The 135073-nt window shown below is 42.9% G+C and overlaps 1 protein-coding gene across 2 annotated transcripts; it reads left to right on the top strand.

Annotated features, from left to right (window-relative positions):
- Positions 1–5442: 5442 nt before the first annotated feature.
- On the top strand, positions 5443–82591 carry ARHGEF12 (Rho guanine nucleotide exchange factor 12). 2 transcript variants are annotated; one of them, XM_050910909.1, is made up of 41 exons: positions 5443–5586; positions 38711–38734; positions 39472–39560; positions 41181–41237; positions 48636–48734; positions 49196–49245; positions 50082–50139; positions 50879–51057; positions 51650–51727; positions 52248–52367; positions 52990–53124; positions 54708–54779; positions 55576–55668; positions 56284–56394; positions 56889–56987; positions 57581–57623; positions 58029–58134; positions 58968–59105; positions 59610–59642; positions 60375–60489; positions 61610–61715; positions 61943–62155; positions 62613–62742; positions 63049–63084; positions 63723–63877; positions 64550–64696; positions 65504–65589; positions 67052–67177; positions 68119–68233; positions 70843–70943; positions 71197–71274; positions 72824–72899; positions 73310–73477; positions 73991–74078; positions 75048–75137; positions 75290–75366; positions 75747–75974; positions 77830–78315; positions 79956–80269; positions 81052–81124; positions 81736–82591. In XM_050910909.1, exons 1-41 carry the CDS (start codon positions 5555–5557, stop codon positions 81744–81746), a joined length of 4635 nt encoding a protein of 1544 aa, XP_050766866.1. In that variant the 5' UTR covers positions 5443–5554; the 3' UTR covers positions 81747–82591. The 2 variants fall into 2 exon arrangements, with proteins under 2 accessions (XP_050766866.1, XP_050766867.1); XM_050910910.1 differs by lacking the exon at positions 41181–41237.
- The last annotated feature ends 52482 nt before the right edge of the window (positions 82592–135073 follow it).

The raw sequence follows: 135073 nt of genomic DNA on the forward strand, positions 1-135073 counted from the left end.
TGTCTGGATTTGATTCAGGGTATCATTACTATCTTCAGCTCCCTCAAAAGTAGAATCTCAGCAAATAACGAAATCCCACACACATTGTCAGCTGGCTCAGAAGAATCTCATGCCAGAGCAGTTCCACGGGATCAAAGGATGCTGAACTAAGCAGCAGCCGTTAGTGCTTATGTGAGTTTGATTGGATGGAATTGCAGGGCAGTACAAAAACTCAGTAAGGCAGGAAGGTTTAAGTTGTGCTAAGCTTGAGAGCAGAGCCAGGCTTACCCCAGTCCTGACACAAGGTCAAGGTCATACCCATTCCTCAGGAGTCACAAATTCATATGCACATTTGGGAGATGAGCTGTCTTCTCTGTTAGCCTTGGGAATCACTTCCCCTGTGCCTTTCCTCTCCAGCTGTGCAAGGCGTAAAGGTTGGCTGTTGCCTCCAAAAGCAGCTGACTTTTTTTGCCAGAACAGCAGTTGGCATAGCAATTTATGGTAAGTTTAAATAACAGTCCAAAATACTGGTGCATTCTATACTGGGTTTAAATTGATTACTTGTAAGTAGCAAAAGTTAAAAGACTCTTTATCCATTTAATTTTTATGATGGAGGTCAGTGAAACTCAGCTAATAGCCCATCATGTCCGACTTATAGCACACAATTTTACGAAGCTATCCATTCTTTACTTGAGGTCTGCAGGAGATCCGTTGCACTAACAGGTAAGTTGCTCTAATGGCTGATTGTCCTACCTGCAATGCTGTGAAGGGAAATTTTCCTGAAAGAAAAAGGATTACATTCACTGCTTGTTCATACTTAAAATTTTAAGTATACCACCTATCAGAGGCAAGGCACTGTGATACATCTGGCATCAGGGAGTAAAAAAAAGTATCGCCTTGTGCTGATTGCCTACCTTTGTTTACGCTGAGCCCATAGCGGTGCAAACCCTGATCGGACCGCCCCATCTGAGCCCTTAGGCGGTCAGAGTGCAGGAAGCGGAGCACCCCAAAGCTCCACTGTCTGACACCGCTTCGAAATGCTTGTTTCAAAAGGGGACCGAGGGTGTGAGCAGGACCTGGCTGTTAACCTGCCAGTGGGGACGGTTTCGGACGAGAGGTGCCCTACAAGGCTTTGCCAGCAGATGGCAACAGCTCCTCAGTGAGCTTCGGGTGCGAGGCTGGAGAACTGGCTCTGTGCAAAAAGGACCTCAGTGAAACCGTTCTCTATCAGCCTGCCTTTTCAGGAGTCCCGTATAAGGCACCTCCAAGGATCTGTCCTTTTTGTGCCTTTACTTTAAGGCACAGTAAGAAGTTATCCTTCGTAGGAGTCAACCTTCTTCGCTTCCGGGTCCTCCTTACGTGAGCTGCTTTGCTCTGCTCTGGACTGTGAAAAATAGACTGTTGGGGACATTGGTGCTTTGCCCTGGAGACATGGACTGATGAGGTTAATATGCGGTTTCCACTTCTAGCATCTATGTCTGTATGATGGTACTATATGTAAATTCAGGCTAAGTGACAACTTTAGAGCTACTAAAAAAAAGATCTATTTTAATTGGTACTGCACAGTGTAATTGCTTATTGATTTCCCCACCCTGCCCCCCCGCATTTCACATTGTAAAACTGCCCAGGCAGAAGTAACATAAATAGGCATCTATAGTAACGTAAGTATGCAATCAGCTCCCACCAAAAAAATCAGCATTTGCAGAAAAGAGAAGCAGTTATGGTTTCAGAGTCTACTTTTGAATTGTTTTATTAGTGTTTTTTCTTTTTATTTGTTGCATTAAACATTGAAATGTGAATGCAGCCCATTATGAGCAAGCGTTAATCTACTGAACCATGTGGCATAAGGGTTTTATGCTTCCTTTTTGTCATTGGTGTAGTTTTGTGAGATGCTTCTTTTGACAATACTGAGTAAATTTTTGGCAAATGTTAATCACACTCACTCCACTGAATTTTACATCCATTTACTGCAGCAGAGGATGTTTCCTTCTCGTTCCTATATATATATATTTTTAGGGTTTCCTCCAGCTAATTGTTATCATCATTATGTTGTCATGCACAATAAAATATAATTAAAGTAATAAAAAAGCATCGAGGCCTAATATGCAAATGCTGGGCCTGCCATGAAACAGAAGGTCTCCCAGGAGCCATCCTCTTTCAAGGCACAGTACCTGATGTTCCCCAAGTTAAAAACAGGGAGGGATTTATTGCAGAGGAGATGCAATAAAGAGATATATAATAAATATAGATAGATAGAGGTATTCTGTCACTCCATTACCACTGACGAATGTATTGCATACAGCTGCAGAAGGAGAGGCAGTTGTGGCTGCATGTTTTTTTTTTTTCCCAAGCCTCTATCTTCCTCAAAAGGAAACCAAAAGAGGAAGTATAAATGTCATGCGTATATATGTCAAGTATCATGCAGAAAATTATTTCATCCCACGCTTCCCCTCTTTGCACTGAACTTCTTCAAAACAACAAATTCTTCAGACTATCAGTCTCCTGGCTTCCTGATTCATGCTCACTTCGCTCCAAGGAGGAAAAAGCTGTATGTTGTAGAGCAGCAGGGTCCTGACTATAGCTTCAAGCGAGGTATGGTCCTGTATGCTTAATGATGTATCTGATCCCGAGTTTCCAGAAACCTGTTTTCTAGACTCTTTCCAAGTCCAGTGTCCTGGCTTTGAAGAAGTGTATCAAGGTAAGATTAATTAGAGGGAAGAAGGATGGTGTCCTATATGATTGGGATTAGCTAATAAGATTATTTTGGTCTGTTGGCATTTGGTAGGAAAGACTGGTGTTCCACGAGTTCCTCTGTGCTGGGAGGCCGGGTATTAATGCCCACCCTCCCTGGCAGTGGAGCCGTCCTGCTTTCCATTCCACTTCTGTAGTGCTCATGAGCTTTAATTCCTGGCAACATGAGGCGCAGTGGCACGGAAGGTTCCTGAACTTCTAGTATATAGATGTTATTCCTAGGTGTTTGAGAACAAGAGTGCCTGGCTGGAATCTTATTTATCCCCTTGTGTTGGCAATGAGATTCTGGGATTAGGTAATGTACCTAGAACTTGGCTTCTGATCTGTTACAATTTGCTTCATGCTGTTCATGCATTGTTAGAAACAGGCTCTGCTGTTTAAATGCACGTGGAGTTGAGACAGGCACTTCTCCCTAAAGCTGTGTTGTATGTGGCATAAATGGCAGGGAGTTACAGCAATGTGTCAGCAAGGCTGTGTTTCTGTTGAGAGCTGTGGCCGAGGCGAGGGAAATCCACACGTGTTGAAATTTGAATGTCCAAATATTCTGTATTTAGTACGTACGGTAATATACAGTCTGTTGCTCACCTTTTCATATTGGAGGGAGTTTTTTGCATTAAGAGAAGGGGAGCAGGAACAGGCCCTTGGCTGCAGTGTTTCTGGAAAGCTGAGGTATGCGCAGGGAGGGATCAGTTCTCGTTCTAATCTCGGATTTTTGTTGACCTTCACCTGTGAGAAAAATTCCTAATGAAATGTGTTGTGAAAATGCAGGGAACGCAAGATTCGATATGGAGCTATGAAACTTTTGGGAGCAAACAGCGCAGCTGGTGACTATCCAAGGCTCTAGGGCTGCATGGCTCCTGGCACCTTACTATTTTAATTTGCTGTTTATTTTCTTTCTGTTATAAGTTTCTTCGGTGTCATATTTTCCACACCGCATACCGTGCAGATGGAGGCGCGGACACTCCCTGCCCCTAAGAGCTTGCGACAACACAAAACAGAGGAGGGGGCCGGGAGGGGAGGGAGGAGGATGGCTGGAGATGGAGCTCCGGGAGGGATGGGAAATGGAGAGGGAAACCTCTTCGGCAGTGATATGGCAGGCCAAAGGAGGAGTAACTGTCAATAAGTTGCGATGGGAAGAGAAGGAAACACCCCGCCGGCCTGGAAAAGGCTGAGGCTGTCCCGCCAGGGGCCAGTGAGCGCGGGGGAGCCCGGCCTGGCACCCGCGTTCCCTCCCCGCAGCCCGGGCAGGCCGCGGCGGGCACCACGGCCCGGTGGGAGCCCCGAAGGAGGGGTGCCGGGGCGGCCAGCGGACGTGTGCCTGCCGGAGACGAGCCCGGGGGGACCCCCGGGCGGCGGGGGGGGGGGGGGGGGGGGGGGGGGGGGAACGGCGGGGCTCGGCCCGGAAGGAAGGGGCTGGATGAGGAAAAATGCCCCGTGCCGGGGGGGGCAAGGGGCCGGGCCTGGCTGGGGGGGTGAGAAGAAACCCCTTCCCGGCCCCTCCTGCGCCGAAGGGGAAAGGAGAAAAAGCCCCGCCACCCAAGCACCCGCACAGACAACCCGGGGGAAGGGGAGCGCCGCCGCGGGGCCGGGAAGGAGGGAGGGAGGCAGGCAGGCAGGAGGGGCGGCCTGCTGCCGGCGGAGGGGTCGGGCGGAGCGCCGGCGGAAGGATACGGCGGGAGGGGCGGGGGCGGGTGCACGGCAGACCGGAGGTACAAGCCCCCCGAAAGCGCGGGGGAGGGGCGAGCGCGGAGGCGGCCCGGCCCGGCCCGGCGCAGGCTCCGCCGGGACGCCCCGCTCCCGCCTCGCAGCAGCGCAGCTGGGCCGGAACCGGGCCGGGAAGAGCGGAGCGGAGCGGCGGCAGGAGCGGGCCGCGCCGCCAAACGCTCGCCGCGGGACTTTGCCCCGAACCGGGCCGGGACCGAGGCGCGCGCAGGCCGAGACCCGCCGGCTCCGCGGCTAAACGGACCGAGCCCGCCCGGGGCCTGGCCGGCAGGCCGGGCCGCCGCGCCTCGCTCTAGCTCGGGCCGAAGCGGGACAGGCGGAGCGGCGGGGCATGGACCTGCGGGCCTAAAGGCGGCGGCGGCGGCGGCGGGGCGGCCGCCCTTCCCGACCCCCCTGCGGGCGAGCCGGCGGGCGGGGGTCGGGGCGGGCCGGCAGCGGGACATGGGCCCCTGCGCGGCGGCCCTGAGGACACCGGCAGCTGGCGGGGCGCGCCGCCCGCCCCCCGCGGGCGAGAGGCTGTAAACAGCGGCGGGGAGGGGGGACCCCGCGCCCGGCGGCACCCCCTCCTGCCGAGAGCGAGCCGGGGAGGTGGGCGTGCGTCCCCGGCGGCGTGGGGAGCCCCGCGAGCAGCCGGCCCCGCTCCGACGCTCCCCGAGTTTTCCCTGCTGGCCTGCCGCCTGCGCGGGCACCGGGGGTTCCCCTCCGCCCTGAAACTCCGCACCGGTGAGGATTGGCTGCTTCGGAAGATTTTCTTTCTCGGCACGCGTTACTTTTCCCGTCTTCCTCGAGGCTAAGGGAGCATCGAGGGGAACAGCTTGTTTTGTTTTGTTTTTGTTGGAGTTTTTCTTGAACATCCCCCTCACCCGGCTTCCGTGGTCTGGATATTCTGGGTGACTGCAAGAAGAGTTTTGGAGTTGTTTTGGATTTTCCCCCCTCCCCCCCCCCCCCCGCCCTTGAACTGAATTTGTCCTCAGTGCACGCCTCTTCTGGAGCAAGGCTGGATCCTGAACCTCAGTGCATGTGGGGGGCAAAGCCTCGTTAATATTCCTGCAGTAATAGTAAAATGTAAATTGGATAATACGACTTCTTGCCAAAGGCTCCAATGAGTGGCACACAGTCCACAATCACGGACAGGTCAGTATAAAACGAGATTTCTTCTTTTTTTTTTCTTTTCTGAAGTCTAGGCTCTTCCCAGAGCTGGTGTACTTTGTGTTCTGACTTCAGTGACAGTGTGACAGACGGGATCAGAAAAGCAGGATTAAATCTGATTTTCTGGGAATCAGTATGTACCTAGGGTGGCTGACTGTCAAGTCAACTGGGCTAACTTTGAAACTGGAGTATTTCAAGTCCAACTGCTTTCAAGCCTGCCAGGCTGACTTTGTTAGAACCGGGGATTGTAATAAAGCTTCCAGGATGGGTTGGTGGTGGGAGGAACACCAAAAGGAACTGTTTCTGTGAGAAGTTAAAGCAGGAAAAGTGACAAGTGTTTAGGACACAGCTCGAGTCTGAACTCAAAAACTGTGTAGAGGATGCATTTGCTTCTCGTTAGGTCAAGCGTTGTAGCCTTCCAAAGAGAGGTCACTTCAGGTGAGGGCAGGAAGGATAGTTGATGAGCAGGAATGTCTGCTGGTGTCTACACGACGACGTTAGCAGTAATCTGTTCCTTGCTTTAGATACCTGTTCAGGCCTCTGGGCTTCTCTGCAGGTGCTGCCATGTGCATTTCATTAGCAGTCTGGGGTTCTCTTGCTTGTACTGAGATGCTTCAGAGGCAGGGGAAAAAATGTATTTTCTACTGTGAGAAAAAAAATCAAGTAGGAAACCTCTTATGTGCTTTTGAGACAGAAGTATGGAATGCATGTCTTCAGGTTTTTTTTTTTGATGAGAGGGAAAGATACCTTTTTTGATACTTGTAAGCTGAAAAAACTCTTTTATTATGTATTTTATTATACTCTCCTTTATTGTGTGTATTTGGTGGTTAAGGTGTGAATGTGTGTGACAGAGGCCTTGCTGCTTAGGCCTTTTATGGCCAGCACAAGCAGTTCTGGCACAGGAGAGAAACCAGGGGTTGGGACAGAGGGATGATGCTTTTGGGTGCCTGAGATCACCTTTTAGACTCCAGGTGTGGGCAGGAATGAGAGCAAGTGTAGTTCTCACTTACACTTAGGCCTTTTCATGACTCCACAGGTCTTAACAGACAGTACAGTGCCTGAGCAGTGCGAAAGAGCTCTAGTACAGCTCAGAATCACGTATGGTCTGTGTTTATGACTGTGCTGTTCATAGAGTACTAAGTCTTTGAAATTAATTGTGTAGTATGTTTGTACTAGCAGAATAGGTCACAAAAGAAAGCTCTTACTTTTTTCTTTGCAGTGCATGTGCATGAGATATTCTTGAGTTGCAGGACATTTTTCTTCTCGACAAGACAGTGACAGTAAAAAGAAGGTGGCGTTTCAGTGGCTTTCTGAGAATTTTGTCATGTACTTAACAGCGTATGTCTTATGGCAGGTTGCAAGATATCAAAAGGAACGACAGGATTTTCATACCAAGAAGCAGTTGAGTGATGCATGGGAAGGAAAAGTACGAGGACAGGGAGTTTAATTTGCTTGTTAGTAAAACAAAATACTTTCCATTACTGAATTGGAACAGCCAAATTGAAAATGTAGCGGAGACAAAAAATGTCTCGCTTCCTTTTGCTTTCAGTCATGTCAAGTTCCTGGTTAGTGTTCCATTAAGGTTTTGGTTCAAAAGACTTTTAATGTCAGGTAAGGAGCTGTCTCCACAACCCTGGCAGTCGGAGCTTTCTGGTGGCAGCGTTGTGTTTGGTTGGGGGAATGCAGGGAAGCAGGGCCTGGCCATGCCACTACTCTTCACCTCTGGCCTGAAGGAACCCCAGCTCTGGGGGTGCGAAGGGAATTCAGTCATCGTGGCCCGTTTATTCCCTGGCTGAACCTTTCTGCAGAGCACTGGATGTGGTGGTGGTGGTGGTGGTGTGTGTTCTCATTCTGTGGACCTCAGCTTACTAGTGTCTGGAGCAAGGCTGCTCCATTTTATCTACAGCATTGTGCAGGATCTGGAGGGGGGTGGTTTTCGGTCACTGTTGTCCTAGCAGTACGTTGGTGAAAAGCTTGCTTTCCTGTTAGGCCCAAGAAGCTTCTGTATTGCCTCTTTAAATGCAGCTCTTAAGCTTGGAATGTAAAGCAGGTGCAGTATAAATAAACTCGAGGCTTCTAGTGTCATTAGATCTACATGGTATAAATCGTATGACATGTTCAATTCTCTCTGTATTTACCAGTGACCTTCCTTGGTGGGATCGAGTTGGGAACTGCCTTAAAACAGAAAAACCTAGCTTGCATCTGTGCCAAATGGTATTACAAATATAATAGGGTAGCATGGGCCTGCATTTTTCTCCATATTAGCTTTACATATTTGTGTTTTACATATGTATAGCTGCTTAAATCCCTGTTACAGACAGCAAATATTTCCTTTTGTATCCCTTCAGTTTAAGGTGGCAATCATATCATGTGTTTTGATAGCTGTTTGACATTTCCCTTGTCCAGGTTGCACTTGTCCCATCCTTTATGTGTTTTATGTCTTTTACGTTCTTGTTGATGATCCCATGTATGACATTGAAGTATATGTAAATTAGAAGGAATGTATGAATGGCCATTTCTAGTGCTGTTCTGTAGCCAGTATGATAAATGATGTTTTCATTAAGCCCTCTCCTTTTTTTCTTTTTTTTTTTCTCCCCTCATAGTGTTTTCTTCTTTTTGCCAAGAAAGTTAAATGGATTTTAGTGTCTGAGACTATGCTGAAATACAGCCATGCCAGTTCATATCTCATGTGTCTGGGATAATTTTCTCTGTGGACCAAACCTTAACCCAGTTAATTTTGATAATGGTTATGCTTCATCCCTGAGTTGGATTCTGTTATCCAGCTGGCTCATGAAGCAACATCGTTTTCTTGCATCTTTTTCCTCCAGTGTCTTAAGGCTGGAGGGAAGTGAGTGCCTGGGGGAACGGGGGAATACTAGGTATTAAGCAAAAAGACGTAATAGATGTTAAGACTTCTGAGAGTGTAAGGACTGTTCAGCAAAGTTACTGAAGAAGCATCTGAGACATGCTATTCCCGGTCAGTTACTCTGCATTTGGAGAAACGTGTAAAGGGTGGTAACAGAAAAAAGATTATTTTATAACATAGTACTTGAGCTTTAGACATACATAAGCAAAAAGTGGTCCAGGATAGTCATGGTGCCCTGCATGGGTGGTATGAGAGAGTCAGAACTTCGAGCAGAGGCATTTACTTCCCCTTCTTTCTTTCAGGGTGTTCTTTTACTTTGTCAGCTGCTGCTTCTCATAATCCTGTTGCCCAGTGGACCATATCAAACAATTCATCTTCAGCCTTATTGCTCTGCCACTTTATGTTTGTAAACATTTACACCCTCTTAATTTAATCCTCTCTTAGCTATGCTGTGTTTGTTTAGAGGCCTCCTAAGGTGACATTTATCTTGATTAACTTAGAGATGTCTACCTCAAAGACTTATTATCTGAGCTGTTTGTCTAGATTGCCTTTATAGTTGGTGGAAGAAAATAGGCGCATCTAGGGGACCATTTCTTATCATAAAGTACATGTCTAAAATTGGTCAGGTGAATGACAAAATGCCTGCTTGTCTTCATCCAGCTCTGGATTTAGGTGATATTTGCCATACCTTTTAGCCTGAAAATTTCTATTTTTGCTCTTCTTCAAATTCCTGTCCAGTTACTAGTGCTAGGTTGGATTTTTGCTGCTGGATGCTGTTTTGGGCTGTCAGTGTGAGAATTTTGAATGGGGGAGAGTGGACTACAGGGACCATCTAAGGCCAGCTTTGGGACCTCGCTCTGTAGTGGATGGCTGGGTAGGGTATGTTAGAGGAGGTGTCTTCCTGTTACTTCTGTGAGACTGCATATGAGTGTGCCCGCATTCGCTCACTTCAGAGCTCTTCTGGCCCAGACGCACTCGGGCAGGCTGGCTGGCTTTGGGCGTTGCTCTGTTCTGCCGTTTGTGGCAGGCGACACATGGCTGAGCGAGATAAGGGTTTTATTCTTTGCAAGGACATACTGGGGCTGGGATGAAATTTGGCCATTTGCAGGCTCTGGTTGGCCACTAAAGGATGATCAGAACTCTGCTGTATCCTGTTATGACACTAAAGAAACATTTGTATGCGATTAAAAAATTTTTTTTTTTTTGGGGTCTCATAGTTAACTGTATTTTTCTTCCTGTAACCGTTCCAAACATGCTGCAGAGTTGAGCAATTGCACAGCTACAGAACTTGCTTTATGTTTCTGTTTATTAAAGCACGATAAAAGAATGGAGGCTCTTGCTACTTTCGCAGTACCTTGTTGAGGAACTGATGACTCTTCCTATGCAGTTACTTGCAAATGAGTTTTATTTATAACAGTGCTGTAGTTTCTGTTGCTATGATTGGAAAACAGGAGAGGTAGAATTTACACATAATTACCCTTGAGAGGTTTTAATTGCCGATTTGCTCCTGACTTGGTACTAAAATAGACCCTAGTTGTTTCTTATCTGCTTAGATGCACTTTCCCTGTCTTTGGCTGTTTGTAAGTCCCTGTAGTAGCTGGGACTTCTTTAGCTGTATGGTGGGGAAAAGGGTTTTATTTTTTCCAGCAGGGTAAGGGTAAGAACTTTGTAGAAAGTCACGCCTTGGTGTTAGTGAGTAGCTAGTTGTTGTTATCACGCATTTATTTAATTAGTAGAGTTTGTAAGATCTAATATCTATGGAAAATGGGCTGCAGCACAATGTCTGTTTCTGTGGATAAAAAAGTGTAGTAGTCATCAAGGCAAGTCGTCTTGTGCTTTCCATCATTGTGCCTTCACTGTCTTTGCAAATTAGTAGTTGACGTAGTCTGTGCATAAATTTATTTTTTATTTTGCTTTTATTGAAGCTGTGAGAAGAGAGTACTGTCTGTGATGTTTACTATTGGTTAGGAAGCAAATGCTACCAGTTCATCCTGCATAGTTTATTAGGGTTTTTACTGGAGACAGAAGTTGAGGTGAGCTTGATTTTCGAGTTTTGAATAGAGCTGTGGGCGTCATGATTATTTGGGTGGAGGCAGGAATGATATTTCATCTGTTAGCCCAATTGTATAATTCTCCCTGTGCACATAACTCCTATTATGGCATTTATTAGTGTGTCAAATGGATAGATTAGGAATGGTACTGAGATGTAGGCTACTTCAGTTTTAGACTTTTAAAAACCTTGTCCAGATCCATGGGAGTCGGGGTGTGATACGTTTAGCAGCAAAAAAAATACTCACCAGAGCTAATTATGGAAAGCCTAGAGGGTATGAGGGATTGCATGAAAAGTCTGGAGAAATGGCCTGGTGATAACCTGAGCTCTTCAGATACCATTCCTGTCAAAGTGATGCCCATAGGGGCCTAGGTAAACGTGAAACACACAAACCCTGCTGCAAGATGGAGGGACCTCTTTAACTTTTCCAGCCTGATATAGTCTGTTCTACAGAGAGGTCGTAAACACTACCGTGGTAAGTCAGTCTGAGCACTGGTAGTGCATTGGCACAACTAGTGACTGTCATGTATGGGTTGTCCTCCATGTTGCGCACCTCCCCTTTCTTCCTGTGGACAATTGTTTGCACATTGGAGTGCTTTAAGATCGCTCTTCTGTTTTGTTAATGCCTGCTGCTGTCCTATTTAGAGATGCCTGAGAAGAAAGGTGCTTCTTACCCTTGGAGCAGAAGTTGCTGAGGTCACTGGTGAGCTTAGTGGGTGTTCACTCGTGATCTTCTCAGACCAGTCTTTATAAAACTGACTTCTGTATTGATGAGCATGACCCATATAGGAGAAGAGTTTTTTGGTCCTTGAGAGTGGCAGCATTGACCACAGTCTTCCTACTGGAAATCAAAATAGTCTTCTGTTTACTCTCAGAACTATTCTGTATCATATTGTAAAAGTAGTGATTCAGGCATTGAAGATTATTTGGCAGTCCGTCTGAAGGTAGTGTAGAGCATTCATGTATTTGACAGGGGAAAGCGGTCCAGATACCTGTACCAGTTATTTTACGTATTTCATGACTATATCCCAAGATCTTTTGATTATTTCAAGAAGTGGGGTCTCCTAGTGAATTTGCGCCTTAAAGCATTTTGTGTGAATCCTGTTCAGTGAGTAGCTTCATTGCCTGCTTCTGTTTCCCTACTTTCCCAAGAAGTTTTGGAGTATAATCAACAGGATTTTTGACATTAACTGTTTTTTTTTCCCCATTTTTTCCACAGTGTTCTGGGTAGCATCGTTTACCTCTCATGGTTACAACTGTCAACCCCCACCCTGGCCAGCCCAGTGCTATAGCTTGTAGTTATGCAAATTGTCTCAAACAGGAGCAGTGTTTGCCTTGGTCTGGAGACTGAATTCTCTACTTAAACCTCTAGGTGGTCCTTCTGGGTCACCGGGGAAGTTTGTTGGCTGTGCTGCTTGAAAGATAAGCTTAGGCTCTTGCTTTCAAGGCTTTATCTTCCAGGTTTCTCATTGAATACCTCTTCCTCTGAAAGTTAGCAGTAGGAGACTTAGTAATGAATCCCATTTGTATTATCCTTCGGTTTCTAGACTGGGTGATCTGAGATGCTAATAAAAATGCTTCTTGTAGCATTCCTAAGGCTCTGAAAATATTCCTCTGCCTAAGCACTCTCCCTTCTTTCACTCTAGTCCTGATATTTTATCTGCTTTGAGATAACTAGATCTTTCTTGTGTAAGAGATGTCAGTAGCACTAAGAGAAAATAGACTTGAATGCATACTTTCTGGTAGGTGATGCTATGTTCTGTTCTGTGGCCCTGTTCTGGATAATTATTAGGTTTAAAGAATAGAAGTGTTAGTTCATGTCTCAGCTTGATTAAACTAAGGGTCAGGAGCCTGGATGTAGATAATGTCTTAACATCAGAACAGAGGACTCAAAATAAGGACAGGGGAAGCAGTAGCAAAGTAATTAGTAAAATGAAAAGGGATGTAAAATGTGCAGTGTTTGATTAAGAATGTACAAGGGATAAAATACAAGGCAGGATACATGCAAAATAGGAACAACACACTTAGAAAAAGACAGGAAGAAACAAGGTTTACTCATTTTTCTTTTAAAAGAAAACATTTAAAAATAAATATATTAAAACTGACAGGAAAAAGCAGTGTCCTTATGTTTAAAATGTAAGCTTAAGTATAAATAGTAAAAACAAAACAAACAATGTTCAGACTGTGACATTCAAAAATTGTCTACTAAACATCATTTATGCTTTGTTATTACTCTGCGTCATTTCCTTGAGTATTTTCAGTATTGTGTCTGACTTCTAAGAGCAATGGACAGGAACCCTTTCGTGCATAGTCGCACCATTTAGTGAAGTCTGATGGTAAATAAGAAATGTTGCTGTTTACATTTGTTGGCAAACACTCAAATATTATCTACACGGCTATTTTAAGCTTTGTTTTGACAACACTGAAACTTCTGGGCTCTGTGATGTTAGTTGGTAAGGTACTTCATTAAATTGCTCTGGCACTGGAAAAGCAAATGAATGATGTCCTTCCTGAGGCTGAATACCTGAGGTGGAAAAGATCCTTAGGCATAGCATGTGAGCTCCTGTACTTGAAATAATTTGGTTGTAATCTGTCTGGATCATTGTCATATTAGTTACTTGGATACTGTCAAATGTCCTGCTGAAGATAGGCAGTGTCCCTTGGCAGGAGTGGCATGCTAACTGTGCACTGTCCTGGAAGTGGCACTTGGGTCTCAATTCGTTTAAAGGTTCAGAAATATTAAACCTTTTATGATCAGGGAACAGGGCTATGTAAAAGATGAATTGAACTGTGTGAATTCAGCAAAAGGGCCTCTTTTGGTGGTTATAAAGAAGTTGCAGTGTTGATGCTAGAAACCTAGGGGAGAATCCCCCGGTTATGGGAGTTCTTGGTTGCTCTCACTTGGCTGAAGAAATGTGTATGCAAGGGGAAGACTCGAACTGGTTTCCATCTGCTCCTGAGCTCTTGAAATACGTATTGGAAGTCTTCAGAGATATTGGTGGAAATCTTAATTTTATCCAAGTGCTGTTCCTCCTTGAAACTGTGAGTAGCGGCACAACTATTCTTGTTTATGTGAGAAGCTGATCTTGAATTTATTTGCAGACTGTGAATCCTGGTTTGTGGTATCACAGGCAATCATTTTACCGAGAGCTTGGGTGACTTCCCAAGATGAACCAGTAACCTGCGAAGAGTTAGATACTCTTTTACGGAGTCCTGAGTGAGCTATAGTGCTGGAAGGTTGGAAAGCTGAGGTGGGACCTGAATTGACCTGAGCAAGCATTTCCTAGTCTGGAGGAAAAGACCCATCTATTTAATAAAGCACTAGACTGATCTGAGACAGGTACAGGATTCTGAGTCCACCACTCCCATAAACATACAAGCTTCAACCTGCAGGCTTACCTAAAGTATCTGATGGCTGCTTGAAAGTCTTTTTACCCTGTTACGATAGTGGCTGTTAGTGTAGCTTATTGGCAGCACATCAGACAAGGTGTCTCCTCTCAGTACTCCTGTGGCACAAAGGCAGCATTGCATGCTTCGGTTGTGCCCAGATGCAAAAGGATATTCTGATGAGTAGGGACTGAGATCAAAGCTACCAGAAAAGTGTTGGAAAAAGGAGAAAAGAAGAGAATTGAAGGAGGGAAGCTATAATGACTAAGAAGAAAAAGGAAATAGGAAAAAGCTGCAATGTAAGACATGAGAAAGTCAATAGGAAACGAGTGAGAGGGAGAGAAATGGGAGAGGTGGTGGCAACTGCCAGATAGGAGAGAGGTTTCCTGTCTACCAGTGCATTCTGAAGGCACGTCAGCTGTAAAGGACTAAGACCTACTAGTGTAAGGCAAAAAACCCTGACAAGCCAGGGCTACAACTGTGTTGAGTTTTCTGTGGAGGATTGAAGATACGTGTTTGGTGTCTGGGAGTACCTGTCTGTTTCTTGAGGAGGCTGTGCGTATACTGTTTGGGACCAGAAAACTCTTTCAGCTGTTGTAATGCCTTCTAAAATTTTGCTCTGGTTTGAGTGACAGCAAGTCCCGTGTGACAGTATTTGAGCCATGATGCTGATAATTCCTATTCTTTTGTTAAGTGGCTTTCAAAGTTGGTGCTTGCAAGTAGGAAAATAATACGGTTTTCTGATCTGTGTCGATAGGATATTTTTTTCCGCCCTCTGAAAAATTATGATTATGTGATGTCCCAAATTAGGCAATGACTTCAGCCAAAAGTAAGCTGGTGTTCTCAGATAATTTCTGGTTTTAAAAGAGTGATTTTCCCCACTGCTGCAGACTGCTGCATAGCTATCTAACCTGACTTAGGTAGGTAGCATGATAACAACTTTGAAAAAATATTCAGGGCGAACTGTAATAGAGAGAAGGGGATGAATTTATGTGATGTGAACTCCCCAAGTGTAAGCGTGGGAGGGAATGATGGTTTATCAGAAATACTTCTGTGTCAAGGATAAAAGCTCTTAGCTTAGAGATCTCATAATGATGAACTGCAGCTCTCAAGTTGGCAATTTGTTCTTGCTGTCTGTTGAGAGACACAAAATGATAGGTTGTGGTTTGCCCTGCGTAGTCCCTGCGGTTTCCGTAGCGGAAGTGGTTCATGTGGGTGCAGATCTGATCTTAGCAAACCAGCAAGCTCAATCATTTTGGCTGGTGAAGGTGGTATGGGGATACTGCAGAGAGCGCCGTTTACAATTGTTGTGGGATTTTCTTTGTTGTAAGGATGCGGCAAAGTCTGTAGGGCACTGATAAAATGAATACCTTTGTCACAGACTTCTCTACCCTTGAGTTGTAATAGAACCTTCAGCAGTAAAAGAAAATATCTTGTAATAGTTCAGAAATGGGTACATGATCTAAAAGAACTTTGCTCTGTCTGTGGTTTAGTTCCTTCAGTGGCAGGTGCCTTGGTGTACAAGTTTGACAATACTTACTCAATGGTTGGTAAGTATAATGTTGCCAAGCACTGCAGCCCTTTCAGTAGTATTGAAAGCCCCAAGTTTTACACTCAGATATGTCAGGTCTATGAAGTTATGTAAAATGTTTAGTCCACTCACGTTATGGAAATTGTTGTGAGAATAAAACGCCGTAATACTTAGGGGAAAAAGGGGAAGAAAAAAACCAGGCAGGCAAGCACACTTTTCTGTTCTTCCAGCGTGGAAAGATGTAGGAATGTTGGTGATAGCTTTAAACGCGAGAATGTTGTTTACTTTGGATGTTAACCAGTGCAACTTCAGCTGTATGTATTGCATAGCAAACCTTGACCTCCTCTCCCTTTTCCTTTTAGTAGACTTATTATCAGGTTTTGCACTCATCAGTGAGACATTAACTATGTTTTTTGGTGTCTGCACCTGTTCACCTGTGCTTTTGACTCCCCTTCCATAGACAGGGTATCTGACTGTGCTCTGGCCCTAGTAATCCAGACGCTCGGTCCCTGGTTTAGGCCAGAAAAACACTTCTTTCCTGGTAGTGTGAAATGTGCTTGCCTGGTTGTGAGATCCAGTAATGCTGCCTGGTGGGTGCCAGGCAAAGGGGAGGAGTCGCTGGGTGCTGATCATGGCTTGTTTTGACAGTTAGCACCAGCCTGACTGGAGGAGGCTCTTTCTCTCAGCAGGGCTCCTGGGTCACGTGTAAAGCAGAAGCAGATAATTAAGCTTAGCTGGAAGGGGGAGAGGAAATAGCCTTGCAACAGGTTTGAGTTTTGGGCAGCCTGCAAATCTAATGCTCTTGCTGGAATTCAGCCAGATGGAGAGAACCTGCCCCTTTCCTCCTCCCTTTCGTTTTCTTTTTTTTTTTTTTTTAATATTTTTGTTTTTCATCACCATGGCTCTGCGGCTACTGGGAGGCAGCTTCACTGAGCCTGCTTGCTTACTGCAATGACGAGAACGTCACAGTAGCTCGGAGTGTGCTGAAAATCTTGCTCCATCTGTTGCTCTTCATATGTGGAGAAAATGGCTCCTTCAGATCCATAAGATGCTTCTTGAAATATTGATGGGTTTTGTTCAGTTGTTGGATCAGCAAATGGCTTCAGAAACTTGCTGAAGTTTACCAAAATAAGTTGGTTCCTCTGCTTTTACTGGGAAGTGGGAATATATTTTCCCAAAAATAAGTGTTCATTTAGAGTGTATGTAGGGATTTAGGGTTTTTCTTTTTTTTGTTTGTTTGTTTTTTTTAAATGAAATGTCTTTTAGATCAAAACTGCAATTGGCCCCAAAAGAGCATTTCAACAGCTAGGTAAAGAGGAAAAATATAACAAAGAACATGCAAATAATGAGGTGGGGTTTGGTCTTTTTGTTTGTTTGTTTGTTTAAAAAAAAAAAAAAAATTTGTAATTGGTTGTGAGAACAGGCACAAAGGGACCCTGGACACTTCAAACAAGGACTGTTCTGTCCAGGGACCTTGTTTATTTAAATCCCCATGTGAAATCTCTTCATCTTCTTCTCAAAGTTGTATTTGGATCAGTTTGCTGTGGTAGTAAATTTGAAATGCAATGATTAGCTGTATGGCAATGAGAAGCCTACTCAAATATCTGGGACCCAAAAATGGAAAGCTTGTTTCCTGTGGGATTTTAAAAAATACTTTCTCAGTTGTGCTAAAGCTAGTAGCATTCCTGAAGGTGGTCGCATGCCCTGAGAATCCATGAGCGCTGCATCCTCCCTTTGTCTCTGTTACCTCTCCAGCTGTGTGCGCAGTGGATATAGATGTCAGGCTGCATGAATCTGGCACAGGAATAACAGATCTGTAGGGCAGCCCTTTGTCAGTGACAAATACTTTGGCTGTCACCATGGCCTCAGGATCTGTTTCTCAATGGCAGTCAACCCAATTCAGTTGCATGATAACGTGCAGGAAGAAATGCCCAGTGGCAAATGAATTTTGTCTTGTAAGATTGCGAGCCTCCTCTACTCTCCCCCTCCTCTCTCTTTTCCATCACGTGGAGATGTTTGCTTTAGATTAAAGCACTTCTGTTGGCATCATGGTGGTTTCCATGCTGCAGTGGGTCTGATTACATATATTCCATTTAAGAACCCTGGGCAGAAAATACCTTGGGAGAAATTGCCTTACTGTGGGCTGTTCACAAATTTAAAGAAAACTATATTTCCCTTACTGATTTAATGCACTGAGTACTGATGTTTTGCTGGTGACCAGTGCTTAATTTTTATGTTTGCAAGTTTCTTGTCTATGTGGTAACTTGAATCATCTCAGTTACTTAAACTCAGCTGTTGGTTATGCTGATAACACAACATTTTGTTTAATCCTATGAGGATGTTTGACTGGACAACTGCTGATGGGTAGTGAACATGTTCAGTTAATACAGTATAGCGGAAATTGGAGAGGGAGGTCTGTATATTGGCATTTGGAGCATGCTTTGATACAACATTGAGGGAGTTGTGGTTTCTTGCAAGCATGGATGACTCAGATCTAGCTGATAAGAAGAACAAGTATATTAAAGTTTCTGTAGGTAAGCTGCATGCATGCTCTGCTTAAATGGAAATGATAATACTTAATTTTGTATGTTTTTTAATGATCAAATGTTATCTGAAAAGCAGCTGCAATGACTGTGTTAAAATTTGCCTGGTTTTAGCACTATTGCCCCTCCAGAGGCTAAAGCAGGAAATGTCTCGTGAGGCTGCAGCAGTACGCAGCTTGTGAGCAAATATGAAAAAATGCAGATGAATCAGCTACCAGGCCCCACTAAAGCGCTGGCCTGCTTCTTTGAGGAAATGTACCGTCATAATTACACTGGTATAACTAGCTATGTGAATGCTCTTGCTTTGGAATTTCAAAGTAAGAGGCAGATGCACTGTTGTAGTTACAATGGTAAAGCTTTCTGGCAAGATCCAAAACCTTTTTTTTTCTCCCTGCCCATCTCTTGACCCCTTGCATGGCTTCGATGGTGTGCTTTAGGCATGATGATTGCTGTGAAGGGGGAGATGGAGAGCCCTGGAAAAGACTGTTGATTATGCATTGGCTTGAGGGCAAAGGAGAAATTGTCAATAGGACAGACTCAGAAATAAAATTAATTCTAGGGGAGGTAACTCAAACTGGTATTTGGCTCATAGACAATGTCTGGAAACACTGTGAACTCTAAATATCGGTGGTTGTATGTTCCTTGTCACACTGAAGTGATGAGAGAATGAAAGTACGTTCTAGTGCATTAAAGAAATGGATTTCTGCATTTTCAGAGGCTGGAGCTATGAATACAGGTACTGCTACCTTGCATTTTGTTTTTGGTTTTGGTTTTTTTTTTTCCTGCTTTTAGAATTTGGGAGTGTAAGGCTACAGATGCGGAATACAGTAATGATAAAGCCAGTACTGACTTGCTTATGGGGTCAACATTTTGATGTAGTTCATGTCCTTTAATTTTTTTATATGTATTGTACTGTAAAGCTGGGGCAGGATGAAGTCTATGGTGAGTTGAGAAGAACCTGCAAAATCCTTTGGAAAGAGTTAAGTCAAGCTTCCCCCTTCCACCGGTTCTCGATATATAGTGAGCAGTTGATAGAGTTTCTTTAGGCCTGAAAGTATTTATTGCTGAAAATTTCCAGCTCTAGAGTGTACCATAACAAGATATTGAGTGCTAAAACCATGTTAATTGGTCTTGTGGACTTATCTCTTTGAATTATGACACAATTTTAGCAACTATGTTCAGCAGTTTACTATGAATGAAGTAGATTTTGTCTTAGAGAATGGAGTGTCCCTGTTCTCATTTTTGTCTCTTTTCAAGTTGTCAACTATACAATAATTAATTGTCTCTCTCTTCAGTTTAGTATGCTGTTTTAACATTGATTGAGGTTTGAATTTAGTGACTGGCATAAATACCATATTTTGGAGCTGTTTGGGGGGGCTTTTCTTTTTCATAGCAGGCTTACTGGAATTGGTTGAACTTAATTCAATGACAGGATAAGCAAAAATTTGTTTAGATAGGCTATTCTGAAATGTTTAATGCCTTCTAAAATTGTTCGTGGTAAAAGATCAAGGAAGGAAACAGTATGACCTTTTAAATGAAGCTCCATATATCCCATTTTCCTATGCCAGAAGTCAGCTCAGACAATGAGACTGAAAGAATTAGGGTTCTCTTTCATAAAGGATCTTTCACTTTTTGCTTTTACAGATAGGTGGTTTTTTTTGATTGTGTCACAGATTTAGCAGACTTTACAGCTGTCTTTTAATCAGTTTCCATATTTGTACCAGAACTTTCTTACTTTAATTACTGTCTGTAGAAAATTGTCCAGTAGCATGTTGTGTGTCACAGTAGAAAATGGTGGGTCCTTCTGTAATTTTTTTCTTTGGTTAGCAGATTCGTTACTTCAGTAATATCTATTATTAGTAAATGCTTGCAATTATCAATTGTGCTTAAAGTTTTAATGACTTCAGTATTTTCTTTTTCAAAGATGATTTTTTGCATTAAGCACTGCATTTTGCTTAGGGTTAATGCAGCCATGCATTTAAAAACAGACAGATGTGGTTCAGTCTTGTAATGGTTGACTCTGTAAAGTAGGTTGCCAGTCTAATCCTAACTTGTGCTAATATGTGCTTTTTAGTCAGCTGGCTGGAGCCCTGAAGGTGGGTTTTGTTCAGAGCAGAGCGAGAGGATTTGTATGGTGAATCATTCAGTGAGGTGTATAATAAATTGGGTTGTATCTCAAGCAATAGAGAGCTGTTATATTTTCTTATCCTCTACCCCTGCTTCTGTATTTTCCCACCCTGCTCAGTTTATCAGTTTCTCTCATGTCTAAATCATCCTTGCTTTTTCCTTTATGGGTAGTACTCCTCTGGAGCTTGTCCTACATTTGATTTGATCTCCTCTTGTTTCTTCTATGCCAATTTTTAATTTGAATTTTGCCTGGCATTCTACAGATGCTGTCCCTTGAGGTTCACATAGTGACTGCTGAAGCTGTGTCCACTAATGTACTTAGAAAGCTGGAGGTATTTTTCAGGGAGTTCTCATCTGGTATCTAGGATCCTAAAAGCATTTGGTTAACTCTTATATAGCAAAATGCTCTGTAACCTGAAAGCTTGCAGGTCTTTTGGCTTACTTGCATGTGCACTGCTAGCACTCAGTTTAACTTTACTTCCCAAATATGTTGTATATGCCAAGTATCTGTGACTTGATTTCTGTACCTCACAGGGTGCCACACAGACTTCTCTTACTTATCTTTTAAAAAAGGAATTATGGTACTGATTTAAGATAGAATGGCTGAGTACTGGTCAAATAATCTGGATAGTATTTCTACTTCAGTAATTGTTGATCTACTTTTTTACTGCAAAAATAATTTCCTGTTTCTGTACCTCAGTTTCCTATTTTTCAAACTAAGTTCCAGTAATTTAAGGCATGTTTCGAAGGAGCTGAAAGAATGAAGTGTTTGTATATTTGAAGCAGTGGTTTTGTAAAATTATTACTTTATCTGACGTAAGCTCTCCTTAAATTGTCTACTCTGACTTGCAGAAATTCTTAAGAGGAAGCTTCTGTATCTTTAACTTCCACTGCCTGTTATGTAATGCAACATACTTCGGATGCTCAAATGAAATATTAACTCATTTGTTCATCAAGTTGTCTTCTGTTTTCCATAAAGCATGCCCAAAGTAGCCAAACAGAAGCTTTCTTAGTCCTATACTGCTTGTGAGTTGTTGACATTTCAGGCCAATAAAAGTTTATGAAAGAACGCGATCTATGCTGTGAAGGCAGAGAGGGTGAACTTACCAGCTCTGTGTGTGTCATGTCTGCGCAGTTTTGCACATGGCAGAAAGGAATCATCTGTAGGCGATGGAACAAGTGTGTGGATAACAGCTGCAGGTCAGGCAATGTTTGTGTGCTGCTGCTGTCAGAAACTACTGAAGGATCCATATTGGTTCTGTAAAGACAGAAGGTCAAAGACCAAGATGGGTCTAAAGCAAAAATAAAATGTACGTGACTTAAAAATAAGGCAGCATAGGCATAGAGAAAAAAAAAGGTATAGTTTATAGTTTTCCTGGTGACAAGAAAGAAGTGCCATTGTGAATGAAGTATGAGAGTTCTGACCTTTGGGGGGAGGCGGGAAAGACATGTGCCATACTTTCCTCTGCTAAAGTGAAGTTCAATGCCTGTGACATCTTTGGGACTTCTCAGTAGGTATCTACATTCCAAATAGTGGCCCACTATTTTTGTACTTGAAAACACTCAGATGTTTCTCAGATGTGTCTAAAAGATGCAAGTCATCTAGTGGACTCTGTGCTCTTGCAGTATCTTGCTGAAGTATGTCAGATTTCTTGCATATCTTCTTGTCTGTACTTTTACATTTACATACTCTCAGGAAAAAAAAAAAGCATAGTAGCCTTCTGCTAGTTCCTGTTTACTTAAGGTGTGCAGGATGGATTTTGTTGCTTTATATAAAAGATAGGGGAAATTAACATCCTGAGCCCATCACATGAAAGGGAGAGAATGAGGGTCAGTGTGCATAACATATGGCTCTATAAAGTATTTAGATACTCTGATGGGGGAACTGGACAGCCCTTCTGCCTATCATTTATGATTTTAGGGGCTAAGGAGGTGCATTGGCAAGGTTTTTGTATATTGATGTGATGTGTTATAACGTTAGGGATTCATTGATTAAAAATGCATTTATCTATCTATCCCATATCCTGATAGTACCTGAACTAAATCCTTTTTCAAGAATAGATTTCTTCATCCGTGGCTCTTTGAACTTTCCAAAAATTGTGAGCGAGGTTTGGCCTCTTCAGCCAAGCTGCAAACAGGATGCTTAGTGCTCCGTGTGTTGAGGCCTTAGGTTTTGTTGTAGAAACTCAACCAGCAGTGGTAGTGATCAAATGCGGAGCTCTTCTTGCTGCTCCATGGATTTTTTTTCACAGGGGTGTGGACTCCGTTCCTTGGGGACCGCTTCGCTTCCGCTGTATGGAGCTCTGGGAAGCTGTTCTTTTCCCATGCTTGGCTCCTTATTGGGGTAAAGGTCTGTGAATTCTGCATAAATATTTACCGTATCCCAGCCTAACCAGCTGAGAGCTGCTAATACTGTTACTGAACAAGAAGAGCTTTGCTTATGTTGGTTGCAGTGTGTGCTTTGTATATAGGCAAGAAGTAAAGCATTTCTTAATCAATAGAGAGTGTAAGGGAGGGAATAGGGATCAAAATTGCGGTTACTTGACAGAGAATGATGGAACAAAGAGATTTGAAAATTCTGGAAAGTGAAACCTGAAATATACAGGCTTGTAACTGGTAGTGTGATATTTTAGAAGCACTTATTTAACTTAATTGTCTTATGTTTTATTACGCTTTTTCTAAAAGGACAAAGAAATATGGCTAAATGAGGAGGAGTTATGTACTTTTACCATCTTTCCTATGTTCCTAAGAGAGATTTCTTTTTTAATGATGTGGAAAGTGGCATCTCTTTTCCGTGTTTTCTTTCCTTATCCTCCTTTCCTGCTGTTGTCCAGGACTGTAGAAATCCCTGTAGATTTAAAATAGTGATACTACATTTACAGCCCTAGCCATATCTTAGCTGTCTCTAATTTCTTCTAAAAACCTGGTTGCACCAGACTCTTTCTTGCTTTTTTTGGTCAAAGATTGTTGTTTCCCCCCCCCCCCCCCCCCCCAATTGTTTTCTTCTTATGTCCTGTGGCTGAGAGAGTACTGAGGGAAGGAAATGTGGGAAATCAGAGTAGGAAGCAAGATATAAGCTTCCATTCCTGAATCTTTCTTGTTTTTACACTGTTTCCTGGCAGCTGCACTGGCTTGTACTTGAAAGGAATGCATTGTGTTGCTTTTCCCCAAAAGCTGTAGATAAAATATAAATAAAAATTAATACTGCAAAAATATAAGTTTATTATTTGCATAAGCAAAAAACTGCAGCCAACAGTTAAGTCTTACATGACTGGTCTGTGTAGTTCTGCAGTGATCATACTGGATAATAATCCTGTTAAAAATTAGTTATACATATGCCCTTCCCCATCATAAGAAAGAAAGAGAACTTTGTCTCAAGTCGTGATGCGTGCCACCTTTGTGATATTTTGAGTCTGGACATAATAGGCTTCAAAAGGTGGCTGGTGCTTTAGAAAGCAATGTTCTTTCAGAAATTCAGTATTTCGGGAAAGAAGCAAGCTACAAGACTGGCCCTGTCTACTTACACCAATCCCTTCTATATCGTTTTTGCAGTGTAAAAGAAACCTTAGAGCAAGAAATGAACAAATTCAGTGTTGGGCTCGAGTTCATTCTCGTAATAGTTTTCCAAAAGTGCTGTTGCTGTGCCCTGTGCTTAAATCCTTTTTCTACTTGATACTTTTCTGGATAGACTGAAATTTCATTTGGATTCTTCAAAGTGTTTTTGACTTCATTATGATGAAGAGAAGGCTGCAATATCTATTTCTGAAGCTTTTAAGATTGTTTCATGATACAAACGCATTTCTTTTCCCAAGTGTTGATGTCAGTAAGAGAGCTTTTATGTTTAAGGGGAATGAAAACGTCCCTTCTGAGGTAAAGGCATAACACAGCCTTGAAGCATGTTTCTGTTCTATTCCTCCATTTGTTCACTGACCTGAATGGTTTCAAATTAAATATTTTACATGCAAATTTCAAAAAGCAAGCACTCCGAGGAATTTGAGTTTTGCAAGGATATAATAAGTAATACTCTACAATGTTGTACATATTTGTTCTTATGATTGTAAAGCAACTTACAAATCTTAAACTTGTCTTATTTCCCTGCAGTAGAGTAATATGCAGTTTTATTGACGGGCAAACTGAGGCATGCAGCTAGGGAATGTGAATTTCTGTGGTGGGGAGCAGATCTGGTTCTGACCATCCGTTCTAAGCTCTGCTTGTTGGAGTGTGTTGTTTGGATTGCTGCAGTCGGTAAAAGAGTACTCTGCGCAACGAAGGAAATGGGAAGCAACAGTGTTTTAAGCAAAGTGTAGTTTAGTAAGGTAAGGATATTGGCCTGCTCACATTGTTTCATCTATGTTTCACTTGATGATGAGGAGCATTAGGGAGAAGAATTAGGAAATACTTGATTTTAAAATGTAATCCAAGTTTAAAAATATCTCTGTTTTGACACCCTCTTTATGCATTAGCAGTGGCTGTTTGGTGCACGTGATTCTCACTCGGGCATGAATAAACTGGATATGAAGCTCTGCTCTGGGATTTGCAATTACTTTTCCCTTGCTTCCTTAACTCTTTGTGATTTCATGTTTGCTTAAAAAACCGTCCTGTTCGTTTTGTTTTTTTTTTTTTCTTCCCTGTGCTTTGGGTCATATACCAGGACTCAGAAAGGAAGGGGTGCTAGCCAGCGAGTATCTGAGCAGCTGGCTATGCACTGGGTTTTTTTGCTTTCCTCTGGTTACCATTTTCTTTTTGAGAGCTGACATTTTCTTTTCTGATTTGTGAAATTCCTAGAAAATGAGAAGCTGGGCAAATGTTTCAAAATACGAACCAATGAAATACAGCTTACTACTATTTAGAAAATGATAATGCATGCCACTGGAAAAGATAGAAGCATGGAAAATACAAGCTCTGGCTGGGAAATTATTGCATGCTTAGAACCATGGAGCAGATAGATGTAGGGGTAGGAGTTGATTTCTTTGGTTTCCTGTCTGCTGTGTAATTGTAGCCTTGATGCAGTTGTGGCTTGGAGATTATATTTGGTACCAGCATGCATTGGACTGGGCAGCACAGAAGTTGTGGTGAGTGTAGTCTAAAAAATTTGGTCATGAGAACTGAGGAAATGCAAAAGAAAGTAACTGCTATTAATATATTAAGTGGTTTGCTGCAGTTTCATCTTTTTAATAGGCCCCATAATTTGGGAAAAAAGTGGAATTTAACTAGGAATGGTAATTCAAATCAAATCACCAAAAATTATTCTGATTGAATTAGATGGTTTTATGGTGAAGGCTAAAATATAGATCTTGCTTTCTCTCTCATCCTGCTGTACGTGGCGGCATGGATGCTTGTTAATGGAGAGCCAGGCATCGCACTGCCCGAGGCATGGTTAGAGCCCTGGGAAGATTTACATTAATCAAACACAAACAGACAGCGTAGCGTGAAGAAATTTCTCTCCCGCTAGCAGTGCTCACAAACTTAATTAGGTTATTGGGGCAGAAAAAGAAAACAGCCCCTTCACCCTCCAATCCTTCTTCCCCAGGGCTTGACCAGTCATATAAGCTGTAAGAGCAGTAAGCTCATTGCCCCCTGTTTTGACCTCCCAGTTTCTTTCCCTGGATGACAGAAAGAGGCATGCTTTCATTCTCTCCCTCTTTCCTGCCCCTCTTCTCTTCTAAAACAATAGAGAGGCTCTGTTTTTCTGAGACTGTGTGCTTTTCAGGTGCCATGGTGGTCGGGTGTTTTCAAAATGCCTGAAAACAAAATACATTACATGGCACAGTGTGACCCTGTAAAAGCCTGAAAGTGGATTGAAGTAAAAATCTCACTGCCCTATGCCAAGCTTTTGTTCATGTGCCTCATGTGATGCAGTTTCTTTGATCAGTGATCTGATTTAATGACATGCATGCACATATACATATATGTATAGACATATGCACGCATATGTACATATACATAAATACATACAGAACATACCTATCTATGTATTGTATATACATAAATACCTATATAGGTATATATTGTTCTGTCCCTCAGGACAGTTGGAAATGCTAAATTTTAAAATCCTAGCTCTCTTCTGCTTTCTTGTTGCATGCAGTCTCTGTGGGATGTACGTGGATGCTGTTCTCTGTGTGTCCATTAGCAGTGCAGCGCTGGGCCACAGCTGATGGTGGTTGGGAGGAGGTGGGAGAGAAGAGGTGGAGTTTCTTCCGTTCCCTCAAGTGGTCAGTGAAACAATCAGGCAGATGCCTCTCAAGGATATCGGATAAGCATCAAAAACCCAGAAAGCTTCCAAGACGGGTAGCTTGCGCTCCTTGCAGGGGGCTTGGTCTCAGTGTACTCCCCCTGGAAATGGGCCTTTGGGATCTCCCTGTGCAGCTGACTTTGTCTTGTGAAACAGGTAATATCCGAGAGTCTTTGTTCCTATTCTGTGATACATGAATATACTGAAAGATGAGAAAATAGCTTCCTTGAATGCAGAGGAGAGAGAAAGGATTTTTCCTTTAGTATCTATTGGAAAAAGGGCGGGAGGGGAGGTTTTTCTCTTTTAGGTTTTTTTTCCCCCCCCCCTCTCTTTTCTTTTAATAGCTGCTATGTGAACCTTAGTTACCCTTTTGTATTTTCATTGTGAAAATGGCCAATTAAATATGCTTGCTGTGAAAATCTGTGCCTCAGTGTCTCAGCTCAAGAACAAAGGTTTTGACAGCTAGGAAAGATGCCTTAGATGTAGATGCTGGCAGCACTACCTTCTTTCCCAATGCTGAATTATATACCAGCATGTTAGCAGAACCTTCTCACCAGCTTTTGCAGTCTAAGTGAATGTGATTTTTGATAAGCTGATATTTCATGCGTGTTGATGTTAAATTTGCTATTGGTGTTCAAGAAACCATCTTTGAGTGTTTTGGGTGTTGTTTTTTTTTCTCAATACAGTTTTCAGTGATCTTTCCTTTTTTTTTGGATTTTATTGTAAAGTGTTGTAAAAATTAAGCAAGTTGCATCAGTAGAGGATAGTCACAGTGATGGTCTGGACAGTACTGTTGGTGCGGAATTGACACAATGTTAATACAGTGACAGCCATCAGAGCATTGGGAGACTTGTCTCCATTTGCAGTAGTTTCTGCTAATGTATGGGTATGAGGATTTGATCTAGAAGGGCTGTGAGATGCTAATCACTGCTGAGGGGATTTGATTTTTACATATATATATATAAGTATATATGTAAAAAGCTGCCTTTTTTTTTTTTTTTTTTTTTTTTTTTTTTTTGAGTGAATGTGCTATAAAGTGGTTACTTCCCTCTGTGGACAGATGCTCATTTTCCAGGAAGGCAGCACTGTAGGTGGCTCTGACATGAAGAGGTAACTGTCAAATACTGAGCGACAATCTGGAAGTTATTGCAAGCTCTGCTCTCGCCAAAGTCAGTGAGAGTTGGCAGTTCTCAGTATTGTGCCTGTATGAGGAGGAGGTACCAAGAACTGGTGTAAGTGAAGCGGGTGGGGAAACAACTTAAAATTGGTATTGATATTTCTGATAGCGTGGTTATCTCTATACTGCTGCCACATGTCTTGAGGAATTTTGCTGCCATCACCTCTTAGCAGCTGGTAGGTTTCCTGAGTAAATGTTTGGTGTTTTTTTTTTTGCTTGTATTTTTATTTATTTTAAGAGACCCAAGAGGAAAATACTAATACAAACATATTCAGAGGCCTATTAATAGCAATGTATGACTCGCATGCTGTTCTCAGGAACTTGAGCCATTTTACAAGTACCATGGCTTGGCTATTGGTTTTTTTCTCTTCCATTTTATAGTAGAAGAAACAGGGCTTGATGTTGCTGTGAAATCCTAATCCTGTGTTCTGCTTCAGTCCTTTACAGTTGGTCTTTCTGGATTTATCCTGTAATTTAGATGAAGGGGAAGATGAAATGCAAAGGAGCAAAGCATGCCACGAATGCCTGTGTAAATTTTTTCGCTTCTCATGCAATGTATGCTATGTGCATCTTTTGTCTTGCGTTTTATAGGTAAGACCTGCATTTCAGGGGAGAAAGAATAGGTTTGCATATCATAGAAGTCTCTTTATTTTTCTTAGGCCATGTAAATAACTAAGATAGCTTTAACTTTAGTATGTAGTGTTGCTAATCTCTTTATTCTTCAGTTTACATCGCATATTTTCCTTTTTCTAAATTCTGACAAACTGAGATGTATGATTGAGAAACTTCCCATGGATGCTTTTAAAATATGAGTTAATGCTAGGATAGAAACCCTCTTGGGAGGTGTTGAAGCAAGTAAGGTGAAATGTTCAATTAGTTGCATATTTTTAATTTAGTCTCAAATAGTTTAGATTTCTGTTACCCTTGGGGTTTGCATCTACATGAGTAAAACTTCACCAGCAGAATTAGCTAGATTGGAAGCTCTGAAGGACTAAGAGCTAATAATACACTGTACAGGTTAAGCAACAATGTGGTAATGATTTCTTGGTCCTCTCTGTGCTACAGCTTTCGTTTGTAAAATTGTGTATCCAGTTTTTCCCTGGTGTAAATTAGGCCACTGGGAGCACTTTGCCTTTGGGTAGTTTAAGACATATTAGCTGTAAATTAGTTTATTGCAGCTGGCAAATATTTAGAAGCTTTGCAAAGGTCGTAAGGGTGGATGTTGTCTGCGCATCCCATACAGAATGGGTGTAGTTTGACCAAAGGTTCATGACTGGGTGGGAGAAGGAAAGGCAGGGTTGAAAAAGCTTCTTGGTTGAGTGTCTGCTTAGCTTTGAACTGCTAAATTTCTAGTTCTGATGAGCAGGCAAGTCTTGGGTTTGAAGAGTTGGCATTACATTTCTAGACGAGTAAATGTACATTAACCTTTAAAACAAGCTAACAAGAGAATTGAAGGAAAATTTAAATTAAGACAAGGTGCCTTTCTTGGAGCAAAGTATTTAGTCATGCTGACCTTATTTATTATAGGAGTGACTTAATGAAATTTTGCATTGTACAGTAGGTCAGACAAACTGATAATGCCTTTTAAATATATAAATCCGTCGGTGAAGGTGGTGTTGAGCTATGTACTTCTGCTAATGTTTTCAAATTGTAGTAACATCTGTATCAAGCTAAATCTCCAGTGAAATATTAAGTCAGACATGAGTTCATGATGCTGAAGAGCAGAAGAACAACGTAGCCTTGTTGGTTCTTTAAAACATCTTTTGAAAGACATGTTGGAGGAGTACTAAATATGTCTTAACATGGATACTTTCTTACTGGTATCTAGCACCTGAGCTATATTTATTAGTTACAAGCTATAGAGGTGTGGTGTTCCTGTGCCAGGCAACTGTACTCACTTACCAGAAATATGAACTCTGGGCCAGATATTCAAATGTGGCTCTGAACCTTGTACGTGTATTTGCAAAACTTAAAGCTGGATAATTGGAGTTAGCGTTACGGTATCTTGAAAGTTATGTTTCCAGTTGTATTACGTGCACTGTGTTTTTTCTCCTCCCTTTCTAATTGCTGTCTTTTGCTGTTCTTAAGAACTGTTTCCACACTAGTCTCATTGCTGGTTCATAACAACCACAAGCTAGGTATGGCATTAATAAGGAACTAGGCTGTGTGCCTAATGAAATGCAAAAACTGCTTGACACGCTGGGGCAACACGAGTGATCTCCAAGCCCTTATGCATGCATCAAGTGAAAGCAAATCCCATGGCAGTTGATGGCTTTAGGTTTCTACGGTTGGTTTAGGAAAATAAAATTGTCTGGCGTAGCACTCTTGTTCCTTTGTCTCTTGCTTTGATTTTTGTGCATCTAACTAGAAAGCTTTTCCAGACGCCGTGTAGGAGGAGTGGTGGTGGGGAGGCGGGGAGTAGTGCTGCTTCCATTGAACCAGTTCTGTATTGCAATTATTGGCAAGCAAAGCAAACATTTCATTTCCCCGTAATTAGCTCCAGTTTAGGGAGGCAGGTTAATTTTGACTGCCACGCCCTGTCTGCGCAAGAAACGTTGTTGCTTTATTTGCTTCTTTCTTAGAGGAGCAGTCTGTGGGCAAAGGGATTTAAAATGATTTTCAGAAATGAAAATTGGAGAAAAGAATCAGAACACACATGTTCTGCACTTTTTTTTTCCCCCTCAAACAGCTGAAGCTCAGGATGCCAAGATGATACGAAAATGTGGAGAAAAGGGCTATTTTGGAGCTCCTCTAGTATGGCCAAACCGTGCATATTTCAGCTGCTTTTCCTTGCTTCAGGGAAGCTTGAGCTTTCTATGCCTGGGACTATTTGTCTATAGCCTACTAAAAAATAAATAAGCGAGAAAACTGGGTCATAACTTCTGAAATCACAAGGCTTGACCTTTCTCCTGTACCTGGTCAATTTTGTTAAGTGGGTCACGCAATAAAGCTTGCAGCTAATGAACAAATCGTGGACATTTCTTCTCTGCAGTGCACTAGAGTTTTGCTTACATTTTTGTTACGATAACGTTTTCTGAAGATCTTTTTAGAAAAATACTTGGCCTTTTTCAGTATTTCTGATGTTTAATTAATTTTAATTTTTTCCATTTCAAGGATGTCAATTTTTCTTTCCCAGAGGTGGAAACTGCCGGATTTAGTAACTTGTAACCAGTCACGTTGGGAAACTAGTAGGAAATCACCTGTGATTTGGCAACCTCTGTTCTTCATCAGTTTCTGGACAGAGTTTATTCCTGCTCTGAACTACATTCTGTGGGCAAACCACATCCCTATTGCTCGAATCTTGCTTTTAGGCTGAATCTAAAAGCAGCATTAGGGAAACATGAGCAACTTGGTTTGTTTATGTTCTCTTCCACTGCCCCCCTCCCCAGTTTTAGTTTGTTTGTCTGCTTCTACCCCATTGTAGAGATATTAAACAATAGGTGTCCTTGTCTTAAAAGGCTGTAACTTCAGGCCCTGTAGATGGAAAGCTGATGCTTCTGAGCCTTGGAAGTCAGTCAGGAGTGGAAGAACAGTACTGGCTGCTGAAAATGTCTCTGTCCCCTCCCCTTTGTAGAGTTTCTGTGGGGACTGAAAGTTCTTGCAGGGTCCTGGCTTCAGCAGCAGAGCAGCACAAAGGCCACATTGAGAATAGCTGCTGGGGAAGCCCTCCTTCCTTGCCTGCCCTGTAAATGCAGTTCTTTCTCCATGAAAAGCCCTGACATCAGCTCTTGGAAAAATCCAAGTGCTTGTGTCATGGAAAATAGCTGAGGCACTTGCTTGGACTGGGACTGAATGACTGAACTGTGGATGAAACTCCTCTAGAGATGCTTTTCTTCTACCCTTTCCAAACGTTACTGTTCATGGAGAAATATAAAGCCATCCAATCTGAAACTTTTACAGCAAAAGGATGCTAAGGAAAGAACTACAGTTGGCTATAGTATATTCAAAGTACCCTGCTTGTCATTTTTCTTTTTTATTTATTTTTATTTTGTCTGTATAACAGACACTGTTGCAAGCTCCTTTTAGAGCTGGTCACATCTAGCTGCAAAGGAGTATCTCCCAGAGAGAGCAATGTTCATTTGGATGGACTTACTACCTGTATCATCAGGAAATTCCATGTGCCTCCTTGTGTGGAGGCAAAATCTCCATGTTCTTGTAATCCATTTTATGAAGAAGACTTATCTTTGTGTTCTGTTTATCTTTCATCTTTTTAAACTGATTTTTTTTCTCTTTTCTTTCTCCCTTCTCATGCTGCCGCCTTCTCTTCACCCCTCTTGACGAAACCCTCACCCAGAATAAATCTCCGGTTAACTGCAAGAATGAAAGATATATCTATATAGATACATGTTTTTTAAAGCTCAAAGGGGAAACATCCCTGTGATGGAAAGGTGCTCTCACTAGCACCAGTGGAATGCTCTTTCCTTGTAGAAATACCTTCCTCTTGGAGTCCTGACCTTCTCTTCTTAAAGACCATCAGAAACCCGCTAGCTTTCCAGACTTGTGAAAAGGCATAATTTTTTTCCTTGATTTTTAATCAAATTTTTCTTAACCTAGTTTGCGTTAAGTGCCTAACTCAGTACTGTCAGTTGCCATAGCGCTGGTCCCTTGCATTGATCCTTATACTGATCCATCAAGAAGTATGTTGACTGGCTGTATAGGCTACTCTGCATTTTCTAACCTAAAAGGAAAATTGAATGGCATATTCTAGTTATGGGTAGAAATATTGGTGGGCCAGAAAAACAATGTAACATTGACTGAGTTGGAGGTATACACTGATGCTTTATTAGGGCAAATCCAACACTAAAGTTGCCGGAAATGTTTAGAAGGTGGAGAACTGTGTGGAGTCAACACAGAAGATACTAGCTATATGGGCTCTCCAGTCACCTCACTAAACTTCCTATGTTCCTTCTCAGAAGGCGGTGACTAGGCCTGTTCACAAAGCTGTCAGTAATCTAAAGCTAATAATGCCATGAACGATTCTTCCATGAGTCATTACGTCAGCTGTGGTTGCTGCCTTGGACTCCTACAAAAATAACATGGAAACTTTTGTTGCCTAGCTTGGTTTCGCCTCCTTGTGCACTTGCTACAAGTTCATAAGATCTGTCCGTAGGCTCTGACAGCTCCCAGGAATCCATGCCGTTTGGTTCCCTTCTTTAGCCTGGCTGTTTCTCTGCACCTTGTGTTACAATCTGTTGTCATCAGTATGCAGTGGGCTTTTTTTGAGGAAGAAAACTCTGTGGTTTCCTGAGCTTATGTACTTTGATATGAGGAAAAGATGACACTGCATAAAACTGCTCTTTAAGTGGGTTAATGCTAAGGTAAATAGACTTGATGTGTTGAATCAGTGTTGTCCACAGAATAGCTGATGTGGTTACAGCTGTAGTTTGTGGGCAGTACAGTGAAATGGCAAACTTCTGTCTGCGTTTTTTCTTGGTTGCTAATAGTTGCCCACTTGCTGCATCTGTGTTTCTCTCTATCCGCCTGTCATTTGCTATCTCATCAGTTCCTTTTACTCACCCGCTGTCCTATACAGAACATGTATACCCCTTTTTGTTGCGACAGAAGACTGCCTTTAGCTCTATATTAAGGTCACGTTGGTACTGCTTTTGTTCAGGTCATGTCAGCACTCTCCCATAATACCTTTCTCAGGGCTTTTAAGCCCTGCAAAAAACTGCTTTGGTGGATATGTACATCTGCAAACTGGGAAAACAAACAGACTTTCTTTGGGGTTTTTTTTGTTTCTTCCTGTCTCTTTCAAGATGAAATTCTGGGAATTATCTGCAGAATGGCATTTAAGACATCCATGCTTACTGTACTTTCAAGGCACTTACTTAAACCTACTAGATTTAGACAGAAAATGTAGCCTTCTTCTGACTAGTGTCATTGCAGGTCCAATCAGGGTGTTGAAAATGAAGCTTAATAGGTACTGAAGGAGTTGTATGCACTAGATGCTCTAGAAATAGTCATGAAATTGTTCAGTGATTTTTTTTTTTTTTATTTTTTTTTTTTTAACTGTCACCCAAGAACAGACTTCAGTTCTTCCAGTTATAGGACCTGTTTGGGTATGTATGAGCAAGAGGAGAGTACAATCCAGCTCAGCCTTCCAGAAGCATAGCTGCCAGTTACACAACTTGCTTTTTCACCAAAACCCATGGAGGTGGTGCTGGCAAAAGGCTTCTCATTGACGAATTACTTGGTGAAAACCTCCTGAAGTAGGATGATGTCATTTTAAATAGACATAGTTTGAGGTTTTTATTGAGGGGGCAGATCAGTTTTCCTCTTCTCTTTCTAAATGTGTGAAAACGACGAATGAGTGAACCTGTAGTATTTCTCATCTCTCCTGAGTTTGGAGTGGTCGGGTGTTTTTGCTGCTTTTCTTTCAAATTTAGAATTCTGTAAGAGGGTTTGTCTGTAACAAGCAACATCTTATTTAAATGAAACTAATAAAGCAATGAAGAAGCTTCTATTGCAACTGTTCATCTCCTAATTAAAGATTAGTTCTGTCAAGTAAGCAGTTTTTGGCTGTTCTCTTTTGTATAGGTTTCACAATATTTCTTACTCATCTCAGCACAAGTTGTAGTAATGTATACTTGCATCGTGCAAACACACACAAGTTTAATTTCAGGCGTGTGAGTAGTCCCGCTGAAGTAAAAGGAACTAAAGTTAGGCACATGAATAAATATTTCCAAGGTTGGGGCCCTTGTCTGAATCTAAATATTTTTGTCTTTGATCAGTTTTTGAGATAGCAGATACTTGAATTCTGGTAATATTTTAGTATGGGAGGAAAAAAAACCCAACACGGTTATCTGAATGCTGTGCTATTTATGGTCAGATATATTTTCAACCTCCTGGGCTAGAATGGAATGCTTTGTACTGTTGGAAGCTGGGAATCCTTCCTTGCTCTGGTGTGTTTTGACACATTAAGTCTTAAAACTATGTTTTTCTGTCTTGGCTTCAAGGTAGTTATTAGGTGCTGGTCCAGTACTGAATGGCGCATGCATGTGTGAGCTAACTTGGAGAAGTATAATTTTTAATCCACAGTGTTACTAGTTGTAGGTGTATTTTTCTCGCTTGGCTTTATGGTAAATAGATTTTCCTAATGCAGCATGACTAACAAGACATACTTTTAGTAATTTGATGCATTTAAATTACTTAAATTATTTGATTCAGTATTTTAAAAACAAAATGTGACTTGGCTTTTAATTGTTCCTGGTATTTGGGAGGGTGGAACAACTTGTTTGAAAATGTGCTGATGTTCATCAGTTATCAGACAAAATGTCTACAGGGTTTTATCGTGTAGCCTAAACTTGCCAGTTAGATTTGGAATTAAGTCTCCAGCTGTTAACCGCACCCTGCTGTGCCTTCAGCTTGCATGGTGTTTACAATAGTAGGTGAAATACATTTTATATGTTATATATAATGCTGAATACTGTAACACAATGAGGGGATTTTCAGTACTACTTTCAAACTTAATACTATTTCAAAGTGAAGATAAGTTGCACTGAAATACAAATAGTTGCTGGATAAACTTATGGGAGCTCTTCTGTGTTCTTTGATTATACTCTGTTTATCCACTTTTGCTCTGCTTTCTGCTGTAGTATACAAGTGACATAGTGTTTGGGAACGGAAGAACATCTTCAGCAAATCAAGAAATGCTAGATACTGTTCAGGTAGGAAACTAGGAAAAGAGGAGGAACTTCTATACTGAGTGCTCCTCACAGTCTGGCTAGCAAGGACGTTAAATCACAGTTGTAGTCTTAGCTCAGCTGACTCTTCCATCTCTAATTTCTGTGATTTCGTAACTTGTTGGCCTGGAACGATTTCAGGTCTGGGAGGGGAGTTTTGGGGGGGGGGGGGGGGGGGGGGGGGGGAGGGGGGCTGGGGAGCTTCACTTCCAGCCTAGCTGGACAAAGCCCACCTACTCCATTGGTTTTTACGGAATACCTCTGAAGTAAAGCAAGTGTAGGAGGCTGGAGCGCCCTCAGCCTCACCACCTCTAGTGAACGTGCTGCATGTGCCCGAGAGGCTTCCCTGTGATGGTGACCTGCTGCCTGCCTTGCTTCCCCACCACGTCCCTCCCTCCCTCCCCGCTTTGGAGAAGAAAGAAACGCAGGAAGCTGGCAGGCAGCTAAGGGGCTCCAGAGCTTCCGGGAGCTGCTCCCGGCGTGCTCCGCAGCCATGCTCCGCAGCAGCACGCCCGTGGACGCAGAGGGGACGCAGCCCAAGGGGAGCGAGCGCTGCGCTCATGCCATCCTGGGCCTGGGCTCGGGTGTCTCTTCCCATGGGTGTCAGCATCAGTGTGGTGGGCATTCTTCAGAGCTAGCCGGCTCCTTGCGAGTCCTGACCGTTTGTACTGAAGTGCCGTGCCTACAACTGTTAGTGCAGTTACGGCCTCGGACTAGGAAGCTGTGGGATTTTGGCCCTCACTCAGAGGGACTTCTATGCTCACCGTTAACGTCAAAGCACAGAAAAAATTCCTGATGATTTCAGTACTGTTTTGTGTACAAAAATGTTAGGGTTCTCTTTCTAAATAACTAATGTCAGTGGTGTATGTATAATAAGCAGAAAGGTTTTGCACAACTTTCTAGACCTCTAAAATAGAACATTTGTACTTCATTCTTGAACAGATAATAAATAGAACCAAAACGGTACAACAGTGAAGCAACTTTATTTTGTTCATAAACTGTTTCTTTTGCTGCAGGAGCATAAGCCTGGAGTTCTGGGTGCCTGACAAGAAACACTATGGGATAAAAGTTTTCACTTAAATGCTTCATTAAAATATTTGTTCGTAGTGTTAGGATAAAAATTGTGGTATAATTCATCTTAAGCATCTTTACCTGCCGTTGGAGGGGCAATAGATTGTCTTTCCCTGGGTTTCTTTGTCTCCTTTTCTGCTTTTCGATGAAACACTTGATCACTACTGCATCTGTTTACCATACAGTGTTCAGACAGGGTTAGGCTGGCCTGAGATGACTTTTGTTTTCTTTGCTTTGGGATTCAGGTTGTCTGTCTTGCACAAAGTAGTTCTTTACTGGCCAAAATTTACAAATGGGAGGACTGAATGCTGAATCTGGCTTTGCAGGTAGAGAAGAATGAGGAGAGGCTTGATTAGCTACACGTTTCTTATTTGAGTCAGAGTGGATTTCCCAGACTTCTGAGATGAAAATAGTGCTTTTTGGGGGGAGGAGGAGGAAAGAGGACTACCACTTCTTGTGGAGTCTGTGTGTGACCTTTTTTCTTCAATTAATTAATTTCTGTGCTGCTTTACCCATAGGTTCCTAAGGCTTATGCAATCAAAGGCCCTATCTATCCCCTTAATTTTGACGCCGTTGTTGTATTTCAACTAAATTTGATGCTGTTATCTAAAAGATGGCAAGTGTCTTGATGTGTGTAATTATTTTCAGTAATAGTTTTAATTTCACTTGCCTAATGTGTCATCAGATGTTTGTTTCAGAGTTGCCATATTAGTGCATGCTTGCATAGAGGATTGGCATGTGTGAGCTGGCCAGCATTTTGGGTGTATACGCATTTAATGGAATACCTGTTATTCAAAGAGAGGGATTAAGTTGAGTACTTCTGTGTATCCAGTTATGTTTTTCAGGTAATAGGGAGGAAGTTACTGTAGCTCTAAGACTGTGCTATTTCTGACTGGGCCACTCTATGTATAGTTATCGAGGAAAAGAGAATAGGTGACAAGGTGCCCTTCCTTTGGAGAAAGGAGCTTAAAACATGAGGTGTGCATTTTGAGCAGTCTTCTTGGCGGTGCTCAAGGAATCTTTTGTTGTAATGCTCTGAAGTGCTCTCGGACAATGCTTTGATTCTGCGCGTTGGACCAGTTTTGTTGGACAGGGCCATCGCTCAGCTCAGTTGAGTCTGAGTTTGGAGGTGGTGTCCTTGGGACTATCCTGCACTGATGTTGTCTTTTTCTAACACAGGCTTACCATGGGACTATTGATCTTTACCAAATAGGTCTGTTTAAACTAAGCTAAGTTTAAAAAAAAAAATAATAAAAAAAAATTGAGTCGTTTAATGCCCTGTTAACTTTTGTGGTATTAGATTTCTTTTTCCTTGAATCTCTTCCCTGCCTCCCTCTAACCCTCACCCCATTACTTTTTGGAAAACCTGTGTAAATAGGAGAAACTGAATGCAATAAGGATAACTATAAGGTATATGAGGGAAATTATCAGCTATAATAATTGTAGATGTCTTCATTTAGAACAAAAGGTGACTGAAGTTATCTATTCTTTTCTTACACATACACACAGAGCTCTAAATGTTTGTATTGCTTTCCAGCCAAAGGATCTAAAAACATTTAACAAGTAGGAATGGAACTAAACTTCTGAAAAGTTCCGAGAAAAAACTAGTTCTGCTTTGTGAAAGTAGAAGTTGGTGCCTCAAGCTGGATGCCATACACCTTGCTCTGTCATTTTTCTGCAGTAATTCATGGAAAAAAATCCTGGTTTCATAAGTCCTACATCTTTTCCTTACTTAAAAAATGCGTATACACTTCTTCCTCCCTTTAACTGTGCGTTTGTGTTGCCTATTTTTTCTGTATGTCCCAGTAATAATATTTGGAATAGTTACTATAATTTCAACTTAACTTTACTCTGTTGTGCTTGTCTCAAAGATGGCAGGTTCATACAGTTTCATGAAAATAGTTAGATATCTTGTTAAGAGGAGATGTCAGCATGAGCTCCTGTATTAGTAGATACCACAGAACCCACATAGGACGGACATAACTGGAATGTCTCAGTTATAGGAGATTTTTCAGTTAGAGTTTGGACCTTCATTAGGTACCAGGTACTCAGTCCATCAGCAGGCCAAAAAAGTCAAGCTACATTAATTTTTAGTGCATGGGACTAGTTGTTATGAGAGGAAGATGATCCGTGAGCTACTATAGTCTACTAAGAAAGAAAGAGTTACTAGATGCTGGATTTGAGAGCACAGATTCTGTTTCTGTTCTTAGTTCTGTTTGAAACCTTAAAGCATATTGATAATAATTCTTTACCTAGTTGAATCAACTGTAAATGGACTAATAATTGGCTGAAGTAGAAGAACAAAAAAGACTTGTTCTCTTGTGAAGGCATTACAGAAGTGTAAAGTAACTGTATTTAAGCATTAGTGTTGATATCAAACATAATATTGAGAAACAAAAAAAGTTCACTAAACTTATGTTCTTTCTTTCTTTCTTTTCAGGTTTCCTCTCAAAAAACCTACAAGGTGAGTTACTGAAGTCTGACTGTTTATCTGTATTGCAAATTATGATACAGCATTTTTGAAGGAAGAATGCTTTTAAAAGGAAAAAAAAATATGTACAAACACAGATAGCAGTACCCATTACAAATGTGAGGAAATTAATATCCAGATTGGGACAGGGTGCCAAAAATATAGTTGGTGGTATACTTAAAAGTGCATGGCAAAGTGTTACCATTTGCATTTCTGTTATGTACACTGGCGGGTTATCTTACCTGAGATTTGAGATGGTCAGAGAAAGCGATACTATGTTGGTGTATGATGTACAGACGCTTCCTTTGGGGGGGGGTATTCTAAATCTTTAATTTTTTGCATACAAAGTTATTTAAGATTTGCTGGGAGAGGAGGTAGAGTTAAGATTTCAGGAATTTTTTCAGTTTGATGTAACAGATTTATTTTGCTTTTAAAATAAAATATGGCCTGGTGTTGAATGATAAAGAGAATGCACTTGCTGTTACTAATTTTGAAGGTTAGTGAGACTGTTTCTAGAACCTTGGATACACTCCCAAAGATTTTGAGGGAGATCGTTTTTCCACTTGAATTCAGTCTGGGAATAAATTTTTTAGGTGAACTTAATGCGTATGTTTTAACATAAATTCCTTGCTAGCAAACAGAACTAGCTAAGGTTATTTCCAAGAGCCTCGCCAGTTAGGTAATGCTTCTGTGGTATGGTAGTCAGGATCCTCTGCTTTGGTTTGACACAGACATGGCAGCATTCTGAGCAGAGAGTCTCCAGCTGACAAGAAACAGAAGGTTGAACGCTGCAGTAGTACGCACGACTTTGATCCGACAGGTAAAGTCCTAAAAATTCACAGGTGAAAATCTAGACTTCAATTTGAAAAGTACTGAGGATTGGAATAAAAATGATTTTAATGTGTCAACAAATGTGGCTTTCAGAGTTGCATTGTTCTGTGATTGCAAAGCCTGTTTGAAGCATGTGGGCATTGAAATGAATATGGGCTTGCTTTTAAACATGCTCATCTACAAAGCAGCTGTTAACTGTGCAAGCATAAACCTAGATTAGTGGTATCAGTGAATAATTATAACTACTTCCTCTTTCAGAAAAGTCAGTCTGAAATTTCAGTAGGCAAATACTGTAATTAGTTGTGAGTAGTTCTTTTGGCTGTTATAGTTGAAGTGTGAAATTGGAGATGTTATAGGCTTGACTACGACTAGTGTTCCTTGTTGGAGGTTTTTTTTTTTTTTGAGCCTTAGTGGATTTTGATCCATCTCTCTCACTTGTAAAGTGGATGTGTACTTCCCAACATGATATATTTTAAGATAAATGTCTATTAAAGGATATACTATTCTATTTTTTTTAACCTTCCAAAAGGTTAAATTAGGGTCAATTTGGTAAGCCTGTCCAGTGCTGTCTTGGAAATTAGGATGCATGCAGGGATTCTTCATTCTCTCTCTGAAACACTAACCCAGTGACTACTGTGTATGTTCATGAAATGCACGACAGGCTCTTGTCTGAGCCTCCTGGCCCCATGCAATGTGCGTTTCTCATCTCTATACGTTCTGCTGTTTAGTCCATTCTTTTCCCTGGGGCTTGTGGAAGACATGAGAGTTGAATGTAAAGGTGGTAGAACTTGTAGAATGTGGTTTTTGCACAAGACATTTGAAGCTGGTGCTTATAGACCGTCCTGTTCGTTAATGCTTTCTGCCACTAGCTGCATGACTCCTTCCTAGCGTGCACAAAATAAATTAAAATGGGCTTTTAATGTCTGTTAAAAAAAAAAAAAAATCCTGTAAGGGAGAAGACCTGAGTTAGTGCTTGTCGTCTTTTCCTTTGTCCTTGGGAATAGGTAATGTAAAATTATTTTGGGTTGGGGTAGATTGGGGGAGGTCTCAGGCTATGAACCTATTTTGTAGAAGGAATTTGTTTTCTTCAGAAGCAAACTTCAGGAATCCTCTAATCTTAATTTGATGAAAGTCATTCCAATTTTGAGAGCTGTTACCTGGCACCCTGTTATGATGCTTGTGATCTGGTCTGATAGATGAACTCTGTACTGTAGTCTTCATAAAATTATTTACTTTTTAAGGGGTGAATTCAGAATGCTGAACTACTATGCGTATGTTGATTACTTACTCTGGAGATAAACGTTACCAGAGTTTCTATGCTTGGACTGTTTTTTATCCAGAATACTTTCTGTGGTTCATTGCAGAGAACTTCTTTTATTGTGTCTTAGATTCTGTAATAGATTCTTTGTGGTGTTACCTGTGTCTTCATGCTCATATTATTCACCTCCTATTCCAAGTGTTCCACCTATGTTTTGTTCACATCTTATTTGTGTTTTGCACGATTTAACCTGATAAATCAGTCTGTGTTTTTCATGAAGTTTTTTTTTTCCTCATGTTTGGTCTCCATATTTTCTATATCTCTCTCTCCTTTTCTCCTGCTCTCGTGCAGATAGCTCCTCCAAGAAGACAAAGTCTAGTTCGGAGGAGAGTAGATCCGAGACATATGGTAAGCTAAAGCAGCTGCTGCAGCCTTGCTCCTTTGCAGTCTGCTCCATGCTTTCTGTCTGTGCATCCAAGGCTTTTATCCTTTACATGATCCGCATGGTTGGCTCTGCAGCAGGGAGTGGGAAGCTGGGTTTAAATGTTGCTATCAGCTTGTAGTTTTTGTAGTGGCTGGAAACTAACCTGGCAAGCACAGGCTGTCACCTGGATTCTCCTGTTATCTATTGATAGTTGGGAAAACTTGCTGGGGCTGCCCTTCTTGGAGATCTTGTGCCACTGAGTATTTTTGGCATTGTATGAGGACACAGCTCATGCTGGACTCCAGAAGAGTTTTTGTGGTTGTAGAAAAGTCTGTGTCTTGCTCTAACTGTGGAGGTTAATCTGGATGAGCCAGCAATTAATCTTTTTGCATTATTTGTGAGGATCTCATGTCAGTTCCTTTTCATGTTTCACAGAAGTGGAAAAATGTATCTGTAAATAATTTAAAAAAATGTAAGAATATGAACTTCACCATTCTTTGTTCTGAAGAGGGAGTAACTTCCCTGACAGTCCTGTATTGTTGTGTATTACTATTATTTTGTGGGCTTGTAGACTAGAACAAATTGGCATATAACAGTTAGGGATAGGAGTAGCCCCACACATCATTGTGTTGTCAGTACACCATGATGGATGCTGTTGGAAAGAATGTCTACCAAATACAGCCTGTTTGCTCATCCCTCTTCTTTAGCTTACATCAGATATGTCAGTCTTCGGGCTGTGACACTCTCTCCATCCTACCTTTATGTTAATGACTTGTTGAATTTCCAATCTCTAAAGATATTTGCATTCATATCTTAGAAGCTAGAAGGTAATAATTTTTCACAAGTTGGTGGGTGGTCTTTTGGATCCTACCAGCTTCTTAAAACCCTTGGACCTAGGCTGAATCTGGCCAGCACTGCTACATTTCGTGTTTCTAAGTGTGCATGTCCAGCTCTGTCTTGACTCCAGCCATGGGTTGCCTTTCTTTTCCTTTCCTGGCTTTTTTTTTTTTGGTATTTAAAACAGTCTGTGATACTTTCTGATTTTTCTCTGTTGAGAAGATTGCTTGCTGCATAACCTGCTTGTGGGCTTTTGGACACATGCAATGACTCTTCCAGTATCAGCTTTATCATTCCACTAGAATAAAACTGCCAGGTGTTGATGGCTGTGATCCAACTTCTTAAACCACCTGTGTAATACAAAATGATGCTGTCATAGCTCTGGTTGTAAGGAACATTAAAAAATAAAAGCAAAAAAACCCCCAGACCCAAAACCCACCAACCCTGAAGAGTTTCTTCTAAACCAACATAGGTGTGTTAGCAAATGCCCTTTAGTTGGTGCAGTTTAGGGAGGTGTGATCTGTTCCTTCTGTGAAAATGAGATCTCTTAACTTTCCCTGGAATTTTGAATCACACACTTTTCTTAAAGAAGAGGGTAATATGACAGTCATGTTCCTCAGGGTATGAGACTGTTCCTCAGAAACTGTGAACAGGTTTTGAGAGTGCCTTGATTTGCTTCAGTAGAGCTGGAAACCTGTCTTAGGGAGACTTGGCTTGCTGCAGCTTGTATGTCTTCCTCCCATGCTCGGAGAGAATGAACAGGGAAATGGCTTGCTTGAAAAGCGTATATTTTGGGATGATGCTTCTGATGAGCTTGTGTTGAAACCTTGACCAGCTCTTCCCCTTGCCAGGTAGATGCTGGTTAGTGACAGCGCAGTCAGGTTGTCTAGATCCCTGTGTCTTGAACCTGCATTAATTTTTGCCTAATGGTGCTTACCCATAATATACTGGAGGTGCTGTCAAACTATTGTAGGTTAATTACAGGAAACATTTGGTATGCTGGATGGAATGTATCTGTGTTTACACTTCTCCCTCAGTCTGTACAGTGTCCTGGTTTTTCATGTATGGCAGAAAGAAACATGACTTCCTAATGTAAGCCTTTACTTCCCCCAAAGTTTCCTGCAGATGCTCTAACCATGTCCAGTATCTATGGGAGCAGTTTCCACTCATCCTTCCTTTCCAGTGGCCTTTGCTGTGTTGGACCTTGCCCTGCCTTTTGTCTCTACCCTATACTTTTCCCAAGTTCTGTGGTATGTGTAGAGAAGTCTGCTGTTTGCTTTGGATGGGACCAAACTATTTAAAAACCTACAAGCAGAAATACTGTACTGATATTTTTTTCGCTGGTGACTGGATGTTAGCTGGCTCTTTCTTTGGCTAGCCATTGGAAAGTGAATAATAGAAGACTCTTGAATGACAACAGGAAAAGGAGGTGTGGCTTTTGTGTATGTGTTTGTTCTTACCTCTTGAAATCCTTAATTAAGGAGCAAGAGACCAGAATTTCTTGAAGTATATGAGCAGCTTGGGGGGGGTGGTGGTGGTGGTGCAGATTAGATTAGATAGGGAAATTGTTCTAATATGCAGAAGCTGATTTATAGTGACATGAAACTTAGAGTGTGATATTTTCTTCCATAAATCGAACCGTCTCATATCTGTGTATTCAACAAAATTTAGATGATCAGGAGAGAGATTGAGTGTAGTTTCAGATATGCTGTAATTTACTAATTAGTGCCATAACCTCCCACAATACTTGATACCGGTTTCTTGAAGTAGAATTCATGTATCTTAAATGAACTTAAAACTGAAATTAGCTTTCAGGGTGGTAGGTGAGATATCAGTTACTTTTCCTTTTTACCCAGAACTTGGTTGCTCTCCAAAGATATCTTCCTTTATATTTAGTAGTGATCAGTTTCTGGCCCAAATATTAGACTAGAGTGTATACATACTCTTTCATGTATTCTCTCCAACTTTGGGATAAGTTTTTAAATCTTTTTGTTTTGAAACCCCAGATTTTACCCTGTTGAGATGTTTTTAAATTGAACTTACTCTTCCTGTTTTGTTTCTTGCAGTTCTTGTCAGCCGTGTGTCTTTATATTGTGGCCACCATTTTTCCAGACTCTTAAAAGGACTCTTGGGAGCTCCTCATCACTACCCTTATAATAGCCAGAAACGGCTGTGAGTGCAAGGCACTTGACCACAGGGGTTGAATGTGTTGTTGCCATGGGAGCAGATAGTCCTATTTATCATGGTTAAAATACATGGTTGTGTTTTTTGGTTTTTGTTTGTTTTTTTTTTTCTAGAAAGGTTACCAAGCCTTGTTTATGAATGGTATTCAGTGCCATTGTTCCTAACAGTTTTATGAAGACACAATACACTGTACTAATTTCAAACAATATAGTTTTTGCACTGACTTTACATGACTTCTGTTACCAGGTTAGTGGAAGAATCTGAAGAATGCTGCTAATATGGCATTTGGTATGAAGATCACGGTAATAACTAGAACTAAGTGAAAATCAGAATTTCATCCTGAGAGAAATTTTCTTCATAAAAGCTGATAGTTTTATTTATTTTGTGGAGCAGGGTTTCTGAAAATATTTTATAGAAATATATCTTCCCAAATGAATTGAAACATTTGAACATTCTCGAAACCCCAAGGAGTTTGTTTATTGAATGATTCATTTCAAATCACTATGTTACATTGCATTTTCCCACTGTGGCCTCATGCCTCCAGGGAGGTTATAGTTCACAAGTCTCCTCCCATGCCATGTCCCACACAGTTTGATCAGAGGAGAAGCTACATTGTATTATGGGAGATGTAATTCATGTCTCCATTCTCTCTAGTGAGTCAGGTTTTTAGAATGAACCCCGGCTCTATTTGTTGTGCACTGCTAGGGAAATGAAATTTCCTATTTTATTGAATAACTTCGAATATTTAGGATGTGTAGAAGAGAAGGTGGTAAACGATCTCTTTACTAGAGAAGCTCTTGGACAATGGAAATGTATCTGGCAAGACCATTTGAGACAGTCATTTTTACCATGGTGTGTCAGTGACCTTGAGAAGTTCGGACTTTACCCTTCCCTGTTATCCAAAAGGCACACTTGTAACGGGGCTGGAGAACTGAGCCACGATGTCGCAGAGGGAATAGTGCCACCTATTGAAGAGCTGATCATCTTAGCTTTTCTTGCAGTTCCTTTTTTGTGAGACTGGTAATTTCTAACTGCTTTAATTTCTAATCTTAAACCTCTTTAACTACAGCACATGGTTAGCTGCTTTACTGTACTCTTGGCTTGAGGCTATACCAATGAGTTTGGGGAATTATAATATGCATGAGGCTGAAAAAGGATTTTTAAGACTTATTTTTTTTCTCCACAGAATTTTTGAATCCACTCAAGATATGAACATGTAGTCTGATTTTGTGCACTTAAAGCATAGTTACAGTGATGTCTCCTCATTTCATGCCATCAAGATGCTGTCATGTGAAAGCTAATGTGGGAATAAGATTATTATTGATTTGATTTTGAGTACTATCAATGTTTAGTTCTGTTGACCTTGTAATCTTTACTAAGCTTCAGCTGGAAAAAGTGAAATACAGTGGTAAGATATTTCAAAATGAATGATTCATGATTTCCATCCAGGGAACGCTGAGAATTGGAACACGAAAGCAAAAAAGGTGAATGAAAAGGTGATTGCCACTTGCTAACATGGACTCTTCAGCATTGCCCCGAATTCATAGACTTTAATTAAAGTGGGTGAAGTTGGTTTAGTTAGTAATTTAATGTAAGAATTCCTGTATGTACTTGTGATATCCAGGCGTGGAAGTAACAGCTATTGAAAACTTTACATTGCGTGTCATTGGGCTCTCAGTGGTTTGTGGCTTTCCTTTCAGTCCATTCCAGAGTGTCTAATGAGGTGTTCAAGGTACAAGACGTGGGTTATGAAAACATTGCTGCTCTGGTTTTAAAATTCCACCACTAAGCAGATTTCAGATTGAATGTATTTTACTTGAAGAACAAAAGTGAGCAAATGACAGATTTGGGGCGTTTCTTTCCTAATTTTTCCTTGCAGCAGACTAAAAGAGAGCATTTGAAGGTTGCTCTTTTTAGTTTACCTGGTTCAGACAGGGAGTGCTATCAAAGCTGATCTAGTTCTGCAGGTAATAGTGTTATCTTCAGAAAACTTTCAGATAACTTTATTAAAATCACTTTAAAGCTGTTGTGTATCTCAGTCAAGCATGGTATGTCTCAGCTGGCCTACGTAGACCTCATTCCAGCCTTTTATATTGTGTTAGGAGAAGAATTAAGTGCCCACTTCTTGTCTGAAGGGAACAAATACAGGGAAAAAGCAATTATGGACTAATTTGGGTTTGAGTTGTCCTAATTTCAGTTGCTTCCCCATTCTAAAATTAAAAGGTGGTCTTGGGTGAAATTGAGACTTGTGGTGTGAAACAGTTTAACTTGATTATTCTTGGAACTTAAATTATACTCTGTAAGGTCAGTTTACGTTGCATCTCCTGCATTGCCTCTGCTTTGTCATCAGGTTCATTCAAGGAGGAAGCTTATCAGTAGATCCAAGGGTTATTGGTTCTGGAAAAGAGAGAAATGCAGTGGAAGAGCAACGAGTATGCAGGGCTATACTGTGCCTTTAAACAAGGACAGTTCTTGTGAGTCAAAAGATTAGTTAGTGTCTTACTCATAAAACCTGTACGTCTGGCAGCAGGGTTTAAAACGAGCTGTTTTTATGAAATAGCATATGTTCTCTTTCCCACACCCCACCCTGGGGCATCATTCTTGTGAAGTGAGACTTAAAGAAGCTTGGTCCTATAGAAAAGTGGGAGGTACAAAAGGGAGAGGCATGTTCTTTCACTTAACCATATAAAGAGAGTGTGAAAGGTGGTGGTTTTTTTTCCTCTTGTCTGTTTTCACCTTGCATCCATTCCATCAACTTACTGCAGATCGCTATGTATAGCATAATTTGCTTCTACTTTATCGGCAGAAAGGGGAGTTACTGGGATATGATACTGTGACCAGACTGCTGCAGAAGTGCTGGAATGCAACCTCTTTTCCACTACTCCCACACCCATTTTCATATATGCCACACTCTAGGAGAACAGGGCTGACTGGGCAGACAGTATTTTCACTTGAGGCTCCTCATTTCCATTAGGAGTTGCTCCAGAGAAGTGAAAGGAGCTGTAGTGGTGCGAGAGTGATTTAAGACATGGGTATGACTCCACACTATGTTACAATTCATTCCTTAAAAATTATTCCAGAAAAGACAGTCTCGCTGGGGCAGCATCTTCACAGTTCCCTTTGCTCCCTCCATACTAAACAAAACTGCTACAGTTTTTGTATCTGATTGTGGAGAACTCCAATTCTTTCTCAAGATGCTGCTCTAAGAATTTTGCCTGATGTGGCTTTAGAAACGAAGAAGCAAAGCAAGCTGGAAGTAAGGGTGATGTTTAGTAGCTAGTAGTTTCTGCTGTGTAAATAAAAGAACATCCGTGAAGCATTTTGCAGAGTTCCTAAAGTCACTTTTCAAGATAAGGGCTCCATTGTGGTAGGCTTTCTGCAGATACTCCTAGGAGAGTGCTCTGCAATGAATATGCCAGGACTGTTGCTTTGCTTTGCTTTGTTTTGTTTTGTTTTTCCCTTATTTCATTTTTAGGTCAACAACAGACATACACAACATTTCACCTTTTCAAAATGCTGCACCTACTAAGTACATTTATCTCTGCAACAGTATTTATGTTCACATTATACTGAGTAATCCTAACACTGGGAAACAAAACAAGTTGCCTTTGGTGTCACACAGAAAGTTAAAGGAGGAGCAGATTCAAACTCATATCTCCTGGGATTTTGGCCCTGTACTTCAGTAGCTCAGTGGGAAGCATGATTTTCTTCTTGATTTCAGAAGTCTTGTTCAGTGTAGTAAATGTGGCTTGTACTTCTTTACTGCTGCTGTTCTGGTTCTGTGCGATATTCTTATCTGGAACAGCAGGTACCCCAAGATGAGAGTTTTGCTGAGAACTGGGAGAACTTTTCCTGATCAATAAATCTGTTTCAGTCCAACCCGCTGATGTTAGTCTGAGAGATTTGTGACTTATTTTTTAGAGTAGGTTGTAAAAGTTGTTTGGTGGTTTTGATGGTGTACTGGAACATGACAGCCCTCTACCGTACTTTGAAGAACTATTAATACAGACAAAAGGAAATTATGCTCATTGGTTCGTGTACATAGCTGCTCTTCTTTAAAAGCTGCTTTTACCTCAAGTTGTGTCTGATGTGCCAGAGCTGTCTGCATCTCTAGTGTTGTATATCTCTGTTTTGTGTAACTGAAGCAATAAGCTTGACCTGTCTTGACATTCCTATCTGTTTCTGGACTGATGCCCTGTTTCTGTCTCTCGTATATTTTTCCCTCTGTTGTATTGTACCAGTTTCTTTCAGTGCTCTGTGATTATCTAGCAGGATAAGGTTTTGGACTGATGCCTAGCTTGTGTCTCTTTGTATTTCTCTCCTTCTCTTTCTTCTGCCCTTTCCCCACCTTTCTTATGCAGGTCTTGTTCAACGGTGTGTTGTTATCCAACGAGATGAAAACGGATTTGGGCTGACAGTCAGCGGAGACAATCCAGTCTTCGTGCAGTCCGTCAAAGAAGGTAAGCAGACTTGCTAAATGTGCTAGCCAGAGAGCAGCCTAGAGGGTTTTCATGTGAATCAAAGAAACATGTGCATGAGCTGGAGGAGAAAACTCCAAATGCCTTCCTCACGGGTGGGATGGCTGTAGTTTTGGAATAATGTGCAGGGACAGAGTGTTGCACTGTTGGGATGCAGTAAATCACCTCCTCAGTGTCTGATGTATTTGGAAACTGACCTCTTGCATCTGAGAAGGAAGTAAATGACTCCTTGAAACGTGGTGCGATTATGGCTTGATGTATCCACTGCAAAATGAGAACAGAACTGCTCTAGTCTAGATACTCAGAGATTTTAATCTGATAGAGACAGGAAGCTTGGGTGAGTGCAGGAAGTAGCTTTGTGTGGAACCACAGAAGTGCTTAAACCATTTTTGCTTTGAATGGTTCTATTGAAATTGGAACGAAATGATTTCTTGCCCCTCTAGATGGAGCAGCCATGCGGGCTGGAGTGCAAACAGGTGATAGAATTATCAAGGTAAGGGCATTCAAATCATCAGAGAAATAGATCCTTTGTATTAAATGAGCTCTTTCCCTGAAAGAATGTCATTAATATGTCTGCTGTGATGTTTGCATTTGCCTGTGGGACAGAGGAATGGTCTAAGTTTCTGTGTTCTGGGGATACCAGAACAGTAACCACTGAAAGCCCGCTGCTGAATGTTAGTTTTGTTGTGGAGATCACTCTTATTTCGGAACTTTATGGGTGAGTTCAGCATTCTACAAGGTTCAAGTATCACATGTACAATAAAAACAGAAGTGGCAGGGGAGAGAAGGAACAGAGAGTTATTAACAATTACCTGTAAATAATTAGTCATCTCGGATTATTGTTTTTTCCCCTAACTGCCCCTGGATTCGTGTTCTCTTTTAGTCCCAAACAACTAAGAAATCAAGTCAGTAACTAAAAGGACTGTCTAAACTGTTGCTGCAAAATGATGGTTGTGCTACAGCAGCTACTGACACAGATAGAGCTAGGATTTCAATTAGACATTTAAATTAATGAATTAAATTAGCTACTCTGATTTTTTTTTTTTCTGCCCAGTCAGAGGTGGATTGCCTTTTTTTTGTTTGGTTTGGTTGCTTGGTTTTCTTTGGTATGTGTGTATAGTTTTCTTTTTGCAGAGCTCTGCTTACCGAGATAAACTGTTAGAAGGATGAATTGTTTATCTGTTAGTGTCTTGAAAGACATAGTAATGGAGATGGAGGGAAAAGAAATATTGTTCCTCATTCTAGTGCTTATTGTGTAGTGTGTGGGTACCTTTTGGTTGGAAATCAGTAGCTAAACACTGTTAACTTTCTCTTCCTCCCTACCCCCAGGTGAATGGCACTCTTGTAACACACTCAAACCATTTGGAGGTGGTAAAGCTGATCAAGTGTAAGTAAAGGCAGGTTACTATTTTTTGTCACTGTGCTCCTTTAAAGCATGAAAGGCATAATTTTGAAGGACCAATGAGCGATTCAGCTATCAGGTGTCAAGGAGGAGGTCTAACCATGCCCTATGCTGAGAGATAAAGGGTGTGTATGAAACAGTGAAGTGGAATTGAGGTAATTTTGACATCTCAGACTTGAGCTGATACATGCTTCTGCAGTTTCTCCTTAGCTTGGTGTTTGAAGTTACCATCAAACTTTGCCTACACATCTTCCCGTCTTTTGATTCCACTTTAAATACCATAGCTATTCAGACACTCTTAATGTAGATTACTGTATGATGCTTGCAAAGTACTGGTGTTTCTAAAGGAAGTACATTCTTGGTTGATTTTCTTGTACAATGAAGAAGGTGGTAGCGGCTCCTTCCACCCTAGCACAGTTTATTTTGTGGCCTGAGCATATGTATACTGTAAATGCAACTTCATAAATGTAACCTGATAGACTAGAAATTGGATTGCGTGCTTTTATTAAGGATGATTATCATGAAAGTTTTTGGATTACCTGAAATTTAAACAGAGATCTCTAAAACAGAGCTGACAGTGCTCTCAGGTTCTCTGGTTTGAAGAACAAATGGGTGAAGAATGGTCTGAGTTTTGTCTCTAGGGAGAAATGGCAACCAGAGAAACAGCAACCATAGGAATCTGCAAGTGTGTCTGAAATGTGAATTGTTCTTGTTCTCCCTGCAGCGGGTTCCTATGTAGCTCTCACTGTTCAGGGGCGCCCACCAGGGTCACCCCAGATTCCATTAGCTGATTCTGAAATGGATCTGGCAGCATTTGGGCATATGTCTCCCATCATGACATCTCTCCATTCGCCTGGCACATCAGGAAATGCAGAAAGGATTACTAGTCCAGTGCTTGTGGGGGTAAGATTTAAAGCTCTCTTTTCAAAGAATCAGAGTAACAGTGGAAGAAATGTAGTCATGGTTGGTTTGTTTTTTTTTTCTTGAATTGTTTTGTGCTTCTTGCACAAATCACAAATTGAAATTGGAATATTTATCCTGCCACCCAGTGGGCATTTAATTACATGGGGAAAAACATTTTGCAAGTAGAAATATCCATCTGAGATAATACAAATACAATTGAGGGGTTTTTCACAAGTTGTCTTTGAGATACAATGTAATTTGCATGATGTGAGTTTATACATTGTCTGGTCCAAGCCAGTCATGCTGTAACTTCTATTAAAAAGTGGATTGTGAAGTGTGCAGACATGTGGCAAAGAAAAGTTGGGAAAGCAAATAAGCAAACACTTCTGGTCTGTCTTTTTTAATGTTGATAGGTATTTTCAAAAGTAGGAAAGAATGCATAGGATAGGATTTAGAAACTTGAATTGCTTCTTGTAGGGCTTTTCGGAGCCCATGTTTAGGAAGTAGATGAAAAGTGGGCATATCCCTTTTCCTTATCTTTCTTCCCATCTGCACGAAAAAACCCGACCCTTAATCTCTCCGTATTTTCTAGGAGGAGAATAATATTGTCCACAACCAGAAGGTGGAGATTCTGAGAAAGATGCTACAGAAAGAGCAGGAGCGGCTGCAGGTACTGGAGTCGCATGAGTTTGAGAGGGGTGGAGGAAAGTATGATGCAAATACAAAGATCAGTTGTTGAATCACTACTTAGCAGCATCTTCAACATTCCCTTGCATAGCTTGTGTTTCAGCTTAGCTTTTCTATGTACCGGCCTAACACCAGAGATCTAGTCACTCTTACTGATCAGCTCTTGAGTTTTTAATCCTTGATAAAGTAAGAAAAAATCTGTGGGAGCTTTCTTAAGTGGAAATGTACATATCCGTCAATCTGATCTAATCCTTTGGCAAGTAAGCATCTTTGACTCTTACTGAGAGATTTCAATAAATCTCTAGGATGTGGTTATTTTCATATGGCACAGGAGAGAGAGGAGAGCTGTATAAAATGAACATTCTGTAGCATCAGCTTGGTAGGTGTGCAGATGTGCTGTTTATTATTTAAAATGTGTAAACGGAATTAAGATTAGTAGGTTGTAGTTCTAAGCTTTGATATTGAGGAGATACTGAGTGAAAGTTCATAAAATTATTTTTCAGTCTCTGCAAGAAGAGTATAGCCGCTCACCCACCACACGACTGCTCAAAGAGATACAGGAAACGAAGAAGCACATTCCTCAGCTGCAAGAGCAGTTGTCCAAAGCCACAGGCTGTACTCAGGTAACAGAATGTGTCAGGCTTCTCTGTGGTGTGTTCGGGGTGAAAATTCTTGGGGGATGATGGTGTTCTGGGCAAGCAGGGGTTCCCTGCCGTGCTCTGCGGTGCTTGTACAGGCAAATTGCACCCTCTAGAGCTGAGACTTGTAATGAGGCTTGCAGAGGCTGTCAAGCAATATAGTGCAATGTCAGTATATGAAGTAGACTTTACAATGGACTTTCAAATCATCTGTGAAAAACTCCTTTTGCAGTAAGTGCAAACTATGATGTGTTTATTAGTCTGTCTGTCAATACAACTTAAAAGAAGCCTGTGAAGTCATTCTTACAGTGGAGAATGAATAACTGGAAGCCTAAAACAGCTTTGCTTTTACTTTAAAAAAAAAAAAAAGTAGGTGTTACTATTTTTCCCCTTTTCCCTCTGCCTATAATGTTATAAGTCCTGAAAACTTGGTGTGATTTTCTGTTGTCTTCTCTCAGAAAAGTGTTGCAGCCTTTTCTAGAGACATGAAGAAAGTGTTATAAATAATGTGAACTATCCGGATTTTGAAACAGCTAATGTTTAAGGATTGTCTCTTGAAATATTCTACTTGCTCTGTGCTGTCTCCCAACTCGCTTTATCTTTTTAGGATGGAGTCTTGTCCTCCAGGTCTGTTTCGGAATCACTGCAGATCAGTGAAGCGGAGGCAGAGAGCGGGGATTGTGTGAGCAAACTGGATTACAGTGGTGACAGCCCCTCCCGACCAAACAGTGACATTGCTGATGTGAGTCTTGCACAGCTCCATGACTTTTTTTGTACGGATTCTTTAAGTTTGTGTTGTCTTGTGTATCATACATATGTACTCTGTCTCAGTAACGCTGTGTATTACTAGGATAGGCTTCTCGGTACACACCAAAAATATTTCCCTGAGGAAGCATACTATATTGGACTTCCATTAGGGACTGGGAAAGAAATAGTGTGGGTTTGGGGTTTTTATCCAGGATTAGATTTTCCTGGCACAATCCCTGTAACCAGGCAAAGAAAGATGGGTGCCAGCATCTTTCTCAGAACTCAGGGATGCCAATTAGAACATCTTTTAAGAGTATGGTGATGTTCCAATTGCGGTAGCTGTGACTCAGATCCAGTCAATGGGCAAGTGGCCATGGAAGTGCGGAAGAGCCTTCCTTCTACCAAGTAAGCTTCAATTATTGCCAACAGTAAAGGCTGTTAGTCTGTTCACTCATTAGTTATCAATCTGTGTGCTCATATGGTCTCCCTGTTGGAGTGCCTTAGGACCTAATCCTTAAGTAAGTCACTATCTGATTAGTGCAGAGGAATTGAGACTCTGTACTTGGCGTTGGCCTAAGTTTGTTGTTTAACTTAAGGATGTGGGAGCTAAATTTATACTAGCAGTTGGAAGTGAAAGGAAGGTGGGTCAGATATACCTCCAAAATGTGAACAAACATGACTCTATTTTGAAACATTCCTTCTCCAACTCCAGATCTGACTAGATATCACTCATGTTTGTATATAATAAATGCAGAACAAAATTCGTAGCTGTCTTACTAATAAACTTAATCTTGTCAGTATCGTGGATGATATTTGATCACTGGAGGTGATTGACACACCAAACATTTGAGCTTTTAAATCCAAAGTGACCCAGAGAAACTTAAGGATTGGGGGTAATAGAAACCTCTTGAAGTTTAACAAGAAGTCCAGAGTTCTACAGCTGGGGTGAAATAACTCCATGCATCAATACAGGCTGGAAACCCACAGCTTGAGTAGTAGCCTAGCTGAAAAGACCTGGGTGTTACTGTGGACACACTGAAGATGAGCTAACAGCACATGCTTTTTGCAAATAAAGCCAAGTGTCTGCTGGGCTACGGGAGAGAGAGGATTGCTAGCAGGTGGAGGGAAGTTACTAGCCCCTTCTGCTGGGCACCGGTGAGACTACACCTGGAATACTGAGCCCATTGCTGGGAACCCCCTCTTCAGAAGGGATGTTGAGAAAAGGGCCTAGTGAGACAGCTAGCAACATGGGTACTACATAAACTGTCAGAAGAGGTGGAGAGAGCAAAGAGAAAGCTAAGGCCAGGTGCACTAGTAGATTTTACAGCTCTGCTGTTATTCAATGTCACTGGCTTTCTTACCAAAACTGCTTCTGCATTCTATTGTTTTTTGGGTTTTTTTGGAAACTCTGCGTGTAGGTCACACGCTTTAGTTTAGTTGTTCATATCTCAGCTGTTTAACAGCTCCCTCTGTGAGAAGGGAGAAGTTTTGGCTGTTGTGGCTGAAAAACTTACTGTGCAGTTCTCATTTTCCTGGATTTGGTGATACTTACCAGAACTGAACTTCCTTCTTTCCCAGAGTCCTCGCAGTGGCTTGAAGGAGCGTATTTATCCAGATGAGAGCCCAGAAAAGACTGAGGTTCAGGATACTGTGAGTACAAAACATAGTGTCACAACAGCAGCTCCTGTAATGGGCCCATTAAAACCTTGCTGTTTTTCCCCCACTTTCTAGACGGAGTATACATAAACTTTGCTTTAGAAAATAAAATGCAATGAAAATTGTGCAGAGAAAGTTAATTAGCTGAGTAAATGTTTATGGAGCTTTAGAAGGCCCATTTAGAAGTGGGAAATATATACTCAGCAGTAAAACAGCTGGACCTAAAATAGGTAGAGCCATTGTACATACTTTATTCCTTGAGTCCAGCAGTAAATAGTCTTTTCTTTAGGATATTTAGTCATTATGAGGCTGGCATTATCAGGGATGACCTCAAGAGTAGGTAAAAGTGGAACATAGCAGAAAGTGCAGACCTGTCTGAACATATTATTATCTTCCTTAGGATGACTTCTGAAGTATTTTTCCCCCTCATCTGCTTGACTTTCCAAAGTCATATTTCTCCATTTGTACTAAGATGGCATTTGTCATATGCCACATGCTTAGCGTGCTTGTGTCTGTAGATGATGCAGTTAGTTTTGAATCATCTGATTTAATGTTTCTGAATGCTTGCAACTTGGGAGAAGCATTCGTAAGGGGATCTTGCAACTGCAAACTTGGACAAGGTTGGGTAAAGACACATGAGTTTCCGTTGAGTTTTGTGAAGGAGAGTAAAAATGATAGTAACATCTCTAACATGGTAAAGAAGGTTTACTGTGCCAAGAGAGTGATAGCACTGTACATTTCTTCCTTCCCTTCCTTCCCCTTCTCTTCCCTCGCTCCCGACTCACCCCAGGATTCCCAGTCCAGTGTTGGAAGTCCTTTATCCCGAGTGGGGCCTCAGATCATTGGAGCAGAGGATGATGACTTTGACACTGAACAGGAGCAGGTGGGAATGACTTTTAGCCTCAGCCACCCCTTTTCCCCCTCGACCAAAATTCTGTTCCTCTGTGCCTAAACTACAAGTGCTCCATGACTTGTTTTTATTGAGCAGTTCTTGTGTGGTGAATTAAAAATTAGAGAATGTGATTCCTGTCATGGCTGATCTTGCCAAATAAAAACATTTGGGAAGTTTATGACAATATGCCATCTTTGATTCTTTCTGTTACTCTTTCTTTTTTCTCCTAAGTTCAAGCTTTCTAGAAATTCATTTACCTTATTTAATTTTCTTTTGCTTATTTCGTTTCTACTAAGTTCTGCATTATTGTCACAGCAGTATAGCTGCCGTGGCTTTTGACATATTTATTCTGAGTTATTTTAGCTGTCCTTTGCTCTGAATTATATTTCATTATATTGTACTCCGTGTTCAAGAGAGTATTTAAAAGAAGTGTTCCTATTGTAAGCTCTTCCTGGGATGTTAGAATGGCATTGCAAAGGTTCTGGAATTGATCAGGTTTTATTTTAATTAAACAAATGAGGAGCTAAGCTGTTGGAACAACGCTTCTTGGTTTTTCTCACAGTAGCTTTCTTGAATAATTCAAATAGTTTCCATGCATCTCTACAGATTAATGGACAATGCAGCTGTTTCCAAAACATTGAGCTCCTGAAATCGCGCCCAGCTCACCTGGCTGTTCTTTTGCATCATGTGGTGTCCCAGTTTGACCCTGCAGCATTGGTAAGATGTTCTGGAATTGTTTCCCTGGCCCAAATTGGTAGTCTTAACCAGAGTGTATCAGGATCTCTTTGTTCTGGTGTAGCGTTGTCAGTGACATGACTGGATCAGCAAGGAAAGAAATGCAGATCCTGTGCAGGCATGCGAGTATTTCAGATAAATGAAGAGAAGCACGAAGAGAACTGTCTCCCTTACATTTAGCTGTTTACAAATAAGTATTTAGCTCTTGAAAGCACTTCCTTCCACCCTAAGGTGATGGGATTAGTTGTCTACCGGGAAGGTCTGATCTCTCTCCCTGGCCCCTGCCTTTCCCTTCTCTGCTGATTACTGGGCAGCCTACCTGAGGTTACCTGAGCAATCTAGATGGCTGAAGGTGGCTAGGAAGAGAGGAAGAGTTTCAATCCAGCAATGCTGAATTCCTTGAAATATTTGAAAGAAAAGTTGGAGTTAGGGGTGTTCCCATGGTGCTTAATTTCTTCCCTTCCTGTTTCCCACAGTTGTGCTACCTTTATGCAGACTTGTACAAGCAGACCAACTCCAAAGAGACTCGGCGTGTCTTCCTTGAGTTTTACCAGTTCTTCTTGGACCGAGCTGCAGTAGGTTCCAGTCATTTCTCTCACTTTCAAGCATATCTAGCAAGTTGACTTTTACCTTTCTCCACTCTCCTGAACTGGAAAAAATTAGAGAGTTAAGTCCTCCAAAATAAAAAGATTTTTGTTTAAATGTTACCAGTGAATATGGCAAAATGAATGGTGTATAGCCTCAGATGTCTGGTAACTGAATAAATCACGGGGAATGTGTTGTCTGATAGGAGAAATAATTTTGTGATATGTAAGCAAGCTCTAGCTGTAATACATTGCCCTTTAGTTAATAATTGCTGCTTATATTGATGTGGCTATTGCAAGGATTGGGAAATTTTATGTGTCTGTTGGAAAGCCTGAGAAACTTCTTTACTGTCATGAATTGCGCTACCAGATAGTGTAGCAGAGGCTTATACCCCATGCTTAGATGAAATGATCCTTGATTAATATAATATGTATTCAGGATGGGAGTCTCCCCCTTAATAGCGTCAGATGTTCAGGTTGTATGATTTCAGCTTTTGAGGGTATTTTCTTGTATTTTGTACTGTGTGTTTTATTGGGGTGGTGTTTGTTGTGTATGTTCTCCCAGCCTTTCTTTTCTTTTGCAGAATCTAAAAGTTCCAGTTCCAGATGAAATCTCCTTAGAACTAGGTAGGGTGCTCTTGCCTTGGGTATCTATTTCTGCAGTTTCTACTGTCTGAGGCAGTCCAAGCAAGTTTCTGAAATGTACTTGGAGTTACTTGAAACATACAGTGTCATGTGTTAGAGGGAGAGACAAATAAATACTACTTATGTTTCTTGGGGAGGGCATAATGCGTGCTCTGATACATGCTTAAGTGGTGGGAAGCATTGGCCACGTTGGCATGTACATTTTTTAGTATGATAGTGGGTGTGACCAAAGCTGCTTACATTTAATGCACTGAAGTTCATATTATCAGCAAGTGAAAGGCAAAAGGGTACTCTTGGATGGGTTAAAGCATACTTGTGAGCGACTTCATTCTAAGGCGGAGAGGACTGTTCTCAAAAGAATAACCTATTAACTTTTCTGACTTACAGACAGAAGAAGGCCAGAACTCCTTCCTGAAGAGCTTCATCGCCAGTTTATACAAACTATGCAAGATAAAGTCGGTCCAGAAGTTCAAAGGAATCTGGAAGATTTCAGGTAACAACAGTTGTCTGTGTAGTTTTCATTTAATTCATACCTGCCCTCAGTCAACATGCCAATACAGGGGAAGTCCAAACTCGAGGGACATAGTAATTCATCTTGGACTGAATAGGAAGATGCCGCTGAAGAGGGCCTCCAGGGTCACCCTGTGACCAATCCTTGAATGTTTTTTGAGACTGTGTTGCAAGTAATCAATTGCAAGATCAGTTTTAGAGCTTGGATTCCTCATTCCTTGAAGGTATTTGAGGCAATTTCAAAATATTGTTACTTAGGTGATGTTATATAAATCCTTCTTACTAATTGTGTTTGTAATCAGCTTAGTCTTTTTTTTTTTTTTTTCTCCTTTTTTCCTTCCCTCTCCCCTTTGGGCATGGAATAATCCACTTTAGAAAGCTGTCATGGGCATATAGTAGAATTTGATAATTAATATGCCCTTTCATGTGGAGTCATAAGAGCTCTGTGCCAGCATGAGACCTTATACCAAGACAAGTGTTCAATAATGGACTTCTTCGTACCTAAAAATATCTCAATTCAAGTATATGCTTCAAATATACAACCTGGGGTGCTGCAAAAAGAGTAACTACTTTTTCTTGACCCTTGCAATGGCTGCCTCTCTTGATAGATATCATACAACTTTACCCCTCCGAAGGCTGTCTTAGCTATGTTTTACAGTGAGTGCAAATGTTATGGAGAAATGTCATGACTTCTCCATTTTCATACTGAAACGAATAATGAAACCTGTTTGACATTCTGAATGTCAAGAGGTTGCTTTTCCTTGTTACAGGTCAGTATTCAATTTCAAGCGATGCTTCCCTCTCCCCGTTTTTCAGGCAGAAACGTAGTATGGGATTGACCCTGGCAGAAGTAGAGCTAACCAGGCTGGATGCAGAAAGAGTTCGTGACCGGAATGCAGTGGAGAAGGAAAGAGCATGTGCAGAACCCATTATTGCTAAAATTGAGGAAGTCTTGTGAGTAACAGCAAGTATGATTGTGGGGGTAAAAAAGGTTCTACCCTGAACCTGACAACAGCAGAGCAAGGAATTAGGAACTAGAAGCAATTTGACATCACTACATTTACATTGCTTCCCTTGTTTGCTATCAACATATGTTTGAGTAATGATAGTCAAAAGTAAGCTAATAGTTAAGTAAAGTCCGTATATCTTTTTAAGGAGGCTACTGTTCGAATAGCAGAGGTAGTGCTTCCGTTGTCGGCTTGTGCATGATTAGATCAGAGTCCTTTTTTTGGGTTGTAGAAACCTAATAGGTTCAGAACCCATTTTTTCTTTTAATGTGAGCTGAATCCAGTTTTCCCGGCTGAACCTTCATTTTTGTTTACTTCCCTGCCAACCCTGCCCCAGGACTTTCTAACATTCTAAAGGACACTTTGAACACAACGGCTGATGCTCTGGGTGGATGTGACTGGGTGTTAATTGTTTTTTGAGTTTCATTTTTAAATTCTTTCTTGTTTTTAGGATGACATCTCAGCCTTTGGAAGAAGACAAGAGGTAATGGAAGTTGTGCGGGCTTAGTCTGTGAAGTAAAAACCCCCCAGCCGGCTCTGTGCTCTGCTGAGCAGACCAAGACAGCCCTCTGCTGGCTGTAGCCACAAACTCTCATTTTCTAAATCCCCTGGCATAATTAATTTGAATTCAGAGCATCAACCTCTTGCTCTCAACCTCTTCTTATTCTGAAGTTTGTTGCCTTTGTTTCAGATCTGAAAAAGTTACTGTCGCTGAGAGTTCATGTTTCTTTTGGTTTTGTTTTGTAGCTGTTTCAATCTGATCTAACATGTATTTTCTGTATGTGCCTTGCCTTGTTCAGTTGGTATACAACCGTCTGGGTAGCTTTTACTATACTCTTTACAGCAACCATATCTTTTACTGTTACTTATTTTTACCATAACTCAAAACTATAATGTGACTTCAAATATGTATTTAGTGTATCATTTTAGGACCTTCTGTGTAATTATCGAAATTCTATCTTTACCTCCTAGGCTGATATGCCTTTTATATACTTCATCTTTTGTTTACAAGAGGACAAATTCTGATATTGGCTGAGTCTTTCCCATTGTCTGCGATAGTTTGTTTCGTATTTAAAAAAAAGATGCCAAGTTCTTTTAATCTAAAAATGGTTAATTTCTCAATAGAACGTTTGCATTTGACAAAATGTATTTTTTCCAATATATTTCTCCTTATCCTCCATCTTCTTTTTTTTTTTTTTTAATATATATTTGGCAGTTCCACAATGCAGTATGTGATTCTTACTTACATGAAACACCTGGGAGTCAAAGTTAAAGAACCTCGGAACCTGGAGCAGAAGCGTGGCCGTATTGGTTTCTTGCCAAAGATCAAGGTAGTAGTGTTGTGACCAGAGTGCATTTGTTTAAAGGTGCCCGGCATGGGTGCTTCGTTAGAATTCGGAATCCACTTTTGCATGACAGATTAGAAGTTGGTATGATTTTACAGTCTTCATTGCTGCATCAAGAGGATCTGGGATTACTGAGCTACACAGAAAACCTGACAGTTGAAACTGAGTTCTACATATCTTTTCAGACAAGTGAATTAGAAATGAGTTGCCTTCTTTCTTCCTTTATCTGTATGCCTGAATTCTAACTGCTTGTTTTTCACAGTTCTAGCCTTATTAAAACTTTGGGTGAGAAATGTTTCATATAATGCAACCTTGAATCACTTGAGGATCTCATTAAGGCTAATCAGGCTGTTGGCCTGTATACTTTAGTTTTCTTCTTGAGAAACTTACCCAAAAACTCATGCTTCATGATGCAGGAAAGCTACTCTTCCTGCCACCCACACTTTCCCAGTTATATAATGAATTTTTCCACCAAAACTCCATCTCTGTGGGTGTGTTCAGTCGTCTCCCACAGTATGGGGGTGTATCTGGTCAAGTAGCTACTTATTTTCATCAGTGTTCCAGCTTCCTTTGAAATGTCAAGACTGTTATGAGCAGTTCTGCACTGACAATGCGAAAAGGTTAGATCAAGCGTTCGCAACCTTTCTGAAGTGGTAAGATAAGTTGTATTTCTCTCTCCCAGATTAGAGTCTGTATGCTTGTGGAGGTTTGGAGTCACAAGATGTTGTGCCTTAGAGAAACAAGGTGCTACTGGTCGCTGTAAATTGGTCTCTTACCCTAGGGAAGAGAGTGGTTTCTAGCTCCTGCTAAGTTGAAAACAGGGTGTGTAAGTTTTTGCTGGTAACAGATGTATCTCTTAAGATGCTGTGGCTCCCTGCTGCTAACCCTGTTACGCACTACTCATAGTTAGTCTGTCCGTAGGCTGTCTTTGCCTGTGATGCTGCAGGATGTTGACCTCTCAATAACTTGTTAGAAATAAAATTCTCTTGTACCGAACTCCTGCAGTTTTAAAGAATTAGTGAATAGCTCAGTGAATAACTGAATTTGAAGAAACGAGTGATCTCTTTGCTTTGCTTTTCTTTTCTTTGTTGTATATTAACTGCAGCAAAGTATCAAGAAAGAGAAAGAAGGAGAGGAAAAAGGAAAGAGAAGAGGCTTTCCCAATATTCTGGGCCCACCAAGGAGACCGAGTCGACATGATAGCAGTGCAAGTATGTCAGACCAGGAATATATGTTCCCTAACTATTAGTTTGAAAGCCAGATAAAGTCTCTTCTGTCTTTTAAAAATCCATGCTAAGAAGACTCAGTAAACTTTTTGTTTTTAAAACATGTTTTTGAAGACACACAAACCTAATTTTGTCCTGAAATGCTTCTTCTCTTCATTGCTGGAAACAGGTAAAAGCTCTTTCAGCGATATAACGGCTCTGTGTTTGTTTAGTTGGCAGAGCCATGGAAATGCAGAAGCCCCGCCATCCAAAGCACCTACCTACAGCGTCTTCTGTTAGCCCAGAGCCACCAGATTCTAGCAAGATGCGCCAGAGTGGGTCCTCCAGTGACGGAACGGATGCACCGTACCCACCTGCCAACCCAATGTCTCCTTTGGCAATGGGTCCGTTTTCCTCTCCAGAGGGAAGCAAGGACAGCGAATCAGGTAGGATGATACTAGCAAAGAGGAATGATTAAAGATTGCGTTGTGAAAGGGATATGCAAAGCACGGTTCTGATGCAACAAACCTGACAAATTAGGAAATGTTTTTATGTCATTAGACATGATCTTCCTTGCCTTAGTCATCTTTTCTGACTTAGTCTCTGGTTCAAATTAGGAAATCTTATGGCCAGAAATTGTTGTTATGTGGGTTCTATCACTGTGGCATTGGATCATCTAACAGGAAAAAAACCAGTCTCAGGTGCCTGCTTTTGTAAGCACAAGTCAGTGTCATCTGGAAACACTTGTCATTGAGATTTTTCTTACCAACCTAGGAATTCGGTTCCTCCAGCTCTAAGCTGAAATGAGGCTGTGAATCAAGAGGCTGTGAAGAGGCTGTGAAGGTCTCTAATGTACTCTAATCTGGTACGGTTCTTGACATTTCGTACTTGTGCTCTGTTTAGGTTTGAAGCAGACTGGAGAAGCTCCACCTGCTAATGACTGTATGGATGGCACACCCCGCACACCTAATAATACCTTTGAATTCCCATCTCCTTTGGAAAACTTGCAGGAGGAGGAGGGAGAATCAGAGAGGTAACTATGGTGCCCTGGTTGCTTGAGCCTTGGAAGAGAGTCGATATGACGATGGCTGCTGAAGCTTAGTCCATAAAACTATTAGTGACATCATTTGTATTAAATGTTATTGGTAGAAGTAGGAAATGCTGGTCTGTCTGCTACTATGGTAGGACTAGGAAACTACGTATCAGGAGGGTGAGGCTGACAGATGGACAAAATGTTCTAGTTAGGAGGTTAGGCCTTTACTCTGAAGTTATGCTGAATGTCTGATTGGCATGAAATTCTTGCATAAGCTTCCCTAATAATTTCTTTCATTCTTTGCAGAATGGTTGACATGGGAACACCAAAGCCTTTTCGCAAGTGAGTATGCTTATAGATGTTTGAACTTCGCTGAATTTGTTTAGATTTTAGTAGGTTATGAAGTAGAATGCAGTAGTGTTCATTGTTCTGAGCCAGTACAATTGTCTGCATGATCTTTCCTTTTCTTAAATAATGCATGTATGAAATGAGACACTAGCAGCCATATATAGGACAGGTGGAGTGAATCATATGCAGATAAGCCCTTTGATCTATGAGTGAAGTATAGTCATAGTTGTATCTACTGATTTGAATTGATGGGTTAGGGAGTTGAGATTTCCGCATTTTCTTTTTAAATCTGTGTATTGCTGTTAGCTCTGTATCTGCAGATAGATGGAGGAAAGAAATTGTAACCTGCCCTTTCACCGACTTTAATTTGCTTGAAGTCAAATATCTTTTATCTGTATCATTAAAAGGAGGCTTATGGAAATACTGTAAGAACAGATATTCACTCTTGGTTGTTCTGTAAAGGGCTAAATTAGAAAATGTGCCTGTAGGTTCAGGCATATAACAGCCTCCAGCTGTTATGGAGAGCATATTCATAATACTTTACAACTGATATATATACTTAGATTTTCTCTTCTTTCTTCCTTACACCCATGCCTAAAATGTGAAGTATCTGACATGGTTTTTCATGTTAGGATGGACAGCGTTGGTTATGCAGATGTACAAAGTGAAGATGAGCTATATGACTTTGACATGGACATGGACCCTCCCAACTGGCAGCAGCTTGTGAGCCGAGAAGTGTTGATGGGGCTGAAACCCTATGAAATCAAGCGCCAAGAAGTGATTAATGGTGAGATGGATATTTTTTCGTAGCTCACCAAGCACAAAGTTGAAACCTGTCCTCTGGAGCTCTGAAGTTCTTAAAATTTAAAACCAGGTCTTTCTTCACTCATCTGCTCAAAGTAGTGGCCATCTATTACTTCTGGCTTGCAGAATTAGTGTGTGTGAAACTTGTACTTGTTACTGAAAAGTGTCCTGAGATGAGACTGATCCAGTCCTTAGAGAAGAAATAAAGAATATTAAGTGCTTTGACACTGAAAGGCCACTTCGCAATATCATATTCTATAAAAGAAAGCAAGAGGCACTGTCTAGGCCAGAAAGCACGTGATGCAAATGGAAAGCTACTACCAAACTGCACCTTCAAAGATTCATCTCAATTTCAGGTCTTGCAATCCTGCAGAATGCTCTGTGTGGCTATATGAGCTGCTAAGAGCTCACTGTTTGTTTGCGGTAAATTATGAGTCACGAATCAATTGGCTTTTCTGTTCTTTCAAACTTGGAATTATAGCAGAGCATGGCTCCATTCTGGAGCAAGCTGGAATATGGGCCAGCAAGTGAAGAGTTGGTGAGGGAGGCTTTTGTAAGTTCATACTTCTGACTTCTGTTTGCTTCACATTTGGATCTATGTTGCCACACCTCTTTAAGTAGGTAGTTAGAGTCTTGCTTTCCCCTCTCTCTTCAGAATTGTTTTACACTGAGAGAGCTCATGTCCGCACGCTGAAGGTTCTGCATAATGTCTTCTACCAGCGTGTCACCCGGGAAGGGATCCTGAACTCCAGTGACAAACGGAAAATCTTTTCAAATCTGGAGGATATCCTTGGGCTTCATGGTAAGAGCAGCTGAGGTGCCTTTCAGCTTTGTAGTCTCAGCTGGAATTTGGATGCAAATATCTGAAGAATTTAAGCAAGTGACCCTGAAACAAGAGGCAACCTCGTACAACACTTCAGATGAAAAAGAATACTACAGCTGTTCTTCCTTTTGCACACAGTTTTTCCATTTCTGATTTACAAAGATATTTTGATAAAGAATGCATGTGTCCAGTGTTTCAGATATCTGCTTTTTCTTGTCTGTGTACACAGACTGTCTTGTGCTGATTCATGCTTTGATAAAAGGAGCAATGCTTTGATGAATGGTCTTTATGGGTCAATGTTCAAAACGTTACAACTGTTGTTGAAGAGAATATGAAAACAAATCTGAAAAGATTGATGTCTTGCAGGTGGTTTTGAAGGGCGGCCCTTTCTAATTGTTTAGGGAAAGGACTGTTCAGAATCAGAATTTCAGTTCTGCCACTGAATAATCACTTGTATAATTTTATGCAGGTGGCTTGAAGTGTGTTCTACATTATTCCTATGTTTTTAAAAGGGCAGTGATATTGAGCCTCAGAAAAGATTAGACTGGAAAGGTTCTTAGGGGTCATTTGAACACAGGTGAGACAGAAGTGGAAAGGAGTTATATAAGATTTTCTTAGATATTCTGCTAAATTTATTATGTTGCAGGACGCTTCTTTTTTTTAATTTAATTGAAATTATTGCAAATCTAGTCTTTTCCTAGAATAGCTTTTATTTTAAAATAAATGCTAAAAATTAAGCAAACAATTTGAGCAGTATTACTAAAATTTACTTTTTTTTTTTTTAAGTTGCATTGAACGATCAGATGAAAGCTATCCGAAAAAGGAACGAGACTTCTGTTATTGGCCAAATTGGGGAAGACTTGCTTTCCTGGGTAAAATCCTTTTTTGCTTTCTTGTACTTGAAAATAATGTTTCATAGAACGACAAACAGAGCCAGAGGTTAGTGAAGGTAATTCCCAGCTAATAGGAACTGAAGGTCTTGGCTCCATAGAAATGACAACTCTAACACAGAGCTAGAGAATGAGGGTTGAAGGAGAGCAGGAAGAGTTCTTAGGATTTTAATTTGGCTAGAGATAAGAGTAATTTAAGGAAGAAAAAATAACGTCCTTATGATGTGTGGGTAGAGTAGAAAGGTAGTTTTGGAGACATAAAGGTGAGAGTAGGGTTTTGAAAAATGTAGTAGCACAATTTATTTCAGTAACACTGAAATATGTATCGTGTTGCCTGTGGTGCAGTTAAAAGATAGTTAAAAATACTGGTTTCCAATCCTAGAATTTACATAGCTGAACCTTTTCAAACTTATAGCACTGTTGCAGGCTTCCTTTCTGAGATCCAAATGACAGGAGCAGGAGTGATGTAGATTCTTTAAAAAAAATAAATTCTCTTTCGGGAATCTCCTAGTTTGTTGTTTGTTTTCAAGCCTACTTAATTTAGGATTGAAGATTGATCTGCTTGTTCTTTTCAGCTCTTCATGTGGAAGTCTCTTGTGGTGTTTTTTTATATCCCACTGTTTGTCTAGTATTCCAGAAAAAAAGGAAGAAAATGAAAATCAGATGTGGCTGGTAAAGAAACACCTCCAACCCTTTCAGTTCTCCTGTGTATTACGAAAAAGCAAGAAAATAGCTGCTAGAGCAAGCTAGACCTTAAGCTAATAGTTATATGCCCTTGCATAGTGTTCTGGCTAAGTGGCTAAAACAAAACCCCACAGGATCTCATTCTCTAGAGTGAGTATTTTCAGGAGTTACTATGCTGCATCACAGACTGGGTAGCAGGAATGGGAAGAGTTGCAGCAACAGATTAACCATCTGTCACCTGCAGCACATTTCTCAGCCCTGCTCATGGCTATCATTTCCCCTAGCCGTGTTTTTGTAATACTTTTGTTTAGGAAATAAGATGTTATGTTATATTCTGGTGTTTAAGCATGGGTGTCCCTGAGAAGCAAGATGACCTTTAGTCTTGGCTTGGCTGACCAACAGTCTGATAAATAATCCCTTGTCATTCATCTGAGTGCAGTTTTTTTAGCTCTCCTTATGACTGACAGTAGAGACATGGCACTGTATTCTCCCTCTGAATTAGCAGTGCATTTATGGAAAGGATTGGATGTGCTAGGGCTGGAGATAGGAGAACTGTAGAGTTTGAGATGTAAAAGGGTTCCTCAGTAGACTGGGAAGACAGGGCCTTAAAAACAGGATGGAAATTACTTCTTATATTTTGCCAGTAATTCCTTTCTTTCCTGATGAGACCAGTTCTGCTACATGGCTATACGTCTGTTGAAAGTGGCACATGCTGAACTTGAGTCTATCTAAATTTGGCTTTTTTGGCTTTCTGGCACAGTTTAGTGGACCAGCAGAGGAGAAGCTGAAACATGCAACTGCCACCTTCTGCAGTAACCAGCCCTTTGCTCTAGAGGTCATCAAGTCACGCCAGAAGAAGGACTCTCGCTTCCAGACTTTTGTGCAGGTGAATTTTATGCAAGGGTTTGAGCTGCCTGAGGATGTGGCTGGTGGCCAGCATAGCGTAATGAATGGTTGTAGATAAAGTTGTTATAATTAATGACGTCATGTCTAATATTGTCTTCAGATTGGGATCATTTCCAATACTGTATTTATAGAATCATAGAATGGTTTGGGTTGGAAGGGACCTTAAAGACCATCTGGTTCCAACCCCCCCTGCCATGGGCAGGGACACCTTCCCCTAGATCAGGTTGCTCAAAGCCCCATCCAACCTGGCCTGGCCTTTATCTCTGCTAATCATTTCTGGAGGGAGGAGCCTTTAATTCTGGGGAACACAGAATGTCCTGATAGAATGCAAGAAAGCACGTACTGTCCCAGGCAGGAGATGGCATCTCACTTGAGGTGCCTGTTTCCCAAGGATGAGTACTTCTGTGGGGAAAACTGCTTATAGTAGTGCAATTTTGATGCATACCACGGGCAGAAGACAGATGATATACACCTGTTCTGCCTGCCAGGAAAGGGGCTTGAATACATGTGGCATCTGGAGGAGAGAACATTATCTTCATTACCACAGGCTGGGAAGAACTCCGGTAATACAAGGGTTGAGGTTATATTGAAAAATGTACTGTAGTTTTGCTATAGCGTGAAAGCGTAAACTGATGTCTTCCCTGTATGGCGATGACTGAGATTGATTGGAGATGGTACCAGGTCTCTGTGAAGTAATGAGGGAAGGAAGGCACTGCTTTTGTGATGAGCCTTTCCTATATGTAATTGCAAATGGAGAGGGGATGTGTTGTCTGAATGATAGATCTTGGCATTTCTTGTCTTGTATTTAATTACTGGAAAGTGAAGTAATAGACATTTATGTGATGAATAGATGTTACGCGTTCAGGTAATTATAGTCTTAATAAAAATGACAAATGTAGTTATTGTGCTGTTTAAATTTAGGATGCTGAGAGTAATCCACTGTGTCGCCGGTTGCAGCTGAAGGATATCATTCCCACAGAGATGCAGAGGTTGACGAAGTACCCCCTTCTGCTGGATAACATTGCTAAGTACACAGGTAAAGCCTTTTCACTAGTGTTTGTGCATGCATCTCGGCAGGTTTTCTAGGCAAATGTGGTTTCAAAGCATATGTTGAAGAACAGTTCAATTTTATGGGTCACTATCTGTTTTCATTGTGACCTGGCTGCTGCCTTCCGCACAGGAGGGCAGGTTAAAAAAAAAATATTCCAGTTTTTTTTCCTACATTAAATTCATTTTCCTTCTTAGAGGAAAAAAAAAAAGGAAATTCAGTGTGAAATAAGTGAATGACAGTCTGCATTGGGTTGTAGTGTAGTAGAATGCAATATAATAATTTAAATGTAGTTTTAAAAAGTTAGAGGAGGGGAATGCTAAAGCTTTGAAGATAAAACAAACCACTCCACTTATGAAAATTACTGGCAAAACAACTTGATTTGCTATTAGTTTTTGAAGAAGGAAACCAGGAATTCCTGGCTGTCTCCTCTCCACCCTCCAGTTCCTAGCCTGTTTCTTAGTTTTACACTGACTATTACTGTTATTAACAGTTTTTAATGATTATGACAACCAAATGGAAGTGAAGAAAATGTTTTCTCTGCAGCCTTATATTTCTGATTGTATAAGAGTATGTGATAATGTCGACAGCTGGAATTACACTCAGAAGAAAAAGAAACAGGCAAAAGAGCAAGTATCGTGTAACTCTTCCTTATTACATGCTCTTAGCAACCAAATCTTTAGGAACTTACTGAGGCAAGTTGCATTTGTGCTATTGTTTTGAATAGTCATTACCATGCCTGTTCTTTCTGTAATTTTATAGATATATTTAACTCATTTCTACAATCTTGAAGAAGGAAATAACTAGAAAGAATTCAATCACTGAAGATAATACTCTATTTGTTTCAATAAATTGGTTTTCAATAATAAATATGCTCTGATAAACATTTTTTTTCTTGAATTCAGAACATCAAGATAGGTAAATCAAACTATTAAGAGAAAACACATTTAAGTGAATTCCAATTTCCATGTAGATGCATTTGAGAGAGAAAAAGAATAAGATCTTCAATAATAGAAATCCCTAATCGTCCATTACTAACATAAAAATGTGAAGAATGAAGAATCTAATAAAAACCTATCAAGTTATTCCATTGCTTAAACAAGCTTGGATAGACATAGGACATACTTCTGAGCAAGGGAGAAAAAAAGGAAAGTAGTATAGAATCCAAGCAAAAATCATATAGCGTTAAGGCTTATGGCAAATCAACATGTTTCTTTAAGAAGAGAACAGATAATACAGAACAAACTGATTTTTTTTTAAGGTCACGTTTTTCTTGTTACCGACCAACAGTGTTTGTGTGTTGGTTTTGTTTGTTTGTTTGATTTTTTTTTTTTTTTTTTAAATCAGTCCTCGGTAGTATTTGTTCAAAATTGCCAATATCTGGGAAAAATGTGCGCTCAGAGTGCAGTCTGACGTACACCCCTAAAGTCTCATATAAAACAAACTTCATATAAAAATCTTGGATGTTATCAATATAATGTCAACTAAGAATTTGAAGCAGATTGAACTTGGAAGGAAATACTTTCCTACACAATAGACACCAACAGAATCTTAATGTAGCCTTCCTTCCTCATCTGTTGAATCTCTAAAGCGCTACAGAATGTTTTCATGTTCTTGCAGAGGGTAGGGTTTAGCTAGGATGTGTTACACCGAAAGATATTTCCAGCATAACAGGGGAGAAAATATGATTAATAATACCACAGAATGCCCTCTCAAGTTTACTAGTGGATACCTGCTGCAGTGTAATTTCATTACTCATAAAAAATACACTGCATTTACAAGTTCACTCTAATCATAATTAGGAAAGCATGTGATACTCTATTATCCTTGATGTACTTGTCTATTTGCCTGTTAACTAAATTCTTAATGTGGCTTGTGGTAGTGCGAATTGATGGGGTTCACTTGTGTCTCTCTGTGTATGATCAAGTGACATTGGCTGGAAAGATAACTCTTGTTTGCTCTTGCTGTAATGGAAGACTGTTTTTTATAATCAGGCTGCATGAATGTAGCCAGAGATACTTTTTTCCTAAGCTGTTAAAATAAATACAGGCTATCTGGATGGAAAAAGTTACTATGTAACACATTTTTTGGATATTTTGTGTTATGTTTCTTTGTCTGTTTCTCTCTCTTCCAAAATAAATAAATAAAAAGAACTGGGAGAAATGCAGAAGCCAGTAGTCAGTTGCTGAATCCTGGGACTTTGGCTAGCTGGCTGTCTGTGATCTTAAATATCTACCCTGGGACTCTCTTTGTACCACAGTGGAGTCTTAGTAAACTTTTTAGATTTCTCAGAATACTTCTCAGATTGTTTGTGGAGTGAATAGTTGTCACAAGCCCCTCAAAAAAGGGAGAGTAACAAGTGCTATGCTGTGTATGGTGATCATCAGAGGCTGGTGTCTTGTGCAGAGCAGAATGAATTATGTCCTGTCACAAATCTGTTTTTGTCATTTCACCTTTGAAATGCAGTGCTTTTGTTGATAGGCTATTCTGCGAATTTAAGTTCTTTCTCAAATTTGAGGTCAGCAAACTGCACTAGATTTCTGACTTTTTTCAACCTTTATTGGAAAGCATTATTACATTTCCTTTCTCTCTTGCAGAACTGCCTGAAGAGAAAGAGAAAGTGAAGAAATCAGCAGATCATTGTCGTCAGATCCTTAACCATGTGAACCAGGCTGTCAAAGAGTCTGAGAACAAGCAGGTAGGAGGTGAATGGAGTGAGCATCAAGAGTTGGGGAGAAGAGAGTTGAAGGGCAACGAGCTGTTTAAGACACCTAGAGTCTCTGTACTACTGACTTTATATTGCGCTTAAAGATGTTTTGCGGCACAAGTATTCCTGTGAGAGGAGGAATCCTGGGCGTTTGGGAATGTGTGGAAGTATTCATGACTGCCTGCACTCTGACGCTAGTGAGTTTCGCTAATCAAAGTGACCATCTTCATTGCATTTTCTGCAGCATTTGGAAGATTATCAGCGTCGTCTCGACCTGTCCTACTTGAAGCAGTCTGAGGATCCCATGATGGATGAGTTCAGGGTGAGCAACAACATTAAAGCAATCTCTATGTAAATCGTGATTGCAACCCTGTTGTTCAGTTTGTGTCTCTTTCTACTACAGTCTTCTGATGTACAATCAAATGGTCTTTGGAGACTATACAAGAATTAAAACAATTAGTCTCAGAAATTTGAGGTTTGCTACCTTCCTGAAGATCTCTGCATGTAACAACTTGGTTCTGCTCATAGTAGTGTTGATGAAGCTTGTAAGCTCTGCGAAACAAATCTTAATGGTCTGCGAGCTAATGCACTGTATCGTATAAGAGATATCTGATGGACGATAAGTCTTATTATGGATATATCTCTCACATGATTGCATGTCTTAGTTGTGCTGTTGGAACTGGGGAGGCCTCAGAGAGTCATGAGGTGTAGCAATGCAGTTGGCTTTAAAAGAAGAGCTTGTACACAGGCTGATTTGTATAGGAGATCCACAGGTATAGCCCAATAAAGTCTTAAGTCCAGTGCTAAAAGTACTGTTTCATCGCCCCTGTAAATTCTTGCAGTTATGTTAGTGAAGCTGGTTACTTGCTGCCAGCTGCTGTTAAATGGAATGGGCAACACCACATCCTTGGAGCAGGACTAACTTTATGAAATTTTCATGTTTCAAGTGAATGATGTGCACCAATAGGCACTTGCAACTTGAAACAAATTTTTTCTTTCTCACATGTTCCAAATAGGTAGCTTCTGCACAAGGACTCTTCCCCCTTTGGTCCTGCATGTTTTCCTCATGATTTGGTACTTTATCCCCAGTTCTTAATTTTTTACCACTGCCTATGCATGTGTCTTGTATAGATTCTCTGTTGTTTATTTCACTCCCCTATTTGCCCCAGAGTCAGTGTGTATCCAAAAAATTCTTATATGAAGACTTTTGTATAAAACTGTGTCATGTATCCTTCCACAAATAAACTTGCAAGCATTTAGTTAGGAAATGAAGAACTTACTGGCAGTTATGAAATCTTGCTGTCATTGATTGTAGACTCTGAGACTTGGAAGGAATGACTTGTGAAAATTGTCACTTCTACTTGCCTGCAGATCTAAATGTCACAAGCACTGAAATGACTGAAGAATCCATTGACATTATAAAGTCCATCAGATCATTGGAATGATTTGTATATCAGTATATCATTTGTAGGCACACTTGAATTGCAAATCGAGTGCTGAAGCATTAACCAGTTGTAATACTAGAACTGCAAACTTTATATGGGATATTGGAAAAACTCCTCCTAGAAATCAGATGACATCCTAATGCCTTAGTATCTTGACTTAGTAGGAAAATTCTCTACCGTGTGAGCCCCGGCATCTGCAAAAGAGCAATGAAAGAGGAAGAGTGATAACAAACACCTCTCACAAGATTTTGGTTTACAAGCATACCCTACTCCTGCTCCACATTTCTTTTTCCAGTCTGGGTTTAGCTGTTCATCTCCAAACTGGAGTGCCCACCCTAGCCTTCCCTCTGACATTCCTATGCTTTACCATTACTTGCTTCCACAGAAACTTCATAGTGCTACTTTTTTTCTTTCCCCTGGTGACAGAACTTGGATCTAACAAAGAGAAAAATGCTTCATGAAGGACCTCTAACTTGGAAGGTCAATCGTGACAAAACTATCGGTGAGTCCTGTTCCATCAGCTGACTTAGCTGGGTTTGTGTGTGTTTGCTGAGAAGGAGAGAAAGAGAAAGTGTTTCTGCACTTTCCAATTATGATTCTTACTGCCACCTATAATAATGCCTGTGTGTTTCTCAGAGCTGGTTAAATTATTCTTGTCAATTCTGAAATGTGCTGGAGTATCATTAAGGCCATGCAGGGACACAGCAGTCAGTCATGAGATGATCCAATTCCATCTGTAGCTTTCTGCTGTAGTTTTGATGAGGAAGATTTGCAAGCTTTGCCTAGAATGGCATAGCACTGATTACTGCCTCTGCATGAGTAATCAAAAATGCAGCCCTTTTCTTTCTGCAGGGGTGTGATACAAAACTATGACTCTTTAACTCATTCTGGGTTCTTTTGCACTCTGTGCAGATCTCTACACTCTGCTTCTAGAGGACATTCTGGTGCTGTTGCAGAAACAAGATGATAAACTGGTACTGAAGTGTCACAGTAAAATCTTGGCATCGACGGCTGACAGTAAACACACCTTCAGTCCTATCATCAAGTTGAACACTGTTCTGGTTCGTCAGGTGGCAACAGGTCAGTGTAACCAATTGAGAAAGCAAAAGAGGAAGTCAAAAGTGAAGATTAGACCAGTTGAGGATACATGTTTTTGTCTAGAGTTCCAGAGCAGAACATGGAAAAATGCGTAGGCTTAATTCTTGGTTGTCCAACATCTTACTTTGTATGTATGAGCTGTTTAACTTCTTTGCATCAGTAATAGGCATGGCTTGAGTTTAAATAGACTTCTAAATTAAAATGCTCTGATTGTATTAGATGAAGGGTACTCCAGAAATTATTAGGAGGGAAGAAAGGAGAAATAAATCTGTTTCAAAATGGTTTGGGCAGTAATGGCTCTTTTCTTTCAGGACTAATAGACAAATTTCCTGGATAGGGAAAGATCGATATTTGTATATTACAGCGTTGGAGTGTTATCTCATGAACTCTTCTTTCATTGCTTCTGGTTGGGATTATGTCCAGTTTTAGGAATTTTCAGAAAGCTATGTGGGACAAGGCATCTAGTTAAATTCTTCCCTCCCTGTGTTGCTTCAGATAACAAAGCTTTCTTCGTCATCTCCATGTCAGAAAATGGCGCTCATATTTATGAACTGGTGGCACAGACTGTTTCAGAAAAGAATGTGTAAGTAATTGGTTCAGCATCATCTGCTGCTTGATTTGTTGTACTTGAGAGATCTTTTACATCTGCTTGCCTGTAATAACTGTGCAGGTGTCCATGAATTACCTGAGTTCCTTGTCTGAGCTTAGCTGAAAACATAGCTATGTTGGCCTATGTAGGAAGTATCCAAGGATAGTCTCTCCCAACTTACAAAAAGCAGGGGGAGGGTGTATACATATATGTTAGTGAGCATCTGTGTGTATGTGTGTGTCTATATAGACACACACACGCACATATGTATTAAAAAAACCACCCCATACATACACTCAATGCTTCTGTTGTTCTTGCTTGCTGTCTGGCTCACTCCAGACCCTTTTCTGACCTCAAACGTGCTTTTATTTACCCTTGCAATTCTGGTCTTATATGACTGACTGCCAGATAAGTAACTGAAATAATCCTGCATCTTCGTGCAGAACCAGTTAGCTTTGCAGACTTTGATACTAGCATCATAAGCACGCCAATGCATGAATTTGATTCCCTAGCTAAACACTTTTTTCCATCTTTGGTAGAAATGCTTTTCTTCTAAAGTATAAGCACGGCATAGACTTATTTGTATAATATATAGCAACTGTTCTAGTGTGTCGTATATGAAACTCTTCAGTAACATGTGAAATGTTACTTAATGCTTTCATATATATTTACATATAAAATAACTGCCTCACCTGACAACTCCTGCTAAGGTCCTGTCATTCATTTCCTTCTGCTGAAGAGTATCCTGGTGAGGTGAGCATTATGCTGTGGTGCTTCACTTGTGGCTGCAAGGTATTATTGAGGAATTGAATGTAACAGAATTTAAAAAAAAAAAAGAAAAAAAGATATTTCTGTTGATAATAAAAGCAGTAATAATATTAGCTGAATTTAAGAGGTGTTAAATAGAAAAGTATTCATTATGCTTCACGTCTTGCATGTTTTTATTCGATGTTTCTACTGCAGATGGCAGGACCTTATAGCTCAGATGGCAGGGACTGTAAAAATGGGGAGTACGAGAAGAGTGATTCCATTACCACAGTCAGGACCTGGCGAGTAAGTAAAAGTAGCTGGAGGAAGAACGGCTGGTTTTTCTTTTTCCAGTATCCCTTCTTCTGCTCAAAGATTGCCAGCCAAAGCACAGATTCTCATGCAGCGATTCAGATATATGTGACTAAAAGAACTTGTTCATTCTTTCCTCCCCGCAGAGAAGAGCGTGAGGAAGAGGAGCAGCAGAAGCTCAAAGAGCAGCATGACATTCCTGCCAGTAGTCTACAAAGTCCAGGTAAAACAGTGGTCCAGGTAAATGGTATCAGTAGATTTGCTATGTGGAGTGCAAATGTGCCGAGCCATATTCCTTGTGGCTTGGGGATCTTTTGGTAGCTTTGACATTTTTCTGAAAAGGAATGATTTCTTTACAAGTCATGTAGAGAAGTGATACTGAACCTCTTCGAAACGTACCTCTTACTATTTCCATCTGTTTTATAAATTGCTGGGAAAGATTCTATTTTCCCCTGGAAAGAATTGGCCTTTTACCAAGCCCATGCTCAAGAACTGTATTTTTTAGTGTTTTCAGAGATTTCTGTGTGAAGCAGAATTTTTTGCAGTTTATCATCGTATTTGACATAGTTGTTTAACCTGAATGTATCTTTTCTTGTTTACTAGATAAAGATTTGGGCCTTGAATCTCCCTTAATGCTGAACGCTCAGTCGTCTTCTCCCATCATATCTGAAAAGTCCAAGGTAGAAAGTCTTCTTGTGTCAGAAAGACAGTTTGATAAAGTGCAGCAGGCAGACCTGACACTTAAAGATTCTTCTGCATGCTATGAACACACCACCACCAGTTTACCTTCGGTATCAGAAGGACAGTGGGCATTGGATGCATTAAGGAACTGTAAGTATCTGTGGGCAGTGTCTGGTGGGATGTGATTTGGAGATGGAAATTGTTAGGTCAACCATCTAAATCAGTGAGCTAAAATAAAAACTAAAGCCTGTTTCTATTAAATATCAATTCTCTCTGTGCTGTAGATCACAACATAGCAAAACAAAATGGATCTGACAGCAAGGAATTCTAAGTTCTGAATTCATATACTGGCCCTTTCTTTGGCTTTAGGCATCTAATTGTTTTTCTGTGGTTTTCCCATGTATAAAATGATGGTGGTAATGAATTGTTACTTACTGTCCATGAAGTGCTTTGATGACAAAATTATATTGCAGAACTTTGTGCAGTGCTGTACAGTGCCATTGCTAGTCAGCAGTTTTTTAAAAGACAATGCAGTTAGCCTGTGGACTTATTTTCATAGCACTGTAGCAGAATAGGAGAGGTTTCATGAGTTGCAGAATATGATTTTGCATATTTTTTTGTAAAATCCTGCAAACGAGACTGGATATATGTGAGCTTGACAAAGTCTAGGTTCAGATTTTCCGAGGACTTGGGAGGTGGTTGGATATAATTAGATCAACACGTGTGTGTGGTGACAAATTTTCCTGATGGACGGATTATTCTGTAAAATTGTTTACAGAAGATTTTTAATCACTTCCTCTGTTCTCCAGTATATCTCCTTTCAGAGGAAGAATGCAGGGCTATGCAACCTACGATCAGATCTAACAGTGCAATTCCTAAATATAACTTCCTAAAATTTGAATGAATTCATTAATCCATATATCTCTTCTTGGCAACTCTGAAAGGGAGATGAAGTCTCTCAATTGTACTTGGAGGGAATAGTCTGTATTGCTTCTCTGTGGGTCATTTGCTTTTACCCAAATGCAGAGCATTCATATCCTTGGCCTGAATTCCCTCTTCCATCTCTCTATACAAGTGACGACAGTTCTCTGCAATCTAATAGTTTATCTTGGATGTTTTGATCCATTTATGCTTCTCCTTCTTATAGGATTCAAAGTCCTTTTCTAATTCTGAATGCTATACAAATGTTCTTGGTACTTGTTTTCAGAGACCAGTGATAAGATAATCTTAGTCTGCGGGGTGTGTAAAGACAGTATTAGTGACCTAGCATCTCATGACTATTCAGACTTAAAAGAGCAGCCCTCTAACAGCAGCACTGGGTCACTCACATTTTGACAAGAGCCTTCCACTTAGATGAGTGACTGTTCTGTTGTATGAAATCATAGCTTTTCTTGGGTGTTACATGAGCATTATATGGTGGGAATGAACAGTGTTCTTATGCTCTTGACAGTATCATATTTTTGTTTTGAACAATGTGTCCTTATTATGAAGTGTTTGGTTGGGATAATTTGAGAACTAAAGGAATGTGGGTTGAAGTTCAAACAAGCATAAATTTGCATGAAATTTTAGGGAAAATGTGTCTTCAATTTTTTTGATCTGTCATTTCGAAGTTGAGTGGAATATTCTCAATATGCTTGTTTCTCAGGTGGGAATCCCCTATTACAGCCATAGTTCTTAGTTCATTTGGGGGCATGGGTAAAACTCGGGCACTCACCTGCACTCCAGCTCACTTGCTGGATAATTTCAGTAGATGATTTCTCTGTTTTTCCCTAAGCAAGATGGAACTTGTACTGACATGTTTGCTCTCGCTTGTAAGGTAAAATGTGGAGTAAGGCTTCAGACCTTACATATTTATTTTTATCCCTGTTTTTCCTACCAAGAGCAATGAAGAGGGCTGGCTGCTATGAGATACACCTTTTTGAAAGGGTGGCCTTTATGTCTAGTTTAATCACTGTTATGGAGGTTATGGTCTGTGAAGCCTTGTGAACATTATCTCTACTTGCAGTGGGCTTGCTGAAACAATTGTTGGTACAGCAGCTTGGCTTTTCTGAGAAGGGGACCCTTGAAGACCGGCAGCGCTTTCCGAGGTTTAGGACCATTTCTCAAGAAGCCCAAACGGAGAGTGGAAATGAGCCTCGACTACAGCACTCTGACAATAACAAATTTCACCAGCCTGGAACAGACAGAACGCTTCCGAGAACCGGAACTAATGAGTGCACGGCTAATTATGGCCTCCGGACTTCAGCTGAATCACCAGCTTCAGGGGATGCCATGCAGCTGATAGTGAGAGACCCCAGATCAAGTAGTAACTTAGCAATAGACCACATGAGTATGAATCTGGAGATCTCAACTGCAGAGCTGGAAGGGGTAGGTGCTGATGAAAGCGGGGAGCATTTTTTTGATGCTCGAGAAGCTCACAGTGATGAAAATCCATCTGAAAGTGAACTAATGGAAAGGAAGGAAGAAGAGGATGTGCAAATACGGATCTCAGGTGAGCATATTTAATTCACTCATTGAACGATAGTCTGTCCAGATTCAGTATTAGAGACTTCCTATTTTGCTTGTGTGGTATAGGACATTTAAAATTGACTCTCAGACCTTGACAGTCATTTTAGCCCTGAAAAGGGCTGTGCAAACATGTACCTAATGAATTCTCTATTTTATGAAAGGAGAAGCTGAAATACTGTGGGGTTAATGCACTGTGACAGACTGTAATTACAAAGGCACCAGGAACAATGCAAGCTCTTGATTGCGGTTGCCACTGGACCACTTTATCTCTTAACTGACTGTTGGGACCTGTAGGGAAGATGTTTTCCCTGAAGGCGAAGCACTTCCTTAGTCTGTACACACAGAGCCCCCATGACTCATGCTATTTTGTAGATACTGTGTTGGCTTCTCCTGATCAAGCTTCAGAAAAGAAACTTAGAGTTTAGCTTTGCACTGTAATTGTCTCCTGCAACCTTACCCCTGTCTGAAGCTCTTAAAAGCTTATTATTTTTGTTATTTCTGTTATTATTACTACATATGGATATTTGGCAGTTACCTGAGCAGCATCTCAAAGTGTATCTATTCTAGCCTTCAAGAAGGTTGTAGAGCTGTTAACTCAGCAGCAAACTAGCTCTAAAACAGCAGCTGTGAGCACTTTGATGGGACTTTGCACACTTTGTGTTTGGAAAGTCCTGTGACTTTGATCAGCCGACATGGTGACACTGCACTAAATTTAGCACACAAGTTGAGGTTTATCTCATGTGCATGTTGTAGTAGAAGTAGCTACTAGTAGGTAGATTCTATATGACTATTAGTCTTGAAATCTCTTATCCATAAATATGCTTTTATTTAAAAATTGGATTCTATCAATGTGAATAAGCCAATTTGTGACTGTCTGAATGCTGCCTTCCAACTACATATTGAAAATAATTTTTCTTTCCTTGAATTACTGAGACATTTTAAATTATTAAAACTGAGCCAACAACTTGAATCATCTAATTTATTTGTCACCTCTTATGCTGTTTACTTTCTTAACTGTGCAGGGACATCAAAATCAGATTGGCCTGGTTTTAGTCAATTCTGACTCCACATGCTAGCTTTGCTGTAATACTGTAGAGAAATTATTTAATATAATCCTATTGCTAGGTGCAGGTTGTGAAAGCATTTCTATCTATAATTTCTTTATCTTTTAACATATCATCAGCAAGCTAAATTTTAAAGCTAACCCATCTAAAAGCATCCTCAGTACAGTAGCTAGTAGGTGGAGATTAGAAATCTAGCAGTCTGATTTGTTGGATACCATTAGTATAAGTGCTGGTTTTTCAGACATTATAATAGAAACACAGATTTTGGAAAAACAGGAAGGTAGGTGATTAGCTCACCTAATCATCTAATTTTCAAACTGCAGTCCAAAAACCAGCCATGATCTCTGAAGCCCAATTCAGAACCAAACTAGTCTGGTCTGATATAATCACTATTCTGTGTAGTGTTCACAAATGCTTTTTCTTATCCATTTAAAAATGTCTCTGGGGATGGGCCTCTTACCACTTATCTTTCTTAAAGTCTGCTTAAACTGTCTACAGTTCAGTGGTTCTTGGTGATTATTGAGCTGGAGGTGTTAGTAAAAAGCTGTTCTCTTAACAGGAAATTATTTGATCCTTGATGGATATGGAACAGTGCAGGAGAGCTCCACAGATGAGGAGGTATCGTCTCTAGTTCTCCAGTGCACTGGAGGTGGCCGCACCTCTTTGGACTCTGCACAGCAGCAGCCACTTTCCCCACGGGACACCCAGTCAGATGGAGGAAGCTCCCCGTTTGCTGAGGAGATGATGGCCTCGCGCTGGGGGGCAGTGGAAGAGTCCTGCTCATTTGTAGCAAGCCCTCACTTCTCTATAGAGTCACGTGTGCAGATGATGCAGTATATTCAGAAGATAGAGGATGACCTTGAAAAGTTAAAGGTATAGTATGTTTCTATTTGCAGTTTCAGGGTTTTCATGTTCCTTAGGTTTTGTTTTAGAAAAGAGCTTGAAAATAATTTTGAGCAGGAAGAGAGGCAGCCATGCCTTTTTTTGTCTTTTGGCTCCGATCTCTGGAAGCTTCTGAAGCAGAAACTTGGTGCTGTTTTGCTTGCATTGAGGGTTATGAGAGGCAAGTAGTTTTGCTGGAGCTAGTGGGTATGTATATTGCTTTGATTTGAATTTGGAGAGATTCCTGAGGGATAGGACAAAACTGATGCAAGTTTGCAACAGTGGAGTTTTGAAGGGGCCACTGGCCTAAGGAATATGCATTTCTGACAGAAAAAGACTTATCAAATCTGTTGCATACTGCTGCTAATGTCAAATGAAGGTGCTAAGTAGCAGTAGACCAATAACAAGTTTTTCAGCCTCACTATATTCGAAATGATTTTTTGTATGTGATGGGGATTTTCTATACGTAATAGCCATTGCTGTAGAAGGTTTATAGCATCTTGATGTATGAGACATACCAACACGTTAAGTCAGTAGCCAGCCTTTAATTTAACAGAAATCTGAAAAGAAAGTGGAATATTGCATGCAAATGGAAGGCCTGATAAAGATGCTGATAAAAGACTTGAGATCCATTGTGGGTCACTGTGCAACATGGGTGATTCCAGTCCACTCACCTGTAGTGAAACTTCTCTTTTCCCATTTGAAGCCCTCTTTGTTCACTTGGTAAATAGAGAAACAGCCACTTGAGTTTTGGGGTTGTTTTTGTTTTTCAGGAGGTTGAGGAAGACTACACCATTCTCCGACGCCAAGGGCTGGCTGGATCAGCCTCCACAGGAGAGCACTCAGGTACGCAATCAGACTGTCTATAATTGGTAGCATATACCACGTTAGCTTCAGACATTAAACAAAGAGCACAAAGTCAATTATTAATGTTTCTCACACACACAAAAAAGGTTTCACCTACTTCAGCAGCTCTCACGGGACTGAGACCATGCTGATTCCAGGAAAGGTCAGTTGAATCCATTGAGACTCACATGTGCAGAGGAGCTTGTTCCTTCCTCTGAAAAGGTTGTTTGCAAGCTGTCTCACCCCTACCTGCCAAAGACGTATATCTCAGGATGTACAACTTCTCTTTCAGAGAAGGCTAGATTGATGTATAGTCCCAAAGGAAGATTTTTGAACGTGTAAAATGATTATAATCTGTCTTGTCTTTTCTCTGGGGTGTCTGATGCTGTGTAAAGTGATTGCCATAGGTCCCTTTAAATTGGCCTTAGGCATCCTAGAGATGTAATTGCTGGAATTACTAACAAAGGTCTTAAGGTTAAATGTCTCATGTAACACGCTTTCTGTGTTAGTACTAGTGTTCAAAAATGTTAGGCATTCATCTCATTGCATTCCCTCTCTCTCTCACCACCCTTTCCGCCCCCCCCTTCTTTTTTTTTTTTTTCCTACTTCAGACAAAAGCTAGTCATGTTTTCAGGAGTGGCTGAAGATTGGATGAAGAGGATCAGGACACAGCACCCGCTGTCTTCCTTGTGGACTCTGAGACAAGAGGGTTTGGACCATCCAAACGTGAACCGTACTCTAGCAAAGTGGGCATGGGGTGCTTTTCCTGTGGGGCATCTGCACTATCTTGTCAGTGAGGGAGTCTATTCTATTCTGCTCCTCTCCTTGTTACCAGAAATTCATTTTTCAGAACAGAAAAACCAAACCAAATGTACAGAGCTTTGGGTGTAGGATATAAAAATGTATTTAGACATTTAAAAAAAAAAAAAATCAATGTATTTATTTGACTTCATTCCGTGTATCAAAAGCACATTTTAATTTTTTAATCTGCCTTTTTTGTTCTATTTTAATTGGGTAGTGACAGTTCTAGCCCTCTGCATATAGTACACCCTGCCTGCCACTGCTCCTGAACCAAAGGTCAGGTCTGAGGGGAGAGGGTGTGCTTATGTGCAAGTGTATCTTTACTTCACTGGACTGGGACTCTGCACTCCCTGCTGGCAATCAAACTGCCATGCGAAGAGCTACTTATGAAGGTGTTAGGATGACTTGTGGCTGGAACTATCTGTATTCAACAATTGCATGGGAACTGCTCATGTCACCACATGTGTTACAAGAATTTTCCATGCGTTAAATAGCCAGGCACTTGAGATGGGCAAATTTTCTTTTTACCCTCTCCCATTAGGGGTCTCCGTTGTTGACATGCAAGATTAGACTGGGAGAGGAGAAAGATAGGTTTAATTTTTTCTTGACTTTGTTGGCTTTGGACATTGTCTCCTTTGTAAAGTGATAAAAATACTTGGACCTGCAGCACTTTTGTAACTCTTCTCTGGATCAAAAAGAAAAAAATGCAAACCCAGAAGTGTTTCAAAGATGTGGGGCAGATCTGCCCCTGATTCACTACTGAATGAATAAGGGCTGCCATTTGAGTTAGCCACAGGTACTGCTGATTATAGGGCCAGTAAGTTTCAGTACCTGAAAGTATGTCTTGCTGAGGGCTTGGGGTGGGTTTTGGGGGTTTTTTGGGGGGTGGGGTTGGGTGGGTTGGTTTTTGTTGTTTTGTTTTGTTTTTTAAACCAATTTGTGCCAATGTGTTCTCACTGAAACAGAGATGTGCAAAACAAAGAAGGCTGAAACAGCTCTCTAGTACTTCCTTAGGGCTGTTCCAATGGGGTTTGCTGTTGGAATTTCTTCCAGTCTGGGAAAATATCAGGCTACCAGCAGAGGTAACACTGGACAGCCTAAGCTGGCTGTGCCTCTGCTCTCAAGTTGGTCCTAGGGCAGGCAGTTCCTGCTTGGCATAGGGTGGTTCAAGCTGTCCCTGGTATCACAGACACTGTGAATAGGACTACTAGTGGAAAGTGCGTAAGGCAGTCTCTTTTGCACCCTCTTCCCAAGTTTTAAACTATTTAATGAAACCAAACTGAACAGCATGCCAAACCTGTAAATCCCATTAACACGGCAGAACTGCTATAGCATTGTTTGCATCACTGTGTGCATCATGAAGTGATGAGAATCTGTCTTTGGTCAGCATAAAGATCATACTCCCTGCTCCTTTAAAACAAATGTTTTCTCTTTAGCTACTGGCAAGAAATCAGATCTGTCCTTTGTCTACTCACGTAGGAAAAAACCAGTTCCTATTTTTCCCATTAGAAATATGCAAGGGATAAGTTCATGTAGAGGTTGACAGAGGTTGAGCAGAGATGATTTTGGGCCTGATGTGAAAGTTGGAGGCATGAGCCCTTACAGAGTAGAGAGGAGTTTCTCTAGTTTTAGAGCCAAATGCACAAAGTAGCATTTTCACCAGCGGAGCATTACACTGCCAACACAAGCCAAAGTGTTCTCTTCCAGGCTGGCAGGAGCTTCCTCTTCCTTGGGACCCACCAGGGCCTGTCCTGTTGCACCTGTATGAGTCTACTGTCAGTATTAGCCGAGCACTTCCATTCTTACGTGGGTGGGATCTCCCCTCCTCACCTTCAGCCATACGGTTCCTTTGGTTATAAAAATCTAGACTTCCTCTGATAAACCCCCAAACTAGAACGCTGCCTCATGCTGATGTGGCATCTTTTACCTGATCCTGCCAGAAAGAGAACTGGGCTATAGCCAGACTTGGTGTATAAGGCCCTTTTTCCCTTAAATAAAAGGATCCTTCTTCTCCCCCCCGCAACTACCCTTCATCAGTTGGCATGATGCTTGCCTGGGTCTACACACTCCAGAAACAGGAGCAGTTATTATGACCGTAGCTGTCTAAAAGCTTTCCAGCAGACTTCCATGGTTGATTGAAAATTACCACTGAACTCTAATAGAGGGAGCTTAGTCTGGCTTTTCAAGAGTATGCTGGAAGACCAGCAAAGATTAGACCTGTGAAGGCCTGGTTGCTTAGTACTCTTTCCTTGTGACTGAAGACAAAATCCTTGGTTCTCTGGTTTTCTCCAAGTTGCATGAATTTCAAGGTTCATGGTGAGCAACATACTGCATAAGAAGCATATAGCTGTTTGGATGGGTCATGGGGGAGCAATCTGCCAGTGCTGCCTCTGACTTTTTCACCTTTGCATAAGCATTTTGTAGCATCATCCACCACTACATTGTTTCATCTCTAATAGATGTAGCACCAGTGAAGAAGCTGGGAACGCAGAGTATTTATGTTGCCATGTCATCCTTGCATTTTTGCCTCTGGAGCTGCTGGAGTGGAATTTTTCCCACTGTCCCCTAATGCTACATTGGACATAATCCACTGGGAGTTCAGGTGCAGTTCTGTCCCTGTCACCTCAATATGTATAAGGGAAAACATCCACACTTTGTGCCAGCTACATGATGATGGCAGAGAAGCCTTTGTGCTGGATGAAATGGACAGTCTCCAGACCAGGAGATTGCAGAGAGCTTTAAGGGATGTTAGAGAAGACCAACCCATTTGAACCCAGTTTTATGGGCAATATAAATGACACACTGTGCTCTGTCCTGTTTGGTTTTTGTTTCAGCTGGCCTTCTTTTACGCTACATTGATCATCCTCACAAATAGGGCATTACTCCTCTAGAAAAATAATGGTGGCATCAGGGATCCATTATCTTCTGAGAGCAGTAACCTGAAATAATGGGTGATTCCTTTTTCCTCTCTAGCACATCTACTGTACGGCAGACCTCAGGCTATGTCTCGCTGTGTGGAAGGAGCTGGAACTCAAATGCACTATTCAGGATTCTCACTTTTTTTTCCCCTTTAAGCCATAAGATTACCCTTTTTTAAATTCCAGTTTCCAGTGAAAGGAAGCATTTTAATTTGCCCCTGGTTGGTGATTGATTGATTGTACATTCCCTTATTCAGACTGGATAGCAGAGCAGGACAATGTTCTGTGGTTTGTTTGCCCCAGCCCCTTGTCCCCAGTGTTGGTTTTGTTTTTTTTTTTCTTCCCCAAATACAAGATGAGCAAGGGTTTCTTATCTTGGGAACAAAGATGTAGTATAGCAACGATTCTTGCATATCCTCCTGAGAAGTGATTTCTCTTCTGCTGTTACGGGATATAGTTCATGGACAAGTGAAAAAAAAACAATCAGGTGGGTACTTGTCTGGAAAGGGGAATTTCCTTCTCCAGTAGAAGAGCAAATGCTAAGCCGGTGTTTGATCACTCTGGTTTCTTGAACATACCTTGTCTGTACAGAGGGGAGATTTCTTTAACGTCCTATAGGTGGGATCAGAAAGAAGGATGAGGAATGTCAACCTCAAGAGCTAAGAAGTCTAGATGGTTTTGGTCAGCTTTCAGACGGCACTATGCCTATTTCCAGTGTTTTCATAAAAGTTAGATATTCTGATTTACGGATACTGTCCCTGTTATTAGAAGAGGGGTCTGACACTTCAGCAGGTGACCCTTGATTATAATCTCAGTGCTTGATGGTATCTGGTATTGTTTTCTCCCTCTGTTCCCCAGAGAAATCCCTTAATTCCCTCCCCATCCCCCAAAGGTGCCAACTGACAAGCAGATGTACTGCAAAAGGGATACTGCAGCCAAAACACTGCTGTTTTATTTTGAATTAAGTATTGTGGAGCTCTCTTCATACTAGAATATTTTTATTTTCTTTGTACAACATACAATCATGTACTCTTAACAGAGATTTACTTTAAAGAGAAGAAAAAATCTGGAAGTATTCTTTAAAAAATACACAAAAATCTTTATTAATAATCCTGTATTTTTACTGATCATGTTTGAATGTCTAAAAAGACTTTATTGTTCTAATTATCCAGATGTATGTTTGTAAAATAGCTCTTTTATGACTTAGCTGATAAGGTTGTATGTTTCTGGAATTAAATATTGGTCACTTAAAAAAATCTGTTTTCAGGATCTGGGAAATAGAAAATTTAAGCGTTTCAAATATCATTAAATAAGCTTAAAGGAAATAAATTTTGTCTGCTGGATTTTTTGGGGCTTGTTTTGCTTGGGGAGAGTGAGAGGCTCCTGCCAGCGGCAGTGGAGATGCTCCCCTGTGGGCACTGCCTGTGCCCAGCTGACTGGCAAAGTGAGCGAAAATCCTTCTTTAGTTGTCTGGTCAAGGTAAAAGGGTCCTGTGGTTCCAAGCACTGACTGTTTCCCCTCCTGCTGTGCTGTCTCCTGCTAGTTTCAGAGGAAATGGGCGGGCCACTTGAGCAACTTTGGTTCTAGTTGATGAGTTCACTCTAACCATCCGTATCTCATCCCCATCCTAATCTTGTGAATAACCAGTGCAAGAAATGGCTGTTTCTGGACTCAGCAGTCTCTGCTTAAAGAGCTGCTTCTAGCAGTGTATCTCATCTTGTGTGTCTTCTCCAAAGCTCTGTGCCCAAGACGATCCTTTAAAAAAGAAAAACACCTGGGGGCGAGAGGGAGGAGTCTACTGAATCTCAAGAGATTTTAATCAAGTCTTAAAAATTCTGACATTGAAGGCACCAGGTTCAGACTTTCACAGATGCTGAAGTACCTTGACCACATTTCTGCTAGTCAGAGTGAGTTAGTCAGTATCTAGTCTTACTCTGAAGTCAAATGTGCCTCCTGAAAGAACTGAAGTTCCAGATCAGTAAGTAATCAATGCTTCTGCTCCCATCACATTCTGGACTTGTACTTCTTTGCTTCTCTGTGTTGGTGTCAACAGCAGTCTTATATGAACGCTATAATCTAACAGAGGTATCTGCATATGGTATATAATATAATGAGTATCATGCTAAATCAGGGCAAAAGAAAGCTCACGAAATAAAATAGCAGCAGGAGAGTGCTTGTTTGGGAGCTGCCTTTTAAAGGATGGTGGTGTTTGGTTCCTTGCCAAATGCAATCTTTATTGTACAGGGAAGAATGTCCCTGTGTCTTCCCTTTAGTGTTGACCAGTAAGGAGAAATTAGCACAAAACATCAACTACAAGAAAACAAACAGATCTGCCACTTGATCTAAGCTGAGAATGATACCTCAGGACGTTCCCCATGGTAAGTGATGCTGTGGTTGTGTTTTGCACAGCTGGTAGTGTACCTGTGGCCATTCTGTTTGTTTCTGCAATTGCTAAATGTGATTTGGAAGTGGAATTTTGCCCTTTATAGTGAATTTCCTACTTGGGTGCAACAGCCGCTATTGCATTCACTGGAATGCTTTTTGTTTGCTGATATTTCACTCTTTGTGTCACTAACAGTGATTTAATGAACACTTTAAATTTGAAGTCCAACATAGCTGTCACCATTAATGCTTTGGCTCATCTGATCATGTTTGACAATTAAATCTGAGCAGTGAGTTTCGCTTTCTATTTCAAGTCAGTTTTGTGTTCCTATGCTCTGGCACTTTACCTGCTGTAGGGGTTGCTTTTAAGTTTCTAGCATTGTAGTTTTAAATCTAGCCAGAACCATTATCCAATGAAATTAAATAAGTTGATTTTATTAACTTATAAGCTTATTCTTATTTTTAAAATGGAATCTGTTTTGACGGTTAGGAACTGTCGGTGTGTAGCCTTTCAACATGATACTACAGCTTAGTATCTTGCAAATTTTTATCATTTAAGTTGTGCTGGACTAATTTTTCCCCTGAAGCATAATTGCAAGTGTTTGCTGTTCAACTAAAAGGCTGCAGCTTTATATCAAATGTTTGCTAGAGTCCATTGGGCTTAAGTGATAGTTTGCTTATGTTCTGTAAAGTGAATCTTCTTCCTTATGTATGTCTTTTGGTTTTAAACTTTATACCTTTGAATAAGTTTGGTTTCTTCCAGCAAGTTCTTTTTGAGACTGCCGTCTCTGGAGTGTTGACAAAGACGGTGCGTATGTGTGAAGTAATGTGTGCAGCAGAACCAAGACACTTGTTTTTCCTCTCTAGACTGCTCTGTTCTACCAAGTTAGAGTTTCTAGAGGATGAAACTTCACCCTTGTGCTTGGCAGCCCTTGTCTCCTCTTTACAAGATGTGGGATAGAGCGCCTATGGGGACAGTCACGTAACAGAAGCTACATTATACTGCTTTGCCTATCAGTGCATGGGAGCACTTGAGGCTTTTCATTTCCATTCTTTTGCTGGATATTCTTCCCTCCACTAGGATCAGATAGAAATTTGAAAGAGAAGTGAAATTGAAACTTGCTGTTGAGGGAACTTGCAAATTTTTTAATAGGGAACATCTGTGCTAAGAGTTTTGTGCCAAGGCCTCTGTTTTGTTATATTATCTGCAGAGGATGCTTTACATGAATCCCTATCATTTAGTAATATTCCTATCTTTAGCTTTTGACTTGCCTGGAAAGTGATGCAATCACATTTCTGATAGACAAGCTGATAAAAATAAATGCATAAAAAACAAGCACCAAACCAGACAACAACCTAAATCAGGTGTATTTCTGAATGTTGAGAGTCCTCTCTTTTTTTTTTCTTTTTCTTTTCCCCTTCTGCAGTATGTATGTGAAGCTCCTTGAGAGATTACTTTATTATAATTGGTTATCTGAGCTCTATTATGCTTTCCTAATGATGCTGCTCGTGTTTTGCCTATTTAAATGTTATTTTATATATTCCCTTTACTGCGCTGCTGTAAATAAATGATTCAAAATAAACAGCTTAGAAAAATCTGAGCCTTGTGTTTTCTGCAGCCTATGCCCTTGAATCCCAGCTAGGGATAGGAGAGAACCGTACTGCATCTTTTAGGGCTCTTTCACATACGTGATCACGGAATTAATCTCTCCTTGCTGCCTGCCATAGATCGGGAAGGAAGACACAAGAGAGGATTGAAAGAGTGTTATTTCAGCTGGGTTTGTGTCTTTTCCGGGTTATATTATTTAGAAGTATTGTGGTCATGCAGCATAGCTCCCAGAAACGTTAGCATGTTTGGTAATACTTGTCCATAAATGTATCTTATGTGGGTAATGCCTGACAGTTCTAGCTGGGACTGGGGACCTCACTGTGCTACGAACTTTACAAGACCAATTTCTGGGCCAGAGAGCTTGGAGCCTAAGTGAAGTTGCAGTGTGTTTTGGGATCCTGAGATGCAAGCAGTGCTAACTTCATAATGTATCTCCTGTGCCATTCACCTCCTAGTCTTTTTGTGAAGCATCTCTCCTAGCCTTTACCCTAGCTCTAGCGATATTCACCTAGAGGCATTTGCCACTGTTGCTCGCACACCCAGTGATTCCAGGGTCCTTTTGAGCAATTAGGATGGCAGTTCTATCCACCCACCACCACCCCCCAAATGGCAAAAGGTGACTATTATTCCATTTTGTTCCAGGAAACCTCTTTTGGCAAGGGTGGCCTTGGTATTTGCTTAAGACTGTTTATAAATTGCCCTTTCTTTTTATCAGCCAGTCAATGGATTTTAGATTATTGTTCTCCCAAAATATTTATGAAGATTGGTGTAAAACAGAAGTTGTCCAGTCCCTGGCATGTGTTCTTTGCCACTTGGTCTGATTATCGTGAGGGTGAATGTATCACCAGAGAAATGGACCCAGGCAGGGCACAGCTCACACAAAATGAAAGACTGGATGTGTTTGCTTTAAGTGTGATCCAGCATTTAGATGGTAAGCACATGAGTGTAATGCTACAGTATGGGATTGATACCTAGCATATGTCTGTGTTAAGATGTTGGATTAACAAATCTTCGAAACTTTTTAGACACCTATTATTTAAAAAGGAGGGTCAGGGTAGCTTCTGAAGGAGAGGCTTAGGAAGCCAAAAGTTTTGATACAACTTTCAGCTCTACACTGGAAAGGTTGGAGCAGTGCTGCCCATAGAGTGAGAGACTTCAGCGCCATTCTGCAGAGCTGGAAGTGTTGCAGATTGGTTTCCAGCCCCATTAACTGATTTGACCACTTCTTGGAAAATAGTTCCAGGAGAGGTGTGTTCCTTGCTTGAGATGACTGGAGATCCCTCCTGCATTTCTCCATACCACAAACTAAAAAACCGACAGGGCTTCCTTCTTCAGTCAGGGAGCATCTATTTCTCCCCTTCTTCCTCACCAGATGGGAGATTACAGCTGCAAATCATCAGTTGGGCTTTTGGCAGAATAAAACGCCCAAAATATCTCTGCCGCTTTCTTGCACCAGTTTGTTTGTTTGTTTCCAGATGTCTGCAGCTTATTCAGTCTGAAGTATTTTCCCTGATCAATATTTTAACCTTCTTGTTGATATTTACTCAGTGCTGCTGAATAAACTGTATTAAGTGGAGCTCCATGGATGGGAGAAGAAATCTACATTTCTATCAGCTCTCTGGAGGTTTTGCAATAATTCATATTATCTAAGGATATTGTTATACTAGGATATTAATGAGCACATCTTCCTTCCTCCTGTCTCTTGAAGCGTCAATTCAGATCCTACCTCTGGTGCTAAAACAAGTCAGTTCTGAATTAGCATGGAGAGGAGAAAGCTTTGTGTTCGCCTCTTGTAAGCTCCAGTTTGGAAGAATGCTTTCTCTTTAGTTTTATAAAGATGTATTTGATATAACTCCATCTGTTTCCCTTTGACCTTTGTGATGAGAAGGAGATTAAACCCTTCTCTGTGGGTCTTGCATTTTTAAATCCTACTGGAGGTTTCTGCTCCTTCCGCTTCTACCATCTCCTTTTAAAACTCTGAAGTCTAATTAGACAGCACTGAGCAGAAGAGATGCCCTCCCTTTTCTCCAGCAGTTCTGGTGTTTGTTTACTATTCAACACAAGAACTTGATTATAGAACTGCCTGTTTTATGTTCTGCTGTGCGTGCCCTTTACCTAGTATTTCACCTCCAAATACTGACATTTTTTTATCTTTTTTTTTTTTTTTTTTTTGGGTAACTTCTGTCCTGGAAGAAACAAGTTCACAATGTTTTGAAAGCCCCTCTGACCCATTCATCATCATCATTTTGGTGGATGCATGCAGCAGAAGTCAAATAGCCTCAATTGTATCTTATATTGAACTCATCTTTTTTCCTCTGCAATTTCTTTATTCTGCTATGATAAAACTACCCCTGTCACTGCTAAGCTATTGCTCATCTGTCTGTCTCTATAAGATGGGCTCTGCATCTGGTCTGGAGTTGGCAGAAAGAAAATGCTTATGTGAGGTTGGACAGTATCAGTCCACCTTAGAAACAAAAAAAAACCCCCAAAACCCCAAAAAGTATTTCTTCCATGCTGCTAATGCTGTTGCAGGTGGCAGCTGCAGTTCACCTGGAATGGCAGTGACTGTGGATGTCCCCTGTCAGTCACAGGCGCAGGAGAGCTCATAGTAGCTTAGCCAGTATTAGCGAAGGAGCAGGGAAAGACTCCAGTCTTGGCTTCTCCTTCTTCTCAGTAAACCTGCTCCTCCAACAGCACGTGTTCCTGTGCCAACGTCTGCATCGAAGTGTGTGCTGGGGTGGCTGCCTTGCTTCAGCTGCTCCTCTGGGACTCTGCTCTGTACTTGGAATATGCTTAAGAGACTTGGGGGTTGAATTCTCAGCAGATCTAAATCTTTCTGTTCAGGTGACCGTGCTGATGCACACCATCCTAGGCCTAAGGCTTTGTCTTCTCTGCTTTACTTTTCTTAACTCTCCATAGAAGTATTAGTGCTGGAAAATATTGTGCACTTTGCTGATGAGAAAAATCAGAATGGGGTGCTCAGAGCTCAACTCAGAAAAGCATTCGCTGGCTCAAGACAGCTTGGTACATGGACCGGTCAGCCCTGAGAGACAAGTGAGTCTGGGGCATCTACAGTTCCTTCGGAAACTGGAAAGATAAAAGGTGGCTCTGCATCTCTGAACGCTCTTTCCCTGAAGACCGGAGGCTTTATAAATTGGTGGAGATTTAAGGGCAGACTAATTTGCCCCAGAGTGAGTCACAACCAGAGCAGAGGCTCCAGGGCTGGACTTCCCTGAACCCATTGCAAAGATGGGGAAGGTGCAGTGCTCCTCCCGAGTTTGGAGGGTGTGTCAGTCGATGTCAGAGCCCAGAGCAGCTAAACCAGCATCTCCTCCTCTCCGGGCTGTGTCCTTAGTCCTCGGACCAACATGCTGATGAGATCTCTGAAGTCAGTTTCATTCTTCATTACTCCCTTTTCTTAATTATTTCTCACCTGAAAGTCTCTTAATCTTTTGCTTTCACCACATTTCAAATAGAGGTGTTTTTTGTGGGTGGGTTTTTTTTTTGTTGGGTTTTTTTTTGCCTTGCTTTTTAAATGACTGCTTTTATTTTTCTTTGGTGTGTGAATGGAATACATACAGGAGAAAACATCCTTTGATGGCAGTAATTATAAGGAAGAGAGCACCAAAAAGCGAGGAAAACTAAGATGCAAGTGAAGATAAACACTCTGCAAATAATCAGTCCAACTTTTATTATTGTCTGAAGAGGATAGATATCCTTGTGAAAGCACAGGGCTGTGACTAAAGGTGGTCTGGGTTTAGTTCTGAGATTTGCTATGCAAGCCTGTGTGACCTTACTGAAATTGTGTCATTGCTCCAACCCTCTGTTTCCCATCTCTAAAATGGCAAGGCACCACACATGCTTTTTTGAACCTTATTTAAATGCTCTGATCCTCCAGGATTGTCTGACTGTGTGTACAGCACCTGAGAGGGTATGTAATCAATCTGTTTTGGAAGCGTTAGGCACTAACTTATATAGTTATGAGATTAAGTGGTAGTTAAAGGAATGGGTTGCTTTCAAAATTGGGAATAAGCAGAAGTGTAAGGATGGAGGCTGTTAATAGGTAAGACATGGCCTAGAAAGGACCTGAGACTGAGTGCCCAGCTGTTGGTTGGAGCCTAACGCTGCTAGCCAGGAATTTCGGTGAACAGGGGCATATCACTGCCTTTCAAGCAAAAATGACCACTGTGATTATGGCAGTAGCCATTTAAAGGTTAGAAACGCCAGTGTGGTAGCAGGGCTCCCACATCTCTGGGAAACAGGCCTGTAAGGCAAGGCATCTCTCACCCAGCGCCTGGGAACCTGCATTCCTGGCTGCAGAGCAATAAACCAACGAAATGCCAGTGGTGGCCTCCGCATTTCTTGTTTCATATAGCCTGGATCCTGCAACCACGTACGCACCTGCTGCATTTTCGTGCTATGAGCGATCTGGCAGGGGCACATCCTCACCCAGAGAAAAGCTTTGGACCTTCATGTGCATCGGGCTGGGGTGGGGAGTTATACAACATAGGGTGTGGAGCAGCCTCTTCAGATGGGATTACTAGTTATCCCCCCCAAATTTTGCATCAGGATCGCAGATGCCATTTCTGACTTTAGCTCTTTTAAATTCACACACATTTTCTTTTGCATAAAAAAGAAAGCAAACAAACTGTTCCGCAAAATGTTCCTTATTTATCTAACTCATCCTACTAACTTTTTGAGCCATCTAAATATATATATATAATTAGATGGGCTTTTTTATGTAACTACCACAAGATACTTACTCCGCTAACTGGTTCCTTCAAAGCTGTTCTTATCTATAGAATTATCTAATTTGGACATTTTCTATTACCAATAGAAAGCTGTTATGAACCTTGAAGAAAAAATCTGGCACATATATAATAGATTTATTTTTTTTATTTCAATCAAATGAGAAATCCTGCCTTTTGCAATGTCTTTTATCCCCAGAAATCTCTCAGTACTTCATGCATTTGACTGACTCTTTTTTACAGTGGTACTGTTATTTACTCTTCTGCTGAAATATAGCCACCTATGAAGATAAATGTAGCAGTTGTTTAAATGATTCACGACTCAACTTCACGTCAATTTGAGATCAGCGCCCCTCTTAGTGCAACTGAGAGGGAAAAGATAATTTAATTGCTTAGATATCTAATATGCCATGAGGTAAGCAGTGTGATTACTGATGGTGGTGATTTCCCCCAGATGTTTGGATCTGTAGATGTTAGATTATTCCATGGAACAAACAGCCTGTTGTTTGTGAAAATAAGGCCGACTGATCCATATGCATCACTGCAGGCTTTCTTACACCCTGCATGGGCACAGCTAGTAAAGCTACTGCTGGGGAAAGCATGTTTTGGTCTGGATTGAGCTGGACTTGCAATAGTACAACTATTGTTTTGAGCTCCTGTTTTGGACAATTAACTCGTTTTCTAAGACCATCTGATTTCCCCCCTGTGCCTTGCTGACCTTAGGGAGCATCTTAGCGGTGACTCCCAGAGAAGGAGCTTTCAGGGCTGTCTGGGGCAGCAGGGACCAGTGCTCTGCCCTGAACACTCCGGAGGGTCCTTTGTCTCTGAGCCCCTGGGACAGAGGCTGCCTCTCTGGCTTTCTGAAGAATCAGTGTCTCCTCCCTGTCTTTCTGTGCGCCTGAATGTAAACAGGATCCCAAACCCTCTGTAATCTTTGGATTTATAGTCTTACAACAACAGTAGTTCCTTTCACAAACAGGATTTTCTAGGTCATCAAACTCCCTTGCTTTTGCAGGCAGCTCTGTCAGATAACCTCATTCATAAAATGACCAAACTCTATTTTAAAACTAGTTGGATGGCTTCCCTCCCCCTCCTCTCCCCACACAACACTTTGTGTCAGAAGGCAGTTTCGAAACCTCTCTCTCTTATGGTTGGAATCCTTTTTATTTCCAAACCAGATTTATTTGCAGACAGTTTCTACCCCATTTGTTCCCTTGCTGAATTATCTCAAGCACGAAGATCCCGAAACATTTTAAATAAAACACAACTGTCTCAGAAACTGGAGAGAGCCAATTAAGTTGGAAATAATTGGAATCCAGCTATCTTTGCTCAGACTTAGTGGTGAGACTTGCAGCAGGAGAGCCTGAGCGTTTCAAGAGCAGGGGAGGAAGAAAGACGGCAGGGGGAAAGGGAGCAGGACTGAGCTCAGCCATGCTGTCCTTCACTCTGTCTTGCAAGACTCATAGGACGGGACAGCCACACTGTGCTGCTCCCCTGCCTTACGTTGGGCTGGACTGGAGGTTTGCCCATCGCAGGTGAGGCGAAAGGAAGGCTTTGCACTGCCCATCTGGACAGCAGGGTCAGGCAGCGCATCTGCCTTCGGCTGTCCAGGTCCCTGGTGACCACAGACAACTATCTGGATAGCTGTCTCCTCCGGATTGCTTGCTTTCAGGTAGCTCTCACCTGCTGTTGGCTGACAAGGGTGCCCTAACTTTTGTGATTCTGCACTGATTTATACTGTGCCAGAGGATGGCTCATGGAGCTTTTGAGGTGAAGGCCTTGTATTAGCTTTCCAGGTCTTAAGTTACCTTCTAAGAGTACAACAGCAAGGCTGAGGCTCCAATAATTGCATGAAGGACTTAGGGCCATGCAGAGATGTACCTGAACTATGCAAAAGATGTCTAAAAGAAAGCAGTGTGGTTGCACAAGCGAACCCTTCCAAAGGCAGGAGGCGGCAGGAGCCGTGAGGAGGATGCAGCATCTGGCGGGATGATGCCTGCAAGGAGCGTACAGAGGAAGCCCTGCCTGGCTCAGGTGCGGTCAGCGCTGAGGTAGGAGGTAGGCTCTATTTCCCACTTCTGGAGTTTGCACAGAGGCTGCTCTCGGTCCAGACGCAATCCCAGCTCTGTGAGCCAAACCTGCGTGTTCCTGTACGGGCCACTGCCGCCTGCTCTGCCCGTACTCAGACATGAGCAGAAAGCGCCGCTCCATGCGGTACTGAGCTGCGGCCCAGACAGTTGTGAATCTGGACCTTGAGGGCCACAATCATAAATTAAAAGCAAATGCAGCCCAGACGTAGGGAAATGCTCTTCTATTCTGAGAATAATAAATGCTTGGAATGGCCTGTTGGGCAGGGTCACTGGTGCAAAGGCACAGGGATCATTCACAAAGCAATTGACTTGTAGCTGTTGTCCTAAGGGAAATGATGTGTAAAAGGGATGAGCGCAAAACACCCTGTGCCTGTTACCTATGTGTCTTATGAGTAATTTGTCTCTGAAGCAGAGGCGTGTTTTTTTTTTTTCTCTCCTGTGAAGCTGATTCTTTTCCTCCAGCTTATTTCTTCTCAGCAGGAGGAGAAGATGAATTTCTGTCAAATAATAGTTCATTGCTCCTAATGCAAGAGTCCAATTAATCGATGGTTTAAAAGCTTTGCTTTTCCCGCTATTAAAAACAAACAAACAAACAGGACAACAAAACTGCAGTGTAGCAGAGAAGGCTGGAGCATTACAGCCTACAGGGACACAGCTTAGAAAACTGACCGTCTGGTGCTGCATTTCTCAGCCTTACACTATAAGACAGGTCCTGTTTCACTCCTGCCAGTTTCCCAGGGCTAGATGATGTCTCTTGCCCAGCATGCATTACTGTTCAGGGCACAAGGAGGAGATTAACATTTAATATGAAGATTTGAGGAGCGGTGGGCAAAAGTATCTCACCCTGTGTCCTTCTCAGGCAGTGTAGAAGGAGAGGACACATGGGGAGAGTCAGGGCCCTGGCTAATAGCAGGGAGTCCCAAAGCAGTTAAGGATTTGGGATGTGCAGGGAGAAGGCACAGCCTTTCCAAAAATCAAATGTCCCTCCCAGGAGCACTCAGTCTGGGCTTAGGAAAACTGGTCACTTTTGGAAGCAATAGTTCCAGTGCCCCACTGCTCCCTGCCCTCCCTGCCTCCTCAGTCCCCTGCCCTCCCTGCATCCCAGCTCCCTGTGCTCCCTCTGTCCTGGCTTCTGCCCTCCCTCTGTCTGCAGTCTCCTGCCATTCTGCCCTCCTTCCCCTCTCCGTTCTTGAGGCCCTACCTTCCCTCCAGCCCCAGCCCCCTGCCCTCCCGGCATCCCTCCACCCTGCCCTGTCCTCCTTCCACCCTCGACTCCCTGCCCTCCCTCCAGCCCCAGTCCTCTGCCCTCCCTGCATCCCAGCTGCCTCCCTCCCGGCCCTGCGCGCTCCCTCCATCCTGCCCCTGTCCGTCCTTCCTCCCTCTCTCCCTCCCTCGACCCCCTGCCCTCCCTCCCTCTCCACCCCCAGCGCTTGCCCTCCCTTCATCCCCGCTGCGGCGCTGCCCCGCACGCCCGCGGGGGGGCCCCCGCGCCCGGCAGCCCCTTCCCGCGGCGCGGCCCCGCGGCGCCGTGCCCCGGCAGCCGCCCCCCGCCCCCTGCAGTTCCCCCGCTCGCCGCCGGGGGCCCGCCGCCGCCGCCGCTGCCGGAGCGGGGCCGGAGCAGCCGCGGGCAGAGCCGCGCCGCCCAGCCCAGGTAGGAGCCGCCCGGGGGCCGCCGCGGGGAGGGGGTCGGGCGTCCCCGCGTCCTGCCGGAGGGAGGGAGGGGAGGGGAGGGAGGGGAGGGGAGGGGAGGGGAGGGGAGGGGAGGGGGCGGCGGGGCCCCGCCGCTCGGAGGCAGCGTCCCCCCGGCGGCACCGCTCCCCGGGGCGGGAGCGCCGGCCGGGGTCCCCCGCGGGCTGCCCGCCCCGGCCCCGGCCCCGGCCCCGGTTCCGCCGCCCGCTCTGGCTCCCAGGGAGAGCCGCTCGCCCGCCGCTGCGGAGCCGGGAGACGCTCGGAGCCCCGAGCAGCCTCAGCCCCTGAGAGCGAGGTGCCAGCCGGAGCCGAAATCTGCCAGCCTCTCAATGGTTGCCGGCAGCAGTAAGCCCCGTCCGCCCGGTCTTACGGCAGCACTTGCTAAAGGACTTTCCTACCAGCCCTTCGGGGGCGTTGTTGGCGGCCGCAGTGTTTTTAGCGTTGCAAGAGTTGCAAAATGTCATACTCCAGCTTTCAGGAGAGCTGAAGTTCAAAGAGTGCGGGGAGGGGGGCACTCCGTATGGCTACAACTCCTATGGATAACCTGGGAACGATTCCCGGGATGTCTCTAGTATGTGGAAGTGGGTGGTGGACATCTGTACAGAAGAGGAGCGGGGCTGGCTGGAATGGATGCTCCCCGTGTACTTGTGTGTTGCTGTATTCGCAGCCTGCGTGCTACAGTCATAGGCAGTGAAGAAAATGCTGTTTAACAGTTAATTTTTCTCAGGCTTTGGATTGGAAAGAAAAGGTTCATTGTTCTGGAATGCGTTTCAGTGGAGTTGTGCTTGTGAATAATTTGTCTTAGAATATATGAGGTACTGACTGTATGCGCAAACGTGCAGGTTTGATGCTGACACAGGCTCTCCTTTAATGCACAAGCAGTGTTGATTCTGGGCAGTGGGGGAAAACTCCATGCAGAAACCTCTTCCTAGGCCCAACTTTATTCTGTGTTATTTATGGATAAACTCTGGCATAGTCTGCAGCTCTGACTGGGAGCTCTGCATAGGTGAGAGATGCTGCAAGTGCTGTTCAGCTCTCGTCATCTATCAGGTTTCTTTCTTTCCCAGCCTGGTAGGCTTGAGACCTCAAGGCTGTGATCCTTGGGAAAGTTAACCTGACACACATGAGGTTTGCTTTGTCTCCCACACGTGCCTCCTTTGCGTCGAGGTGCTGCTTGCTGGAGGATCCAGAGCTGCGCCCTGCCTCTCTGGGGGCCTTCCGCTAGCGGGAGATGCTGAGGGACGGCTCGCTCTGCCACCGCATCCTGGGCAGCGTTCCTGCCGGAGCGCTGGCAGGCACCGGCTGCCCCACGCCACGGCAGCGGGAGATTCCCCTGCTTGCCCCCAGCAGGAACCAATCCCTTTGTCTCTCTGAAGCGAGACAGCCTTTTCTCCGAGAAGACGTTCAGCAGCCATATCCCGGCTGGATGTGACCGCTGCAGTTAGCCGAGAGCAGAACCTTCCCTGCTTCCCTGGACAGGGAGCTGAGGGTCTACAGCATCGGAGAGCAAGCAAGCATCCCCATGGAGTCGCTGGCGCTCCTGTAGAGCTGCTGGCAGCAGCCAGCGGCTGCTCCTGCGACCAGTTCCTGGGCGTTAGGATGTGTGTGCTCACAGGTAGGAGGTGGATGCGAACTGTACTCGGTGCTTTTCTGCCATGGCTTGCTTTAGTCTTCATTTCACATAGGGGTAGAAGTGTGTTCTCTGAAAGCAATCTGCAGTGAGGCTCTCACTGTGCCAAGGCATTTTTAAAGTGTCTTGATGCAAGTCTGCTTTAGTATTTATGCATATTAGGCTGTGTATTTGAAGGGAACCATCTGGGTAGAGAAATAGATGGTAAGCGGCTGAACCTTTCCCCATTGGTTTCCATTTCAAGGTTGGGCCTGATTAGCAAAGGCAGAAGTTGGGAAAGTTGCTGTGTGGCTCTTTCTGGTTTGCAAGTGCTTCTTTCCCGTGCCTGGCATGAACTAATGCCCTGAGACGAGAGACCAGGGATGTGGGGAAGAGGGAGCTGACAGCCTGTGCTGAGCAGAAAGAGGGCTTTAGAGTGCCAGCACAGCAAACCAGAATGCTCTTTTTTTCTTTAAATGGCAATTTCTCTTAACTGGTTGTGGGCTGGCTCCTGTGGGGATGGTGCCTCTGCTCTTGGTAGTGGGAACAGGGTGCCTGAGGAAGGTGAACCCCAAAATGAAGGGCTGTGGGTGGGGGTAGGCTAGTGTGTCTCCCAGAGTCGTGCCTGGGGGAGTGGGAAGAGGAGAGAGCAAGGCTGATAAAGGCATCAACATCTCCCTGAGAAGAGCCACCTGTGAAAGGCTGGCTCTAAATGGGGAGTTCAGAGCAGCTGCCTGCAGCTCTGAGAGACACAGAGGCATGCTGCTGCCGCTGCCGCCTGCAAGTTTCTTGCTGGAGATTTCTTTTGCAAGCTGTGCAAGGAAAATAAGCCAAGGAGTCATGTGGGCTGGCAAAGGCCTAAATACTCAGATGCCAAGGAGCATGCAGCAATCTGTGGGTGAATGGCAAACGATTCGAGGGAGCTCGTCTTCAGAGAGCTCATCAAAGGAACAGCAAGGCAGGTATGTGCAGCGCTGCTTCCAAACTATCTATTCTGAAAGCTAAAGTGTGTCAGGAAATCCCATCTCCACTGTGTGTGTGCGCGCTCATGCTGTTTTCTTTGCTTGATGGAAAAACAGTGAGTGAACTTACAACTCACCCGGGACTTGGGGAAGATCCTCAGCTAGAAGCTGGCTGATTGCACGAGTGCTGGTGGGAAAGCATCTGACTGCAATGTAGGATCTCTGCTTTCTGCCACAACAGCTGCTTTGACCATGTTGTTTTGGATTCCTCTTTCTCTGGGAGAAGCAGCTGGTTCTGCATGTGCCCCAGAAAGGCCTTGGGCCCCTTTGGCTGGAAGAGAAGCCGTGTGTTTTTACTGGGTGTGCATGCAGAGCGGGTGATGCTTGAACCTGCATGGGGAGCGAGTGCCTGCGTGGGTGGGTGGAAGGATGGGCTTTTGTGTCAGTGGAAGAAGAGGAAGGAAGGAAGGAAAAGCAGGGGAGAGGAGGAGCACCAAGTGACACAAGTGACAAAGGACCGGGAAGGAGCAGATGCATGCTTAGAATCAGACATCGCTGGGCCATACAGACAGAGGAGAACTCCCTCGTCCAAGAAACTTCATTTTCTTTGAAGATGGCTTAAGCTTTATTCTGTATTCAGTCGGGACTAAGCATGTGCAGATGGTCAGTGTCTTGCCCTTTTTAAAGGCTTGCTGATGTGCCTGGGTTGTGGATGTTGATTCTCGCTGACTTTGGGGGGAGATCTTCATGCGAAGAACTTGTTAGGATCAGATTTTATTTATTTTTCATGCTTCTAGGCAGCAGGCAAGACAAAAGTTGTGCAAGTCTTCTCAGAAACGTTTTCTGCTCTGGGCAAGAGGCTTCCAAGGCAGCATATACAAGGCTGAGGTATCTGTTAATACAAGAAACCTCTTGCTGTGTGGGAATAGGAGGAACGCACTGAAATTGTGGTCTAACAAGATGAGAACAGCTTGAAGGGTGTCTCATAGACTTGGAGGGAATGATATGGAGAAATCAATGGGGTATTAGCAACTCCACGATGAAAGCTTTGTACAGGAATGGAAAACTTAGCTTTCAGCTTTGTACAGAAAAGAGACTGTGGTGGTACAGTTGTGCCTGTGCATCGGAGACTACAAACTCCAGTTTGTCTGGCTGTACCCTCTCAGGGGAACTATTAACACTCTTGTGGGTCCTCTGACAAGAAAAATGGGGGACTTAGAGAGATAAAAGGAGTTGTAAAACCTGTGAGGAGGTAATGGAGCAGTTTTAAGGGTCCCCATAATAACTTTTCATCTGATCTGTGGGACATGGCTTGGAAGGACAATTTGTGATGTTAATATAACAGTGCTTTTTGTGTTGTTTGTTCTGTGCCTGTGGAAGACTTAGTGTGCTACAGTAGATGGGGGTGGCTGTGGCAGTGGCAGTTACTTGTAGTGAAGGTGGAAGAAAATGTAGTGAGGACCAGCTTGAACAGGGTCATTTCCACATTGGTCAACAGTGAGCTGTTGATGGGTAGAGCAGAGCTGGCAAGCTTCAAACAGTTCAAAAGCTATCGAGGCAGTAAAACCAGAAATGTTTCATGTACCTTAAAATGCTCAACTAGTGTCAATAGGAGCTAATGTAAATAAAGAAGTGAGCGTGGGACTCCTCAGGTGCTTTTCAGTCATGTGTCTGCAGGTGCCTTACAAGAGAGATGAGAAAGGAGGCTTAGCTGTGATTTACGCAGCTCTCTCAATGCCAGCTTCTCTCTGTGACTATGCCAAATGAGGCGAGCTGGACACGGGACCTGTCAGCCGTAATATTGTCCTCTGCTTTGTTTGCTCATTGCTCTGCCTCTGTGGGACACCTTGCGGGGCTGGGAAAAGTCTCCTTGTGTTCCTGGGTACAGGGCGGCATAAGCAGCGCGGCATAGATGGCATCCAACATAGCTAAGCAACTGCAGGATGCCGAAACGCCTCCAAGGGCAGCAGTAGTGAACAGAGGCTCCCTGAGCCCCAGAAGGTATGAGGAGCTGTGGCAGAGAGAAAAGTTGGCTGGGGGAAAAGGGGAGTCATTTCCCTGCACCAGGATGTCGAGGAAATCCCCATTTGCAGTAAAGTAGCAGTGACTGAATTGTTTAAAGAGGAAGTAATGGACCAAAGGAAGAAACCTGGGTGTTGTAACTCAGTAGGACTGGGGATGGTTCATCCGAGGGCCCTGAAGTAAATAAAGTGTGAAACAGCAGCAGGTGTTAACATGAAAGGGATGACTCTTCCTCCTCGCTGGGATGCTACCAAGGCAGGAACCCAAGCAGTCAAAGGGAACCGCCAGATACAGCAGGAGTAGTTTTGCCATGTGATGCCTTTACAGAAATCAAACCTGAGGAAGAGCTAGGATATCAGGCAGGTGAGTTTTGCTTCTGTTCTGTGCCAGCTGGGAAGGCCTAATTATCACTCAAATATTTGAATGGGTCTAACCTTGGGGGCCAAATCACCATAGCTTATATGAAGAGGATGGGTGCGCAGTAGGGAAGCCTACCTTCCTAATGCTGCTTGCAGTTTGGAAGGCTAATAAAATAGGAACTGAAAATGTACCAATGGACCTAATTTATCTGGATTTTTCATTAGATCCACCCAAAAGAGACTATTTTAGGAAATAAATAGCAGAACGTGGGCAATAAATAGCTGTAGGGTAAGGGGCAGAGTTCGGTGCTGGCTTTCCTAGTTAAGCTGTAGAAAATAGAAGTGTAATGGAGGAGTGCTGATTAGAGCACAGATAGGTGATTATGTGAAGGTTCCGCATACTGAGGCTAGGCTTATTTATTATCTTTAATGATTTGGAGGTGGAAATGGATCAGAGCTGGGTTAGAGAGAGCTAGCATGCCAACAGAAAGGGTTTGCTTTTGCTGCTAAACATTTAGAAGAATTAAGAAACAAGGCCACTGGATTTGAGCATGCCAGTGGTTCAGCCGCTGTAGCAGCAGTCAGGGTGTATCTCAGACTTGAGTGTTACAAGCATGTGAAAAAGGAAAAACCTGAGTGAATCTTTCCCTAATGATGTAGCCAGGGTGTTCTGTGGAATTTTAGCAGGAGAATGTGCAGGGGCGTGAAGAGGTGCGTGTGGTTTGTGTGTGCAGCTGACAAGGCCCTGTGGCTGCATGGGCACGCTGCAGGTGAAGGGGAGCCCCAGGAGATGCTCTGATCTGGCAAACAGTGCTCTCCATCTCGGGCACTCCGTGGCCCAGGGGCTCTGTGAAGAGCGGTGTCTACAGTGACAGTCAGCTCTTCCCAAAGTCTCTACCATCAGATCAAGGATTCATTCCTGCTGGAGCCAGGGTGCTGCTCTGGCTGGAGCAGGGGCTGTGGGCATCCAGACTGTGCTGGCATCCAGCTGGACTGGCTGGCTTTAAAATGAATTGAGGGGAACTTTGCTGAGTCCTGGTGAGCTCCTCCTTGACTGGTGGGACCTTCCCCTGGATTTTCCAAGGGGATAGATACCGTGTTACTGATTTATCAGGGAAGAAGGAGCCAAGATATAACCTGTCTATCTACATGGGTGATTTCCTACCCAGATCCACAGTGCCTCTTACCCAGAGACTTGGGAAGTGTTTACAGTGTTGGAAGGGGAACGTTACTGTTAAGTGCCTGAAGTGCAGTTTTTGAAGAGGCTGTGGTCTCACGGTGGTGGGAGGGAGATTAGAGAGCCCAGAGGGTTCGTGTTTCTGCTTGATTGCAAATCCCTGAGCCAGGTCTCAGTCAGGTGGTAGGGAAACAATATTTATTCTGACTATCCTTTGCATGGAAGCAGCTGCATAACGCAATACCCAAGCAATGTCTCAACTGAGCACCTGGTGAGCCATCCAGCACAAGGGGATTTTCATCTCTGCTGAGACCTCCTGGCTTCAAAGTCTGCAGAATTTATTTGCATCCTTCATGAGGGAGAGAGCCAGGCATACGGCTTTTCCGTAGTCTCTCTGTTCCTCCCTGCCCCTCCCCATTTGCTTTTCAGTTTGTTTATTTGGTTAGCTCAGCATCAGCACAATGATGTGGAAACAAAGCAAAGGAGCTTCATCTTGGCCTTATTGCATATGCATAAATGAGAGAAATAGATCATACTGGCAATCCCTAGCTAGGCTACAGTTAATGGAAATTCTTCTGTGACCTTATAAACCCTGCTTTGTAAGGGTTTATAATGAGTCTGCAAAAATTCATTCTGGGCACAAACAAGTCATCTGAGGTCTTAGACCCTGTGAGCACAAAGTAATAATAATACTAATTTCCCACCCACTCAGGCATGTGCTCAGCTCCTTAAAGATTTTGCTATTTTTAAAAAGCAGGTTTTTCCTTTCTGGGACTGTCAGTGTGTGTGTGTGTGTGTCGGGGGGCGGGGAGGGAGGGAGGATGACTGGTGGTGAACAGCTCTTTCTGCGCAGCGTAATGCCAGTTCTCCTGCATCGCCTCCCTTGGGAGAGTCACTGTGGGTCCTTCCCATGGCTCTAGCTGAAGTGGTTTACATCATTAACATTGCAGACTGATGAACTGTGTGATCGCACCTCAGCTGTTTCAGCAGAAAATCAGCTCTTTCTACGTGATCGTGGCTCTGCACCCTTCTCTCCCCTTCCTACATGGACATCTGAATCTGCTATCAAAGATAGTCTGGACCTGATCAGGAGGGGATGGATTGTTAAAAATCCCTGCAACATTTTGTTCAGCCTTAACTTTTTTTTTTAACTTTTTGCTGAAAACCAGAGAGGTTTTGTTTCAATGACAGAAGTTGACATTTTTCTGAAGAATGCGTTGCATTTTGATGCTGAGGGTTTTTTTAATGGCGCTCTGGCCCTGCTCAGAGACAGAGGGATTGTAAGGCTAGCTGTCACTGATGTTTGAGTCTGTAGTGGGATTCGTGTTGGGCATCAGCCCTGTGCTTTCTCTTTGTAGACTATGATGAAGAAGCGAATTGCTGTGTCTGATAGAGTTGCTCTTAATGTGCCTCGTCTTGGGTGAACTGGCAAGGCTGGGAAGTAACTGAGCCACGGGCAGCGCCTGGCTGCAAACATGCCAGTGCAGTATAGTACTGTTAGTACGCAGTTCATTGAAACCAGTGCTGATCTGCAAACTGTTACACGTACCAAATCTGCTTTTTTCACCCAAAAAAGGTTCATCAAAATATATTTTACTCTACCCGCACTCATTGTTTGCTCTTGCTGTTTTCTTGTTTGGTGTGTGCTTATTTTCCATTTTTGCTCCACCTTGTGTGTGGTCTGGTAACATCTGGTGTTAAAAGATTGTATGTGTGCATGGACAGCTTTGAAAGCAGGCTATCACATCTCTTTTTAGACTGAAAAATGTTTGGGGCAGAGACTGTGCTAATGTTCACAGAGCATCTGGTCCTCTCCAGGTCCAATTCATCACTGTCTTGCAGTTTGCATTATTGTTCACACCAAGGGAAAGTGGGTGTGAAGCTGGAATAATAATGTTTCACACTTGCTTTGCATTGGTTTTGATATCCAACAGCATTTTAACCTATCAGAAAAGGCATAAAGAAATTGAGTAGTTGGAAACTGAAAACACCGTGTACAAATAACATGTTAATTACCCTTACTGAGAAAATGACCACTGTGCTCGATCCTGTATCAACGGCAAATTAAAAATCAAGATGGGATTTTTAAATTCTAACTTAAGGGTTCAAATCATCGTGCCAGAATTAGTAGGTGAGGGCAGCAGCAGAGCTCAGTGCAATGGTTCCCCAAACTTCAACCTTCTCACGCTGTACAGATCTTCCAAACATAGCTCCAGCATGGCTGGGCAACAGTGATATTTTCCTGAGTCTGCAGAGAGCCCTGAACAACATCTCTGTAGCATAATATGCTTTGCTCATTTAAAAAGGGATTGGTGGAGTACTCGTCATTAAATGTCGGATGTCAGCGTTGTAGTTTCTTTAATGAAACCTAATGGCATAAACATGGAAAGAATTTAATGCTACATGGTATATCTGAAGTTTTGTGTTTGGGAAACAGGGCCTTTTGGTATTATGGTGGTTGGACTTCCCAAGGGTCTTTAAGGAGATATGTCTTTCAGTGATTTGGACTGACATGCCTTTTGTTCTGTTCCTGCTGAGTGTTAAATAAGATTTAAGTCTCCTCACTCACTATTTAGTTGTTAAAGAACATCATAGCCAACACAAATGCAAACAAAACTGTCTGGATGTTTGTTTATGCAACAGATCATTAGAAAGTCTGTAGGAAAAAAAATGTTCTGGTCTGTTAGATAATTAATCTGCATTTTAAGAATCGTCTAAAGACATATTTGCAAGCTAGTCCATTGAGTTGCTGCTCATCTAGTCAATAATGCCCATATTTAATAGTCCCTAAGAATGTATTTCCATAATGTGCTGTGAACAGTTGAGAAATCTGCATCTTTTTTGTCTTAAGATGTCAGTGCTTGCACATTTTCTGTGACAAATTTTTTTCTGACTGTTGGTGAAAAATCCTGACATATTAGCTTCCAACTGGTAGGGCTGGGGATAGGGAGAGAGAAAGCTTCTTAAAGCAAACGCCTGGGTCCAGATCCCTTCGAATGCTGGATGAGTTTGCAACTTCCATCTGGCATCCGATGCCAGTGCCGTGGCATGAGGCTGCAACGTGCTGGCAGCATTGCCCAAAACACACCTCGTGGCTAGCGGGTGTGGGGAGAGGGGCTTTGCTGGCTCTCAAAGGCCTGGGCTCCTTGTCCCGTGGGCATCAGAGACGCAGGAGCATGTCTCTGGAAGGAGGATCTGAGGTATGTCTTGAGCTACATCTGAACCAGCACTGTGTTGTAGGGGTAGCTGTGTTGGAAGGGGTGTGAAATGCTGTAGTCCTTGTGTGGTAGATTTATTCTGGCAGGAGCCTGGAGCGCAGATATACTGGCACTGCTTGGCTTTGACTGATGGAGCTTGTTTGGCTCCTGGGAGCTAGCTTTACTGCAGTAGCACAAAGCGCAGCTTGGGACCTGCAGCTGTGTCTGGGCAATGAATGCCCTGTTTCTGCCTGGGATCCTGACAGCAGGCAAGTTCACTCATGGATGGTGGACCAGGCTCTGGTTTTGGGGTGTCTGCAGCATAACCAGCTACCCATGTCGTCTGAGCCAAGGTAACCCGTGTTCCTGTACTGTGACAAATGTGAGGGTTTGAGAAAGGGTGTGAAGTTTAGTCAAGTTATCTTGCATTTATAGTGGAAAAAGGGTAAGTGTACAGACAGCTCTTGCAGCATGGCTGGCATGTGATAACTTACTAATCCACATTAATGAGAACAGGGAGTAAAACCCACACTTCGAGACAGGAACCCCTGGGAGTTAAGGTGAGAAGCTGGAGCTTAATTTCATTATCTTATCAATAACTAGCTGGTATTGTGCTGTGTTGTGAATTCTCAGGAGTGTTAATGCTATCTTTGGCTGTCTAAGCAAAGAAATAATGAATACAAGTAGGAAGAGCATTGTGTGCAGTCATGGTACCTATACCTTAAAAATAATGTTGGCAAACTGGCGAGAGATAAGAGAAGAGCTACAAGGATGATGTGAGGTCTGTAAAGCATGCTGGAGAGAGAGACTGAAGCTCAATCTGTTTCTTTTAACAAAGAGAAGGTTAAGGGGTGATTTGATTATTGTCTGTAAGTACTTAACCAGGGGAAGAGACTTCTGCTAGCCAAAGGTATGAAGGCAGGACATAGTTCTGTGGCTGGATGCTCAAGCTAGATAAATTCAGATGAGAAAAAGGCATGTTTTATTTTTGTACAGCTTTATATTTAAGCACAGGAGCAAATTACCCAGGACTTGGTACATTTACTGTTTTTAAATTGAAATGATACATCTTGTGGAGTTCTTTTAGTTCAACTGCTGGCTGTAGAGGCTTGGTGTGGGAAAACTCAGCATGACTCAATAACAAGTACAACAAGATTTTCAAAATGGTTATTATTGTCCTTCAAATCTTTCAGTTATGTCATGAATCTTCCCCACCCCCACCCCCCCTTTTTTTTTTTGGCGGGGGACGCAAAATCCAGCAGGGCTTTGGGCTGTAGTTTAGAAGGGATTGGGCTGGTGTCAGCTGAGCCCATTTCTAGGTCTTGGCCAGAAGCTCAGGCCATAATGGCACAGTGCTGTATGCGCTAAACTCTGTCGCCCTTGCTGAGTTTTTGCTTGTGAGGACGACTCCTTTGTTTGAACAACAATTAAAGAATCCCCTCTTCCCACTGCTGTTAGGACAGGAACAGGCAGCATAAGCTTTGTCCAAAAACTGACCTGCTTCTAGCATGACTTTACATCTGGGACTTGAAATGTCTTGGCCAGAATTGCTTCCTATGGAGGGCAGAAGGTGGCTAGAAATCTGCAGTTACCACTGCAGGGCGCTTGGGGTGAATGGAGTCATGTATTGACTGTATGAGGCAGGGAAGTTCTGTTCCTTTGGACAATGATGTAGAGCAGAGTCCTAGAGTTTCCTGTGCACTAAATTTCAATACAGTTCTTTCACCCCTGGATTGCCTGTCTTCCTTCCCTGACTGACTTCTCCAGCAAGCTTCCTCCCTCTTCCCATGCCCTTCCCCTGATTTTCTTCCATCTGAGAAAGCTGGTGTTTGGACACGCTCAGGGTGGCTGAAGGGGTTCTGCTTTCATCAGACCCACTTTCCTCTTACTCTTCCATGAGACACACCAACCTTCAAAGCCTCCAGCATGTGCCTGCACAGAAACAAAGGATGCTGCAGCCACAAATCCCTTATGCCACCACCTGAGACATGTTCAGCAAACTCAGGGAGAGAGATTAAGAGGCATCATTACCATTAGTCGGTGGCTGGCTGTTAATTAGGGCACACGGTATGCTCAGGAAGGTTACTTTCACCTAATACCTAGCTCCTTGCCAACCTTAAAGCTGCAAAGCAAGGCAGAAGTGGAAAAGGAGCAACAGCAAGAAAATGCAGTGACACATTGGACCTTGAAACAAAGCGCATTTCACAAGTGATTGGGGCAGGCGAGTGGCCGAGGCTGTGCCTCCAGGCTGTTGAGCCAGTGCCCTCTTGTAGGACTGTGCTGCCTCCCCCTGCTAGATGGAAGGTGTTGCCAGGTGGTCATCCTGCAGCCTTGTCTTGTCTCCTTCCACCCTTTTGACTCGGCTCTTTGCAGAATCAAAGGGTATTTCCTTTCAGATGGTGGCATCTGGATTTTTTTCTTTCAATGTTTGATGTTGGTGCATTGAAGAAAATTAAATTAGGGTCGTATCAGTATGAGGGAGAGATTACCATTTGCAAAAACATGTTTTGCTTAAGTTAGTAATATTGTAACTATTAACTGAGTGTTCATTGATTGTCTGTCATTACCTTGATGTAATCTGTTACTCTCCTTTCAGGCAGATGGCCTACCACTGATTAAATAGTATAGCTGCTCTTGCACCAGTTAACTGTCTTGACCGTACATTTTTTCTCCCCCAGTGATTCCATTTTACCAGCGGTGTAATTAGCATCATCTCCTCCTCTTTGGAGTGATCTCAGCCTGCATGCCATCCTTGTTCTCTCCCGAGTACCTTTCATGCACCTAATACTTCAGGGTTTTTAAGTGGCCTGAGACAAGAACTTAAGCAGGGGATGCGTTTGAACTCAGTCCAAGAGCTCTTGTCTGTGTGGATTTAGGGTCCGAGTTTCCCCAGAAATTGCTTCATTCATTAGAGGTTCTTTGTTGCTGAAGATTCAATTATGGAAGTGAATAGTGTTTTATGGGAATGGAGGGGAAAAGGAAAACCAAAATCTAGCTCTTTTATGGCGTCTTTCACGTAAATGGCTCCATAGTCAGGTAGTCATGGACAAGTCGTTTGGGGTAACTGGTATGTAGCAATGGACTATGTGTGTGCTCATGTAATGCTTTTCACTGGAGACTTGTCAAAGCCTTTTCCAGTGCTTCAGTGAAGCTCTTCAGGCTCCCTGGGGAGGCTGTGAGTGTACAGGTGTGGAAAGATTCCTGTGCAGGATACGCACGCGGGTGAGCAAAGGCAAGGGCTGGTGCAGGAGCTTGGCTGAGCCCTTGCGCAGCGAATTGGCAGCAGGGCCAGGCAGATGCAGCAGGCAGGAGAGCAGGAGGGTTTGACGTAGCACCCGGATCCACAAGTCCTTGAGTCCTCAGAGTAATTCTGTAACACAAGACGAAGAGCTGGCAGCGCATTCCAGTAATCCCCTGCACTAAATGATGCTCCTCTTCTGTATCCACTGTATGATCCAACGTGTCTGAAGTAATTGCATTTTTTTCTCAAAGAATGAGACTTAAGGCATAACATGGTGCGTTTTGCATATTCAATTATTTCTTCTCTGCCAGATTTTGCAGGAAATCTTTAAGATTTGTAGTGGGCTTTCCTGAAGCCATGGGCTGGTCTTTAAGATCTTTCTGCTGTGTGTTTGGTGGACTCAAGCACTTTTGAAAGATTAATTAACCCTAGGTGAGAGATACTGATTTAACATTTATATAGGGGGGAGGGAAATTAATATTCTTTCTGCCATGCTAAGTGTGTTTAAACTTCTGCTTTCAGCTCGTCTGACTTGCAATACCTTCTAACTAGTACAAATGATAGAACAATTTATTTTAGATGATGATTTATGAGAATATTGCTCATATACCCAGAACATGACATTTCCAATCACATCTTCATTGCATTGGTAAGAAAAAAATGATTTTTGTATCTTGACATGTTTATCCTTTGGAGACTGAGTCAATTATCATATTGTATAAGAATTCACTCTATAGCTCTTAGGTCTCTGGGAATATCATCATGTTAAGAGGAAAATCCTGCAGGGTTTATTCCAGCTGTTACAAAGTTGGGAGGATAGCACAAGTTAAGAGGTATCTACAGGTGGCATTCAGGAACAGGAAAATGACTTAATAAAGGTGTGGTGTTAAAATATGTAAGTTAGAGCCCATAAAGTTCTATGGAAAAGCTGTCATGGGGAAGGAAATTTGTCCTCAAATACTTTTTTTGGTTTAGCCTGCTTTAATTTCATGAGTATAGTCGTGCAGACAGAATCTTAGAGGGACTGGGGATTACCTGGTCAGCCTCTCTGCTGATTTATTATTGCACTGTTAATGTCAGCCCCCTGATAACAGTGATGGCTCTGGGCACCCTGGTCTGCTGGGGACTTTGTCATAGGCTCTGAGCAAAGGATGGTTTGCTGCTAGGTGGTCCTGAGAATCCCTGTGTCCTCCCTGATTGCTCTCCCTCCCTCTCCAGCTCCAAAGTTGGGGTGCAGGTGACTTTCCCCCTTGCAATGTGTCAGGGCTTGCAGAGCTTTGCTAACATGTCTGAGAGCAGTGCTATGGGGTGGCTCTGTGCATCCTGCTGCCATCTTCTTTGAACCGTTCTGCAGACACAAGCAAGGAAAGGGGACTCCTTACAGGACCGTAGGCTCCTAAATCCCTCATCACAGTGATGTTTCTTCAGCTTCTCTTTCCATTGCACTGAACTTTTGGCTCCCTCTTTGTGGTCTTCCTCCAGAGGGTGCAGGGCAGGGAGAGATGCTGGAAAATGATGCAAAGTGACTGTTGAGGTGGGGCATTCACATCACTGTCTTTCACTGTTGCATGATGATGAGCTTCGTCAGCCCAAATATTGATTGGTGTCCTCTGAGAACAGCTCCTTGTATGAGATTACCTGCACTGCAGAATGTGAGTGCTGCCACTTCCCAAAAAGGCCCTGAAAAAGCAAATCAGCTTAGAAACAAGCGATGCATTCAGCCTTGTTCATCTTTCATGCCCAGGATGTATTCTGGTGCCCATCTCCTCCCCACTCCGTGGTTATGTCCCAATGCCAGCCTCATTTCGGAAAGTGCCGTGGCAGCAGGGTGTGAGGGGACAGGCTGTGCCAGGGCCGTGCCAGCACTGGGCTCTGGTGGGCTGAGTTGGCCCTAGCATGGGGAAAGCAGATACGGCAGTGTGTGTGCATGGCGAGCTTGGCAAGACTGGGAAGAAACCTGTGGCAGAGAGGTTAACGCTTCAAAGAGAAAACAGTGCCATCTTTTTTTATTATTTTATTTTTATTATTCATTTCTCCTATTCAGGTTTTGGTGGTGTGCAGCTTTAAACTTTTCTTCAGGGCCACAAGAACCAGAAACTTGCTTTCCATCAGCCTGTTAAAATCAATGTGGAGATTCTCTTGCAAACTCTTGAGCTGGGGATCCGGGGCTTTTAGCAATATATCAGAAATCATGAGTTGAATGATCAAATCAGCTTTGGCTTAAAGCTCTTTATAGCCCTTAGCTGAGGTAATTGATGGAATTTGTGCATTGCTAGCAGTGGTCTGCAGGGTTCATCCTGCTGCCAATTACAGCAGTTTGAGTTGTTCTCCTCTCTGTGCTGGTAGACTCGCTCCTTGTTTGGTGGAGGGCACCATACTGGAAAGCATCTCCTCACTTCTCTCTGCATGCAAAGCGTGGACAAGTCTGTGCTCCTGGAATGTGGCAGATTAAAATGTGTTGATGCTACAGGAGGTGGAAACGCTGTTCTGAAAGTACAACTCAAAGCAGTTTTCTCCTTGACTGTACGTTGAGCAAATTTCCAGTCACAGCAACAAAAATATCTGAGTCCCATTTGCAGACATTGGTGTTAATACAGTGCAGCTGATATGCTCCATTTGCTTGCATAAATGCAGTTTTTAAAGCTGTCACATATGCTAGATAGAGCCGCTACCCCTCACCTGCTTCTTCTTGGAATGGCAATGTTTAGAAGGGATTCCCAAGACGATGGAGATGATGGTTGTATCTATGCATTTGTGCATATGTCAGGACTAGAAACCCACCATTTCCAAGCTGGTGTGTATAGCAACGCTTCAGATGAAATGCTCAAAATGCAGTTATACAGATGGAATTTTTGAGCTATATACCTTGGCTCAAGCACTCCTGTTTCTGTAGCTTTGTTTACGTGGAGGTTTTGTGCTGGGTTTTGATTTTCCCATTATTGAGGTTGTTATGTTTTTATAGTGTTGCATTACTCATTGGTTCCTTTTATTCCTTTTAAGTTTGCCAGCCATGACTAATGAAGAGTTTTGCTGCAGCCCTTTTATCGAGTGGCGACTCAAGCTGAGTTAAGGGGGGCTTTCCCCCCCCTTTCCCACCACCAAAATTTGATACTGAAGAGCTGGTGCTCTCAGTGGGAAGCTGCAAGCTGAGAAGCTGTGACTCCTTTCTGCCCCCACACCCTGCCCAGGAGGGGATGATTCAGCAGTGCTGATGTGGTGTCTCCAGCGTGGATGTGGCATGCTATGGGCTGATCTTTCTAGTCAGACTAGTGCGTCCCCTGGTAAAGTACCGTCCCCATGTTATATCCTGGGAGTCCCTGACGGAGTGAGAGCTGTGTTTTACGGGACCATTAGGACTCATGATGGATGGCAGGGATTTGAGAAAATGTGCTACCTTTTCCTGGAGCAGTGGCAATGAAGTTTCTAGTTCATTTTATTTCCATTACTGGGGTGTTTGTGCTTTAATGAAGAGCTCCAATCTGGTAAAGAAATTAGTCTCTTTCTTGGTGAAACGATGAACTTTTGTTCAAGTGAAAATCTGAAGCATTGAACCTGTCAGCAACTGGCCTGGCTTTGCAGTGTGAGGGTCATTATCTCCCAAGCTATTGCCGCTGGGATCCCTTTGATGTCACTGCATGTTCTCCCTGTACCCAGCATAGCTGATGACCTATTTGGGATCATTTAATGCAAACACTATTGGTGTTTTCTGTTTAGCAATGGCCACAGTCATGAGCACTGGCCCTGAACATTTTGGCAAGGTCAAATGCAGGAACCTACACCTGTGTTGGGAACAGTTGAGTTATTTCTGCTTCATTGTTGAGTTGGTGCCATGATTTTTATCTTTCTCTGCCTCTCTTATGCAAGGCTTTGTCTTCCACACTGAGAAGCTCAGCAGATGACCTGGAGTCTGTTATGCTGTCTCTTTGGGTCACGTCCCTATGCCCCCAACTCTTGCTGGTTGAACTGATGCTTTCTTGTATTGACCATGTATTTCAGAAGTCAGTCAACCCTGGAAATGCTTCTGGGGAGGGGCACAGGATGTGAGCAACAAAAAAGAGGAGGGAAGTTAACAGTACTTTAAATATGAATAATTCTCCCCTGCTCCTAAAACACAGCTGCTTTGCCTGGACAGCTCTGCCTTGCCTGTCATGGGGATATTGTTTCTGCCGGAAACCCTCTTGGTCTCGTGGGAGCACTGGAGTAAAGGTGCTTTCCAGTGACCCAGAATCACAATCTGTTGAGCTGGTTGAGCAGCAAGAAGGCAGCAGCGGCTCTTTTTTTGCTGGAGGTGGTGTGCCTTCATATGACAGGGTAGCACATTTTGTACTAGAGGTGCCTTGAGCAGTAGGCCCTGGACTAAAATGTGGGCCTTTTCTCCCAGTTGGAAGACCTTGAGTTTACAAAGGAGATATTGGAGAAGGAGAAAAAGATGGACTGTTTTTTGCTCAGTGTTGATGCCCATGGGCTGGGGAAGGTGAGCAAGCAGAAGATGCAGAGGTTTGGAATGTGGCTGGTGCCACAGCACTGGCCACTGTGCAGAGCTGCAAAAAATGTACTGCCTTTAGATGAGGGGATTGTCCTTACCCCTTTTCTTCACAAAGGTGTTGCAGGAGGATTAAGTGATCTGCCTGGGACAAAATGAAAAACCCTGGGGCAGAACTGAGAGTTGAACACGCATCTCCTGACCTGTCAAAATTAGCCCTGCTCATCCCACAAACCTGCAGTGCTAACTCCCAACTCCCTGCTGTAAACATGAAGTCACCGCTCTGAAATTAAATTTTTGTGCATGTTTCTTCTGCCAGCCTTTGGCTGATTTTATTTCATTTTTTTTTCCCCTGTACTTCCTTCTCTCTCTGTCACTTACAGCCTGTCTAACAAGAACTGCATAATAGACTTTCAAAGGCCACTTAATGATACAAACTTAAAAGTGCAGAGAAGGTGTGGTGAGACAAAGCAGAGGAGCTTGCAAAGGGACAGGGAAGATACCAGGCTCATATATAATCTCTAAGAAAGAGCCTTCTGTAGTGCAGGTGAGCGTAGGAAGGCCCCACGAGAGCAGGTGATAAACTGTACCTAGGAGGGCTGTGATTACTGCTTTGCATGTGTAGCATGCTCATACCAGGTGGCCCCATGTGCATCCATTCTGTATTCTGGCTTTTTAAACTTTCTTGTAATTAAGAGGGCTGTGGTTGTCACAAGCATCCCAGAGAGCAGGAGCTCTGCTGCTCTTCAAGGCCAAGGCATGCTGATAAATATGGAGCCAAATGTCCAGGGTAAAGAGGCTTGGGGGTGGGAAAAAGAAGGAATATCTGCAGGTAGGGCTTGGTTGTGTACAAAGGCTAGTTCCTGGGTGTCGTTGTGAAAACCTGGATCTAGGTAGAGAAGTGACATCCCAGAAAAAGCTTGCTGGATAGGAGCGACCTTCTCAGCCGACTGTAAATGCCTTCTGTCTGCTTGTTGTCTGTCTCAGTAGCGGCTTCGTGTACACCAGCCCTAGCAGCCAAATTGAATGACCTAACCCTGAGTGAGATGGGCTACAACAGTACAGGGGTGAGCAAAGCCAGAGTCTCTCTACGTAAAGACTTTAGCTTTGGTGGAGACTGGGAAGATCCCCTTCACCACTTTGATTGTGCTGTAGCATCAGCTTGGTTAGAGGTAGAGGCCAAGCATGCATGGCCAGGCTGTGGGAGCCTCTGAACCTTGCTGGATCTGCATAAGATCCTAATCTGGTCCTCAGCAAAGAAACCCAGCCCTGCTTCTTGCTCTTTGTCTCCTTTTTGTGCAAGCAGTCTCTGAAGTCCTGATTCAGAAAAGTGTGTGAGCGAGTGAGTTCAGGTGCTATGGTTTGAATATCTTTTCTGAACAGGGAAGCTCTTTTGAACTGGGACATCAGTCCATGAGCTTTTCTGGGCAGCAGCTGTCCTGTACCTGTAGAGCACCTAAAACCAGAGAGCTCTGAGCACCAGCGAGGGACTCTGGTTGCATGGGATCCCAATACAAAGGATTAAATGATTGGAAAAAACTTAATTCAGTTTTAAAAAACATCTATGAAGTTCAGTTTTATAATGACAGACAAACTGGGTTCACTAACACTTGTGGTATGCTTTGGGGTCATGGCATTTTAGGATCTTGACAGTGTTAAGAACAGCAAGTGCTGCAAGTGGATACTGTTTGAGTGGCTTTCACTCCATCTTCAAAGAACAATGGATATATATATTCATAATGGATGTTTTCTGTGTGAGAATTTGGATCTGTATGACCCTATGTCACCCTTCTTAACTGTGAATAATTTGGGATGTGGAAACAGGTAGCTTTGGACAAGCAGCCGTTACTTAATTTCTATTAAAAGTTTCAAATATACTTCCTATCCTTAAAAAAACAGAAAAAAGGCAGTGGAAAACAGATTGAGATGACTTTTTTTTTTTAATTAAAGGAAGCTGTTGACTTGTGTACTTGGATGTTCCTACTGAGATGACTAGCTTTTGAGTTTTAATTCACTGCACATTTTTTGTTCACTTTTTTCCGGAGTCTCTTACTGAACTTTGCCCTGTGGGTGGAACTAGTGTTAGCCTTGTTAGAGCATCTAAAACCTCTAATTATTGGAGAAACGGCTTTCAGTGGATGAGAATTATCAAGCCAGCTGCTGTGTATGTGTTGGCTTTTTTTTTTTCCCTAGGTGTGGATGTATCTACTTAATTTAAACAACAGGGAGCATATAAGTGTGGCTTGATTGGTGTGTCTGCATTACTGATCTAGTCTAGCAGAATGAGGTGTACTTGTGCGTGTGTATGTTTTCATGTCATGTATCCACTCCTGTCCAAGAGAGCTCAGAATTGTTTTGTATTTGGGGTATTGTTATTTTGCAACTGAAATGAAGTAACATGGAATTTTTTTAAAAGGCACAGAGTAACATGGAGCCGCTGGGAGCAGTTAGTCAGTGAATATGAAAAGACACCAGCCCTAATGATGACAGGGAAAAGTTCTTTATGGGATCTGGGAGCAAAAGGCAGGGAACAAATGGATACAGCCTGCAGAGGCACAGGATGGAATTCATCAGGGAAACAGTGCTTGCAAATAATTGCATATGCAGTTGTTAATGTCTCAGGTGATTAGTTAGGGCCTGCTGTCCCATCTTTCTTGGGAAAAGTGCCTGCAAGAAGGAAAAAGAAGGTTGCATGAACTAAAGAGAGATAAAGAAGTGACACAAAGGGTGTAACAGCGTTATAGAGTAGCCTGAAAGAATGGAAAGGAGGAGGGAAGTATTGTAATGGAGACATCTATCTGGATTCTAGCTATTTGCAGTCAAGCAGTTATTGGCGAGATGTTTAGTGTATGTGTGTGAAAGCAAGCCTCCGGCACATCGAATGGGGAGGACAGTTTGCTGTCTTGTTTTTTTTTTTCCTGACTGTCTATGAAGATGATAAACTTTTGAGTCCCGTGGTCTTTGCAGTGTTGGGCATAGGGAAGACAGGACTGACTGGTTTAGGAGCAGTATTGAGATACTGTCCAAAAGTACAGTGCCTGGTGTCTGCTGCAGGGAGCTGGTGAGTGTCCTCCCTGTCCTTAAAGCATGGCACAGGGATGGTTGCTGGGAGGCTGCTACAAATGAGCAGGACAAGCTGAATTGCTAGAGCAATCCTATAGGCTTGTGCAAAGATGTCATTAAACAGAAGAGTGCTGCAGAGAGGTGGTGAGGGCTGCACAAGCAGCAAATACAGGAATGTGCGTGTACGTGCTGAGGACTTGTTCTTGCTCCCCCTGTGGCTGGTAAGGGAGCTCTGGTGCAGTGGAAAATCCCATGGCTGTTGTGGAGTCAGTTGGGCCCTGCTGAAGCAACGAGCAGGGCTGTGTTGGTGGCTGTACCTGAGCACAGGGGCGGCAGAGCCAGCCGAGCCATGGCAGGAGTTGCGTGGTGCAGCTGGGTGCGGGCTGGGTTGTCTGTGTGCCCCGGCGTTGTTGTGACCTGGTGTGGGATGCTATGCTGGGGCCCAGAGACAGACAAAGAAATTGCAGGACCCATAGTGTAATATTGCTCGGTGTTATGGGCCAGCCAAGGTTGAGGACCACAGCTCTGCTCTGCATTGGGACACGATGACCTCAGCAGTCTTCAGTAGGGGCTGATGGGGAAGGGCAAGGACCACGGGCTGCCTTTGGGTGGCTGGGTACAATGGGGTCAGCAAAGCAGTGCCATTTCTTCACAGGTGAGATGCAGGCAGCTCCCTTCATCACATAATGCTTGTTTCATGGTCTGCGGTGAAATAGAAAGGATGGCAGAAAGAAGCTGGGCTCTGTGGAGGACCACACTCAAAACTGTCAAAGTCGGCTTTAGCTACGGGGCTGGAGTACAGCCTGGGTCGGCAGAGTCACATCCCTTTCAGAGCTGAGTGTGTAGAAAGAAGGGGGTGTAGAGCTGGATCAACAAGGAAAGTCTCTGTGTGTAAGGAGGAGTTGGGAGCAGAGAGGCTGCTCAGCAATTCTGCTTCAGCAACAGGTGTGAGATTGTGCCTGCCTCACTTGCATTGTGGTTACTCAGAGAGCTTTGCTTCTCTTTCATTTGCTTCCCAGCATGCTCAGATTTTTTTCCATCTCTTACTTTGTTTAAAAACTAGCTTGTGTTGCCTTGGCCCTGATTGGCGGTTGCTAGGTCCCAGCTGTCTGGCACGGCACTATTTTCCTCTCCTTCTGTTTTCCCAAGGCCACAAGCCAGTGTTTCAAAGTTGGGAGCTTAAGGCTGAACTCCAGTGTCCATAGCTTAGGCACAAAAATAACCCTTCGACTGTTGCATCTCTGAAGGTAATTAGCTTGTCTGAAACAGAAACTGATTCTCTGGGTGCCCAAATCTGAATACTGGGGTCTGCCTTCTCCGTGGCCGGTGCATAAGGGAAAATCAGGCCAGTGCCTTTAGAGAGTGGTTGTTTCTAACTGTTTCAACTTTGGTTGCCAGTTTGAGACTCTAATACACAGAGCTCCTATTTGTGCTGTTGCTTTAGCTGTGCCATATGCATAGGCTTTGATGGTGATACCGTGACAGCAAATTTCTGAGCTGGGCTTGCAGAGGGCAGTTCAAATAAGATGGCCCATCAATTCTGTTCTGTAATGTTTGATTTATTAAAGCATGGAAACCTGCGGCCATCTCAGCACTGAACACGTGCCCACAGGAATCAAAGAGAAACAATCTCAAAGAAAGGGAACGAACTCTTCTCAACAGCATAAATTGCAGCAAGAAAAATTGAGGCTGGACATCAGGAAACATTGTTGAACAGTAAAAATAGTGAAGCACTAAAATAGATTGCTAAGGGAGTTTGCAGAGTATCTGTCACTGGAGATTTTAAAGAACAGATTAGACAAATGGCTTGGAAGGATTGAGCTTGTTGGATAGACGGGGGCACTAACAGAGCTCTTCATTTACTCCCTGTTTCCCGCGGTTCCTTCATCAGTGTCATGGCAGCCTGAACTGCCCCAGTGGCAGGCAGGGCAGCCGGTGCATTTCTCCCCGTGCCTGGGTGAGGCTGTACAGAGAGCACTTAACTTAACCTCTGCTTGGCACGGTCTGGTTCTGGGGCATGCGGGCCCCTGGAGGCAGGGGATTTGGGGTTACCTTGCGCTTTCTTAGTACCTTATTTTTAGCCCTCTGACCACTGAGGAGTCCGTGCCAGGTATTGACAATAATACATGAGCAGCAGCCCTGGGCTACTACAAACTTAGGTTTAATTCATAGCTCTGCCAGAGACCTCCCATGTAACCTTGGGCAAGTCATATTAACCCCTTGAACACAGGCCAAACTTTAAGCAGCAAGTAGAGGCATCCATGTTAGGGACTTGAGTTATGTTCTTTTACAGTCTATGGATGATTGAGATAGTGGTGATAAAGTAGAAAACATCTTGACTTGTATCCCATGATTCCTGAGAACAAAAGCAGGACCAAACTTTACAGTAATAAACTAGTTTTGCACTGTATTAACACCTCTGCACCCCTTCTTGTACACGCTGGGAGTAGTTCTGCTCCCTGTGATGTGCAGTCCTTTCTTTTCAAGCAGGTTTTATGTACGTTGGGATGGGTGTTATATGAAAATGTTATACCTCAAGACTTTCAAGACCCTGGAAAGAAAGAAATACATTTAGAAAATTAAATATTCCTGACAAAAGCATGATAAATCTTTTGCTGTTTAGGAAGGTGAGAAATTAAAATTGCAAAACAGGCAGCAAGGGAGCAAGTCAGTGTGCGTGGCAGGGTTGGCTGGGTCTTCTGACTTCAGAGAGACTGTGTGAGGGAATCAGCAGAGAGACAGAGCTCGTTCATATTCAGAGAAGTCTAAGAGCCATGGTATGGCACGGCTGTGGTCTTCATTTGCATGTGTAGGATAACAGCAAGCTCTTATCATGCAATGCTGAGCCTGCTTGTGTCTATAGTTATTTGACTTACTTATGAGTGTTTTCCCTTGTCTTTGTAGTGCTATGAGAGTGCCGAGAAGACTGGGGGGCATATATTTGTGTCCTTTCACTGTCTGTTTTAATCTACATAATCTCTACAAAGATAAATTGTGGAGTGAGTTGAATAGTAGGTTACAGATGAAAAAACAATTTACAAATATATAAGCATGGGGAGAGGGAAAGGAGAGAAATGCATGGGTCGCCTGGTGATCTGCTAAGCACTGGAGTGTACTGTAGAGCTTAAGGATCAGTTGTGTGATGGGGTAACCTCTGACTTGTCCTCCCTTTAAAAGGAAAATCACAGGGTGTTTTGATCTGGAGAGACTGCATTCTCTGTCTTAGAGGGCTGTGTTAGCACTCTCAGTGTACAAAGCACAAATTACGTCTTCCCTGTCTAAGAAAACCACTTCTGTTCAGCCTTTGCTGGTCTGCTGGATCCCTAAGGCCAGGTTTTGCTATATAAAGCAGAAGACATCGTTGTGTTTTATTTCAGACTGAAGTACATTCTCGGAGAGATAGCTGTCACATTAACCTGTCAAGCATCCTTACTGCGATCGTGTTCAGTCGTATGTCCAGTCCCTCAAATGGGGAGAAACCTTTGGAAAACCTGGGTTATAATCTCTGGGACTGCAGTGAGGGGTAGATAGGTGATTTGGTCAGGTCAGAGACTCTGGTCTGAGACGTGAAGCTCTGGCTGGCTCCTAAGGGTGGGCTTGGAGCAGGGTGGCAAAGTGGCAACATGGTATCCCCATTTCACAGGGGGATGGAGTGGCCGGTCCAGAGTCACTTGAGGACATCTCTAGCAGATGCCAGGAGCTGATTCTGCATCTCCAGGGGCCTCTCCCTTTTCCCACTCAGTGGGAGCTTTGGGGGCCAAGCTCACCCCTCGGAGGGACCAGGGGACTGCTTACCCATGTCCCCGGCCCTCCGCAGGGTGGTGGCAAGCCGGGTGCCAGGCAGCAGCCCCTTCCTTTCCCTGAAGCGTGGCCCTGGCAGCTCCAGTGCCTCCGTTACTCTGGCAACTAACTGCGATCAGACAGCATCAAGCAGCTGAATTCAGCCCCTTGTTCCAGGAAAAATGCTCTCATTGAAGCCGAGCCGGAGCAAAACCCTCCTGCCTTTATTCTGCTGAATGACACCGACATCCATTCGTGCACTTATTAGTTAGTGCATGTGTGGTGGGGAGCGCGGGAGGAGGTGCCACGCAGAGAGGGAGCGGTGGGCACAGCCGCATCCTAATCGGGGCCACCGAGTTGCTCGCCCCATGCCATGTCCCTGGTATTTGGAGATGGCCGAGCCCCGGGGGACGTGGAAAGGAGACAAAGGCTTGGGGAGGCTAGAGTGAAGGAGAGACTGGGGATGGATAGAGGGGGGAGATGCTGAGGAAGAGATAAGAGCAGGGAGACCCGCTGGCAACACAGGGAACTGTCACTGAGACAGAGGGCTCGACGTAAGCGGGAGATGGAAATTCTGCCCTCGTCCCACCAGAATAAAGAAAGTCTTGCAAAGCACCTCTCTCTCTCTGCCTGTTTGTCAGCTTACAACGGTAACAAAGGCATTTGTGGCACTGGGGATGCGCTGCTGCTCTGGGATCGAGGGAGCTGCCTAGAATGATAAGTAGGTCCTTTTTCTTCTTTTTTTTTTTTTTTAAGAAGCTAACAGGCTACTGCACAAAGTAATTAACTGGACAGATGGATACAGCAAAATTTGAAAACGTCAACAGCAACAATAAGGCACTTTTTTTTTTTTTTAAAGGCCTTGTGTCAGCAGAAGGGCTACAAGTTGGGGCTAGCTTTCAGGGAAGCAGCTAAAATAAATGAGACTTTAAAAAATTAATAATCTTGATAGCTGCATATGATGCAGGTGTGTGGTGATGGCTGCAAGGATAGCCAGGAGCTGGAGGGGAGAGCAAAAAGGCCAGGATTTCAATATACCTCTTTGCTTGTGTGTATATTTCATTTTTTCTCTGCAGAACATCCCCTCTTCGTGCACGTAAAGGGCTAGTTTCTCACCAAATGTGTGAGGACTGAAGAAATATGGTGGTTGCAGTACCAAATCCAACCAATGTGTTTTTTAGATTGTTACCTATACTCTGGGACTGTCAGATCTATTTCAAGCTGTCTGTAGTGAGTGATCAAAATGCTTATTTTGCTCCTGCCTGGTAGAGTTTGGTTAAAGAAGGAAGGAGTGTGTTTCTTCCACACTTGCTAACCAGTCCTTTCAAATGTCTGGGTCTTTCCTGTGCAACGTGTCAGTCTTTTCAATTCTTGCCATTTGCTGGTTTCTTGTGGCAGTGAGCTCCGCAGGTTTAATTATACATGGGGTGTTCTTCACTTTGTGTTGAAGAAATGCTAGTCACTTCCTACAGCAGTAGCCTCCCAGTTGATGGCCTGTCAACGTGATACCAAAGGCATATAAAATACAAAATGGAGGGCATGGCTGTAGGCAAGCAGCTCACGCAGAGCTTTCTTGGGCACCTCTGGACTGTGCTGCATTGTGCAATTAGTCTGACCTAAACAAGAGCAAAGTACTGATGTTGATTTGTAGCAGGTTATTGGCTCTGTGCTGATGTCGGTCCATCCAGCAAGACTTGGAGGATGTTGTCCTCCAGCATCAGCATCCCAGGAGACACGTTAAAAGTTAGGCGGGAAGCCCATTTTCCCTGACAGCTCAGTGTATATCATCAGAACATCCATCCTCCAGATGAAATACTGTAGACACAGGGAAAGAAACTTGTTGCAAATGTGTCCCTGTGAGTACAGCCAGCAAACAGGCTGTCGGGCTTGTTGGCAGCTCCAGCCCTGTTCCCACCCACGGCCGTTGTAGCTCTGTCTTCGGTGCTGGGCTCGGCTGGAGACAGGGCGTCCTGGTGCCTGGGGGGACCTTGCCCCAGGCCTGGAGAGAATGGTTTGGTTTTGGGGTTTTGTTTGCTTATTTGTTTGGTTTTTTAGCAGCATAAATATGTGCCCTCATTAGGGCTGGAATAGTGTGGTTTACAGCGTGGGGGTTATGGTAGTGTCACGATAAGCGCAAAGTCGGTGCAAAGATTTGGATGCTGCACCCAAGGAGAACATCTCCCTCATCATCTACAGACTCCTCCTTTTCTTTAATTAGCAGGCAGGAATTGGGACAAGTTGGTATGGGACAAGTTGTACCTAACTGCATAAGTGGGGGCATATGGGGAAAGAAACTGCTAAAAACTGGCGTTGTATTAGCGTGGCAAACTTTATTAGGGAGAGAGGGTGAGTGAAACATGAGGTGAGTGGTGCGCAGTGTCTCCTGAATTTGTAACGACCCCTGCCTGACTGAAACACCCTCTCTCTGGCAAAGGGAATGTAAAGGATTTGACAGATCAAACCCTGTCAGGGAAACAAGGAACAGCAGTGGGGGAACCTTGCCTAAATCATGCTTGGCTAATCAAGTTAACTGTTTTATAGGATTGTGATTAGAGCTTTCAATACATTGATGACAGAAGCACCTTTCCTATGGTTTGTGCTTCTGGTTTTCTTTTTCTTCTCCTTGTAGAGGCACCCTGCTTTCCCTCCCCTGAGAATGAATTTTTTTTTTTTATTTAAGATGTTGCATTGGAAAAGGCTTGGTTTTCAATTTTTTAATAGGAAAAACATAAAAGTCCTGTCTTTCTCCCTTGAAGAAAAAAAAAAAGAGGAAAGAGAACCATCATGATTTCCTGGGTTTGGATGCAACAGTTTGAATTATTGTTGAAGGTTTGTTTTGTTTTGTTTTTTTCCCTGCCCCGCTGTAGGACTGAAGAACCTTATTCTGATCTAAATTGTATCGTCTTCACTAATTTTGGAGATGAATTGAGAGTTTCTCTTAGTTTCAGCTAATGAAAGTGGAAAGTGCTGTTTGCAATGAGGAGATGTGTTGGGCTGATGTGGCAGGGATTACATAGCCTCTGCAGAAGCAGGGCAGGGTGAGTAGTGCTAGCATCCCCCTCTTGTCCTGTCAGAGGATTTTGGCTGGGGTCTCATGGACGGGGGCCTCTGCTGGAGCGTGGTGAGTCTCCATGTGAGCAATGAATTTGTCTTTTTCCATGTAATGCAGCGTGTGCCTGCAGACCTGGTTGCTACAAGATATCCTTGAGTTCAAAGTCATTCACATTGGGCACTCACAGGGATAAGGGGAGAATCAAAATTGAGAAGAGCAAGTATTATGCAGTCAGGATTTTTTTTTTTTTTTTTTTTTTAAGGATAGAAATCTTTCTGATGCTGGACATGGCAAAGGCTAGGCATAATTCTCCCTCAGGACAGGTTAATCTGTTTTTCCTTGCAACTTCTTCCAAATCTTCTGGTTTGGTTGGAGACCACATCTAGGACTGGGCATGCAGCACTCTAATCTTCTGGAGCAATTTATACATTTTGATGGTGATCTCTTGGCTTCTAGAAACTGAGATCCAGCAAACTCATGGGCCACTAGACTTCATATAAGCAGGAGGCAAAGGAAACAATCTGGAAATCCTTTCCAGCTTTGGTAGCTATAAAACCAGCTTAACAACAAACTGTGTTGTGGATGAATTGTCTCCAATTAGACTAACTGCTTGTTCTCCTTTTATGGGAAAAACCTCTAGCCATTTCTGGGTGGTTTTACTGTTAAAAGCAAAATGATGTGGACAGGTGAAGTCCCATTTATCTGAAGACTCTTTCATAGGCAGAGGGATTGCTGGGAGCGCAATACTAGTGTTGCATCCCTTGGATTTTTGTGCTATGTGCCAAAATGTTCAGGTCACTGATTCATAAGCTAAAAGACTCCTGACTTGAACATAACAGCTCTGCTACAAACTGCTTTAGTTCATTATGGTTGGGTAATTAATAGATGCTCTTTCAAATCTACTGAAGCTCAGAGCTGTCAGGCAGGGAGCAGGGGTAGGTTGCGAGCCTTTCTGCATTAACAGAGGACACAAACCAAAGCAAAAAACTGTCCATGATCATGCAGAGCCCAGGCATGGCTGATCTGGAGGCAGCCTGTGCTTGTGGCACTGCCTCAGTCCTGGCAATGCCAGCATGAGTTGCAACTGGTCCTGGAGCTGACGGAAGTGTACGTCTGCCCGGGCTCCGCTCCAGAGCGCCTGGAGCAGGGGGAGGGTGACTGGCGGTGTGAGCATTGGGTTGGAGGAGGGAAACAGCGGTCAGAGACACAAGCGTACATACGGAGCACCCTTGATGGGCTGCTTCTTGCATAGCACTGGGCTTTCTGCAGTTCTGCTGTTTGCTGCACCTTTTGCCAGTAGGGAATAGATAACAAAGGAATGGAAATATCCTAAGGAAGACATAGCAAGTCAGTGACAGCATCTGGAATAAAGCTGAGTCTGTCCATTGACACCTTTTCTGGGTGAAAATGTGGAGGAGTGTAGCCCAGCAGCAAAGAAGGGCCAGGCTGGGCATCAGCATCCAGGCAGAGGAGAGAGGTTCTGAGCAGTTATTACAGGAAATTTCTTCAAGCCATTAAAGTGGAAGGGAAAGCAGTAAAATTTTATATGTAAAAATATATGAATAGTATGATCAACTGAAGTATTAGCTCTTGTTAGCAGGCTAGAAGTACTGCTGTGTCCCTGAATTGAGGCACTTGCCTTCTAGGTCACGGGAACAATTGCACTGGGGAGGGGAGGCAAATGCGGGTCACATCCCCGCTGCTTGTCAGCCCCCTCCCTCTCAGTCTGCTCTGTCAATTTGTGTGCAAATATAGGGCAGGGATAGCTGCTGACCATGAGCATGTTCGGCACCTCCCTCAGTCTTGCCGGGCTGGAAATGTATATCCCCGTTACCCTGCGGTCTGGTCCCTGTGGACAGAGGAACCTCTTCTGCCTCAGACTGGGGCTGACCCAGCCGGAGAGCCCACGTGACACAGAGGAACCCAAATTATCCCATCTGCCTCCTGCTCTGTGTAGGCTTGAGTAAACCCGTGAGAGTTGGAGGAGGCTCCAAAATGGCAAAAATACATACATGGAAAAATAGTTGCAGTTTTAGATATAAAAACAAAAGTCACATACCTCCTTCTCACGGCCTCTTTTCCCTTCTGCTCTTTTTTTTTTCCTTTTTTTTCCCTTTGGTAAGAGCTTTTTTCTCCAGTAACCCCAAATATAGGAGATAGAAACTGAGTGTGTTACTTGAGGGGCTTGTGGGAAAAATTGGAAACTTCTTGGTGAGGGGGCTGAATTGCAAAAATTACCAATTTTTGGAAGAAGGCCATTCTCTTGACAAAAACTATTTGAGAAATTCTCCCCAGCTCTAGCTATAATGTGTTTTGGCCACCATCCTGTGTAATCACAGTTCATTATTTCTGAAGCATGGATGCTGCCTCGTCTGAAATATTCCTCACGTGAGGAATGATTATGCCTCAGTCAGGCGGCAGCAGAGACCTGCTCTCACCTTCTGACCCTGCTGGCAAGATGCGATGACTCCCCTCTACCCTGGACATCTCAGCTCTGCAGGCAATCTGGGAACAATCTGGTGGCTCGACAAAACATGGCATGCTTTGCCTGGTGGAGATCGGGCTTTGCAAGATTTCAGGGTCACAGGGATGCTATCAAACGCCCTTGGTCATACCTGCATCATGGTGTAGCAGAGCATGGGCTGGCCAGAGCAGCGTGGCTATTGAGCTTGTGCTTTGAAGCAACAAGGAGCTCTGGTCGGACCTGGCTATATTGCAGACTGTGGCTACTGTCTTTCCCCATCTTGCTGCCACCTTCCTTCCCTCTCATATGAAGCTCTTGGAAGGTTTAGGAGCCAATCAAAGGGGAAAAGAAAAAAAAAAAAAAAGAGAGTTTAAGGCATGCAGTTCTGCCCTGTTGCTTTGAAGCAGGAGTCTTCCTGCCTCCCTCCCCTCTGCCCCTTTTCCTGCTGTCACCTCCCTCTGTCCCAGAAAGGCCTCTGGCTTCTGCTGTGCTCCTGTCTGTCCTCCGGTCCCCCAAACCCGACTGAAGTTGCCTCTGCCTGGCTGGGAGCGCAGCTTGCCTGACCTCTGCCTCTGCAGCAGGGCCAGAGCAGAGTGAAGATGTAGTTTTTCTTTGACTCTTGGTGATGGAATGATTATGCAGTTTAAAGCTCCTTCTATTTCTTCTCCTTGAAGCAGACACGAGCATTTTGCAAATGTTTTGAAGTGCCAGTGACAGCAGTACAATACTGGTACCGTTCTATTTAGTTGCTTACTCTACCACTCCTGCCTTCCCCCTCCCCTCAGCCTCCACTCCTCCCTGAACACCTGCCTTTTATCCAATTTAATTTTTACACCTCCTCCTGCTGCTGCTGTCCTTGCCAGTTATCTCTGTGGTTATGCGGTGGGTGTCTCTTTCCTTTATTGGAGTGATTGCCTTGAAGACTCCCATCCCATACCGAACTGGCTTCCTTGAGCCCGGCAGATCTGGTTGCACAGCTGACTCTGCTGCAGCTTCCCTCTGTCCTGGGGGAAAACACCTCAGATCCCCACTAAGACAGTAGTAAAGCATAAGGTTAACTTCAAATTTCTGCTGAAGTCATGTTGATTTCAATATAACAAATCCCTTCATCAGTTTGGTCATCTGTGTGTTATCACCACACCGGTACAGTGGAGAGAACGGCACATTCCTCCTCTGCCTCTGCAGATTTGTCTAGTGGCTGCTGTTGGGTGCAGCTGTTGTTGCAAAGGCATCAGTCTGGGTACCGATTACCCTGTTTGGGAAGGAGAAGAAACTTTATTGCTAAGACATCTTTAACAGCTCTCTTTGAAGCTTTGATTGTGAATGTGGGGAGAGTGGTTAGCATGGGTTTTCTTAGTGGGGCATAGCCTTTTCCATTTCAGCCACGGTACCTAACAATTCTCTTAGAGATGTGCGTCTCTTCTTGATGGCAGTGACCATCTCATACTCACTTTAGTATGGTTTCATCCTTAAGACACCTGTCTGCTTTTAGTCAGACCTCGCTGTGTTTTTTCTCCTCCTTGCTCCTGCTAGCCCTGCAGAGGCAGCACAGCAGCTGGAGGAGAAGTCGTCGTCTGCTCCAGCCTGGGCATCACCAGAACTGCTAATGAAGTCTCAGCTTAAGGGCCAGGCAATTGCACTTCTATATCCCTGAAAACAGAGCCAGATTCTCCTGGGCCCAGTGGCTTTGCAGGCTGCATTCGGCTTGCGTGATCTTTATGACTCATAATGACCAAAAAGGAAAGGACCCAGCATGAATCTCCAGCTCCCATCTGAGTTTGCAGGATTGGCAGTTAAGAAGAGGAGAGAGAGGGAGAGAATGATGTGCTCTTAACAGAGAAATCTGGGCTCATTTGGTCAGGGTAACTAATGTGCCAACAGGGGTGCTTGCTCTACCATCCCATTTTGCAGACTGCTGTTACCTTTTAAACAGGGCTGGGAAGGCAGAGTCTGAACAGCAAGGCCCAGAAGGGCAGCAGGTTGTGCACAACCTCATCTAGCGAGGAGCATCCTGTTTGTTATTAACCTCTGGTTGAGGATTTCTGAGCACCTCGAGGTTAATAACAAACAGGATGCTCCTTGCTAGATGAGGGACCTATTCCCTTCCAGTTTAGTGTCCAGTGCCACACTAGAGAGGATGCAGTAACTTGTGTAGGGCTCTGCCTTGTCTCCACAGAGGATTTTTCCAACTCAGCTGGAACAAGGCTAGAAGAAATGGGAGGGAAGTGTTGGCACTGCCCTGTGCAAATGTGCAGGACCTCATAACCACTGACCTCGAGGTACAGGTGTAGTACAGAAGAAGGAAAAAGACTCAAAGCATGACAGCTATGTCCATGTATCCCCTTTTAAAATGTGTAACTGTATCCCCCAGATATTTTTCTAAGTACTCTTTTTGCTCTGTGCATAATATTTAGCATTTGCGTGGAATAATGTGATCTGGCCATCACTTGGAGGTACCACTCTGGAGAGGACAGCAAGGATTTGTAATTTACTGCTGTGGACACAGTGATGTAGAGGGTGACACCTCCAAGTATGGAGAGGCACCCTGGGTGAGCATCCAGGACTGCTGTCTCTCCAGCCCGTTGTCACTGTACTAGTGATCTCTGTCATTGCCTTGCCTTGCCTCTGCCGAGATCTGAGCTAGGGTGATTGCAGCAGGGCAGCTAGCGCACATGTGCTGCATACTACCAGTAACACCAGGACAGTTCCCTACTCAGCCGAAATCTCTGTGTGAATGTGTCTGCAGCCCCATACTGATTTATTCAATAAAGGATGCAGTCCAAGATGATTGTGAGGCATCTGGATCAAAAAGACAGAGGTTATCCTAACTGGGAGGAAGAAAAGATGGTGCCTGCACAGCAGGGCTGTCTGCAGCTGGTAACCTGCCTTACATCTCCGGAGTGCCCTTTCTAACTGAGGAAGCAGGGAAGGGGGAAAATTGCCGTCTTTTTGCTAGGATGAAAAGAAAACAAAGTATGAATGGTCATAATTTAGTGGGCTCCTGGGTAAATTTGTATTTCATTCCGATTATTGAGTGCATTTCCTAATTGCAGCAATAAAAAGGAATAGTCCATCTTCTAAATGCAAACGGTAGTGCTGATTGTTATTTAATTAGTTGATTCCAGTGGTCGAGGGGTGAGCTTGGAATTACAATTGCAGCTTGTATTATTTCACTGTGATTGCCGAATTAATTAGGAGAACAATGGGATTCTTCATTGTTGACATCTTAAGAACTTGTGACAATAACTTTTAAACTGAAGCAATAATAAGAGGCCATAATAGGTTCTTCTCCTGACACATGGAGCACTGCAGAGAGACACGAGGGAACTGTAGTCCCCCCCCATCCTCTCTTTCCTCCTCCACTGCCCTTCCCTGTTGTAGAAGACGAGATGTTTACAGTGAACTTTCTAGTCTTGCTAGGGAGAGCATTGGAGTAATGTTGTAGGAGAGAAGGAGCAGCTCTGCCACTCTGCAGCCGTATGATTAGGTGTGCTTGGAATAGCAATAGCCGCAGTGGGCTCAGCATCAGGTGCCAGAGCAGAGCTTGGCGTTGGGATGACATGAGAGAGAGGAGCCCTTGTGCATCTCTTGCTTGCCAGTGTGCAATGCTTGTCTTCATCGTGCAATGCTTGTCTTCATCATGCTTTCCCTCTCCTCTGTGGCTGTGTTGGACCTAGGGAAGGTCAGGCTCTAGGCAAGGAAACCTAGCGCAGGAGAGTGATGCTGCGATGGATGGTGCTGGTGCAGGAAGCGACCTGGTTGCTGCGTGACTTTGCTCTGCATGGTGCCAGGGGGCACGAGGCTGCTGAAGCTTCTGTCTGCTGTGGACCGAACTCCCCTGGGCTCGCTAACTCGTCTGCAGTTTGCCAGGTGTGCAGGAGGCACGCTCTGAAACAACGTGCAGTAGCATAGTGGTTGCATTACTTGTGTGAGGCAATTGTGTTAGCATCTGAGGAGGTTTGCTAATGGGATCTGGAGACCAAACCCTACATAAGACAAGTTCACAAAAAAAATTCCTTTTGCTGCATTTGACGTGCAAGGTTTCCTCCACGATGAGGAGACAAAAAATGTGTGGATGGATCATTCAAGCAAAACCATCAGGGAAGACAAGGTAATTTAAAGTCAAACTTGAGTTGCTGACATGGGTTAATTCCTAAGTACTGTGGAAAAATAGCCCATGGTGTTCTTTGTCACACAGTATAATTGAAGCTGAGAGTAGGTATTTATGTGGCTTCTCAGACTTTTTATGGAGTTGTAAGTGTAAAAACATAAATGAATAGAAAGTTATAAATTCTTATGCTTCAGGATATGACCTAACTTCTGCTTAATGAGAGCTGAGCAGAAACTTAAACTCAGGACAAGCTGTCTCTCCTCTGCCTTTGCACTTTCTTCTCAAGTACTCGCTGCTGGCTGCTGTCAGGCCCTGACAGCCAGACCAGGGAGACCACTAGTGTGTCCCAAGGGAGGCTGGGTCCATGCTGGGAAGTGTTATGTTCAGCTTAATGATCTCCTGGCCCTCCACCCCGGAAGGTGCTGCCTTTCAAAGCATCCCACTGTGATGGTTTTGTACAACTGAGGAAAAAAATCAGGAAAATCACATGCCCCATTCTCATCACTGTGCTGGTTAAGGATGGTTTGCATCCATGTCAGTATATCGGTCAAGAAAATAAGGTCTTGCCCTCTCCCACCATCATCCAGATGCACTGCCTGGGAATGCAGGCTTGTGAGGAAGTGCATTTCCCTTAGGGCTGCTAATGACCTGCAAAAAACTATTCCTGAAGTGAAAAACAGAGAAGTCTTTAAAAACTGAGGCAATTTGCAAGTGTGTCCGTGAAAGTGATGGGCAAGAGGCACTGAGGCTTTGCTCTGAAAATGTTGGCTTTATTGTTTTTTCTCTCTCTCTTTTTTTTTTTTTTTATTTTATTGAAAATGTGTTTCATATAATGGCCTTTTTGCTGGTTTATTGTGATGTGGCTTTTATTGTAGCTGACTGAGTATTTGTGGGGATATTACAGCCTCACGGTAGAAGAAAACACAAAACAGGTTTTCTCAAAATACATGGGGGGCATTATTATGTTAAAGTAATCATCTTTCCTGACCGAACTTGGCTTCCTCTTTCATGGGTGCTCTGCAGAGAGTTGTTCCTTTCTTGTATATGTCTTTGTATTGTCAGGATTAATTTTTCAGAGGGAGAAGTCTTCATAAGCTAAGTGTTATCCACTCCTTCCTTTTTAGAGGCGTGAGGTTAGATCTCTAATCTCTGTTCGCGCATTGATAAGTAAAATGAGTTCCTCTTTTCCTCGGCCAGCAACAGTTCAATTTGGACAGGGCTGAAGGGCAGTTTTGCTCAGGCTGTGATTGACAGAGGATCTTTGGGATATTGTGGGCTGTGTTGATATATTTCCCTCTTTCCCCCTCCCTTCCTCTGGGAGTTTGCCACCTGCAGAAGAAAGGGCAACCAAGCTCCATTCCCAGAGTGCAGAGAGCAAGGGGAAGGAGACACCGACCTGACAGGGGCACGGGTGAGATTAGCCTTGCTGGGCTTTGGTGGTCATGAGTCCATCAGCCAGGAGCTGTGGAGATAAAGAAACCTCAGGGGAGAGCGAGGTGAACTGGAGAGGTGAAGAAAAGAGAGCAGCAAGGAGGAGAAAAAAAGAATGGCACCCTGGAGATCTGGAAAAGAGCCAGAAAGAACAGTGTACAAAATACCAGGGAACTGACAGTTAATTTACAGTCTCCAGGAGAGAAAAGGGGGGGGAAGTCTTTGTTGCGAAGAAGCAAGTGATATGGAAGAGAGTCGATGGTGGTGTGGAAATATGTGGTGTCTTCCTGACTCCTAGGTTTTGAGGGATAAAATGGATCTTGTGTATCCAGTGATGGGAAACCTTGCATTCTTCCTGAAGGTGGCATGTGTCCCCAGAAGCAAGAAGCCTAAAGACAAGATGTGCTGGAGGGGAAGAGGAGAGCAAGCTATAAGAAATGCTATTTCTTTGTCCTTTGAGTTGAGAGTTCCCTACAGCTCTAAGCTGGAGTTGTTGGAGTGAGCAAGTTGTGAGGCATATGGTGAGACACCTCACATCATGCTGGTCCCTGCTGTTCCTACCAGGAAAGCATTGCTGGCAGTTATGAACAACTGCTCCAGCACTGCCTGCCTCTCAAAAGGCTTCCTGGCAGCTGGATCTGTGGTCTCTGCTGCAGGACCAGTGCTCCCTGCTGGAGCGGCACCTGCTCCAGCCTCCCCCTTCCCACGACCTGCCGCAGAGCTTGCCTGCACAGCCTGCGCAGAATCGCTTCCTGCCTCCTTAGCTCCCCGTCTCCCAGCTCTCTGGGACCACCAGCTGCTCTTCTGTTGGTGTCAACATATATGACCCTTCAAAGCCAGCATGTTCCCCTTCACTGTAATTGCCATTTGCTGAATAATTTACAGATTCTGTATTTTTGGCTTAGATGCAGTGTCCTTTCCTGGAAGAATCCCCATTTAGGTTAATGGGATGCTTTAAACTGGATGAAGCCATGGTACTAGGGAGAGACTGGGATGCAGTGGAGATTCAGCTTGCTTAATGCTAGAATTTGGGAGTTTGAGAGTAGCACAGAGAATGGGTCCAGGTAGTTCATTCACTGCCCGATCAGCCACTGTCTCCTTTGACAGGAATATAGATGCAATGGTTCTTTTTCACTCTGTCTGAAATAGCTTTGTAATAACAGTAGGAGTTGGAGAGGCGTTTTTATTGATTAAACAATTGAGGCTATTTGTCTTTACAAAACCAAAAATATAGAGGTGTCTTTTGCTTCCTACGTATACATTATACACATTTATTATATGCAGCAGTCTCTGTAATCAAGCTGATGTTTATGATGGACTGGTTTATAACACTGGATTGAGAAGGTATAATGTGAATTGAAGTGCAAAGGAAACCTGATGTAGATACGCTGAATAACAAGGAGTGGAGTCGACGCAGCCTGTGAAGACAGGGAGGGAGGGAGGGAGAGAGGCCAGGTGCTGGTTTCTTGCAGGAGATGTGTGACGTGAGCGAAGAATTACTTTTGAAATGTCTGCTCCTATGCTCTCTCCCAGCAATGCACCAGTGATTTCCAAGACATTCCTTTGATCAAACACCATTTCAGCTACTGGAAAATTTGTAGCTGCATCTATCTCTTGACCCTTTCTGCCAATGGTACTGCGTGATTGCAGAGTGTCAATGTTTCTCTGAGGCTAAGGCAGGAGACATCTGTGGTGCGTGTATGTGCAGAGGAGGAGCATCTCTGATGCACACAGCTTAGGCTGCTCTGCCTTTGGCACATAAGTCCTCTTGTTTTGTGGCTTTCTCTGCCCTCCCCTTTGTTTGGCTTTATCAGTTTCTAGGTGGTACCTGTGATGCGCGAGTCCCAGAGTGTTGATACAGATGTCATCTTATTATTTGTGTGTTTGTACTAGCTCATGTGTAACTGAGTGCTTGGGAATTATCTCTGACTGCATTTACTCTTATAGATTTTCTTCTTTTTTTTTTTTCCCCTTTTTTTTTCTTTTCTCCCCTTCTCCAAGTGGGCACATGAGCATTTCGCTGCAAATACGAACACGTGTGTGATGCAGCTTGGATCTCTTTAGGCATGTATGGACTTTCTGAGGTCAGCCACTGAATACGGTTTGTGTAACCTTTTCCAGCAGTCAATATGAGAGCTCTCTCAGCTGTGTGTCTGACTCAATCCCTAGCTTTGGGCTGGCAAAAGAGGCTTATTTTGGCAGGCCTGCGTTGCATTGGCAATAGCAAGTGTCCTTCAGGGGGCTGTCTTTCTCCTTTATTTCACACTTACAAGCTCCCTTACCTGCCTTCCCAGGCAAGGAAATGCAGTCCAGGAAGGGACCCAAGCCTTACCAAGAGTGAGGGAGTGAGTGATTTGTCCAGATAGAAGTGAAGCAGCTCGAATTTGACTGAATTATTAAGTGATCATTGAAATTTCAACACTTGATGCTGGGTTGTTTGTTTGGTTCTTTAGGGCTTCTTTAGAAGCTGTGGCATACAGATTGGAGAGAAACCAGTTCAGCATGAAATGCCTTTGTAGGTGTGTTTGTTTATATGGTATCTTAGGTGCACAATATGTCTGTGTATGCCACAGCCACCTTCATCTTGAAGAAGTGGAGGGCTTGGCTGAAAACACTGTGTGTGTGGCACATATGCATTGCTCTGTTCTCTCTGTGTGATGTGTTGAAGGAATATTGGATGTAAGCCCGGACGGGGACCTTATGAGACACGCAGTCCCTGTAATCACAGGTACCTGCCTTGGTAAAGCTTAGCAAGCACCAT

This window comes from Gymnogyps californianus, chromosome 25, assembly GCF_018139145.2.
Source record: "Gymnogyps californianus isolate 813 chromosome 25, ASM1813914v2, whole genome shotgun sequence".
In the NCBI taxonomy this organism is placed as follows: Eukaryota; Metazoa; Chordata; class Aves; order Accipitriformes; family Cathartidae; genus Gymnogyps; species Gymnogyps californianus.

Bases quoted from the DNA above. Each gene is read 5' to 3' on its own strand.
- ARHGEF12 (XM_050910909.1), top strand. From the start codon at position 5,555: ATGAGTGGCACACAGTCCACAATCACGGACAG. The intron at 57,624-58,028 runs GTAGGGTGCTCT...TCTGACTTACAG, and splicing joins TGAAATCTCCTTAGAACTAG to ACAGAAGAAGGCCAGAACTC. The intron at 60,490-61,609 runs GTAGTAGTGTTG...TATTAACTGCAG, and splicing joins GTTTCTTGCCAAAGATCAAG to CAAAGTATCAAGAAAGAGAA.